The 144,179-nt window shown below is 42.2% G+C and overlaps 3 protein-coding genes across 3 annotated transcripts in view; 2 read left to right on the top strand and 1 right to left on the bottom strand.

Annotated features, from left to right (window-relative positions):
* Nucleotides 1–26,058: 26,058 nt before the first annotated feature.
* On the top strand, nucleotides 26,059–119,362 carry LOC142197767 (CD109 antigen-like). Its single transcript, XM_075268313.1, has 33 exons — nucleotides 26,059–26,132; nucleotides 27,347–27,507; nucleotides 28,988–29,016; nucleotides 30,413–30,643; nucleotides 32,267–32,392; nucleotides 33,957–33,996; nucleotides 35,056–35,143; nucleotides 37,292–37,388; nucleotides 41,282–41,384; nucleotides 42,377–42,486; nucleotides 53,267–53,491; nucleotides 53,823–53,918; nucleotides 54,534–54,596; nucleotides 56,885–57,070; nucleotides 57,157–57,309; nucleotides 58,743–58,772; nucleotides 58,880–58,925; nucleotides 66,046–66,139; nucleotides 66,832–66,949; nucleotides 69,737–69,850; nucleotides 71,307–71,525; nucleotides 71,626–71,770; nucleotides 74,005–74,181; nucleotides 94,509–94,590; nucleotides 99,235–99,466; nucleotides 101,822–101,993; nucleotides 103,612–103,802; nucleotides 106,071–106,235; nucleotides 107,063–107,128; nucleotides 109,922–110,058; nucleotides 114,176–114,326; nucleotides 117,334–117,436; nucleotides 119,178–119,362. The coding sequence occupies exons 1-33, from the start codon at nucleotides 26,059–26,061 to the stop codon at nucleotides 119,360–119,362; spliced, it is 4,209 nt and encodes a 1,402-aa protein (XP_075124414.1).
* On the bottom strand, nucleotides 43,703–45,700 carry LOC142196899 (endogenous retrovirus group 3 member 1 Env polyprotein-like). The gene has a single exon (XM_075266881.1). The coding sequence runs from the start codon at nucleotides 45,251–45,253 to the stop codon at nucleotides 43,703–43,705; it is 1,551 nt and encodes a 516-aa protein (XP_075122982.1). The 5' UTR covers nucleotides 45,254–45,700.
* A 9,537-nt stretch (nucleotides 119,363–128,899) lies between the features above and the next one.
* The window catches only part of LOC142196897 (CD109 antigen-like), a 36,878-nt gene continuing 21,598 nt past the window's right edge, over nucleotides 128,900–144,179 (top strand). The window contains exons 1-20 of the mRNA XM_075266880.1: nucleotides 128,900–128,973; nucleotides 129,425–129,585; nucleotides 129,704–129,732; nucleotides 130,696–130,929; nucleotides 131,706–131,831; nucleotides 133,170–133,209; nucleotides 133,472–133,559; nucleotides 133,805–133,901; nucleotides 134,804–134,906; nucleotides 136,108–136,217; nucleotides 136,440–136,631; nucleotides 136,729–136,824; nucleotides 137,327–137,389; nucleotides 138,193–138,375; nucleotides 139,056–139,199; nucleotides 139,663–139,692; nucleotides 140,573–140,618; nucleotides 142,375–142,456; nucleotides 143,129–143,246; nucleotides 143,405–143,518. Coding sequence (XP_075122981.1) covers nucleotides 128,900–128,973; nucleotides 129,425–129,585; nucleotides 129,704–129,732; nucleotides 130,696–130,929; nucleotides 131,706–131,831; nucleotides 133,170–133,209; nucleotides 133,472–133,559; nucleotides 133,805–133,901; nucleotides 134,804–134,906; nucleotides 136,108–136,217; nucleotides 136,440–136,631; nucleotides 136,729–136,824; nucleotides 137,327–137,389; nucleotides 138,193–138,375; nucleotides 139,056–139,199; nucleotides 139,663–139,692; nucleotides 140,573–140,618; nucleotides 142,375–142,456; nucleotides 143,129–143,246; nucleotides 143,405–143,518 — 2,130 coding nt within the window. The remainder of the gene's footprint in view (nucleotides 128,974–129,424; nucleotides 129,586–129,703; nucleotides 129,733–130,695; nucleotides 130,930–131,705; nucleotides 131,832–133,169; nucleotides 133,210–133,471; nucleotides 133,560–133,804; nucleotides 133,902–134,803; nucleotides 134,907–136,107; nucleotides 136,218–136,439; nucleotides 136,632–136,728; nucleotides 136,825–137,326; nucleotides 137,390–138,192; nucleotides 138,376–139,055; nucleotides 139,200–139,662; nucleotides 139,693–140,572; nucleotides 140,619–142,374; nucleotides 142,457–143,128; nucleotides 143,247–143,404; nucleotides 143,519–144,179) is intronic.

Raw genomic sequence — 144,179 nt, 5'->3', positions numbered from 1 at the left:
AACATGGGAAAATTGGCCTTTTTAAAATTAAGGGATTTTGCCCTCCCAACCTTTGTTTTTTTTTTTACAATTTGAGTGGAATCTGATTAGATTATGGTCACCATTACCAAGGTTTTCACCAACAGTGACATTTCCATCAAATTTCACATTATTAGAAACGATCAGCACATCTGAGCCAATGTTTAAATGTATCTTATATACCAGGAGGGCTCAAGTACATTTAGTAAAGGTCCGCCATCAGGTGAAAGTCTGAGCTGAACATGTTAAGGTAAGAATTTACAGCAGGCATGTCAAACATGCATCCTGAGGGCCGCATGCGGCCCTTTACAGGCATATCTGTGGCCCTCACAAAAGTCTCAAACTTTGTCTCTAAACTTTAGAGACAAAGTTTGAGACTTTTGTGCAGGCCGCAGATGTACAAAACTCACGATCAGCACTTCCAGCTCTTCATTCATTGGCCCATATCCCTGCATATGACCTGCTTACGTGATCAGCGGCTGCTGTTCACGTAAGCAGGTCATATGCAGGGATATGCAGCGCCGCACCTCTCATGAAGCGACCGCTTCAGGCGGCGCTATGCCGGGGCCCCGGGGGGGACGGCATTTTTTGACCTAAGCCAGTCCAGGACAAACTGTCCTGGACTGGCTTAGTGTCACTGTCTCGACAGGGAAAGTGAGCGGTGGATTGGGGCGATCCTGCTGGACTCAGCGCTGCTCCAGCGGCCGCCCCTCACCCTTCGCAGAGAGCAGGTCTCCCTGCCTGCTCTCTGCCTGCTCCACTCTGCCCCCTCCTCCCCACACGCCGGGTGACGTGGCCACGTAATCAGGCCCGCACCTACGCGGCCTCACAAGACCGCTGCGGGGGGGCCACACGGTGGCTCAGTGGTTAGCACTGCAACCTTGCAGCACTGGAGTCCTGGTGTTCAAATCCCGCCAAGGGCAAAAAACCATCTGCAAGGAGTTTGTATGTTCTCCCCATGTTTGCATGGATTTCCATCCCATATTCCAAAAAAGACATACTGATAAGGAAAAATGTACATTGTGAGCTCTATGTGGGGCTCACAATCTACATTAAAAAAAAAAAAAAAAAAAAGACCGCTGCGCAGGCTGAAGAGCAGAAGCAGGTAAGCTTCTGCAGAAGAAATTGTGATTTTTCAAGTATTTAACCCCTATCCTACGGATAGGGGATAAATACTAGATTTATGATGATGGGGGGTTGGAGTGCTGGGGAAGGGTTGGGGTGCTGGGGGAGGGGGGCTTTTTGATGTCTGTCTGGCCCTTCCTTGGGCTTGAGGACTGTTTTTTTTTCCCACCCACCTTGTAATTCTTTCACATTAAAGTCTGTAGTGCTCCTATTAACCCCCAAGTGCAAGAATTGCAAGTGGGTGGGAAAAAACAGTCCTCAGGCCCAAGGAAGGGCCAGACATCCAGAAGAACCCCCTTCCCCAGCACTCCCCCCCCCAGCACTCCAACCCTTCCCCAGCACTCCAACACAATACTGATGTCTGCCAGCTTTAACTGAGGTGCCATTTTACCGGCAATCGCAGGCACCCGGAGCAAGATTCAGGGCCTGCGTGCATTTTTATGGGAGCCGGGAGCCTTGTGAGGCTCCAGCCTGTCATTCTATACTTTCTATTGTAGGCTAGTCTATGTAGCCTGCAATAGAAATGCCAGATTTTTGCGATGCATGGTATTAGTGATCAGTCCTCTAGGCCCTAGCCATTAGCTTCTGTGTGCGGCCCTCGCAACAACCTATTGTTACTCATGTGGCCCTCGGGATACCCTGAGTTTGACATGCCTGATTTACAGTATTTTTTGACAATAAACCACAACTGACTATAAGACACATCCTAACTTTAGACAATTAAAATTAGGAAAAAAATCATATTAATTTAACCTGCCCTAGTAGTCAAATGGAGCATAGGGGTAAATGTCACTAGCTTGTATAATAGCAAAGAATATGCTGAAGCAGCACATCATACCAAACCCTATGGCTCACCATGCAGAAGAGGGTGCTATTCTGGACTCACATACAGGGCAGCAGTCCTGGCTCTTACCACCACCAAGCCTGGCTGAGCCACAGAGCCCTGAGAAAAACTGATACCCCCCAACCAAGCATCAGCCATCTGCCAAGCCAAAACCCCCAACATGCCCTGAACAAGGCTCAAATAAAAGGAGTAATTGAGAGAGACAAAGAGCGGTACATCGAGGAATGGAGAAGCGCAATAAATAACTCCAAGAAACTCACCGTGTACCAGTCATTGCAAAGAGACTACACCATGGCCACCTACCTGGAGAGAATACGCCACCCCAAACACGGATAGACCCTGAGCCGGTACAGACTGAGCGCCCACAACCTGGAGATGGAGACGGTGACACAGGCAGATGTACAAGCCACGGGAGAACAGACTGTGCCAGCACTGTGACCAGGGGGCCCTAGAAGACGAGACCCACTTCCTGCTACACTGCACCAAATACTCAGCTGTGAGGGCTGTCTACTTCCAAAGATTCTCTGCCCACATCCCAGACTTCATATCTGCAGATGAGAAGAGGAAACTCTACATCCTACTGGGAGAAGAAGAGGCCACTGTGGAGATCACTGCCCAATACGTGTCCAGCTGTCACCAAACAAGAGGAAGATGAGACCCCACGGACTGTTATACCCCAAACCACCCACCCTCTCCCCACCTCCCCATATAGCGGTCACCAACTAAGAGAAAGATGAGACTCCACGGACTGTTATACCCCAAATAAACCCCCCCATACCCACCACTCCCCCCCACACACACACACACTTTACTAGCTTTGGCAATGCCAAATATCTATTCCGACGTGCCAATAAAAGTGAAAATAGAGAACAAAAAACAGCACCGAGCTGCATATGGTGAGGTAACGTATGTGAAGGAGAGAAGTAAAGTAAGAGAGCTCCTCACCTTAGATGGTTGTATACAAAACCGTTTAGTATGGCTTTGAACCACTTAGAGGAGGGGGGGGTTCCGCCCCAGGTGTTGAGACAGCAGGATCCGTGCCACCTTTGGTGTCAAACGATATTAGGAAGGACCTTGGATCAGCTTGCTTGCGTCGAACTGGATGCGTCCAGTTCGACGCAAGCAAGCTGATACACTTGAAAAAGGGCGTTGTGCCCGAAATGCGTAGTGTGTTCCTTAAACTGAAATAAAGCATATCCATTTGACAATTGATTGAGCGCGGTGATCCTATTTGATCCAAGGTCCTTCCTAATGATGTGCCAATAAAGCCTGTTTGATTTGATTTGATACCAACTGGGTGCAGAGCCAAAATAGGGGGTGGCAAGCCCTCAATTGTACATTCAAAAAAGAAAAAATGGCAGCACTCCAGCAATTCATTGTGTGAACAGGATTGTAAAATTTAATATTCACTACAAATGCACATAAAGAAATGTTAAATGTATGCAGCATCCAAACTGCAACAAATGCTCATAACATGTAGTAGCAAACAAATTATTATTTGGAAAGTCTCAGGAACTACCACTAGTTGTCAGTAGAATGTAATTATAAACGCAGCTTCATTAGACAACAGAAGGGAGTTATCTAGGGAATAATAAAGCTTACCAGTGCATTCACTGCCCTGGATAAGCTTTGTTACTGATATATAAGTATGTCCCTCATAACTCAAAGTTTACCTTTTTTAGAGTGCAAAAAGTAACTCCGTAATCGAGGCGCTGTGTGTGGTTATCACAAGATGTTGCATCTTGTAAGTCAATACATTTGGGTATAGTTTATTCTTCATGCAAATATACTGTCCTCTGTAGAAATATATACCATCTGTATTATGTCATCACAAAGATAACAGTTGATGAACTCTTATTTTTATGTACTAATATTATTATTTACTTTTCTATTTTGATTAAAAAAATATTGAATATTGAATCTGAGACAGGCGTATCAGATATTCAGTCACCTTTTTTTCTTGGCTGATCTCTACTACTTATAAACATTTATAGACGTATTTCTACTTTTTGAGCAGATGTGTGTGTGTGTGTGGGGGGGGGGGGGGAGAGCTGCGTAACGTTTTACTCCAAAATAACATCTTATCTACTATGCAATTACTATTTGGAATGAATGTCTGTTTGTAAAAGTGGGTGTTGCTTAGTTCTTGCTATGGATTTAGACAAGTCTCAAATACAAAAAAAAATGTCACATCTTTACTCCACAAAGAAGATAAAGCACAATCATTTTAGCAAACAGATGTATGTGGGTCACATGTTTCCAGAAGAAACTAGACAACAAGGAATAGAGATTTGTTTCATTCCTGTCTCCATTAAAATCTGTAATAAATACTGTTAAATTTCTACAGGGATATTTATGTGATGCATAGGAGATACATCAACTGGCATTTGTCATTGTATCTTTCTGCAATGTGTGGATGTGATTCGCTAGGGAATCCCATCCACACGTTGCAGAAAAATACATGCAGCAGAAATGTTGTGAATTCCAAAACCGTTGTGTTTGTGGAAATCGCAGCATGTTAATTTATACTTATGAAAATGCCAGTGGTTTCCCTATAGGTATAGTTTCAACTGAAAGTCCTCCGCAGAGGAAAACTCTGCCACATTTTTTTCCCACAGCTCTGTTGCGCTGCAGTGTACTAGATTTATCATCAAGCATTAGTCACTGTGATAAACCTACAGGTTAGGACTGCCTAGTCTAAGGGCTAGTTCATATGGAGTTTTTTTGGCAACGAATTTTTAATCTGCCTCAAAATCCGCCTGCCAAAACAGCTCCCACTGACTTCAATGGGAGCCGCTTGCTTCTTTTTTCTGCTAGCTAGTAGAGGAAAAAAGAAGCGAGATTCCCTATCTTGCCGTGGATTCCGTGGCTGACTCGGCCACGGCATCTTGGTGCGAGAATCCCTCCCGATTAGGCCCATTCATTTGGGCCTAAACCGGAGCAGAATACCGCGATGGGATGCTAGTGCACTGCATCGGCATTAGGCCGCAACTAGCCGCGCGGTATGTTCACACAAGGAATCCATTTTCTGCTGTGTGAACATACCCTAAGTTTAACTGTAATGCAATATTAATAAATGTTAACCCATTGTATGACAGATATTGTGTTAGTGACATTTCAAACATTCATATTAGTAACATAACAAGAAGTCACCTGCTGTGTTTCTGCACCATAAAATATGCAGATGGTTTGCCATCAGAAGTTTATAAACTGTAAAATTTTGTTTAAGTACAAAAGAACCACTGTACTACTTTAATAAATGGACACAATCTGTTTTTCCTTGAGAACAAATGCTAGGGCTTGTTTAAATCCATCACGAACAAACCTTCTTTCCCTATATCTGCTGTCAGTATAGCAATATGCGTTTGTGAGACCCATAGAAATTGGTGGGCTCAGCTAATGTTTATTTAATATGTATGACTAATTTTAAAGGACACCGTGTTTTTTATTTTTTTGACTCATTACACCATATTGTCAAAAGACCATCCCCTCAGTGCCTTTCCTTATCCTGCTTTTCACCTTCTTCAATAAGTTACATGATCACAGTATGACCTATTTTTCTAGCATGGTTTGCTGTGTACACAGAACGTCTCTCCGATTCTTGCAAATACTATTAATGATTAAAGTGTGACCTCAGAATCATCAGCGTTTCTGCCTCGAAAATAATCTTCTCCATATAGCCCCCATTAAATCAAATTTAACTTGATAGGAAATACTTGCAACAAAACCTTTGCCTAAAGTATCAGCATAACCTATTATAATGTGAGCAACTGGATATTATTCATCAATAGTGTCCTTTGTGGTACAATATCATAATGTACGTTTTGTTCGCTTGCAAGGTGTTAAACAAAGGGAGGTCTAAAAATGTTCTGTTCTTCTATATAACATCAGTATTGACTTTCATGGTTTTTGTTTCTTTGTATTTGAAATAGGATCAACCTCTGGTGAATTGTTTTTCCTGTTGAGGCATTCACAAAAAAATTCTACACTATTCTTGTGTTCTGTCCTGACCAAAATGCCTTATTTTTCTTAATTTATAGCTTTGTAAAGACTAAGACATAACTGTAGGCTGGAAACAGACTTAGATATCTTTTTATATGGATCCCACTACCCGTAAAAATATTGAAGGCCTCATATATGATGGAAATAATCCTTCCAGTGAAGGTTGTGGTATTTAAGAAGAGGGTCAATCATGTAGGCCTAGGGAACATATATAGATGCCAGCTGTGTTCTGTTGATAGGTGAGGGTCCAAGGGGTAAGAATCTATTTGCTTTATCTATGGTACCAACCGTTGTTGAATTATAATGGTGTGGTCAGTCTCTGTTGTGGTGTCCATTATCTTGATGGGTAACCAGCGCCGCACCTCCCATGAGGCGACCTGAAGCGACCGCTTCAGGTGGCACTATGCCAGGGCCCCGGGGAGGGCAGCATTTTTGCTTACCTAAGCCAGTCCAGGACAAGCTGTCACCGAGCGGTGGATTGGGGAGGCCCTGTGGACGCAGCGCTGCTCCAGCGGCCTCCCCTCATGCTCAGGCAGAGAGCAGGTCCTCTCCATGCCTGCTCTCTGCCTGCTAACGCTGCTCCGCCATGCCCCCTTCGCTCCGCCCCACCCCACCCCTTCACTCCGCCCTGCCCCATCCGCTCCACCCACTCCTCTGGGGGGGGGGGCGGCTTTCTGTCTTCCGCCTCGGGTGGTGAAAAAGGCAGGTTCACCCCTGTGGGTAACACAGCACCGCATGCAGCATTTCTCCTGTTAAATCCGACAGAATCTGGGACAGAGGAGTTTCTAATGCAGTTGTGAAAATAGGCTTACTGTTGTCGTTTTGTTGTTATACCTGTTTCTGTAAGGGGTTGTTACATTATAATGTAATTATCTGTTTCACTGATCAGTTTTATAGATGCAATAAACTAATGCTAAAAACGAATGAAAATGGATGGAAACTGATGAATATACACTTACATAGAGTCAATGTCAAATAAGAATGGCTCAGTTTCTATAGGATAGACCACAACCACACCACACCAAGTAGGATGTACCACACTTTTGTGTCCCACAAAAAAACCCAAAAAACAGAAACTGATCCATTATGTAAAAGTTGTAATTGTAATATTTTAATTTTTGCAGCAACTGAAATAAATAATATGGGATGTGAACGGATATGACAGTAGATATAGCATTTACCGTAAATAGTTACCTTAAGTCTAAAATGCAACTCTGCTAGCATCTCCCAATCGATATGATAGAGCTACCCATCCTCCAACATCAGAAAACTACAGCCTACTATAAATTTAACAAATAAGTAGGTGCAAAATATGGACGTTCTCACATAATTCCTATACAATATCATAAAATTTGTTGATGTACGTAACATGGACAGAAAGGCAATTTCAGTTAAGAACATTTAAAATGTACACCTAGTACCTTTGTACCTCCAACTGCACCAGGGTAAACTATTTACCGCTCCCCTTCATGGGTGTAAGTTGAACCACTGTTATGCAGTTATATTTTACTAAATCTGGAGCAGAGGGGCATTTCCTCTGTTTCCAGCAGCAAATGTCCGCCTGGATGTCTTCCAGCCACCTAAATCTAGGGGTATTGCCCATGATAATGTGGCTGCACTTCAGTTGGGTAAAATAATACATTGTTCCTACATGGTGCATATGCAAAATTTGGTGGTGTGCTGGTTTTTCACACAGCTTGCTGTGTGGGGCCTTAGACCGGGGCCCCACGGACGTAAACGCCGCAATTTGCCCGCAGCGGAGACGCTGCGAAAAAATTGAGGCATTGTACAGTGCAGTCAAAGTGGATGGGATTCATTCAAATCCCATCCCTACTTTGCGGAAAAGATCGCAGCGCGGACACGCTGTGATTTGCAAAGCCGTTTTGGCTTTGCAAATCGCAGCATGTCAATTATATCTATGGAAACACCAGCGGCTTTCCCATAGATATAATGTTAAAAGAAAGTACGCAGAGGAAAACTCTGTGAATTCTCTCTTCAAAGTGCTGCAGAAAGAACCGCAATGCGATCACACAGCGGTTCTTCCCGCAGAGCTTTATCACTGCGTTTACGGCCCATGGGGCCTTAGCCTAATGGTGGTTTAACTCCTTCCTGACATCCGCCACACTATTGCAGTGGATGTCAGTTGTTTAAATATGGCAGCCACTCATGAGTTATGCACTCACTATAGACGCTGGGTCTCTGCACTGATCACAGGTATTAACCCTTTCAAATTGGCTCCCAAAGAAAAAAATAGGACCCACCTGTGTTGCCCCTGCCACCCATATCGATTCTTATTCCATTATGGCTCCTGTGAGGTGCAATCACAGGAGCCATCTGTTTTCATGGCAGTCTGGAGTTCTGTGAAGGCCCCATATTGTAGAATGCGTTTTTTATTATGTTTTTGCTCCAAATTTTTATTCAGACTAAAACAAATCAAAACCGAATCTGCCAAACCTGAAAAATCTTGAGAGGTTTCATGCATAACATACACATTGGATGGCAGCTGTGCTTGTTACTGAAGCTCAACTCTATTCACTTGAATGGATCTCAGCTGCAGAAAGACCACATGACCATATAATCCCATTGCCTATGCCTGTGATATGGAAGCAGTGCCTACCTGATTGCTGCTGCCCCTTTTTTTGGATGCCACTATTTTCCTTATGATTCCCAAAATCAAGGTCTACGTGGTTGCACAACTATTTTACAATGTCCAATCTTGTTCTGACTAGTTATTGCATTGATAGCGCTGTGTGTATATATTACTGATCATTATGTATTGTTTTTATGACTACTGAGCAAGGACTTATGACAGATCAGATGTTATTCTTATCCCATAGGTGTGTCTCTAACCATGTAATAAGTCAATTGTCTGGCTAGTTCTGTTGTGAAACATATTTACACATCAGTTTTGGGAGACATAATTATGCTTTAGATGGCTTTGAAAGGTATTGACATTTCCTGGAAAAGTGAAATAATAGATTGCGAAACAGACATATATGTACACCACACAGATCACATCATCTATGAGTTATGTGTCACAGCCATAAAGAAACAAGGAAATGAGAGAAATATATTTATTAATAAATACAATACATTTTGTATGTATTATCACTAGATCATGAAGAAGGATTCAAAGTCATCATATACAATGTTCCTGTGCTCCAAAACTTGTAGTCATGTACATGTAGATATGTCCAACATTAACTAATCTCTAATTTACTTAGCGGGAGTCTATCAGCAGTACATTTGTTATAAATCTAATCACTTCATGGAAATGTTTGTAAAGTTCTAAATATGCCTCAGGTTTTCAACTTTGGGACCATGTTTTCATTTATTCATAGCTTACCTAACTGCCAGTCTGACTAAGGGCTAGTTCACATGGAGATTTTTGCAGGTGGAATCTGCCTCAAAATCTGCCTGCAAAGAAGGCTTCCATTGACTTAAATGAGAACTGCTTGCTTTTTTTTTTTTATCCGCTAGCGGTTTTTTATTCGCTAGCGGCGTCCATGGCTCAAGACATGCTCCTGTTTAGGCCCATTCATTCGGGAGCGGAATGCCGCAATGGAATGCAGATGCTGCATCGGCGTCCCATCATGGCTAGCCACGAGGAATTTTCACAAGATGGAAAAGGTTTCCGCGACAGTTTCCTCTGTGTGAACATACCGTAAGGCCCCACATTATGGAAAAGCTGCTTTTGTTTGCAGATTTTACTGCGGGTTTTGAGCCAAAGCCAGGAGTAGATTGAAAAGAAGGGAGAAGTGTAAGGCTTGGTTTACATGGGAGTTTTTTTGGGTGGATTTTGACGCAGAGGCTGCCTCAGAATCCGGTCCAAAAAATGGCTAGCCATGACTGGATGGCGGTGCAGTGCATACAGTGCACCAGCATCCAGTTGCGGCATTCCACTCCGGATTAGGCCCAAATGAATGGGCCTTGTCGGGAGGGAGTGTCGCAAGGCTGAATCAGCTGTGGAATCTGCCTCAAAAAAGGGCATGCCACTTCTTTTTTCCGCGAGCGTTTTTTTCCCACTCTTGGAAAAAAGGAAATGTCTGTCTCCCATTGAATTGAATGGGAGGCCATTTTGAACCCGGCCTTAGAAATTCCTATATATTTCCCATTTCTTTTATAGGAATTGGATTTGGTTCAAAGAAACTGCAGCAAAAAGGAACTCACTGAAGTCAATGGGAGGCTTTTTTTTCAGTACTGAAATTCCACGCTAAATTCCTCAACATTTTCCTCCTTGTGAATGGACCCTAAGGCAAATACAGCCAATGTCACAATAAAAGTGACATGTATGTCTATGGTGAAACGGAAAGGTGATTGCCCATGGTATTTTAGAGACACATGGTGGCTATATTGCAAAATGGGTTTGTAGCAAAATTACTCCATTTTGATGATTTGTAAGTGCTACAGCCTTGAAATTTGGGAGACAAATTTGTACCTGTGAGCCTAGTTTAAAAACATTGAAGAATTGGTTTTCAAAAAAAAAAAACCCACTAAAAATTATCCCTTTATGAGAGCAGAATGCCACACCAACATAGGTATGAGAAAAAGCAATTGTTTTTTTGCTATATTTTCCTTTTATAATGCCACAGAGTGACAGAGGCAAGTGGTATTGTCAACTACAGAATTTGCTGAAAAACTTGATCAGAGTGCCTAACACTTGAAAAATGACGAATTTACTTAATAAAAAAGCCACCAAAAATTTTCCTTTATGGGAGCAGATGCAGCACCAATTCAAGATTTGAAAAAGCTATAATATCTTCTGAAAAGACTCTGACCTGGAAAACAACACTTGAGAGGCAGGAAAGAACCTGGATTATCCTCCAGTTATATCTGTATAGGATGCGAGCAATTTCCACATCAACATCATGCTGACATCCAGTGACAATTTACAAAATTAGTGTTCCTGGTTTGCCAGCTGAAAAAGCCTTAATCTGCTGTGAAATAGAAAGGATTCTGACCCTTAGAAAATAGATTAGATTAAAATGGCCGGCAGCCATTTTTGGGTAGCCACTCTTGCAGTTCAATACAGGAGCCAGCTGGCGGCCATTTTTGGGTAGCCGCTCTTGCAGTTCAATACAGGAGCTGGCCAGCGGCCATTTTGGGGTGGCCTCTCTATGCTCCTGTATAGAACTACAAGAGCAAGAGAAGCCAGAAGAGGCAGAGTTGCTGCAGAAGAAGGAGGCGGCGCAGGAAAGAGCTCTCGGTCAGCAATGGGGATGCGATCATCGGCCTTTCAGCGCTGGGGCCAGCCCTCATTGCTGCGGAGAGCTCATTTGCATACCGGTTAAAACCGGTATTTCTACGGAACGGTGCGGCGGAGACCACGTCTAAAGGTAGGAGACGAATAGCCTTTCTTAAGGCTATTCCGACGTGGTAATTAGAAAAAAAAAGTAGTTTAATGGTAGAATCCCTTTAACTCCTCAGGTCACAGCTGTTTTGGAGCCAGGTCTACACAAAGATACCAGACATTGTGGATAGTAACAACGTTTGTGCAGCAAGTTGTCCAAGACCTCCAATTAATCATCTATTCTTAGGATAGGTCATTAATGTAAGATCGAAGTCCAATGCCCAGCCTCTGTATTGATCAGCTGTTTGCTGAACACTGTATAAAGCCAGAAGCAGATAACTCCATACACTGTGCAATGGCTGTTCATGCAATAATATGGCCCTTCCACTGTACACTGTACGGATTCATCTGCTACTGGCTCAGTACACCACTTTAAAGGGGTATTCCCACGTCGCATACTCACCAGTCTTCACTGCTGTAAAATCTTCTTTCTTCCTGGTTTCTTGTGTCATTTGGTGGGCAGGGTTTCACATGCAACCTGCCGTTTAGCCCCACCACCAAATTAGCATGTAGCTCCACCCACCGCTTAGCGTGAGCCTATGGGGTGGCTGAAGGGCCTGTGATGTCATCAAAGGTCCTCAAATAACACTATATGCACAATATTGGACTATGAAGTACAGGCAGAAGCAACTCCATTCTGTGTTACATACAGAGACTGCCTGTCTCTGCCATAATGAACACAATTGAATTAGCTAGCCTGATAACTGGCAGAACAGAAGACGAGTTCAGAAATGAAAGCAGCTCCTCTCCCCTATCTGAGAGCAGGGAGGTAGGTCACGTGGTGTAGACACAGGAATAGCTAGATACACAGGCTCACTCCCGTGCACTTAGCCCCTACACCCTCCCCCCTGAGAGCAGGCAGATACATCACTTTGTTAGGAGTATTTTGTGTCGTGGGTATTGGTGCACACCTTCTGACTTGCTCGCACGCACTGTTGGTAGGCAGCTTGATTTCCTGGTTAATTAGTCTGTCCTCCCATTTGCACCTGGGAGGAGTGGTCTCTACTCTGTATGTAAACCCATGCCTCCCATGGTTCTGTGCTGAGTGTCGCTTTTACAGAGCTAGGCCTTAGCAGGAGGAGTAGGTGGTTATCTTGGATAGAGGAAGTTCCGTGGTTGGTTTTTGGGAGGTTTTGGGTGAACAAGTTGGTGTGTGTGTTTTCCCTTCTGTGTTCACCAATCCTCCCTCTGTGTATAATTGACTGTGTGAGTGAATTGCCTTATCCTTTGATTTCTACTCAGTTTCCCTGTGTTTGTTTCCTAGTGTATGGTTCCTTCCCATATTGGTTTGGGGAATTCTTTCCTTCATGTTTCCTGTGTGCTGCTTGTGTTGTTAGTCAGCGCACACCCTTGTCAGTCCCTGTCAGTAGCAGCTTCACTTGTTCGTTAGGGGTGACCCCCTTTAGTCTCCAGTCCCTAGAGATCTTATAGGGCATTCCTTCTCCCACTTCCCTCTAGGCCTACGGTGTCAGTGAGAGAGGAGCTGTCGGGGTCAGGCTTAGCCTGAGTACAGCCGACCCACACCCGTGAGGCAGGGACCGGGATAGCTAGTGGGAGTAGTGCAGGGCGAGATTCCCTACTGCTATCCCTTAGCCCCGTTGCAGCTACCTGGACTGACATAACAGTACACTCAGACGGTAAAAAAAAAAAAAAAAAAAAAAAAAAAAGGAAAGGTTCGTTTGCATTATGACGGACCTGAAACAGTTGTACCAGGCGGTGCAGCAGATTTCCACTGAAATGGAGGGGATCAAGCTACGAATGGATGCCATCCAAGCTTCTGGCGTATCTCAAGTACAGCAGTTGGCTCAACACACAGCCTCTCAGGTGGAGGGCATACAGAGGCAGGTGAGTAGCGCCCCTGTGGGTCGGCCTCTGGAGCCAAAAGTCAGCTTACCTGAACCCTTCCGAGGTAAGAGGTCAGATTTTTTCCGATTTCAAAAGGACTGTCTTTTGTATTTCCGGCTACGGCCGTTTTCCTCCGGTTCTGAGGTACAGAGAGTTGGGATTATTATTACTTTATTGAGAGATGATCCCCTCATCTGGGCACATTCGTTACCAGCCGACTCAGCTTGCTTACTAACTGTAGAGGCGTTTTTCTCCACAATGGGGTTACTGTATGACGACCCAGACAGGGTACGCACGGCTGAGTATAACCTACGACGTGTGGTGCAAGGGGATCACGCTATAGAGAAATATTGCACAGAGTTTCGTAGGTGGGCAGCAGAAGTACACTGGAATGACCCCGCTCTACTTAGTCAGTTTGAGACAGGGCTCTCGGACCAGGTTAAAGACCATCTAGTTTCTCACCCTGTTCCGGGAGATCTAGATGAGGCCATGCAGCTGGCAATTAGAGTTGGACGGCGCCTCCGGGAGCGTGGAGACAAGAGTCCTGGGGGGGTTAGCCCTTCTCAATTCTCTGTTTTTGGAGAGGACCTGGGGGACCAACCCATGCAGATTGGGGCCACTGTGCGAAGTGCTAGACCCAAGAGTGAAGGGTCCCGCACAGTACGCTGTTTTGTGTGTGGAGGGATGGGACATGTAGCAAGGGTATGCCCCTCCAGAGAATGGTTCGCCAAGGAGGGTAATAACCCCAGGTCTATTGAGAGTAAAGGGAGAAAACCTACTAAGGAGGGAGGTGTGCATATTTCCTGTACTCAGACTGCCGGGTTGACCCTTGATGGATGGGTAAATGGGCAGAAGTGCCGGATTTTGGTTGATTGTGGTTCGGCAGTCAACCTTATTGACTCAGAGTTTTGCGAGCAACTAAGGGTGAGTCCTTTGGTCTTGAAGTCTCAGATACCGGTGTGGGCTATTGATAAGACCCCTCTACAGCAATCTGTCATCTCCAAACAGGTGGAGGGTCTGGAGTTTATTGTGGGTGGCCACAGGGAAGAGATTGACTTGTTCTTGTTATCTAAGTTACCAGCACAAGTAGTGTTGGGGTGGCCCTGGCTGAAGCAACATAACCCTATTATCAACTGGGAGACCGAGACAGTAGTTTCTTGGGGGCATGGGTGTAATGGTCGATGTCTGCCCATATCCGTTATGTCTTTGTCTATAGACAATTTGCCTCAAGAAATATGTGAGTTCAGGGAGGTCTTTGAGGAAAGGGCAGCCAAGACATTACCACCACATCGCACCTATGATTGCTCGATTAAATTTATACCAAATGCAGTGTTACCCAAGACAAGGTTGTACAATCTCACTATTCCGGAGAGGGAGGCGCTCAAAGAGTATATTGAGGGGAGTCTAGAGGTGGGGCATATTCGCCCATCTAAGTCCCCAGTAGCAGTGGGGTTTTTCTTTGTAAAGAAGAAAGATGGAGGGTTGCGCCCTTGTTTGGATTTTAGGGAGATTAATAAAATCACGGTGCGGAATCCCTATCCCATCCCGTTGATCTCGGATCTTTTCAGCCAGATTACGGGAGCTCGCTGGTTTAGTAAAATAGATTTACGTGGGGCGTATAACTTGCTGAGAATCAAGAAGGGGGATGAGTGGAAAACAGCGTTTAACACACCCCTAGGACACTTTGAGAATCTGGTGATGCCTTTCGGTCTAACCAATGCGCCCGCGTTTTTTCAGAATTTTATTAATGATGTACTAAGTGCCGTCATAGGGAGGGGGGTTGTGGTCTATCTGGACGATATACTCATTTACACCCCGGATTTGGAGACTCATTGGGAGAGAGTGAGAGAGGTTTTAAATCTCCTGAGGGTTAACCAATTAAGTGCTAAGCTGGAGAAATGTGTGTTCGCGGTCAATAAATTATGTTTCCTTGGCTATATCCTATCGGACAAGGGGTTCGAGATGGATCCTGAGAAGGTCAGGGCAGTCTTGGAGTGGCCGCGACCTGAGAACCTAAAGGCGGTCCAACGGTTCTTGGGATTCTCCAACTATTATCGCCAGTTTATTAAGGGATTTTCTGAGGTTGTGAAACCCATCTCGGACTTGACTAAGAAGGGGGCTGACTGTGCTAAGTGGTCGCCAGAGGCGCTAGCCGCGTTTGAAGAATTGAAGAAGCGATTCTCCTCCGCTCCCATTTTGAGACAGCCGGATGAGAGGTTGGCCTTCCGAGTGGAGGTGGATGCCTCCTCGGTGGGGGTGGGTGCAGTACTTTCTCAGGAGTTCGAGGAGGGTACGCATCCCTGTGCCTTCTTTTCTAAGAAATTCTCTGCCTCTGAACGGAATTATGACATCGGAGATAGAGAACTACTGGCAATAAAACTAGCGTTCGAACATTGGCGTCATTTCCTGGAGGGGGCCAGAAGGCCAGTCCAGGTATTTACCGATCACAAGAATTTGGTTTATCTTGGGTCGGCGAAGAGATTAAATGCACGGCAGGCCAGATGGGCTCTATTTTTTGCGCGGTTCCATTTTACCGTGACCTATGTGCCGGGTTCAAAGAATGTTAAGGCTGATGCTTTATCCCGGTATATGTCGACCGATGAGGAACGAGAGGCGCCTGCCACTATTCTTGGGGATGGAGTGGTGGTAGCAGTATTGGGCACGAAATTGGAGAAAGCCTTGATCGAAGCGCAACACGCTGCACCTTCCAAGATACCTAGAAACAAGCTGTTTGTCCCAACTACTCTCCGACAAAGTCTCCTGAGGGAGTGTCACGAGTCGGTTCTTGCTGGTCACCCGGGGGTTTCAGAGACTATGAGATTGGTGTCTAGGAATTTTTGGTGGCCAGGGTGGAGTAAGGATGTCTTGCAGTTTGTTCAAAGTTGTTCGGTCTGTGCAAGAGCCAAGGCGTCGCATACCCGTCCCCACGGTCTTCTACATCCGTTAGAACCTCCTAAGGCACCTTGGACTCATCTGTCTATGGATTTCATCACGGGCCTTCCAGTGTCTAAGGGTTTCACGGTCATTTGGGTAGTCGTTGACCGCTTCACGAAAATGTGCCATTTGATCCCGTTTTCCAGGCTGCCATGTGCCAAGACACTATCAGGGGCATTTATTAAAGAAATTGTAAGGTTGCATGGTCTTCCCGAGGAGATCGTTTCGGACAGGGGTCCGCAATTTGTGGCTAAATTCTGGCGGGCTTTTTGCAGCAGGTTGGGAGTTACACTGTCGTTTTCCTCCGGGTTTCACCCGGAGTCTAACGGGCAAACAGAGAGGAAGAATCAGGATGTGGAACAGTTTTTGAGGTGTTTTGTTCGAGAGAATCAGAATAATTGGGCTGACTTTCTTCCCCTGGCAGAATTTTCCTTAAACAACCATGATTCCAACGCCACAGGTACCACACCTTTTTTTTGCTCCAGTGGTAGACATCCTGTTTTCGGAGTATTTTCTTCCATTTCGTCCCCAGTTCCGGAGGAGGAGCTATTTTCTAAAAAGCTGCAAGGGGTATGGTCCCGTATCCGAGAGAATCTGGTGCGGGCGTCGCACCAGGCTAAGGTCCAGGCGGATAGGAAGAGAGGAGAGTTGCAGTTCTTCCCTGGTGAGATGGTTTGGTTGTCCACCAAGAATATCAGGTTGAAGGTTCCTAGCAAGAAGCTGAGTCCCAGGTTTGTGGGTCCTTTTAAGATCATCAAGATGGTAAATGAAGTGGCGGCGCAGCTGCAACTACCTAAAAGGTGGAAGATAAACCGGGTGTTCCATGTCTCCTTGTTAAAGAAGGCCAAGAAGGGAACGTCTCCAGTTAAAGTTCCACCAGTTTCTGAGTCCGGGGAGTATGAGATATCCCGAGTTCTGGATAGCAAATATGTTCGGGGGAAGCTACGGTATCTGGTGGCATGGAAGGGATACGGTCCTGAAGATAATTCTTGGGTTCTGGAGTCGGATATGTCAGCCCCCAGACTCGTGGAGAAATTCCACAAGGAGTTCCCGAAGAAGGATGCTCCTAGAGAATCCGGAGTCTTCTCCTTGAGGGGAGGATCCTGTTAGGAGTATTTTGTGTCGTGGGTATTGGTGCACACCTTCTGACTTGCTCGCACGCACTGTTGGTAGGCAGCTTGATTTCCTGGTTAATTAGTCTGTCCTCCCATTTGCACCTGGGAGGAGTGGTCTCTACTCTGTATGTAAACCCATGCCTCCCATGGTTCTGTGCTGAGTGTCGCTTTTACAGAGCTAGGCCTTAGCAGGAGGAGTAGGTGGTTATCTTGGATAGAGGAAGTTCCGTGGTTGGTTTTTGGGAGGTTTTGGGTGAACAAGTTGGTGTGTGTGTTTTCCCTTCTGTGTTCACCAATCCTCCCTCTGTGTATAATTGACTGTGTGAGTGAATTGCCTTATCCTTTGATTTCTACTCAGTTTCCCTGTGTTTGTTTCCTAGTGTATGGTTCCTTCCCATATTGGTTTGGGGAATTCTTTCCTTCATGTTTCCTGTGTGCTGCTTGTGTTGTTAGTCAGCGCACACCCTTGTCAGTCCCTGTCAGTAGCAGCTTCACTTGTTCGTTAGGGGTGACCCCCTTTAGTCTCCAGTCCCTAGAGATCTTATAGGGCATTCCTTCTCCCACTTCCCTCTAGGCCTACGGTGTCAGTGAGAGAGGAGCTGTCGGGGTCAGGCTTAGCCTGAGTACAGCCGACCCACACCCGTGAGGCAGGGACCGGGATAGCTAGTGGGAGTAGTGCAGGGCGAGATTCCCTACTGCTATCCCTTAGCCCCGTTGCAGCTACCTGGACTGACATAACACACTTGACTTTTGAGCAGATAAGACAAGGGCTTTGTCAACAAGGAATTGAATAAAGTAAGGGAGCGTTCACACTACCGTTGGTGTCCGACAGGTAGTGTCCGCTCCTAGTGTCCGCTCAAAATCTGTCACGGACATTAGGAGCGGACACTAGCTGTGTCCGTGACACTTGTCATTCATTTCAATGGGCATCGGGTGCATTCTTTTTCACTCCGTGCCCGTCCTTCCCTGTCCGCAAGTGAAGATGTCCGACTTCTCAAGCGGACAGAAGAACCCTGCATGCAAACAAAGCAGTTTTGCTGAAGCAATGTATTTAGGAAAAGTCTTACATCCACATTAACAAGCAGTATAGATAGGATCCTTGTGATGGGACAACCCCTTTAAATAAACAGACAAAAATGCACATGTAAATCGCCATATTTTTTGTTGCAGATTTTGTTGCGTTTTTTTGAGCCAAAGTCAAGAGTGGACTTAACAGAAGGGAAATATCTAAGAGCTTCCTTTATATTTTCCATTCTTTTTCAAGCCACTCTTGACTTTGCTTCACAAAACCGCAGCAAAATCTGTAAAAATGTGATGTGAACTTAGCCTGCGATATACATTGCAAATAGTTTAATTATTAAAGCTCTTCTCTTCTAAAGCATTATTACAGACGGCTAGGACTTCACAGAGTTCTCTTTGTTTTTATCTGTTCACACTCCACCCAAAAATGCAATCTCATTTGTTCTAGATATGATTCATTCGTAATAATTCACTTGGGATTGATCTTAAGTATCCTCCGGCCTTCTTATTGTGTTCTGCGTCTGTGTGAAGCAGGATATTATTCTATACCCATAACTAAGATGTTTTATGTGGTTTGAAATAATTCTTCAGTGTAGAAGTACGCAGACTCAGAGTTGGATGTTTGAAACCCACAGCCAAAACATTTAAGGCAGATGTGGAAAACTAGCTTAGGGAAACCATGCTAGATACAAAACTTAAAAAAATTATAGAGTTTGCAAAATTAAAATAATAAACATTAAGGTGAACCACAGTTAAAAAACGCTGCAGATAAAAAAACAGCGAAAAGGCATCACTTTTCTCTGCGGTTTTTCATTCCTATTTTCTGCAATGTGTACATGGAATTAGCCAGAATCTCATTCACTTTGCTGGTACTGTAAAACACAGTGTATTTTTCTAATGCATTTCTGCAATGTGAGTCCTTAGTTTACAAAGGTTGAGTGATATGCTGATAGAGTGGTTATGTTCAAGAAAAAGTTAATCACATGGATGCATTACCTGTCTATAACCACAGACAGGACTGGATGACTTTCAGGAGTACAAGGAATTCTGCTGCTAATGAAACCAATGAGCAGAATTAGGTACTAAATCTACAACTTCATCAATCAGAAGGACAAACAAAAAGCTCCAGCAATGATGCAGACTTATTCTATACAGTTTAAAACATAACTTTTACTAACGTGTCCATAAAACATGTTCTATTTCATATATCTATAACCACACCTCCCTTGTTTGGGAATACCATTATACCAGTTTAGATATATTTCTGCAATGAATAGAAATTATACCTGTTCATATGTATTTCTACAAAAAGTATCAAATACAACAATATGACCTACACAGAAACCATATCATATACAGTTGCAAAAATAATTGAGCTTATAGAAAACCTATATATGAATAAAGTTGGTTCAATCTCAACCATCCTAAGTTTTCCATCCATACTCACCCATCCTCGGATAAGGCTCCATATACCTTTGCTTACCTTAAAACCTCTTATTTCTGAGTCCCTCAAATAAAAGGGCAGTACCACAAATACCACACAGGCTGTCCATTACAATGTCTGTCCCTACGTTTTGTGGCCGGTTCAATGATATTCAGGTCTGGGGACTGGGATGGCCATTCCAGAACATTGTAATTGTTCCTCTGCATGAATGCCTGAGGATTTGGAGCGGTGTTTTGGATCATTGTCTTGCTGAAATATCCATCCCCGGCGTAACTTCAACTTCGTCACTGATTCTTGAACATTATTCTCAAGAATCTGCTGATACTGAGTGGAATCCATGCGACCCTCAACTTTAACAAGATTCCCGATGCCGGCATTGGCCACACAGCCCCAAAGCATGATGGAACCTCCACCAAATTTTACAGTGGGTAGCATGTGTTTTTCTTGGAATGCTGTTTCTTTTTGGACGCCATGCATAACGCCTTTTTTTTTTATAACCAAACAACTCAATTTTTGTTTCCAAAATGAAGCTGCCTTGTCCAAATGTGCTTTTTCATACCTCAGGCAACTCTATTTGTGGCGTACTTGCAGAAATGGCTTCTTTCTCATCACTCTCCCATACAGCTTCTATTTGTGCAAAGTGCGCTGTATAGTTGACCGATGCACAGTGACACCATCTGCAGCAAGATGATGCTGCAGCTCTTTGGAGGTGGTCTGTGGATTGTCCTTGACTGTTCTCACCGTTCCTCTTCTCTGCCTTTCTGATATTTTTCTTGGCCTGCCACTTCTGGGCTTAACAAGAACTGTCCCTGTGGTCTTCCATTTCCTTACTATGTTCCTCACAGTGGAAACTGACAGGTTAAATCTCTGAGACTACGTTTTGTATCCTTCCCCTGAACAACTATGTTGAACAATCTTTGTTTTCAGATCATTTGAGAGCGGGCTGTCCATGTTCGGCGACCATCTAACTTAACTGAACTTGAATTGTTTTGTAGAAAGAAATGGTCCAAAATCCCTTCATCCAGGATCCAGGAACTGATTAAAAGCTACAGGAAGCGACTAGAGGCTGTTATCTTTGCAAAAGGAGGATGTACTAAATATTAATGTCACTTTTCTGTTGAGGTGCCCATACTTTTGCACCGGTCAAATTTTGGTTTAATGCATATTGCGCATTTTCTGTTAGTACAATAAACCTCATTTCAATCCTGAAATATTACTGTGTCCATCAGTTATTAGATATATCAAACTGAAATGGCTGTTGCAAACACCAAAATATTTAGAACTAAAAATTATTAAGATTAATAGGGGTGCCCAAACTTTTTCATAGGACTGTATGTACCAGCTACCAAAGACAAGATAGCCCAGGAGCAACAATAATAATACAACTCCTAATCTACTTAGCTGCTAAGGTCTAAAATCCCACTGTGGTGGTGCAGAATCCCTGCCTGATCACTGGCAGAAAATTGGTGAGAATCCGTAACCTGCTGGTTATACTTAAATAACCCACCCCTTCTGATTTAAAGCTCCACTCACCTGTAGATCACACATGCTAGATAAGGCGGCAGTTTGTTGAACTACTACATATTCACCCTTCGAGCGTGCATTCCACTGCTTCTGCGCATGCGGGTGACCTCATAAATGATGCCATCACACATGCCCATTTCCATCCTGTATTTCTTAAAGCAGTGCTATGAAATAGTAATAGAGTATGACCATTCAGGGGCTAAAGAACAAGCCACCACAGGCTAAACTAGCACTGTCAGCACTGTGTTCTACAGCGCTGCAGGATCTGCCAACTCTGGGCATGCGTGGGTGACGCAATTCATGTCATCAACACGTCATCGCGTATGCCCAGTGTACCACACTCTTGCTCTTCCATCCAGCACTGGGCATGTACAAATGACGCTATTCACATCATTAACGCATCATCAGGCATGCTCTGCCTCCCAGTAACACTCCCAAATATGGAACAACTCTATAGGGGCCAAAATTTAACAATGGACATGTGCGGATGACATAATCATCATGGCAAATGACACCTCCCAATTACTGCTAATGTATCAGTGAAATCAATGATAAGTATCCACTAATACAAGACTTCACACATACCACTACACAAAACTAATAGAAAAGCCAAACAGGAATAAAAGTTATACAACACTATAATTTTAAATAATAAAGATAGATCTTTGTTGAAACAATACCCAAACCAGGGGCAAGGAATGGATCACAAAATCCCAATGTATGTCACTAAGATCTAAAACATTTCTAATAATTCACCTAACACCCGGAAAAAAAGGACAAAAAAAACTAAATGAAAATACAGTAATACAAATCAGAAAAATAGATCTAAGGCAATTATTCTACGTTACATTTTCATTTTCCAGATGTTATACACCATCATATGAAACAGGTGAAATCAAATGTCTCATTAAGACCATTGGGGATCACCGAAAGATCCATTGCGATTCTTGTTGTAACGTCAAATATTCACAATCATCATCTCCCCTACTTGGTCTATTAACTATGTCAATTCCCATGAATTTTATGAAATTCACATTACTGTGATGCATCAGATTCACGTGTTTAGCCAGGGGTGTATTTCGATCATTTCTAATGTCCCCCAAATGTTCACCAATCCTTCTTCTGAGTTCGCAATTTGTTTTACCCACATATTCCTTCTGGCAAATACAGACAGCTCTATAGATCACTCCCTTTGTATGACATGCTGCTAATAATTATATTATTGAAGATAATGCTATTCTATCATATGTCTGTGAACCACACAATTAGAGATGCACATTGCAAGTCTCATGTCACTTACTGTTTTTAATATTTAATATTTGTCACAATTATTGGTTTCTGGTCTTCAAAGTGAATCTGTCAAATTAATAAAATTACAAGTTCTATTGAATCTATTCAAAAATATTTTAGAAATATTAGGTTTAGGGAGCAATTATCTTTTGCATATTCCAGGTTGGTTTGAATAGCTTTTTCCCTTAATAAAGAAAATCATCATTGAAAAACTACATTTTGTATTCACTCAGGTCTGATATTGAAATTTATTTGATAATCTGAAAAATATAAGTATTAGAGATGAGCGAACAGTGTTCTATCGAACACATGTTCGATCGGATATCAGGGTGTTCGCCATGTTCGAATCGAATCGAACACCACGTGGTAAAGTGCGCCAAAATTCGATTCCCCTCCCACCTTCCCTGGCGCCTTTTTTGCACCAATAACAGCGCAGGGGAGGTGGGACAGGAACTACGACACTGGGGGCATTGAAAAAAATTGGAAAAAGTCATTGGCTGCCGAAATCAGGTGACCTCCATTTTAGACGAATAGTGGATTTCAAATCCGGGTCATATGAGAATGTGAACTTTGTGACTATGAGACAGGGATAGCTGTACAGGCAGGGATAGCTAGGGATAACCTTTATTTAGGGGGGAATGTTATTAAAAATAACTTTTTGGGGCTCTATCGGGTGTGTAATTGTGATTTTTGTGAGATAAACTTTTTCCCATAGGGATGCATTGGCCAGCGCTGATTGGCCGAATTCCGTACTCTGGCCAATCAGCGCTGGCCAATGCACTCTATTAGCTTGATGAAGCAGAGTGTGCACAAGGGTTCAAGCGCACCCTCGGCTCTGATGTAGCAGAGCCGAGGCTGCACAAGGGTTCAAGCGCACCCTCGGCTCTGATGTAGGAGAGCCGAGGGTGCACTTGAACCCTTGTGCACCCTCAGCTCTGCTACATCAGAGCCGAGGGTGCGCTTGAACCCTTGTGCACACTCTGCTTCATCAAGCTAATAGAATGCATTGGCCAGCGCTGATTGGCCAATGTATTCTATTAGCCTGATGAAGTAGAGCTGAATGTGTGTGCTAAGCACACACATTCAGCTCTACTTCATCGGGCTAATAGAATGCATTGGCCAGCGCTGATTGGCCAGAGTACGGAACTCGACCAATCAGCGCTGGCTCTGCTGGAGGAGGCGGAGTCTAAGATCACTCCACACCAGTCTCCATTCAGGTCCGACCTTAGACTCCGCCTCCTCCGGCAGAGCCAGCGCTGATTGGCCGAAGGCTGGCCAATGCATTCCTATGCGAATGCAGAGACTTAGCAGTGCTGAGTCAGTTTTGCTCAACTACACATCTGATGCACACTCGGCACTGCTACATCAGATGTAGCAATCTGATGTAGCAGAGCCGAGGGTGCACTAGAACCCCTGTGCAAACTCAGTTCACGCTAATAGAATGCATTGGCCAGCGCTGATTGGCCAATGCATTCTATTAGCCCGATGAAGTAGAGCTGAATGTGTGTGCTAAGCACACACATTCAGCACTGCTTCATCACGCCAATACAATGCATTAGCCAGTGCTGATTGGCCAGAGTACGGAATTCGGCCAATCAGCGCTGGCTCTGCTGGAGGAGGCGGAGTCTAAGGTCGGACCTGAATGGAGACTGGTGTGGAGCGATCTTAGACTCCGCCTCCTCCAGCAGAGCCAGCGCTGATTGGTCGAGTTCCGTACTCTGGCCAATCAGCGCTGGCCAATGCATTCTATTAGCCCGATGAAGTAGAGCTGAATGTGTGTGCTTAGCACACACATTCAGCTCTACTTCATCAGGCTAATAGAATACATTGGCCAATCAGCGCTGGCCAATGCATTCTATTAGCTTGATGAAGCAGAGTGTGCACAAGGGTTCAAGCGCACCCTCGGCTCTGATGTAGCAGAGCTGAGGGTGCACAAGGGTTCAAGTGCACCCTCGGCTCTCCTACATCAGAGCCGAGGGTGCGCTTGAACCCTTGTGCAGCCTCGGCTCTGCTACATCAGAGCCGAGGGTGCGCTTGAACCCTTGTGCACACTCTGCTTCATCAAGCTAATAGAATGCATTGGCCAGCACTGATTGGCCAGAGTACGGAATTCGGCCAATCAGCGCTGGCCAATGCATTCTATTAGCCCGATGAAGTAGAGCTGAATGTGTGTGCTAAGCACACACATTCAGCACTGCTTCATCACGCCAATACAATGCATTAGCCAGTGCTGATTGGCCAGAGTACGGAATTCGGCCAATCAGCGCTGGCTCTGCTGGAGGAGGCGGAGTCTAAGATCGCTCCACACCAGTCTCCATTCAGGTCCGACCTTAGACTCCGCCTCCTCCAGCAGAGCCAGCGCTGATTGGCCGAATTCCGTACTCTGGCCAATCAGCACTGGCTAATGCATTGTATTGGCTTGATGAAGCAGTGCTGAATGTGTGTGCTTAGCACACACATTCAGCTCTACTTCATCGGGCTAATAGAATGCATTGGCCAATCAGCGCTGGCCAATGCATTCTATTAGCGTGAACTGAGTTTGCACAGGGGTTCTAGTGCACCCTCGGCTCTGCTACATCAGATTGCTACATCTGATGTAGCAGTGCCGAGTGTGCATCAGATGTGTAGTTGAGCAAAACTGACTCAGCACTGCTAAGTCTGCATTCGCATAGGAATGCATTGGCCAGCCTTCGGCCAATCAGCGCTGGCTCTGCCGGAGGAGGCGGAGTCTAAGGTCGGACCTGAATGGAGACTGGTGTGGAGCTATCTTAGACTCCGCCTCCTCCAGCAGAGCCAGCGCTGATTGGTCGAGTTCCGTACTCTGGCCAATCAGCACTGGCCAATGCATTTCTATGGGGAAAAGTTAGCTTGCGAAAATCGCAAACTGACAGGGATTTCCATGAAATAAAGTGACTTTTATGCCCCCAGACATGCTTCCCCTGCTGTCCCAGTGTCATTCCAGGGTGTTGGTATCATTTCCTGGGGTGTCATAGTGGACTTGGTGACCCTCCACACACGAATTTGGGTTTCCCCCTTAACGAGTTTATGTTCCCCATAGACTATAATGGGGTTCGAAACCCATTCGAACACTCGAACAGTGAGCGGCTGTTCGAATCGAATTTCGAACCTCGAACATTTTAGTGTTCGCTCATCTCTAATAAGTATGAGACAAAAGCAACAAAAAGAATTTTGTAGGTGGCGAATACATTTCTGTAGCACTATACCTTAAAAAAAATATATGATTTTTCTCTGAAAAGGTGACATTTTATTGGGAAGCAAAGGACCCAAAAGATCAGAATATGAGGAAGTAAAGACAGGATGTTCCAATTCTGCAGGTGGAACTTAGGCAATAGTGACCACACAAGGGTTTTTCCCTCTGCCTTTTTGCTGCTTTGTTTTCAAGGTGTGTAATACTGTAAGTGTCAAATTCTCTAGGGCTGGGTTTCATGCAAGGACAAGCCTAAAATGTGCTGTAATCCAGAAGTCAAGCTCATTCTTTGATAGTGTATGGAAGCTATTCATTTGTCTTCGTAGTGGAAAAGCGAGGATGTACTTATTGTGGAATCCTTCTTTAAAGCATGCTGTCTTTATTCTATTTTGTCTGGTCTCCTGTGATGGCAGGTAAGTGTATATAATACTGTACCTTGGTGGCTTGTCTCTAGAGTAGCACATCTCATTAAAATTGTATTGGCTTAAACAGAAAGCTGAAGTCTTATGTCACCATGGACTGGTACTGTGTATATCAGTAGTAGCTACAGACCTCTGGAATTCTACATAAATATAATAGTACTGTAATATGCTCTGGATGTGACGAGATTTTGACTATCTTCCTTATGTACTAATGTGTAGACCATTTGCAACTCAATAAATGTAGTATCTGTGGTAGTTCCTCATTTCTGTTTTAAAGCTTTACATTGAAGTTTCCTTGGAAATATTTGCTCATCACAGATGTTTTAAAAATTGAAAGTTTAATCTGATTTTATTTATAAAAGCATTATCCAAACTGAGGAAATCTGTCACTAACTTTCATAGATGCTTTCATTGTATAAGTAATAAGTGACTTGTATAAAACTATAGTGCCCTTTTTGGGTAAAAGTGATCATGTGACTGTATCCATGTCACTTTAGTGTAAAACAATTAGGTATATCTTGTTATAATGGCGGATTTCCTAAAACAAGATGGTGAAAAGTAGCCGGTTTATTGTTAAAATGAAAGGGGTTGTCTGCTTTTGGCAACTCATTTTGAAATTAAGTTAAGTGGGTATTCTGGGACCCCCTACTGATCATGTGACTCACATGGTCCACTGGGACCTCTACCAATCATGCATGGATGCTCCATTCACTTGTGTGGGACTGCCAGAGACTGTGAAGTGAATTCTGTAGTGAATGAATTGAGCAGCACTGCAATACTCATTCTTCTACTCCATTGAGACGGGAAACAGGACCTCTGCTCCAGTGATTAGTGAGTGATCCCAGGGGCCGGCTGGACCCTTACTGAATACCCTAGTTACCCACATCATGTGATTAGGGTGTATCTTTTTCTAACCAGATCAAGGGGTTGCCTAATTAAGCACATCTCTCTATTAAACAGATCAGAACCATTATAAAGTACTATTTTCACTCTAGAGACCCTGGCCCATCCAGGCATTACAAGGATAGTGAATTGACCTCAATTTAGACTATGGAGTACTTATTTTTGGCTGAAGTAAAATGAATATTGATTGCAGATTTCCCAGATGATTTATGGGTTCCCAGTCACACTTTATATTATGGTGGGTTGACCCTTCTAATGAATATATATGAACTAACCTTACAATGATGTACTTTCCTCTACAGCCCTACATATTATATTACAACCCCTGCTAATACAGTCTATGGTGCCAATACCTCTCTGGCTGTCCACTGGTTTGGTGACATGTACTCTGAAATTACTGTAACGGCATCCATTTACAATGAAAGCAACATTATAGTGAATGTAAGCAAAGTCTTCCAATATGGTGAGTGCACAATATAGTTTTATTTTCAATTTGTGATAAGTTTAGTAGGAAAAAAAAAGCATTCAATAGCACATCCAAAACATGGCTGCAAAAATATTATTAAATACCACTTGCTTCTGTCAAAAACCGTATCACCTCTGAGCTATTGTTTTTTTCAAAGTTGCACTTTGTGTGTGCTGTGCTTGGAAGAAAGTCACTGAAGGCTATTAATATGTAAAGGAAGTCTACCACCTCCCCAAGCATATTCAACCATGTTACAGAGCGCATTACAGTGATCAATAACATGCTTCAGTTATCTAGGTAATTTTTGTAGGTTTGGAAAAAAGCAACTTTGAATTCTTAAGCCTTCAGTCCTCGGAGCACTGTATTAGCTGCTCAAGGAAGAAGGATAATGGGAGAATCAACTCTCACTGTCTGGTGGCATTTATTAGACCTTAACCTCTTCCCACCATTTTTGTTTTTACTACCCGACTTCCAGACATGATAAGTTTTTTAATTTTCCATTTACAGAGCTTTATAATGGCTTAATTTTTTACAGGACAAATTCAACTTTGTAATGGTACTATTTAATATTCCATAGGGTGTAATGGAAATCTGGAAAAAAAAAAAATCAGAATGAGGTGGAATTAGAGACGACTTTCTTACAGCCTTTGTTTTCACTGTGTAGCCAAAATGAAATGCCACCTATATTTGGTTGGTTGCATTTATAGCAATGCCACATTTGTATAGCTTAGAGTTGCATATTTTGACATTCATAACTTTGTTATATTTATATGTATGGTGTGGTATAAGGCATATTTTTTGCAGGGCTAGGTGTACTCTTTATTTAAACCATTTGGGTATAATTCTGATCAATTTTTATCCAAACTTTTAAGGGAGGAGAAACATTGAAAAAATGGCAGTTCAACTCTTTAAATTTTTTTTTTCAATACAGCGTTCACTGTATGGGAATTTTTTTTATATAAATTTGTAGACTAGTGATTTTTGGACACAGGTATACCTAATGTGTATGTGTATTACTTATTTTCTACTTTTATATATGATCTAGGGAAAGGGGAGTTTTGTGCGGTTTTGAGGGCTGCTACATTTTTATCATTTGCGTTATTCCACTAATTTCTGCATGTTTTTTGGTGATATATAGGGCTTTATTTTTATGTTGTTTTTAATTTTGTATGTGTTAATTTTTTTATATCTGGAAAAATGTAAACAAAAGAGGAGGGAAAACAGCCCAGATACTCAGATTACATTTAGTAAATATACAGTTATTAGAGATGAGCCGATCCGAACAGCACGCTCCATAGAAATGAATGGATGCACCTGGTACTTCCGCTTTGACGGCAGCCGGCCGCTTAACCCCCCTGCGTGCTGGCTATGTCCATTCATTTCTATGAGAGCGTGCTGTTCAGATCGGCTGATCCGAACAGTACTCGCTCATCTCTAACAGTTACCTACCTTGCTGACCTTGTGTAATATTTTTCAGATTCAATTGGAATCCTGACTCTTCCAGCAGTAAGTATTTATATACCATTCGCCTTTATGTAATTATTTCCAATGCTGTAGTTTTGAGACTTAACCCCTTACTGACACATGACACACTATTATGTCCTGAGCGCTAGTACTTGGCACAAATGGACGTAATCGTATGACCTTTTATGGCCACTTGCTCACTGATTGAGTGGGCATCATTGGGGAGTAGGTGTTTGCTGTAACTGACAACTAACACTCGCTGCATTAACCCCTTGGATGCCACAGTCAAAATGCAGCTTTGAAAATGTTTTAATTTATTGGGGGTTCAATATATTAGCCTTTATAATTCCCTTCAGAATTAAAGTTGTTCCTAAAAAATTAGTTTGGGAAATTTTCTTGTAAATCTGGAAAATTGCTGTTAAACTTGTCAGGGTCCATTCACACAGAGGAAAATGGTGAGGAATTTGGTATGGAATTTCAGTGCTGAAAAAAAAGCCTCCCATTGACTTCTATTGGTTCCTTTTTCTTCTAGCAGAAAATGGCGCTTTATTTGGTGCTGAATTTTAGCAGAAAATTTTGCTAGTGGAAAAAAAAAGCTAGTGGAACCCACTGAAATCAATGAGAGGCTTTTTTTCAGCACTGAATTTCCTCCCCCATTTTCCTCTGTGTGAATGGACCCTAACATCCAAAATAATTAAAGGATGATTAAAAGATTATGCCAATAGAAAGAAGAGATATGGTAGATAATATTTAGTAATGTATTTGGGTGGTATGACTATCTGCCTGAAAAGCCGAGAATTTCACATTTTGAAAACTGCAATTTTTGAAATTTTTTTTTAGGCAGTGGCATTAGTTTCAGCAATCATGTGATAGCTGGCTCACATAACCAAGCTGTTGCATATAATATAGTCCTTATGGGAAAAATAAGTAATAAGAAATGTTTTTAAAAATCTAGAGTTTAAGACCATTGTCAAGGACTGTTATTTCCTGGGCTCTGGTAATTTGTATTTTATGGACCAAAAACCTCTTTGGGGCTGAAGTTCCCACGAGGTTCAAGCAAAAAGTCTGCTTGTGAAAAGCGCTGAGGGAAAAACCTCGATTCCTGGACCCTTAGCCTATGGTCCAACGTAATGGGCTACAATTAAAAAGTGCTGCAAGAAAAACTGCACCGGAAGCCCATCATGTTTTTCTTGCAGCACTTTTCTCAGAAAGTCTGCAGATGTTTCCTTTCTGCTTCCATTATACCTATTGAGAAACCGCCACTGTCTCTGTGGGTATAATTGACATGCCATGATTTCCAAAACCGCAATGTTTTCTGGGTTTTTCTGCAATGTGTGGATGGGATTTGCTAGAATCCCATCCACTTTGCAGGGACTGTAAAACGCTGCAGTTTTTGCCACGGTATTTATGATAAGATCACTTTATTTTTCCTTTACAGATACCACAAAATTTTTCAGTCAATTCCTATATGCTGGTTGTAAATGGATCATCACAGAACACACTGCTATTCTCTGAAAGTACACAGATCTCTGCACAAATGAAGAATGTCTCTGTGCTGATTCAAACTGACAAACCTTTATACAAGGCCAAAGATGATGTGAAAATCAGAATAATCTGTGTCAACCCCAATATGAAGCCAGATAACGCAGATGTGGACCTTGTGATTTTGGTAAGTTTGCATACGCTTGAATTTTGGGGGCAAATTACAGCTATGGGTGAAAAAAAATAAATAAATAAATAAAATATATATATATATATATATATATATATATATATATATATATATATATATATATTTCTTTATTTAAATTTTTAGCATTAAAATGGTTAGCAAGTTGTAGCCTGCTTCTTAGAAGTTTGAGCTGATAGACGCCATGTGTGTAAGGCCCGGTTCACATCAGTGTTCAGGAAACTTATATGCATTAAAAGGCAGTTACCTGGGAAACCCAAGGACCCCAAAGATGGGGTCCGTGTGATTTCCGCTCAGTCTCCACACGAAAAATGTGGATAGAAAAGTCCTGCAAGTAGCACTTGCAGCAGTGGAAACCACACGGACCCCATTATAGTCTATGGGGTCCACAGTTTTCCTAAAGGTAACCACTTTTTAATACGTATAGGTTTCCATTTGTGGAGTCCCCAAGTGGACTTCCCGAATGGAAACCCGAACACTTATGTGAATGAAATATTCATTCTCTTTGATTAGCCATCAGGATTGTCCCAAGGTCTGATTCCCACTTACATATTAAAGAGGCTGGTGGTCTGTCTGATGGATCTATAAGTTGCTGAAGGATGGGTATTTTGCCTACCCTTCCACAGGAACTGTAATTGGATTTTGTTTGACAGATATGATGATGGTAGGGGTATTGTTTGCAGGAAGTGCTGGAGTTAAAGCGTCTGTCAGGAAATTAAATGGGACTGATTTTCAGCTAGGGGTGGATTCAGTTCATCCTTCCATTTGGAACCTGACCATAAGTCAGATACTCAGAAAACCCCCGTCTGCAGCCATTGGAGGAAGGTAATATCCAGCAACCTGTTAGTGAAGTTGGGCTTGCCAAGTATTCAGTAGAGTGAGGAGTTGGTTAGTTGTGCCACCTTCGACCAAAGCATTTCCAATGCTTGCTGCTGGGCCTGCTCAAGCTGTGTTGCCAAGTCTTGTTTGTTGGGCAGCACTTGAATAAATACCATGAGCAGCTTTAACTCAGTGGCCGGCGGGTCACAAGATGGCAGCTGTCTGCAATGTAATAGAGTGGCAGAGAGTTGTAGTGGCATTTCAACTGAAGAATAAGACTGAAAAGGGGTCGCCAGAACTGGTGTGGCTGATTCCTTACCAAGTACTTCTGTAGTGGCCATCCTGTTGGTTTGGGATCAGCAGGGGTTGGTGGTGCCATGTTTTCTCTGTCATGAGCCACAGCGCTGAACTGACAGAGGAATCCTATGATGGATCTGTGACTATTTGGGGTGTTTGGAGGACTTGGGGTACCACTAATTTTGGGAATGTTTGGGTATAGCCAGACTGTAGATTCCAGCAATGTGGCACTTCAGCGCCATTATAAGCCACATCCCATGTATGGGTAATATTCTGACACAGTTTTTCAGAATTAGGAGACTTGATATCATAACTATAATGTACAGTACCAGCAAAGAAATGACATGCAGGCAACATATCACACATGTTTTTAAAAGTAACAATAAAATCTGTTTAAAATATGTTTATGTATTTTTCATTACATGTTTTGTTATTTATAGGGTCCTAGATATGTTTATGTATTCATTATATGTTTTTTATTTATAGGATCCTAGGTATAACATTGTCATGCAGAAACTGGGCATGAAGTCAGATTTAGGGATTGTTTCAACTGAGTTTTCACTGTCTGCTAACCCCATGTTAGGTATTTGGAACATACAAGCAACATGTGATGTAAGTAATTTATCACACAAGTTACATATATAATCATGTATTTTCTCTTATGTTTTTTATTATGTTATGCTAGGTTCACTCTAGCATTCGGGTTTCCGTCCTTCTGCCTTGATTGGGTGCCCGAAAAACGTAAAGCCTATCTGCTTAAAAAGCAGTTACACGCAGAAACCCTCAAATAAAAAAAAACCAAAACCACGCAGCAAAATCTGAAACAAAAAAAGGCTGCTTTTCCACAACATGGGGCCTTAGCCTAAGGGTCAGTGTAGACTGAGTTTTTAGCGCTGATTTTGACACTGAATCCACCTCAAAGTCAGCCTCCAATAAAAGCCTCCCAATAGAACCCTATTAGGCTAAGGTCCCACGTTGCAGAAACGCTGCTTTTTTTGTTGCAGATTTTGTTGCGGTTTTTTGAGCCAAAGCCAAGAATGGCTACAAATGGAATCGGAAATATATAGTAAGTTCTTATACTTCTAACTTTTGCTCAATCTAGTCCTGGTTTTTGCTAAAAAAAACTGCAACAAAAGAAGCTGTGTTTCTGCAATGTGGGGCCTTAGCCTAAGGCTCCGTTCCCATGGAGTAACGCGTAAACACGTGTCAGAGTGAGGCGCTTCAAAACAGATCCCATTGACTTCAATGGGTGCCGGCTTACACGCGCTACACATTGAAATCAATGGGAGGCTCTCATTGAGGTCAATGGGATCTGTTTTGAAGCGCCTCACTCTGACATGTGTTTACAGGTTAGAATGAGTGGTGCGTTACTCCGTGGGAACGGAGATTTTTTTTGGAGGCTGATTTTGAGGCAGATTCGGCGTCAAAATCAGCGCCAAAAAATTCTGTGTGAACTGACCCAGGGATTTTCTCATTTCAGCCTTTTCTCCTGCCCACCTGTCTCCATGCCCCTCAGCTTCCTGGTCTTCAGTTTAGTACAGCAGTGTGCTCTGTGCTGCTTTATAAATTGCAGTTATCTCTGGATCTATGTCCAAAGATAACAGAGCCATTTATCAAGAAACTTCTCTTGGCCTTATCATGGCTAGACAACTGAAATCAATATGGAAAAAGAGAAGGAGGTTCAGAACAGGGAATGACTCATCAGCCTGGCCAGAGAGGAGGTCTGTAATTTAGGCAGCAAGGTGTAGGCACGGAGGAAGACTAATGAGCAGTATCTGACATATTGAGCAAGATAAATAAACCAATGGAAAATACTTCAGTTAACTTAAATCTGAATGTGTTCCTGCAGATGGAAATACCTCTTTAAGGCAGAAATATGGCAGAGCATTATGGAACCGTGAGGGGAAAATGAAGTATTTCTTGCTAGCTGTTTATAACTTATATGGCTCCTTTTTCAGTATATATGGTTCCTTTTACAGTATATATATATATAGTTATACATTTTCAAAGACTAATGTACTACTGTAACATCTTTTGTACGTTGTTTTACATTATATAAATATAGTGCACTGCACAAAATGCTGCTAAATGGTAATTTTGAAAATGTAGAAAGACTTTTAGTTCTGTCACATCATATTACATTTTATTGATATCCCTTTGTTTCTTATTCCTTTAGGGTTCTGTGAGAAATGTATATTTTTCTGTTGCTGACCATGGTAGGTGATTTTACTGTCACTAAAGTTACGTCTTTACAACCTAGTACTGTTTGTAAAAACAATAGAACATGTAATATCTGGCTAAAGTGATTGTAAGGGGTTAGGTTTTTCTGGATACATGCCAGGAAGCTTTTTGTATTTATGCGAATATAGGCTCACTATGAGTGTCCTTTAACCATATACAGATATACATATATACAGTTTTTTAGGGGAAGAAATTTGAAAGAATGCTCTATAATGGATAAAACCTAAACATCATATAAAAAATTTTTTGTCAGTCTCCATAAAAAGGTTGTTCAGTTTCAGACAAATATTGAAAAGCAAATGTTATTATTTGTATAATGAAATGTATATGATTTTCCAATACATTTTCTTTATACTTTCTTTATAGTTTTCTGGATCTCTGCTTGCTATGATCCATTCTGCTTACTTTCAGTGGATACAAGTCAGTCCATGGTCATGCTATATTGGGCAGCACATTGGCTCAGTCTTTAGCACGGTTGCTTTGTATTGATAGAGTCCTGGTATGAATCCAACCAAGGACAACGTCTGCAAGGAGGTTGTATGTTCCCCCTTTTTGCGTTGGTTTTCTTCCACATTCTAAAGGCATACTGATAGAGAATGCAGATTGAGACCCCTATATGGGACAGTGATTGACAATGTCTATAAAGCTCTGCAGAATATGTTGAAGTTATACAAGTAAGCTACATAAATAATAGTCACAGCTGATATCTGCCTGGTAACAATCTGGGTATCTGTGTGTCCCTCATATGACCATGGACTAAATTTTATTCACCGGAAGTAAACAAAGAATGATAGCAAACAGAACTCTAAAAAACAGTGAGAAATTGTTAGAGCAAGTATATTGAGCAGTTGTCTATCTTTTCATTATACAAACAATATTTGTCTGAAAGTGGTCAACCCCTTTAACTCTTATTCATTTCATTGCAGAGACTGTGCATGGATTGTGAGCAAAAGTTACATTCCTATGGAGTAAATATCACTATTTTTTTTTGTATTCTACATGCTATAATTTTGTCTTGTTTCATGACTTTATAGTTGAACCCAAATTTGCTGTCACACTGGATGTTCCATCTTTCTACTTTCCGGCAAAGAAACTCAATCTTAGTGGTACAGTAACAGCAAAGTAAGTCATAGAGTCAGACAACACCTGCCAATCTACTAACTATTAACTTTACAGGACCTATCAGCAAGTATAGAATTTGATTGTCACTGTCCCCTGAACAATTATTAGTACTTGGTAACCAGTCTTCTTTCAAGTTTTTATTTGGTGCAAAACTTATAAGTCTAAGCAAATATGCATGGTAACGGTAAACATGGTATACCTCATAGTCTTGTTTCTCAGAAGATGTTCTAAGGCAAATGGGCACTAGAAAATGCAATCTTATACCAATCTTACCATTTCCTATGACAGCATAAAAGTTATCTAAAAAGTAATATGTTTAGTCCTACTAAACACCTAAACAGTAGAATCTATAAAGGGGTGTTCCTTTCACATTCCTGATTGTTATTCTGGGGTACACAATTACAAGACAAAGCTCCTGCATTCTGCAAATGCTCTCAGGGCCAGATTAAAGTTCTTTGGGGCCCCTATTTCACCTTGGACAGCCATTAAAGCAAACACATATAGGTGAAGATGATGAGCAGATGGCTCTATTAGACTACAAAAGAAAGATCCACATACAGAGGTCTTCGCCTCTCCTCAACCGGATAGGATTGCTAAATAGCCATCAGGAGATTCCTGTATTTCTGTGAGATGGCAGTATCGGAGGTAAGCAATATATACTATAAACATTTAGATAGTGTGCTAGGGATGTAACTAGAAAATGGCCTATGCAGGAAAGTAGGGTAGTAGAGGTCCTTTCTGCTCTAGTGGAGCTTTGGAAAGAAGCAAAAGAAAATAAATGTACCATTCCTAGTCGCTCGACAATCTACTCTACCACAAAATGTGTTTGTAATAAGGGAGGAGTTAAATAGAAATAATATATTTGTTTTGCTAACCTGACAGCAATTTGATTTATAACTTTGAGAAAATAATAATACTAATTACAATAACAATAATCTTTATTTTTATAGCACCGAGACATATAATACAATTGTTTTAGTAAGGCTGAATTCACACCAAGTGTTTTCTTTCAGTTAAATGTATCAGTTTTTACATAGTCCCATAGAAATAAATAGTGAAGTGTCATATTAATTCATGTGGGGCACTTGTCAAACCCTGTTATCATGATTTTCTATCGGTCCCAGCAGTTGGACACCCTACACTTGTGGATTTTAAACCCTGTACCATGTCACTTTATTTCTATTTTTCTGATGTGGACATGAGATTTTCTTATCAAAATTTGTCAGAATCTTGACGCATGACCTAACAGCAGGGCAGATAAACTCATGAAAAGCAGCATCATTCTGCCTTAGTTTGTACCATAAAATTGGTGTACAGTACCTTCTGCCTTGCAGACACGTAGATGTGGCTTAGCTGGAAAGGTGGGAGGGCTGTTAAAGGAGAAAAGGCTTATATATTATATAGTACACTGTGCACTAAAATTTCTGGATTTTTTTTTTTTTTTTATTGGAAACTGAGACTGGCCAGTCCAAAAGTATGCCCAATTTCTTAAAGACCATTTGAAAATCTGTTAAGCTTTAAGATTGTCTAGTTTACATTTGTACTGTCTAAAGCTTGGAGAGTATTTGTTTACCCGGCCATATGTTTCTAAAGTGTTTTAGGCACTTTACATTTGACAAGAAGTATGGCTTAAAAGGAAAGGGGGCAAAGTTTAATATGCCCCACTTTATGTCAGAATTGTGGTGCAAACAACAAATAATGTCTAAATGAGGCTAAACATGAAATAGTATATATTTAGACAACAGCGTCTTAAAGATGCACCAAATTGATCATTCAGCATTTGCCACTGTGATAAACCAAGCACAAGTAGTCTAGTTTTTAGCTGTCTAATTTAAAACACTTAATAAATCTGCCGTATAGCGTTAGCAGTGTGTATGCTGGTACACAGGAGAAAATTCTAAGAAAGGAAGCAACCTTGTAGTCATGAATAACCTCTGAGTGTACCACCGATGGCGCAACCTAAAGAAATATGCCTCATAGGGCAAGCTGTGGTAGTTTCCCTGACACCCATAGCTGCATTGATGGATCAGTCATTTTGGATACAACCTAATCTTCTAGGGCAGTCCTCAACTAAGAATTGTGTTCCATACAAAGCTATGCCATTTTTGTTTGATGTAGTCTCTTACAAGTAACTTTTCTCTATTTTAGGTACTTTTATGGCAAACCCTTTAACGGCACTGTAACAGTATCCATGAAACCATCCTATAATTCTGAAATTGTAACTGAAATTAGTAAAACTTATCAGGTAAGTGTTAATATGATCAGATTATTTAGCTGTATGTCCATATGTTTAGCTGATGTCCATATGGAACCATAAAGCCTCTCAACAAAAAGAAAAACGTGTTCACATATGCTGACTTACCAAAGTACTCCTGGAAAGATTAATTTTCTATAATCATACTGACTATATGAGCTTTTATGGTTTAGACTAGATTTTGTAGGCATTATATGCATTAGTAAATGTATGGTTAGATTTCTTTAATGTGCATACAGTGGGGCTACAAGCTAAATAATTTATACTGGGAAACAACTAATAGTAGCTATACACATTAAACTAAACTAGACTCAATTCTGACAAACCCACCAATTTGTCAGGATTGTCCTACTATCTCACACGTATGGGGCCCGCCTGACTCTCCCCAGATGGTAGAGAAAACAAATGATCAAGCAAATAGTGTCTAACAGCTTATACTCTTGCTATTGGAATAGACATACATTGAATGAATGAATGAATAAATAAATGAAACACACAAAAATAGACTGAGCCTTGTGCGCATATGTTTACTGTGGAGATGACTGAATGAGAGTACTGACAGCTCAATTCAATATGTATGGCTACCCATAGGTAATAGTCTCAGTCTGCAACAAATAAATAATTTGAAATAGTCTTTTGTGACAGATAATGAAAATAAAAGAGAACACAAACACTAATTGGGACTCCATATATCAGGGTAAATCCTACTAATATACCTAGTAGAACTATAATTTGTCAAGTGTACGATTTAGATGCAGATCTTGGCTCGTGGGTTCCCATTGTTTTATCTAGCAATTGTAAAACTGTAACATCATTAGCGGTCATATGAAATACAGTCCTGTGGTATTTTGGCAGTATCATCTATGGCAGATGTGTACACTTATAGCTGAATGCAGACAGATATTCATACCTGAAACAACATGATCAGCATTGGGTATACACATAGGTGCACAGCTCGATACAGTACAGATGTCTGATTACTGGGCTGTGTAAACTGTGCACCTGAGTGTTCCTCACATGACCATGGACTGACTTTAATCCACTGAATGTAAGCAGAATGAATGACAGCAAGTAGAGATCTAGAAAACTGTAAGGAATTGATACTATATTGAACTATGTAATTTGCTGTCTTTGCATCATCCATGATATGTCTAGCCTATGCCACAGTCGGTGTGTAGCTAAGGAGACATTATATTTCCTTGTAACTGATCTGCCAGGCTGCCTTCACAGTATGATCTAATTCCTGGTGTTGACCTCATTATGTGTCTTCATTTGAAGGGCTTTTTTTTTTTAAAGTCTTTATTTACTGCGTTTATCATATAAGCATAATAGACATCATAGTATAACATCAAGAATAGTGACAACAGGTATATAATCAAAATATTCAGGTACATAGTCAAATATGCATCTTTGAAAAGGTATTTTGCCCTATTTTGGCCTTTGTCTGATGGCGTCTTCTCTCCATAGGTAGTTTCAAGTTCAAAACAAATGACTTTATAACCCAGAATAAATCTAGTGCCATGACCCTGGGCACAGTTTCCCTTTGTCAGCTCGCCATTCGAGATAACTACAATGCCCCTAAATTTCCATGAAACGCCATTTCCAGATACCATGATGTGTATTGAAAGGGTCAGACTATGCCCTCTATCTCAGTATATGTGTAACTCTTAATTAGAAATGCCTTACGTTTCCTAAAAAATTGTTTGGCTGGCTTGTTGTTTTTTATTTCAAGGTTCCAACCTTTCTAATACCAGGAATACTTAAAGCTGTGCCGTCAGTTTCTTCACACGAAGGATTATAGGTTTAAACCAATGCTGTGGGAGAATACTATTCGCCATAATAGTGTGGCTGTGACAGTGGAAGTGTCCACATTAGGGGTTCAATATAGAACAAAATTGAGGACAGCTCATTGGGTAGATGACAATGCCATATTTCTTTTATGCTTACCATTCCCTAAAGACCCTGGATTTGGTGGACTGCAAATTAATCTGCATAAGACCTCTATATAGGTTTGATTTGGAACCTCACCCATCCGGCCGCTGCAGAAAGCTATGAAATGCATTATATGGAATTTTAGCTGTGATGTTTTTTAACTTGCTAAGACAAAAAGGCTCTGAGTTGAGCGCTAGGCAAAAAAGGGACCTTTCCCAATCTGAACCTATCTTTCTGTGACTGTAAGCCAACTTCTATCTTCTCATAAATCCCCAAATCTTCGTCACCCCTCTCTCCCTCCATGTAGAAAATAGTCTATTTAGTCATCTCTGAGGAAAACCTGGGTGACCCCAGAAAGACATACGGTATTTGGAGACTTGAAAGGACAGACCATAATGACAGCAGATCTCCTTCTATGTACCTAGATTATCACATAATACCAAGGAGCTTCTAACCTTTCCAGACAACTCTACAAACGAAGTGTGAAGTAGTGCGCATAAACTCTGATAAACCAGTGCAATGTCTGAGAAGTAACTAGTGCTATGCAGTCAATCATAAATACAGTATATCTTCAGCAATATACTGTAAGTTCTCCATAAACCAATATGATTTTTAAGTATCAATGAGTTGACCTCTCTGCCTTTTTCCTCTTCCACTATGTGAGCCCATAAGGGTCAGTGAACAAGAGTGATGACTCCAGTCTTATGCCTCACTACTGGTTAGCCATATACTGCTCCCACCCACTCCTTGCACATTCTAAAGTAATCCAGATGTCTAAGGCTGCGTTCAAACAGAGTAACGTGCGTATCACATTGAAAGCAATAGATAAAAAAGGCTCCCATTGAGTTCAATGGGTAGAGCGCGTAAGACCGAACCTGCTGAAGTCAATAGGATTCTGTTTTACTGTGCTCACTGTGACACATGTTTACGCGTCAGAATGAGCAGCGCGTAACTCCATATGAACGTAGTCTTAAATGAGTCTCCTCTAGCATGACTGCTTCTGCTTACAACCACTTTAGATGTCGCATGATGTCATATGTTTCATTTTTGCGGGGAGCATAACCCCCTAACGTTCCTTGAGATAACTTTCATGGGATTGCATACCCAAAGCAGAATAGGACCGAGCTGCTGTTGTATTATGTGACTAATGAACAAAACATGATTGACACAAGGAAGGGGGTCACAGCACTTCTTAGCAGCGCAGCTTCTTCAAACAGCTGATTGGTGGAATCCCAGATGTCAAACTCCGACTGATCACTTATTTATTACATATACTAAAGATTGGTTATCAATATATAAGTTCCATTCTGAGTTTAGGCAGTGTTGAGAGGCCCTGCAATTTACCTATTGGTGGTGATAGTTCGCCTTGAGTGCTTCCATTTGGTGTTTGTTTTCAGCCTCACTGAACCAGGTGACCATAATCAGAAGGGTCCTTGATGGTAGATGTAGGAATAACTCAGCAGACAACAGTTCAAGTTGAACAAATGAGAGAACTTTACTGATGAAACAGTAACTGTAACAGATGCAGCTTTCATATAGATATAGCAGTGCAATGTGGGTTACAGTGTAGATTTTGATAACAAACCATGTAAAGGTTCCAACAAGATATATTGTGAGTCACTGTGCAAGAACAGAGCAGGAGATAACTGAGATGTGAGAGCAGGAACACTCCTTAGAACCCGCCCCCTTCCCTCCAGAGAGCAGAGAGTGATGTCACCCAGCCTGTTGCTTGGTAGAAAGCAGAGCAGGCCTGGGACCTAGGCAATGAGTTGTACACAATGGGGATGAATAATATGATATAGCAGGTAAACAAAGAAACATTTGTAATTAGGAAAACACTTGTTTTGACATAATCTAGCAATCTAAATAGGATCCTTAAAACTGAATTAAATATATAGATAGGATCCTTCTAATCGGAATACCACTTTAAAAGCCTGTTTTATTACATTCAGATCTCAGGGTCCATAAAATTCAGTTTCACAGATGAAGAAATACAAAAAATATTGTACTGGGAATATTTGAATATAACAGCCTCAGTATCTGAAGAATTCACAGGTAAACATTTTATATACATTTTTTCATCATTGTATACAGACTTAACCAGAAAATGGTAGAGATTCATTTAAATGGTACAAAAATGAAATATATTTAAATATGTTGGATTACATTTTCTCATTTCTTGGTTACCAGTAATAGTTAGAGATTTTGGCTTTAAGCTTTTGGCAACCCGCAACACACATTTATAATCCTGGTGCTATGTAGTTGGCATCAAGTGTTGTAATGTAAGAAATGGAGTTGTTTTGGGCAAAGGACCCATGTCTTTATTGTTTATGAATGTCAGATATATGTTACAGCTCACCCACTGCTGCAATTGCCAAAATCAGAGATAATGTTGATTCTCACCATTTAACCTTCAGACACTGTGGTCAATTAGAACTGTCATCTAAGTGGTTTGACAGGGGCAAGGTGCGGATGGGTTTCAATTGCAGCCAGGGACCTAACGAAGGTCCCCAATTCTACCATCTATAGTCAAACCTTACATGTTGGCAACCCTAAAATTTTTTAACGAAATGAAATATTTCTCCCAGAAAATGATAGAAATTACATGTTTTGTTACATACATTTTTATTTCTTTTGTGTGTATTTGAACAACACAAAAAAGCAGAGAGAAAAAAAGGCAAATTGGACATAATTTCACACAAAACTCCAAAAATGGGCTGGACAAAATAGTGGGTACCTTTTCAAAATTGTGGGTAAATAACTTTGTTTCCAGCATGTGATGCTCATTCAAACTCACTTGTGGCAAGTAACAGGTGTGGGCAATATAAGTATGATTGGGTGCTGAGCAAAATGTGTATCCCAGAATAACACTACAAATGAATTAACTGATATTGTTATTGCAATTTTATGATACTCTCTAATGAAGCATATAATAGATAAGTAACAATGAATTAAAATGAATTATTATTAAAATTAACTTCACATAATAACTTTACAATTTAATTATATATTAATTATTAATAATTTTCACTTATGCTTATCAACAGGTATTGTTGTCAATGAAACATCTAGTGTGCAAAAATTAGATTCTGAATACAGCATCAAACTTTTTGGCCAGCCACAAGCTTTTATACCTGGTGAAAACTTCACTTTTAAGGTACTGTATAATATGATTATCTAGTTAATGGATATAATTTTAGCATCAAGAACAGTGAGATACTGTATGTACCAGAGATGTAGAACATGCTCCTGCTTATTGGACCTTGGGTAAAAGAGATGGGCAAGAATTGAATTGCTCATCTTCACACTGTCGAAGGATTAAAGAGAAACCTCTGCGTCAACTGTGGGGTCATAACAAAGCACCAATCCTGCAATCTATTATAGCTAATATATCTTTGTAGTGTTTTAGCCAGTATGAGACCTTTTAATGACTAACTGAAAAAATGATGACAAATGGTAAGCTTTTGAGACTGCTTAGGCCTCTTCTTCAGGCACCAGCCAGTATTGGCATATACAAAGATATGAACTGCATTTGAGTGCATGCAGTGTATGAGTTAGTGATGGGTAAAGAATGAAGTATGGAGAAATAGTTGAGATGCGGGCTAAATGGAGAAGAGTTAGAGTAAAAAATGTAATAGTCTAATAACCGAGTTTTTGCCGCAAACAACCCCAATTCCCCCCCAAATTGGGATACTGTGAAAAATTTAAAAAAAGTACAAGAATGCAATGATTTGGAAATGTAATTTAACAATATTTTATTCACTGTTACACGTAGAACACAAGTCAAAAGTTAGACATTTCTCCATTTCATTTGAATAAATTAACTAATTTAAAAACTGGTGGTAGCAATATGTCTCAAAAATGTTGGGACAACAGTTTAACATCTGGTAAGTGAGGATCCCAAATGCTGTAACTTTGACTTATGTAGTGTCAGGGCTAAACACCCCTTGAGTATGCTGTCGTAGGCCAAATTCAAGCAAGAGGGTTATTCTTGAGCTCAAGGGAAACACAACACAGACGCAGCTGTCAGTGATTCAAAGTGTTTCGTTTATTTGTACAATACAGTGGGTTTTTATAGTTTTTGAGCAAACAGTACAGCCCCTTCTCTTATCTGGTCATACTAAGAGTTTCACCTCTCACCTGTATTTTCTTTAAGTTGAAACAGCTTGCACCAATATTTGTGTACCTTAACGTGTAGCTTAATGTGTAGCTTAACGTCCTTCACACATAGTTTCCACAGCATATGGTTCTATTTCATTTAACCCTTCACAATTCCCCCATTTTGGACATTATTCTCCTATCAGATGAGTACGTTCACCTACAATGTAGATGCCAGTCCTCGCTGGATTCCCCATCTGATAGTCCTATAATGTCTACCATTTATACCTATTTTTAGCATAACATCGATTGTAACACATCAAAGTTAACTTGAAAAAGCAGAAAATAAACAATAGAATCATGGCAATTTGTACAATGGTTTGTAATATCCCAGTTATCCATCCACCTACTCCCTTGAACCAATTAGCAGGATTCAAAAAGGAAAAAGTGTTGGACCACCAGCTATCTTCATTTTGCACAACCTCCTTCTCGTACTCTTCCCTTAATTTGTATATATCCTCTAATTTTTGCTTTCCTTTGATATTACCTTCTGGATCGATATAATGGCAACAGGTAGGTCCCACCACCTGACACATCCCACCCTGGGCCGCAGTAACATAATCTAGTACCAGGGTGTGTTGGTTGGTAACTATGATCAACTGGTTCTGTACTGCTAGGGTGGTATTGAGTACACCTAAGATACCCCATATTTGATCATCCAAATAGTCAGTGGCTTCTACTAGTTTATCCCAGGTTTGCATTATCATTGGATAAATAAGAACTGTACTGACTATTTTGTTCCCTGTACTCATTTGGACCAGATGGGGTCTACCACTTTTCCTAGGGGTGTTATCAGCTGCTCTCTTGTACAGAGTATGCTTAGGTATGGCTTTTGCATTTAGTTTATCAACTATAAAGGTGGCAGGAGTGAGTCTTACTATTGTACATGTACCTTTCACCCCCACCGGTAACCACTTGTATGCATTGTTGCCACATGCCCAGTACATCTGAGGAGGTAGTTCAAAGAAGGCTGAGTGTTGGGTAATAAGTTTGTGCACAAGATCCACAAAGCTAGATACATTTTTCAGCATACACCAAGAAGGTTGTTTACCCAGGGTTCCACAATACCCGAAGTCTCGATTTCCACAAACAAAGTTAAGGTTCTTTTTCCTATAAAGCCTTTCTTCACTTGTCTCATTTACACATTCTATATTCCCGGGTATCTCCTTACATGTGTGATTATTCCCTTCTATGAATAGATGAGCATGTTCCCAGGAGGTGTTGTGTAATGTTCTTTCTACGACCCAAGGTGCCCAAAAATCCCCTCTCTCTTTTCCATCATCACGAAAACTTATCTGTAGTCGGGTTTGGGGAATTTCTCCTAATATAGTAGCAGTGGGTTTGTTTTGTGGAACCCATCTCTCTCCATCATATGTCATATATTGGATATTCTCATTATCCCCAGTAAGATTACCTTGCCACCATGGGTAATCTGTCCACCCCACTATTGGTATCCCCACAGTAACATTTGCCCACAATTTCCACACTGATTCTTCTGTATTGCGGGCATGATCCATACAACTAGACCAGTCGATCAGTTCTTCCATGGGGACAGGCACAGCTAAAAATGGTAAACTAGAGGAGGAAATGGGTGAGTGAGTGCATATCCAACAATCTTTGAGGGTCTTATCGAAACCTTCCACCATTACAAGATGATGCCTGACAAATTTATTGTCAACTTCTCTAGGTCCCTGAAGAGATTTCCAAGTTCCACTGATTGTGAGTCCTTTAAGAAAGCATAAAACAAATAATGCCCATCCTTTCATTCTTTCTGTGGTTCAGGAACCTTTTTACAATGGGAAGCGTGTATCCAGGTAGATTTTCCTTCCAATTTGACTGAAGTGGCAGTTGTCAGCAGTACTTGGAAAGGACCATCATATCTGGGTTCAAGAGGCTTCCTGGTATGCCTTTTCACGACCACCCAATCACCAGGCTGCAAGCTATGTGTTCCTGAAAAATCAGAAGGGTCTGGAATAGAAGAAAACACCTGTTTATGTGTTGCTTTCAGTCTTTGACACAAGTTCTGGACATAGCTGGCAGTGCTGTCATAATTGAGTTGTAAAGTCTGAGGAAAATACAACCCTAGTCTAGGCACACTTCCAAAAAGCACCTCGAATGGTGACAGACCTGTCTTTCTATTAGGAGTGGTCCTCACTGAGTATAATGCTAGAGACAGGCACTCTGGCCAGGGCCTTCCTGTCTCTGCCATGGCTTTCTGGATTTTTAACTTGAGTGTGCCATTCAATCTTTCCACTTTGCCTGAACTTTGGGGATGATAGGGTGTGTGGAAAGCTTGCTCAATCCCTAATGCAGACATTATTTCCTTCATTATTTCACTTGTGAAATGTGTACCTCTGTCAGATTCGATCACCTCAGGTATCCCGAATCTACACACAAGTTCAGACATCAATTTCTTGGCAGTTACCTGTGCGGTTGCTCGGCTGACCGGATAGGCCTCTACCCAACCTGAGAACAAATCCACACAGACCAACACATATTCGTACGTTCCAGATTTAGGCAATTGTATGTAGTCTATTTGTAACCTTTGGAATGGATACAGGGGTTTTGGTGTGCATTTGGTAGGTGTCTTAACTACCTGTCCTGGATTGTGTAGAGCACATATGTGACATGCTTTTACGTGATTCCCTGCAGCCCTTCCAAAACCTGGGGCAAACCATAATTTACCCACTAGTGACTCCATGGCATTTCGAGAGGCATGCACCTTACCGTGGGCCAAACCAGCCATTTGGGGGTATGCTGCTGCGGGCAGACACAATCTATCCCCCATTTTCCACATTCCTTCACATTCTCTGGCACCAGCCTTTGTCCATTTTTCGATTTCCTCGTCAGTCACCTTAGAGTATAGCCCCTTAGGGTCTGCTAGGTCAATGTCTATTTTGCTCACCTGGTTGAGATCCTTCCATGGCAGTAGTGCCGCTGCTTTTGCTGCTCGATCAGCCTTCTCATTTCCAATACTCTCAGGGTCTCTTCCCCTTGTGTGAGCTCTAACTTTCACAATTGCCAACTGCTTGGGAAGCAATATGGCCTCCATCAACTGACTTACTAAGTTTCCATTCTTAATTGGCTTGCCCTGTGCCGTCAGGAAGTTCCTAGACCTCCATATTGGACCATAATCATGTGCAATGCCAAAAGCATACCTGGAGTCAGTGTAAATGTTTGCTGTGCTATCCTTAGCTACTTTGCAGGCTTCTATAAGGGCTTTCAGTTCAGCCTCTTGTGCTGACATGTGTGGTGGAAGGGCTTCTTGTACTATGATGTCATGCATAGTGACTACAGCATACCCTGTAACAAATTTGCCTTTTTCTGTTAGGTACCTGGAACCGTCCACAAACATCTCATAATCAGGATTTTCCAATGGGGCATCAGTAACATGACTGAAGCCGACTGTCTCTTGAGCCATCAGGTCAACACAGTCATGCTGATGCAAATCATCTTCTGAGAGGGAGTTTAAAAATATCTCATCTTCATCTACTCCCCCTTTTGAATCATGAACTCCTATTGGTAAAAGAGTTGCAGGATTCAAAGTCAAACAACGCTGAAATGAGATGTTGGAGGAAGATTGTAGAGCAAATTCCATTTTGCTCTGTCTTGCCAAAGAAAGATGACGTCTGTCTACCTGTGTGAGGATTGCATGGATGTCATGTGGTGTGTATACCACTAGGGGGTGGTCTAGGACAATATCTGAGCTTTTTTCAAGCAGGGCCTGTACTGAGAGTACAACCCTTACACAAGAGGGCGTACCCCTTTCGACAGCATCCAAACGTGCACTATAATATGCCACGGGACGTTTTCTATCTCCATGTTGTTGTGTGAGAACTGCAGTAGCATGTCCCATCATCTCAGTGACGTAGATTTGAAAAGGCTTCTGATAGTCAGGCAGGCCTAGGGCAGGAGCACTGACTATCTGGAGCTTAAGTTGGTAAAATGCGTCCAAAGCCTCTGGTGTCAGACTGAACGGTTTAGAGGAAAGACAGTCGTACAAGGGCTGCATGGTCAGAGATGCAGATCTGATCCATGGCCTACAGTATGACACCAGACCCAAAAAGGTACGTAACTGAGCATGGGAGGTTGGCACCTGCATTTCTCTTACCACTTTGGTCCGTTCATCTGAAAGATGTTTGGTACCTTGGCTCAGACAATGTCCTAAGAACACCACCTTTTGCTTACAAAATTGCAGCTTGTCTTTACTGGCCTTACAACCATTCTGGCAGAGGAAACACAGCAGGCTTATGGTTGCGGCTTCACATGTCTGTTTATCTGGGGCACAAAGAAGAAGATCGTCAACATATTGTAATAAGACAACATCATCAGAGGGAGGGTCCCAGGCATTCATGATCAGTGTGAGACACCTTGTGAACTGATTTGGACTATTTTGCGCTCCCTGTGGCAGGACTGTCCAGGTGTATTGCTTACCTCTGAAGGTGAAGGCAAACAAGTATTGGCAATCGGGGTGTAGGGGCACACTGAAATAAGCATTGCAGAGATCCACAACGGTATAATACGTGGTCCCCGTGGGAACTGCAGACAGTAAAGTATGAGGATTGGGCACTACCGGGGTCTCTAGCAAGGTCACTTTATTCAACTCTCTTAGATCATGTACCATGCGGTATGTATCTGGTTCACCCTTTTTGCCCTTCTTTTTAACAGGGAACAGTGGTGTGTTGGCCACTGATGTACATTCTTTTAAAGCCTTAGCTTTTAGCAATTCTATTATAGTTGTGGCTATAGCATCTTCTTGGGCGTGTGTCAGTGGATACTGTTTGATTCTAGGTGGCTGGGCTCCTGGTTTTAAGTTCACCATAACAGGAGGAACATCTAATTTACCCAAATCCGTTTTACTTGTTGCCCACAAACTTTCCGGGACCTGAGACAATAATGCACTTTCTTCCTCAGTGAGGGTGAATACTGAATGTGGAGTATTCACTGCTGCAGATATTAAACAAAGTATCTCGTGATCGGTATGTGTGGTTTGTACATAAGCTTCACCAGAGGGGTGCAGCATGATGTTACAACCCAGCACTCCCATCACATCAGTACCTAAAATATTGTCTGAGGTTTCGGAAACAAGGAATCTAGTCAAAATCCTGCTCCCCTGAAAGGACGTTTCTATGGGCTTTGTCTGGTAAAACGGGGCAGGGGGACCTGATACTCCCTGAACCATCTGGCTCTCACCAGACAAGGGTAAATCTAAATGAGTGACAACGTCTTTGCTGACACAAGATTTGGTTGCCCCAGTGTCTATGAGGAACGGCACCTCCTTTCCATTAATCAATACAGGTTGGAAAATTTGTATACCTCTCTCTGCTGAAGATAAGAGGGACACTGGGGCTGGAGGGCCTGACCTTCATTGTGAGTTGTCCTGACTCTGACTAGGGGCAGGTTTTCTACAATTGTCTCTTTGTTTTGGGCGTGAACATTTCCTGGCCAGATGTCCCTGTTCTCCACAATTAAAACACTTTCGAGTTTCCCTCTGTCCTTGTTGTCTAGGGCGGGTGCCCTGTCGGCCTTGATTACTTGGGTTACCCAGGTTTAAGGTGCCCTGATTGGTGTAATTTTTCACTGGGGCGACTGCCTTTTTCTCTCTCTCATCTACAGCAAACCCAACAGCCTTGGCATACAAGTCATCTGGGTTTGTGCGTCTCCAATCTGGGGTGCAACCTCTGATCTTTTCGGCCATATTTGGTCCGATTCCTTGCATGAATGCTTCAGCAATCATGGTGTTTTTCAAAGCATCAGGGGCCTGATCCCACCCAGAGTCTATTACCTTGGTGAGTAGTCTGCCATAATAAGCTTCAACAGACTCTCCTTTCTCCCTTTTACAAGTAGTCAAAGCGGTGCGTCTGGTTTCTGCTTGTTTGTCACACCACAATTGTAATCTATCTAAGAACTCGTCCCCACTCCTAGTGGTTTCTGTACTGTGAGGCTGATGTCTACCAAACTGGGCAGTAAGATTAATGGTTGTCATCAATCCCTCAGTACATTTGACCTGTAAAAGGGCCATAAGATCCTTCCAACCAGCTTTATAATTCATCTGGATCATTTGCATCTTCCTAAAGAAGGCACTGGGCTCTAACTGAGGGTCTGGTAATTGTTGGCAAAGGGCCAATTGTTCACTGGGGGTCCAGGGTCGCCATTCAACTGTGGTGGTGGTGACATTTTGACTGCTTGCCTCCCCCCCTCCTGCTTCTCTTTGTGGAGTTCGGGGTGTCCCTTCTTTTGAATCATCATCAGCGTCTCTCCTAATCGCTGCCTGGGAGTCCTGGATGCCCATGGTTCTCTTTGTCTGGGACCTAGTCAGGACCGGGTATAAATGTTGGGTTGGCTCTGGTGGAGGTGGTGGTGAGAAGGTCTCATTATCAGGTGGTTGCAACATTTTCACCTGCTGGGCATTGGGGCGGGGGGCTCCACATGCCAAACAGATCTCCCGAAAATAGGGATTTTGTTGACCACAAATTCTACAAGTCCAACCCTCAGGATCTCCATATGGTGGAGGTGCGGAGGGTGGCTTCTGCCGTCCTTTCTGATTCAAGATCACATCGGAGGGCAAGGTGTATAATACACCTTTCTTTGGATCTGATTTTTGAGGCCATCCCCCTTTCTCCACTCTATTACTACCTTCAATCAGAGCATATATCCCTCTTTGTAACTTATGCTCCTGTATCTGTCCTGCATGATCTAGTCTCCATTGGTCCCAAAATTTACTATCAAATAATCCTGTCTTGGAAACCCCTGCTCTTTTAAGGATTGTCTTTACTTGGGCAGCAATTTCTTTCCCTTCTCCCATCTCTATTAGTTCATATGGGGTATACCCTACCTTGGAGGGTCCCTTCCCCATACTAGCTGATGGCCAGTCAGCCGTGAGCGTCCCACTCCTCTAGGGCAATTAAGACAATAGAGGGTCACTTTTGACTCACCTAGTGGGACCTCCCAAACAGTCACTCTGTTTTCATTGAACTAATCTCTGATGTGCAAATTCTGGTGTAGTGCTCAGGGCAAAACCTTATTCGGTCTCCACAGACTCAACTTTCATGTCTGTGTCCCTTTGCCTAAACACACCTGAATCTTTGCACGTACTCGCGCGGATTCTACTCAGTCCTTAGTGCTACTACTCGGGTCCCATTCGACCCTGACCGTCCAGACACGGCTGGAGGCTAGTGTTCCAAAACAAGGACTTTTCAATCACTCAGTACTTCTACTCTTGCAATTCTAGGGATTAAGGATGGAGAATGACTCTCCCTTCTGTGCCGCCTTACACACTTTATAACAGATATAAACAGTGAACAGGATCAAACTTAGCAAACCAAAGGACATGTACAAGGTCTCCCATTCAACTACAGACAGCATACTATAGGTCCTTCCAGACTATATAAATTGGCATCGATTGTTATATGCAGTACTAACCTCACTCGCCGACACACAGGATTCAGGACACGTAGGAACTCAGATTAGTTATATGGTAAGAAAAGGACTTACCGTTACAGCGCTGATTTGTTCATCTGAGGTCCTCCGGGCCCGTCTCCAAATCGGTTGGTGAGTGGATCAGTATACTATCAGCTGCACATTGAACGATTATCGATGTCCCACGTTGAGCGACAATTTGTCAGGGCTAAACACCCCTTGAGTATGCTGTCGTAGGCCAAATTCAAGCAAGAGGGTTATTCTTGAGCTCAAGGGAAACACAACACAGACGCAGCTGTCAGTGATTCAAAGTGTTTCGTTTATTTGTACAATACAGTGGGTTTTTATAGTTTTTGAGCAAACAGTACAGCCCCTTCTCTTATCTGGTCATACTAAGAGTTTCACCTCTCACCTGTATTTTCTTTAAGTTGAAACAGCTTGCACCAATATTTGTGTACCTTAACGTGTAGCTTAATGTGTAGCTTAACGTCCTTCACACATAGTTTCCACAGCATATGGTTCTATTTCATTTAACCCTTCACAGTAGGATTCTAGCTACCGAATAGCCCTGGGTCGTTTTTGCTGGATTTTTCATTTCATAAAGCACCAAATGTTTTCTTTTAGTGAAAGGTGTGGAATGTAGGCAGGTCAATAAAAAAAAGTTTAACAAAAATCTTTATTGACATTTTGAGAAGGTAACATACAGAGTGCTGGAGTCCTGGTATTAACTCTCCCAGGTTTCTCACATATGTGTGGTTCTCTGTGGGTCTTGAGTAGGCCTCAGCATCAGGAGTGAGTCCTTAGCTCATTACTGGGCCATAAAAGGCTGCAGATCCAGCACTCCTGTGCAGATCCTGGGAGTGAGAGGAGACGGTTGAGTCTGTCCTGAATACTGAGAATCTGATGAGATTGTAATATGTTGTTTTGTTTATTTGTGTGGTTGGTAGTAAACCATACGCATAGTTAATTTTATACTGTTTGGATAGTGTTCAGACAAGCAGGGTTTAGATTGATGTTTTTGCCTGAAGTTAAGGCTGTATTTTATTTTGCTTATTCAGTACCTGAAATGAAGGTTTATTTTGCTCTTTTTAAAAATAAAACTGAGTGGTTGGGTCTGCACCATTGCTGAGCTTCCTTCCCCACAACACATAACATGAGAGTTAAAACAAAATAAAAAAGCAGCTCTCTTAGAACCTTGCGATATAATTCATATCTTCAATTCCAACTTCTCCTGAGTTTGCAGTATATGGCTTCCATAAAGAATTATAATTTTGATTCACTTGACCACAGAACAGTTTTCCATATGTCTCAGTCCATTCTAAAAGAGCTTTCCTGCAGAAAAGAGGACTGGACTGCATTTCTAGATTGTATTGAAATAGGGCTTTGCATGATACAGCTTTAACTTGCATTCATGGATTACACAACAAGCTGTGTTCAGAAACAATGATTTCCAAAAGTATTCCTGAGCCCATGCAGTGATTTGCATTATCAATTCATGACTGTTTTTTAATGTAGGGATATCTCAGGGTCCACCGAACAAGAGTATCCCATATTGACTGTTCGCCTTTTCCCTTGTACATATGGGTTTATCCAGATTTTCTGAACTACTTGATGATATTATGTACTGCAGGTGGTGGGATATTTAAAGTCTTTGCAATTTTATGCTGAGGAACATTTTTCTGAACAGTTTTCTGTTTCACAACTTTTAACTGCAGTTTTTCACATATTGTTGAACCTCAGAAAATTGACACTGGAAATGTTTTTCATTAGTTCCACTGACGTTACCAGCCTTTTGTTAACCGTGTTAATCCATTTTTGAGATGCGCTGCTGCCATCAATATCTAAATGAGTACATTTTTTAAAAAAATGAAATGGAAAAATGTCTAGTTTTTAACTTCTTATATTTGTTCTATTATGAATAAAATACGGTTATATAAGGTTTCCCAATCATTGCATTCTTATTTTCTTTACACCTTAGGTTAGTTAACATCACGTTTAGACATATTTTGACACAAAAAAAACCCACACACATTAGAAGGTGTCGCTCAACATCCCCATAGACTTTTGGTAAAATAGATCTAAAAAGGGTATACCGCCAATATCATAATCCATTGCATTTAAAGGACAGAAAAGTGTGGCATACCACTGTTTTTCATCCTTCTGAATGAACAATGAAATGTATTCCTTGGGGTCTCCATTCTCCAACTCTGAAGGGCAGAATCTGAAGATATTTTGAGGCTTGAGAATGTGATTGAAAATACAACAAACAAACATAGTTCCAAGACCGCAAACCTGCAGCCATGAGCGGAACAACAACTTAATATAATAACATAATAACATCTCTCTGCCTTTTTTTTTAGATTCAGATACAGAGGTTCGACAATAAGAACTTAACTAACAAGGAAAGGAGCCAATTGGTTTCTGCTAAAATAATTCAGTCTGCAGGCGAATACTGGATAAGCTCTAGCAACAGTAATGATCTGTTGGCTGACAATGCCACATTACTAAATTATACCATTCCAGAATCGGCCATTATTAATCTGGAATTTCCTGTTCTTAAGTCAGTCCAATTCATTCACGTTCAGGTGAGAAAAATATTTCTTTTAGAAACTTAAATGAGAAAAACACGTTTCAGCTTCCTGCAAGAAGCAGAGCCACTTTTGTCCATACGGCATGCCTGATATTGCAGCTCATTTACTTGAATTCAGTGGTGCTGTGATACCAGACAAAGCTTATAGAAAATGGTGGCACTATTTCTGAATAAAGGTAGTTATGATTTTTTAAATTTCTGCACATGTGAAAACATCTAAAAGTACTATTCAGAATATCTCCTTTGTATATCTTGCTATATTTTTCCTTTTCTCTCACTAAAATATGCAAATATTAGTAATTATTAAAGTTGTACTTCCGCTATAGGTGAATTACCAGAACACTATTGAATATTTCCGCTTTGACAGCTCATATGGGACAAGTCCTTCTATCCAGCTGCAAATATCCGAGACCGTTTTAAAGGTAATTTAAGTCATGAACTCTTGATGCTCTTAAATTACCTGTTTTTCCTTTGCCCGTGTGCTTGAAATAGTTCTAGGAGGATTTGCATAGAAATTCAGTATTAAATGGTTCCCTTCAAAGCAAACCTCCAGTTATAAACAACTTTTCATGAATGAATAAAAGGTGAAAATAATTGGTAATATTTCCAATTAAGGAGATCTATTTCCTTTTCAACGTATGAAGCTTTTCACCTGCTCTATGGAGAAAGGAGGGGTGAAGTGTGATTCTCCTGCTGGCTAGTAAATAGATTTTTTTTGCCTCATTCTGTTTACTAGTAGCTTCTTATCTACAAACATAGCATTGTTAAAAGTGTACAAACTAGCAGAGAGTAGAAGCAGAAATTATATACAGTGTCTTTCCTATTCCACCTCTGTTCTTCATAGACTAATATATAGAAAGCAACTCTGCGTGAGTGGAGATGAAACTATAGTTCTTTAACATTATATTTTACAATTTTCTTACTTTTCCCATTTTTCAGTAAAATGTATATGTCATATTTGAAAATGTAGTTAGAATGACACATAATAATATAAACTCATATGGCTTTGATATAATATTTCTATTTTTATCGTGCAGATTGGGGTACCATTCAATGTACAAGTTAAAACGTTCCCAAAAGTACAAGATATTTATTATGTGGTAAGTTAAGGTTCTTGAATATCAGATATTGAACCCTAGATCCCCAGTGGCATATCATCTTGCTTTTAGCACACATTACAGAATGTAAAAATATTGGGAGGGATTTATGAAGACTGGTATTTTCAACAATTTTTAAAACTGAGAGAAGAATCAATTTTAGATTGATAATAGTCGCACTGCAGGGAACACCACAGATCAGTTGTTTCCATGTGTCAGTGCCAGCTGGTGTGTTCAGTTGTGGCACTTTTAATTAATACTGTGGTGAGTAGTGCTGTGGTTGTCCCATTCATATGTATGAAGAACTGCAAAGCTTGTGCTGACAAGCAAATATAGTTGATATTCGGGGGTCCTAGCTGTCATACTCCCACCAATCTAAAATTTATGTTCTTTCTTATATAGATGGCCCATTTAAGGATGAGGCCCCATGTGGCGTGGAAAAAGTCAGAGGTTTAAAGTCACTGCTGGGTGGATGTGATTCACTAGACACACCTTATGGAACAATACGCGCAGTGGGAACATTGTGCATTCCAAAACCGTTGCATTTTTGGAAATCGCAGCATATCAATTATACCTATGGATGTTCTGTGTAAAGAGCTGTGGGTAAAACCTTGATGTGTTGCCATAGTTTTTCCCACAACAATTTTTTGGGGCCTTAGCCTCAGGGCTCGTACACATGGAGTTAACGCAAGCGTATTTTAGCATAATACACGTGTATAGAATACAAGTGTAAAAATAACACTCCCATTGACTTCTATGAAATCTTTTACATGTGTATTGAAGCCAATGGGAGTGTTATTTTTACATGTGTATTCTATACATGTGTATTATGCTAAAATATGCTCGCATTAACTCAGTGTGCACAAGCCCTTACTTGGCTAGTCTCATAAATGGCTTAGAGCGTGCCCTTGCTGCATAAGACCTATGCACATACTATGCTAGTCTTTAAGTTGAAAGGACAGGTATAAAATATTCTAACCATGTTGTAATGATCTGTTAGGGCTCTTTCTCGTTTAACATTTTACTGGTAGCCTACCTGTTTTCCTTCTCTGCTCTTTGGAAGATCCACTGTTTTTATCGAGCATACAAATTCAAGAAAAAAACCACCAAGACACCTTGAAGCCAAGTCTCACTCCTGCTTGCCAACCAAGCATGAAAAAAGTGTCAATTTATGCCTGACATAAATTGCAGCTAAAAAACTTAGCGAAAACACATTGCGATTTTCCCTCATTTTTCATAGAGTTTTTGCTGAGTTTACCTCTTGTGATTCCCCAGATAAAATTGACATGCTATTTTTTTCAAAACAGCTTTTACACAATTCTTTTTTTCTGCAAAGAGTCTCATTCCCATTTCTGGGACTGTAAAATGCAGGACTTTCTCTGGTGCCTTTCTGCAACAGGCTAACAGCATTTATGCAATGTGGGGCTATAGCTTGAAACACATAATAAATGTGTGCACAACTTGAAGGACAGTCTTTTAGAGGAAATTAATTGGAATTCTGTCCCAGTGTAAGGGAATTGCAATAGGAACAGCAATTCCCCAGTAGCTGCTGGAAACCCTGGGAAGGGACACAAGAGAAAGTGAGTCCTAAGCTGAAGCCCCCCACTGTCCCTACCTTCTTGCCTAGTCCTATTCTATGTAATAGGCGGCAACTTGGAGACGATCCCTTCCTATGTATGTGAAACACAAAACGCAGACAAGACAAAGAACAACAAAGGGAGGTCAGCTAGCCAAGGGTTTGGTAACAGTCAAGTAATGCACTGTCAAAATCGATATCCAAAAGAGTAGTCAATAGGGAAAGCCAGAGGTCAAGAATGAGAATACACAAATAAAGAGCAAGAGAAAAAGCCAGCACACACAAGGCAATAGCAAGCAACAATGTGAATGTGAGCCAAGAATAAATAGGGAGGAAGAACCCGCCCTGTACCTGATAGAAAGGCAGGCTGTCAATCACAGGGCAAAACAAAATTTAACTCTTAGAGGAGCAGAGGGAAATGAAGGTGAAGGAGACGGGTGTGGTGGAAAAATAAATTAACAAGGTGAAGGAATAGGACAGTGTTCAGACAATGCAACCAAAAACTCTAAGCAAGTTAGCAAACTGCACACGCCTCCTGCGCCGCAGCATGTGAGCAGACGGTGGTGCAGAGACCAAAACAGGCAAAGATGTTACACCCAGTGTATTAAAAGTCCGAAACACTGATTGTGCAGTGTCCTCTGAGCTTTATGTGCCTACAAGCATGTACTAACACACTAAAATGCCTTTTGCAACATATTTTCTTTTTGTACTTTAGGTTATGGCCAAAGGGATGATTGTGTCTACCGGAAAGAACAAAACCACATTTAGTCTGACTCCTGACTACTCCTGGACTCCTACTGCTCAACTACTAGTGTATTACCTGAACATTAATGGTAGCTTTGGTGATATTGTGTGCAATACCTCTCAAGTTTTTTCTGTCAAGACTACAGTAAGAAACCAGGTACAATATTTTTTTTCTTTGAAATTTTTTTTTATTATTGTTCATGTGTCCTTTGGTTTGTATGATGTATTTATTTTTTTATCTAGGTGACTTTATCCTGGAGTAAAAACAAGGCAGAACCATCAGAAAATGTGTCCTTATCAATCAGCGTAAAAGAATCTCACTCTTTGGTGGGTTTGCAGGTGGTTGATAAAAGTGCCATGGCTCTGGGAGGCAGAAATGACATAACAGCAAACACAGTGAGTATTTATAGCATACACTAATATCACACGTCCATATAAATAGGACCATTTTGCCATCCAGGGATGTTCTGGAGAGGTATAAAAACTTTGCTGTATGATTAACAATCTGGAGCAGTGCTAGGCAAAATCTCCAAATGCTGTTCTGTACAGGGGCCCTGTTGTATAACTAATGTATGCTCTATTGTATACTTTGCAAATTTTCTTCCCTCATTTCCACAGAGGAAAATCTTTAATAATCAGTCAGCTGTAGACTTATCCTTAGAGGACATGTAGTTAATATATGTATGAGGATTTCTTTCAGCATTTCATGTGAGCAGATGTCTCAGAATTTGGTTAGCAGATACTCACAATATTAAAGACAGGAGAATAACTGTTGGGGCATCAGCAGCAGGAATAAATCATAAAGTTTCAATAATAGTGAACACACTGGGTTTTGCCACAAGAGGGCTAAAAGTGCTTCCCTTGTTGGCCTATCAAAAAAACTACTTTTAGGCAGTGTAAATCTTGGTGAGCGTTTGTTGACTGCTATACATGACTCTTAAATTCACTTGAAGATATTCTGCCAAGTTGACATATTGAGAGGGGACACATAATTGGACTGAGAGAAGCAGGATGGTCAATCTAGTCTGCTCTGACCTAGCTTTTCAGAGGTTTTGAGAGCAGGTGTTATATGAGGGCACCATACATGGTGAACATGCTTTAGAAGGCCCAGCAGACCATCACAAGAGGGGAGCATGTGATGTGCCAGCAACCAGAAACAGCTCCCACAATTTCCTTTTCCACCATCCAGACACAGGTGACACCTTCATTGCACATCCCAACTCTGTGTGGACAATTTCCAGGTGCTTAGTAGAAGAAGATTTGGTGCTAGTGTCTAGAACTTCCCAGCCATTGTTGCCTTTGTTGACAGTGGTGCTGTAAACAAGAAACCTAGACTTTTACAGTCTGAAACTGTATAATCCAAAGAGGCATGGGTCTGAGTATGGAGGTGGTGCAACTTCTAGTGTGATGATCTGGGGGAGCCGCTCGCTTCTTTTTTCCGCTAGCTTGTAGCAGAAAAAAGAAGAGACATGTCCTATTTTGCCGCAGATTAGGCGTCCGCATTGCAAGACTCCCTCCCTATTAGGACCATTCATTCGGGCCTAATCCGGAGCAGAATGTCGCGATGGAATGCTGTTGCACCCTAATATTGTAATTGCTTATATGTAGCATCATTACATTCACACGTATAAAGTTTCATTTGAGTCAAACAACTCCTTCTTGGTGTTTTTTTTTTTTTGTGAATGTGTGTAGATATCCCATAATATGTTTTCAGCACATTTCTATTATCTATTTATTTACCATTATAGTACTACTAAATTAAAAAATAAATAAATAAATAAAAAATTAAGTTGGCTATCTACTGATGAAATGTTACGTTTTCTTTCTAGATAGAAGGTGAATTATATGCATACTACCAGGTATGTTCATTTATATAAGCGCAATTTATTGTTTAATTTGCTTCTGATTCATACATAACATACATTCTTAATACTTACTTACATTTTATATCTTTTTGTTTTCCCAGAGTTCTCTAACAAGTCTGACTGATGCTATAGTATATCAGTGGTTTGGTAAGATTATTATTATTATTATTATTATTATTATTATTAGTAATAATAATTTTTAGTCTATTCAAATTGTTTGCAAAATTCCTAGGCCGTGATTGAATTCATCAATCTGATAGTGGTTTCCTAAGATTTTAAATCTTTTTATGTAGCTCACCAAAAAGTCTAATTTCAGAACCATTTTCTGTACATGTTAATCTGTAGACATGCATGTGTTGTCCTAAATTTGACATAACATTTCAGCACATGCACTATTTTATAGGAGCTAGCCTGTGTATATGTGCATTTGCACATGATCTGTGGAGATAGAGGCATTCTAGTATATTGTTAAGTGGAGGACAACAAATGCATTTCCATGTAGAAACTAGCCCCTATAGAAACTGGCAATTACTAATCTTGAATACCAATATAACGAATAACACTGTTATACAGTGACTACTTAAGGTCAAATAACAGGTGAAGTTCTACAAAGGCAGTACGCAAAGTACACAAGTGAATGCTGTATTGCACAGTAGAGATGAGCGAACACTAAAATGTTCGAGGTTCGAAATTCGATTCGAACAGCCGCTCACTGTTCGAGTGTTCGAATGGGTTTCGAACCCCATTATAGTCTATGGGGAACATAAACTCGTTAAGGGGGAAACCCAAATTCGTGTCTGGAGGGTCACCAAGTCCACTATGACACCCCAGGAAATGATACCAACACCCTGGAATGACACTGGGACAGCAGGGGAAGCATGTCTGGGGGCATAAAAGTCACTTTATTTCATGGAAATCCCTGTCAGTTTGCGATTTTCGCAAGCTAACTTTTCCCCATAGAAATGCATTGGCCAGTGCTGATTGGCCAGAGTACGGAACTCGACCAATCAGCGCTGGCTCTGCTGGAGGAGGCGGAGTCTAAGATAGCTCCACACCAGTCTCCATTCAGGTCCGACCTTAGACTCCGCCTCCTCCGGCAGAGCCAGCGCTGATTGGCCGAAGGCTGGCCAATGCATTCCTATGCGAATGCAGACTTAGCAGTGCTGAGTCAGTTTTGCTCAACTACACATCTGATGCACACTCGGCACTGCTACATCAGATGTAGCAATCTGATGTAGCAGAGCCGAGGGTGCACTAGAACCCCTGTGCAAACTCAGTTCACGCTAATAGAATGCATTGGCCAGCGCTGATTGGCCAATGCATTCTATTAGCCCGATGAAGTAGAGCTGAATGTGTGTGCTAAGCACACACATTCAGCACTGCTTCATCAAGCCAATACAATGCATTAGCCAGTGCTGATTGGCCAGAGTACGGAATTCGGCCAATCAGCGCTGGCCAATGCATTCTATTAGCCCGATGAAGTAGAGCTGAATGTGTGTGCTAAGCACACACATTCAGCACTGCTTCATCAAGCCAATACAATGCATTAGCCAGTGCTGATTGGCCAGAGTACGGAATTCGGCCAATCAGCGCTGGCTCTGCTGGAGGAGGCGGAGTCTAAGGTCGCTCCACACCAGTCTCCATTCAGGTCCGACCTTAGACTCCGCCTCCTCCGGCAGAGCCAGCGCTGATTGGCCGAAGGCTGGCCAATGCATTCCTATGCGAATGCAGACTTAGCAGTGCTGAGTCAGTTTTGCTCAACTACACATCTGATGCACACTCGGCACTGCTACATCAGATGTAGCAATCTGATGTAGCAGAGCCGAGGGTGCACTAGAACCCCTGTGCAAACTCAGTTCACGCTAATAGAATGCATTGGCCAGCGCTGATTGGCCAATGCATTCTATTAGCCCGATGAAGTAGAGCTGAATGTGTGTGCTAAGCACACACATTCAGCACTGCTTCATCAAGCCAATACAATGCATTAGCCAGTGCTGATTGGCCAGAGTACGGAATTCGGCCAATCAGCGCTGGCCAATGCATTCTATTAGCCCGATGAAGTAGAGCTGAATGTGTGTGCTAAGCACACACATTCAGCTCTACTTCATCGGGCTAATAGAATGCATTGGCCAGCGCTGATTGGCCAGAGTACGGAACTCGACCAATCAGCGCTGGCTCTGCTGGAGGAGGCGGAGTCTAAGGTCGGACCTGAATGGAGACTGGTGTGGAGCGATCTTAGACTCCGCCTCCTCCAGCAGAGCCAGCGCTGATTGGCCGAATTCCGTACTCTGGCCAATCAGCACTGGCTAATGCATTGTATTGGCGTGATGAAGCAGTGCTGAATGTGTGTGCTTAGCACACACATTCAGCTCTACTTCATCGGGCTAATAGAATGCATTGGCCAGCGCTGATTGGCCGAATTCCGTACTCTGGCCAATCAGTGCTGGCCAATGCATTCTATTAGCTTGATGAAGCAGAGTGTGCACAAGGGTTCAAGCGCACCCTCGGCTCTGATGTAGGAGAGCCGAGGGTGCACTTGAACCCTTGTGCACCCTCAGCTCTGCTACATCAGAGCCGAGGGTGCGCTTGAACCCTTGTGCACACTCTGCTTCATCAAGCTAATAGAATGCATTGGCCAGCGCTGATTGGCCAATGTATTCTATTAGCCTGATGAAGTAGAGCTGAATGTGTGTGCTAAGCACACACATTCAGCTCTACTTCATCGGGCTAATAGAATGCATTGGCCAGCGCTGATTGGCCAGAGTACGGAACTCGACCAATCAGCGCTGGCTCTGCTGGAGGAGGCGGAGTCTAAGATCGCTCCACACCAGTCTCCATTCAGGTCCGACCTTAGACTCCGCCTCCTCCAGCAGAGCCAGCGCTGATTGGCCGAATTCCGTACTCTGGCCAATCAGCACTGGCTAATGCATTGTATTGGCTTGATGAAGCAGTGCTGAATGTGTGTGCTTAGCACACACATTCAGCTCTACTTCATCGGGCTAATAGAATGCATTGGCCAATCAGCGCTGGCCAATGCATTCTATTAGCGTGAACTGAGTTTGCACAGGGGTTCTAGTGCACCCTCGGCTCTGCTACATCAGATTGCTACATCTGATGTAGCAGTGCCGAGTGTGCATCAGATGTGTAGTTGAGCAAAACTGACTCAGCACTGCTAAGTATGCATTCGCATAGGAATGCATTGGCCAGCCTTCGGCCAATCAGCGCTGGCTCTGCCGGAGGAGGCGGAGTCTAAGGTCGGACCTGAATGGAGACTGGTGTGGAGCGACCTTAGACTCCGCCTCCTCCAGCAGAGCCAGCGCTGATTGGCCGAATTCCGTACTCTGGCCAATCAGCACTGGCTAATGCATTGTATTGGCTTGATGAAGCAGTGCTGAATGTGTGTGCTTAGCACACACATTCAGCTCTACTTCATCGGGCTAATAGAATGCATTGGCCAATCAGCGCTGGCCAATGCATTCTATTAGCGTGAACTGAGTTTGCACAGGGGTTCTAGTGCACCCTCGGCTCTGCTACATCAGATTGCTACATCTGATGTAGCAGTGCCGAGTGTGCATCAGATGTGTAGTTGAGCAAAACTGACTCAGCACTGCTAAGTCTCTGCATTCGCATAGGAATGCATTGGCCAGCCTTCGGCCAATCAGCGCTGGCTCTGCCGGAGGAGGCGGAGTCTAAGGTCGGACCTGAATGGAGACTGGTGTGGAGCGATCTTAGACTCCGCCTCCTCCAGCAGAGCCAGCGCTGATTGGTCGAGTTCCGTACTCTGGCCAATCAGCGCTGGCCAATGCATTCTATTAGCCCGATGAAGTAGAGCTGAATGTGTGTGCTTAGCACACACATTCAGCTCTACTTCATCAGGCTAATAGAATACATTGGCCAATCAGCGCTGGCCAATGCATTCTATTAGCTTGATGAAGCAGAGTGTGCACAAGGGTTCAAGCGCACCCTCGGCTCTGATGTAGCAGAGCTGAGGGTGCACAAGGGTTCAAGTGCACCCTCGGCTCTCCTACATCAGAGCCGAGGGTGCGCTTGAACCCTTGTGCAGCCTCGGCTCTGCTACATCAGAGCCGAGGGTGCGCTTGAACCCTTGTGCACACTCTGCTTCATCAAGCTAATAGAATGCATTGGCCAGCACTGATTGGCCAGAGTACGGAATTCGGCCAATCAGCGCTGGCCAATGCATCCCTATGGGAAAAAGTTTATCTCACAAAAATCACAATTACACACCCGATAGAGCCCCAAAAAGTTATTTTTAATAACATTCCCCCCTAAATAAAGGTTATCCCTAGCTATCCCTGCCTGTACAGCTATCCCTGTCTCATAGTCACAAAGTTCACATTCTCATATGACCCGGATTTGAAATCCACTATTCGTCTAAAATGGAGGTCACCTGATTTCGGCAGCCAATGACTTTTTCCAATTTTTTTCAATGCCCCCAGTGTCGTAGTTCCTGTCCCACCTCCCCTGCGCTGTTATTGGTGCAAAAAAGGCGCCAGGGAAGGTGGGAGGGGAATCGAATTTTGGCGCACTTTACCACGTGGTGTTCGATTCGATTCGAACATGGCGAACACCCTGATATCCGATCGAACATGTGTTCGATAGAACACTGTTCGCTCATCTCTATTGCACAGGCATATATCTGTTACATACAATGATGCACAGAAGATGCCATCTCTGACTGTAAGTGTTCACTTTCTTTTTCTTCTCCACGCAGTCCAGACCACCATTATCACTTGTGCAGAGCTTGTTGCTGCTAGTGAGGGGAGAAGGAAAAAGCTAGAAAAATCCCATAGCAGTGTTTAGGGGGACAATGCCACTGCCAGTGGGTTAGGAAAGCAAATAATGCTGCTGCCAGTAGTGTAGGTCGAGAAAATCTGTTACCTGTACGAAAGGTGAGAAGGGAGATACTGCAGTTGGTGGCTGGAAGAGTGGGGAGGGATGCATTGATGTTGTCAGTGGGTGAGTAGTGGGTAGATTGCTGCAGACAGTGAGCGAGAGAGGTGAGAGGAGTGAGGTAAGGGGAATACTACCATGTTTCTCTATAAAAAAAGACTCTTGTTTCCATGAAAAAAAAAATCCATTCACCAGACCCCCTTACACCCAAAGACAATTAGAGTTGGCAAGTGCCAATGGTCACTCCTATCAAAGTTGTGTCACTGTCAGGTCTCTTGCCGCTGCAGTCAAGTGTAGCAGTTGACTCCCTCTGGTGAGCAGAAGTAGCCATAACACTTAGGCGCAGGAGTGAGGACTACTTGATGAATGTGTGAGAGCCTGGCACAACTAGTAGTTAAAAGGGTTGTCCCACGTCACATACTCACCAGTCTTCGTTGTTGCAAAATCTTCTGTCTTCCGGCTTTGTTGCATCATTGGTGGGCGGGGTCACATATGCAAAGCCAAGTGGCGAGATGCCGCTGGCCCTGCGTGCCCGCTCATAAACCAGTCTAGCCTTCACAAAGCATACAGACCCGACATCCGCCTCTCTCTATTACAGCGGGTGCCGGTCTGTATTCGCATTGTGAAGGCTAGATTAGTATATGAGGGCGCACGCAGGGCCAGCGGCATCTTGCCGCTTGTCTTATGCATATGTGAATATGTGACCCGGCATCCGCTGTAATAGAGAGGCGGATGCCGGGGAGTGTAGACGCCGGCACAGATGCACACACGCCGGAACAGACGCCAGCAACATCACTATGCTTCTGCCCTGCATGAAGCCAGCAGCGGCAGAAGCGATGCTGTTATTCCGCTCCTGCCACTGCTGGCTTCATGCAGGGCAGAAGCATAGCGATGTTGCTGGCATCTGTGCTGGCGTCTAACCGTCCCTGGCATCCGCCTCTCTATTACAGCGGATGTCGGGTCTGTATTGGTGGCCCCTTCCCCCAAAGGGTAAACTACCCCCCCTCCAGGCTCGCTCCTGTGCAGTTAGCCCCTCCTCCCTCCCCCCTGAGAGCAGACTGATACATCACTTGACTTATGACCAGATAAGTCAAGGGATGTGTCCCAAAAAAATGAATAAAGTAAGATAGTGGACAAACAAAGCAGTTTTGCTGAAGCAGTGTATTTAGGAAAAGTCTTACATTCACATTAACAAGCAGTATAGAAAGGATCCTTGTGATGGGACAACCCCTTTAACCTTTATTGTTGTGGAGAACTAGTTTACAACTGCCATCTTGTGCACATAGCTCCCTTAAAGTCAATGTCCAATTCTTTTGGGACTGTTTGCTTTCCTTTGGGGGTGTGACTCTGTAGAGGGTCCCTGCTTTCCTTTGGGGGTGTGCCTCTTTTGGGGATGTCAGCTTTCCTTGATGACAGGTCTGCTGTATTCATCCTGTTGTATTTTTTTTTACTTGTTTAGCTGCCTGGACACTATTTTTAATGAACTGCAGCTAGGGCTTATTTATGTAGTAGGGCTTATATTTCAAGCATACTCCAAAAATCCTGAAAAATCATGCTAGGGCTTATTTTCAGGGCAAGTCTTATTTTTGGGGAAACAGGGTATTACAAGTGATAAAGAGCTTAACATGAGGGCAGTGGGAAAAATGTGTTGGAAATTCTGCTGGAAGGGAGTAAGAGTTTATCTTTTCTCTTAACTGTTATGTGGTGCCTTTCCAGTTTTAAAGAGTGCCAAAATTCTGCGCTATGGTTGTGTGACCATAATGTTGCAGTAGGTCATTCACTCCTCTAGCCGTAGACAAATAATGTAGGACAGGTTGCTCACTCTCACTTTTCTTAGTCTGCTGAGACTACATTGACAGCAAGACTGGGCTAGATTTGGAGGAGTCTACCACTTCCTTGTTAGCAGTGAATACCCTGCTGTACATGTCCTCCCTACATTCTGGCCCTACTATTGATATTTGGCCTGTATTTATCCCTTTACTGTATAAAAAGTACTTTGGAACTAACTAGTCAGTGCTAGGAAAGCTCAGTGATAAATTTAGTAATAAATAAATTATTCCCGCAAGGATCAAGTATGGTTGTAAACCAAAACTGCAGCAATCACACCTTTTTCATTTGGTCCACCTAAAATGATTTTTAGCAATCCCAAGCTATCTTGGCAGAATTAACTATATGGAAGGACACTTATGGACCTGTAAACATGCTCTAAAAGTGTTTGCCTACACGTTTGCTAAACATAAAATGTAGACTTCAAAGGCTGCTCTTGACATAATTTGGCAGGTTGAAACTCTCAGCATCATGCCTATTTTATGTACATACCTGTCTCCAAAGGAACTGACTTATATAATTTCTTTAGGGTTTCATGAAAACATAGTTGAAGAAGTTGTTCCCCCACAAAAGCAGAATGTTATTTTTCCAGAAACTTGGATTTGGCTGGACTTCAATATAAGGTATGTTAAAGGAGCTCTATCATTGGGAAAAGTCATTTTTAGCTAAGGACATCCTTGTATAGCCTTTAGGCTATGCAAGGATGTGATTAGTTAAAAATGACTTTTCCCAATGATGGATGGACATTTACATCCTATGGTTAATCTAATATTGGGCATATTCATCATATTTTGGCAAATTCATTATTATTTCAACGCCAGAAAACTGGTGCAGAGTGATGATATTGAGACCAACATTTGATGCAAGGACCCTTCTTGCTCTGAAACATGCTATACCCACCATATTCTACTAAAGTGTGTGTGTATGGGGGGGGGGTGGAAGCTCAAGGAGGGCCACGTCAGTCTGACAGATCTACTATTGCTCAAATCAGTTCTCTGGTGTGACTTACAATGGACAGTGGTGCAGATTTCCATTCTGGCACTGGAGGGCAGACAGATTAATTAAAAATTTTCAGCCTCTTCATAAATGTCTTGGTTTGTGTGCTAGTCGGGCAGTTTATTAAGATTTTCGTACAATACACCAATCTTAATAAATTTGCCCCATTGTGCTGATTCTTAGCTATTTACTTAGTGGTGAACAAATTAACCCAAGGTAAAACAAAGTTGAAAATTATTAATTCTATAATGCATAAATTATTGGAGCACTTTAATTGGTGGTTTTATGGGATCTTAAATGAAATACCTCTGTTTCACAGTTCATCTTTAATAACAAAGCTTCAAGTATCTGTTCCAAACAAAAACACTACTTGGGTGGCCACTGCATTTGTTATTTCTGAAGGACTTGGATTTGGAGTAACTGATATACCTGTCGAGGTAAGTGTATTTTTTAAGTTATTTCTAAAAAAATAAAGCATTGTTCTTTCAGTGTTTAAGTATACTTTATCCAACTGAAATTCCTTTAAGTGATAATGCTACATATATATATATATATATATATATATATATATATATATAAATATATATATATATATATATATATATATATATATATATATATACTGTGTGTATATATACAACCCCTGGCAAAAATTATGGAATCACTAGCCCCTAAGGATGTTCTCTGAGTTGTTTACTCTTGTAGGATAAAAAATAGATCACAGCTATGGAAAAAAACTAATGGCATTTCATTTGGCAACTTTCTGGCTTTAAGAAACAATAAAAGAAATCAAGAAAAACAATTGTGGTAGTCAGTAACAGTTAGATTTTTAGAACAAGCACAGGAAATAAATCATGGAATCACTCAATTCTGAGGAAAAAATTATGGAAACATGAAAAACAAACAAACAAAATATCACTCTAAGGGAGCGTTCACACTACTATCGGTGTCCGACAGGTAGTTTCCGCTCAAAATCTGGCACGGACATTAGGAGCGGACACTAGCTGTGTCTGTGACACCTGTCATTTATTTAAATGGGCATCGGGTGCGTTCTTTTGCACTCCGTGCCCTTCCTTCCCTGTCCGCAAGTGAAGATGTCCGACTTCTTAAGCGGACAGAAAAACCCGACATGTAGGGTGTCATGCCGTTCTCCCCCCCCTTCATTTGCCCCAGTGTCATGCTGTTCTCTCCCCCTTCATCTGCCCCAGTGTCATGCCGTTCTCCCCCTTCATCTGCCCCAGTGTCATGCCGTTCTCCCCCTTCATCTGCCCCAGTGTCATACTGTTCTCCCCCCTCCATCTGCCCCAGCGTCCTACGGATGCCGATGAGTTGAGATCGGGACATGCCGACCGGGACCATTTTGTTAGGTCCGGGCCGCGCCACGGGGCCCTGCTAAGTGCGGGGCCCCGGGCGGTTGCCCGGCTCGCCCGGCCCTGGATCCGCCCCTGCAAATTCCTCACCATTTTCCTCCATGTGAAAGCACCCTAGTTATGTTTACACCGAGTTTCTAGCAGGTGGATTTTGACACAGAATCCACCCCCAAAACGCCTCCCATTAATTTCAGTGGGAGCCAATCACAGTTTTTTTCCGCTAGCGATTTTTTTCAGCTAGTGGAAAATATATGCAACATGCCCTATCTTAACGCAGATTCTGCGGCTGAGTCAGCAGCAGCGCCCACAGCTGGACACACCCTCCTGCTTAGGCACATTCATTTGGGCCTAATCAGCAGCGGTATGCTACGATGGGATGTCAATGCACTGCATTGGCATCCTGTCGCGGTTAGCCGCTTAAAAAAGACATACAGCGGAAAAGATTTCCACCCTTGTGAACTTGCCCATAAACAACCTTCCTAGTTCCTTCAAGAACTGTACAAGTACACCTAGAAGTAGTGGTACAGTTTTGAAGGCAAAGGATGGTCACACCAAATATTGATTTGATTTTGATTTCTTTTTTATTCATACACTTAATTTGGTTAATTAATTATCAAAAATAAACCAGAGGGGAGGGGGGGCGGAGGAGCGGAATAACAGGAGCTCCTGCCACTGCTGGCTTCATGCAGGGCAGGAGCATATTATATATGTATATTATATATCTATATATATTATATATGTTGCAGGCATCTGTGCCGGCGTCTACACTCCCCGGCATCCGTCTCTCTATTACAGCGGATGCCGGGTCTGTATTCGCATTGTGAAGTCTAGACTGGTCTCACTATCTATGAGCGTGCACGCAGGGCCAGCGGCATCTCGCCGCTGGCTTTGCATATGTGACCCCGCCCACCAATGACGCAACAAAGAAGGAAGACAGAAGATTTTACAGTAACGAAGACTGGTGAGTATGCGACGTGGGAATACCCCTTTAAGGCTTATTCATAAAACAATGTCACATGGATATTTTGAGAACACATTAATTTCAATGTGTCTATTTCTAATAGTCCCACATAGTCCACTTGAAAAGTATTTTGGGCAGACCCCATTATAGTCTATGGGGTCTGCACGTTTCCATGTGTACCCGCTTTTTAAGCAGATTAGGTTTCTGTTTTTTGGGTCGTCAAGCAGACCCAAAAAACGGAAACCCAAGCGTAAGCGTGAACCTAGAGTATGTCTGTTTTCACAGACACATGGGCTCAATAGAAATCAATGTGTCCTTTTGTTTTAATGGATGTAAAAATAAAACAAAGTAAAAGATAAAGTTGGGTTAACAAAGAACGAGCAATAGAATTCATTGGGTTTTTTTTTTCACTGACTGCTGCAAAAACTGAAGCTAAATGGATAACAATCGATTAAAAACAGAAAAATAAAACGGACATTAATGGCCATTATGAATGGCCGGTCAAAAATGTCTCTGTAGTGTGCATAAGGCCTTTAAAAAGAACTGTTGTTTTTAGGCTCTAACCTTGGACCTGAGGTTTGTGCCAGCAGGACGTCTACAGGGATATGTCACAGTACATCTGCTTCCTGTCCTTTACATCTACAATAAATGCAATACTATAAATATATCCTGAATTTAAAGGAAAATAAATTGTTATAAAGAACTGTTGTTTTTAGGATCTAACCTTGAAACCTGTGGTTTGTGCCAGCAGAACATCTAGAAGGAAATATGACAGTACATCTGCTTCCTGTCCTACACATCTACATTAAATGCAATACTACAAATGTGTCCTGAATTTTTCATTTAAAAAAAAATTTGTTGTATAATTTTTTGATGGAATAATTTATTTCTAGTTATACGTAGTCAAGCCGTTGATGACTATCCTCCACGTGCCATTTTCAATCATAAGAGGTGAACAGTGTATTCTAGAAGTTATTTTACTCAACTCTTTAAAAGAAAACTTGCAGGTATGTTTTTCCTTATTTAGTATCTGTGCAATTGCCCTGCCTGTTCATTTCACTTCAAAACCCAAAGCTGTATATTACCGTATATACTTGAGTATAAGCCGACCCGAATATAAGCCGAGGCCCCTAATTTTACCACAAAAAAACGGGAAAACTTATTGACTCAAGTATAAGCCTGGGGGTGGGGGGGGGGGTGGGATGCAACAGCTACTGGAAAATTTCAAAAATTAAAATGGTCGGGGTTTTTGGGTGCAGTAGTTGCTGGGTGCTGGGAAAGGGGAGGGGGTGTTTTGGTTGTCTGTCTGCCCCTTCCCTGAGCTTGAGGACAGTTTTTTTCCCCCCACTTGGAATTCAGATTAGCTGAATATAGGGTATCTGCAGTGCTCCTATTAACCTCTTTCTGACAGAAGAGGAGCACTGCAGATACCCTATATTCAGTAGACCGGGCACTTTCAGACACAGGGATACCTAATGTGTATGTGTTTCACAGTAATTTTCTACTTTTGTATGTATTCTAGGGAAAGGAGTGATTTAGAACTTTTATTTTTTTTATTTTTAAAGCTTCTTCCCCCCCCCACTATTTTATGGGAGATTCTATACATTGATATTTCAGCTGGTCATAGACCCCCTCCCCCTCCAAAAAAAACCCAAACATTTTTTTTCTGACTCGAGTATAAACCGAGGGGGGCTTTTTCAGTACAAAAACTGTGCTGAAAAATTTGCCTTATACTCGAGTATATAAGGTAATACAGTCCATGAACTGTATTGCAACACCATCCCATTTAAGTGAATGAAGTAAGTGGCCACTTGTCTATTGGCCAGGAGTGGCTCTATTTGTGTAAGAAAGCAGCCATATTTTATTAAGTTCTTACAACCCCTTAAAGTTATGTTCCAGTGAAAATACTTGTCAGAAACAGTCAAGAAATTGAACAAAAATTTTTTTTAACATGGCAGACTGAGCTTCATTTATCTGCCATTGGAATGGATGAGCTAAACGTCTGTGCCACAGCTATTTAATGTGTTACGTGTTAGGTTAATCTGTACTATAGCCACATGCTGCCAATACTCTTTTTCTATTCTAAAGGACAAAGTGTAAGTTAAGTGTGGGGTGTCATTTGTCCTTGGCTGTTAGACTAGATTCACACTACTGAAGTGCCAAACATCTTGTACCTAATGGACACTGATTTTCACGGTTTCCCCATACATTTGAGTGCATGGAGGGATATGTGAAAAGCCAAAAATTGGACATGACCGACATTTTTACAGTCCATGACAACATGTCCTCAAAATAACGGTATATGAATATCCCCATTCACTAACATTGAATTTAATGCTGCCTAGTGACGTCTATTAAAAAACTGTCACACGACCATTACTCATAGTCATGTGAATATAGCTTCAGTTTATGATTTATTGGCCTGAAACATTATTTTGACATATATTATTGGAATATTTACAGGTTAATGTCACATTGGAATCCAGCAGTTCATTTGATATAATTGTACCTAATAATAATGCAAGCACTGTACCAGGCCAGTACAATGTGACAGTTCAGAGCGAAGGTGAAGCAACTGTTCTATTTCCAATAAACCCCAAAAAACTGGGCAACGCAACAGTCAAAGTGACAGTGACTTCAAAGGTTTTTTCTGAAGTTTTAACCAAATCACTTCTAGTGAAGGTAAAATAAGTTTTATGCAGTACTTTGATGTGTGGGTTTTTATAGTTTTATACAAATTAGTAGTGCAAATATGGCAACCAATTCTGTATTTACTCCATAGGCTGAAGGCGTGAAATATTTCTATTCACAATCTGCCCTTTTTGATCTTACTGGAAATACAACTCAAAGTGTATCAAAGAACTTCTCATTCACATTTCCTAGTGATGTTATACCAGACACCATTGAAGGGTTTGTCACAGTTGTTGGTAAGACCAGTTTGGTTTGCATTAAATGTTATTCTCAAGTTCACAGTGTGTTACAGCTATTTTAGGGGTACACCTCCGATGAACCAGAATAACACGAAACGATGCTAGTGTGAAACTGTGTGAAACTAGCATAGGTGTGTCAGCACTTCATGCATATCTGTAGATGGCTTCTTTTGTATTTTGCACGCTTGCATAATAATCTGTCATACATGGACTATGAACAGCAGGTCTCTGTGGCAGTTTGCTGTTTACATCACATGACACGTTAGCCATAGCCATAGGTTCACAAACAAAAGTGGGTGGTGGGTTTATGAACAAAAATTTGCAAAAGAGAAGAAATATATAATTGTTTGTTTCATGATGTTTAAAATACTTCTTAATTTCATAGGTGTCCTATTAGTTTTCTGCTCTTAACATCACAATTATGGCTGCAGCACATTTTACATTTTTCTCTAAGGCTATGTGTGTACAATAAGAAGCAATCTGCCCTCTTCCCTATCTATTATAACTACTACTCTATTATTTACATGTACATCTGTCAGGAGCAACTACACAGTGGCAAACAATTAGTTGACCAAAGCCCAAGTGAGCATAATATAGGAGATCCAGGAATACTGAACTGCAAATACTTGCTGGTTGTTAGGGAATGGCCCATTAAGCAGTTCCTCAATAGCTGCTACTGGAACCTGGGAGGAGGGGAAATATGGGGACAGTGAGTCCTGATGCTAGACCAACCCCAAAGTCCCTACCTACATGCCTTCACTATCTTACAGAGGACCTTTCACCATCTGGGGCACATGCGGTTTAGTACACCGCTAGAAAGCCGACAGTGTGCTGAATTCGGCTTTCACGATCTGTACCCCTGGTGAAGAGCTATCAGTGCTGGTACCGTAGCTCTTCACCATCAGAAGGGCGTTTCTGACAGTCAGCCAGGAACGCCCTTCCTCACAGCAGCGTCTATTGCACTGTACTGTGAGAGCAGTGAGGAATGCCCCCTCCCTCTCCTCAAAGTACTCATCCATAGAAGAGTACTGGGGGGCATTCCTCACTACTCAGCGTCATCGCTGGGCGGTAAGGTATGCCCCTTTTCACAGTACAGCGCTATAGACACTGCTGTGAGGAGGGGTGTTCCTGACTGATTGTCAGAAACGCCCTTCTGACAGTGAAGGGTTACGGTACCAACACCGATAGCTCATCAGCGGGGGCGCAGAATGTGAAAGCCGGAGATCATAAGTAGACACCCATTCTTCGCTGCACCATGTGCCCGGAGGATGGCTCAGAAGTCTGAACATACAAGGATGTTACACTAGTATAATGCATCTTAAAAGATCCCTGATACAGGAAAAACACAATGTATGAGGATAGTCAGGAAAGATTCTTGCTGTCTGGGAATAATATCCTATCTGTAAACACACAAGCGGCCAGAAGTAGAAACAAGTACCTAGAGGACTTTTCTTACATTGTAGGCTGTGAGATGTGGAATATGTTCAGTCCAATGCACAGAGAAAGCAGTTTACAAATGTGCTGTGAAGAAAACAGAACTCCCATCTGCATTCACTATGTGAAGAGACTAGTCTATCCTCTATGCTCACTGTGAAGCCATCTTGTTTTTTAATATTATCTAAGGACCTGACTTCCCTAGTATTAGGGAGTGAATGGCAAATTAGCTGGAAGGGAAATGTCTAGTGGCAGAAACCTTTGAGAGGTTTTTCACTTTTAACCCTAGAACGCATACCTGGGGCCTTTTAGGCCTGCATGCTTAACTTTTTGCTCCATTATAATAAAAATTTTGCCCACTATTCAGATTTTAATTTACAATTTTGAAATAAACTTGTGAAAGTAATTTAAGTGTGTTTTTCTATATTATTTGCATGGGGGCTAAAAGGCCCCCAATACGTTAAAATTTATGTATTTTTAATGTCATGCGTTCTAGGGTTAATTAACGTGTATTACATTTAGGTCCAGAATCAAATGCTGTATCAGATGGACAGAGTTTAACACCAATAGAATCCTGTAACTGCTACTTTTATTCTGTTCACCTTCATCTTCAATTATTAATGTTCTACTAGTATTGGACATTTTCAGTCTGAAATTCACTTTACAAGTGTTGTATGAGATTACCTAGTATATACTAGACCCTAATATTTATTACTTTCAAAGCCAATAAACCAGCTTATGAATTACAGGTACTGAGAGGCATAGTTACTAAATCCATTTCATGTTATCTTTAACAGGAGATCTTCTTGCACCTTCAATAAATGGTCTTGACTCTCTTATCCAAATGCCATATGGCTGTGGAGAACAGAACATGATCAACTTTGCACCAAACATCTACATTCTTGTGTATTTGATAGTAACTAAGCAGATTAAATCAGATATTAAAGAACGAGCCATAAACTACATGGAGCAAGGTAATTTTATGCAGTACTATGCTTATTGTGGAAATCCGTTTGTTTAGCATCTGTGGAAAATTGCACCATGTCCATTATACCTATGAAAACGCTGGCCAAATATTGGAGCCAAAATGTTGTTGGAAACTAGGCCAACTAATAAGTGGTGTAAAATCTAGACTGAAAGTGTGCCAAACAGCAATAGAAACTTTGGAAAACCTGATGCAGTTTGAGACAGTTAGAAATATTTGGGTTATCTACTGCGATGTGTGCATGAACACTTATTTTCTGATAAACCAAAGATATTTTCCCACTGGACAATCCCATTAACGTGATCTTTAAAACATTATCGTAGTTAGGATAATTACTAGAGATGAGCGAACAGTGTTCTATCGAACTCATGTTCGATCGGATATTAGGCTGTTCGGCATGTTCGAATCGAATCGAACACCGCGTGGTAAAGTGCGCCATTACTCGATTCCCCTCCCACCTTCCCTGGCACCTTTTTTGCTCCAATAACAGCGCAGGGTAGGTGGGACAGGAACTACGACACCGGTGACGTTGAGAAAAGTAGGCAAAACCCATTGGCTGCCGAAAACATGTGACCTCTAATTTAAAAGAACAGCGCCGCCCAGGTTTGCGTCATTCTGAGCTTGCAATTCACCGAGGACGGAGGTTTCCGTCCAGCTAGCTAGGGCTTAGATTCTGGGTAGGCAGGGACAGGCTAGGATAGGAAGGAGAAGACAACCACAACAGCTCTTGTAAGAGCTAAATTCCAGGGAGAAGCTTGTCAGTGTAACGTGGCACTGACGGGCTCAATCGCCGCAACCCAGCTTTCCCAGGATCCTGAATGGAATACACTGTCAGTGTATTCCCGTATACCCGATATATACCCCCGATACCCGTTCCAACGGTGTGCCCCCCCACCTTCACCCCAGAAATACCCTGCAAGTCCCCTAGCAATAGAATTGGGGCTATATACACCCACTATTTTTGCTACTGCCATATAGTGCCATTGTCTCACTGGGAATTCAAAGAATATATTGGGCTTACATATAACTTCAATTCCAGGGAGAAGCTTGTCAGTGTAACGTGGCACTGACGGGCTCAATCGCCGCAACCCAGCTTTCCCAGGATCCTGAATGGAACACACTGACAGTGTATTCCCGTATACCCCATATATACACCCCAAATCACCGTTCCAACGGTGTGCCCCCCCACCTTCACCTCAGAAATACCCTGCAAGTCCCCTAGCAATAGAATTGGGGCTATATACACCCACTATTTTTGCTACTGGTATATAGTGCCATTGTCTGACTGGGAATTCAAAGAATATATTGGGGTTACGTGCACCCACAATTTTTACTACTGGTATACAGTGCCAGTTTCTGACTGGGAATTCAAAGAATATATTGGGGTTACAAATACCCTCATTTCTTGCTACTGCCATATAGTGCCAGTTTCTGACTGGTAATTCAAAGAATATATTGGGGTTACGTGCACCCACAATTTTTACTACTGGTATACAGTGCCAGTTTCTGACTGGGAATTCAAAGAATATATTGGGGTTACAAATACCCTCATTTCTTGCTACTGCCATATAGTGCCAGTTTCTGACTGGTAATTCAAAGAATATATTGGGGTTACGTGCACCCACAATTTTTACTACTGGTATACAGTGCCAGTTTCTGACTGGGAATTCAAAGAATATATTGGGGTTACAAATACCCTCATTTCTTGCTACTGCCATATAGTGCCAGTTTCTGACTGGTAATTCAAAGAATATATTGGGGTTACGTGCACCCACAATTTTTACTACTGGTATACAGTGCCATTGTCTGACTGGGAATTCAAAGAATATATTGGGGTTATAAATACCCTCATTTCTTGCTACTGCCATATAGTGCCAGTTTCTGACTGGGAATTCAAAGAATATATTGGGGTTACGTGCACCCACAATTTTTACTACTGGTATACAGTGCCATTGTCTGACTGGGAATTCAAAGAATATATTGGGGTTATAAATACCCTCATTTCTTGCTACTGGTATATAGTGCCATTGTCTGACTGGGAATTCAAAGAATATATTGGGGTTACGTGCACCCACAATTTTTACTACTGGTATACAGTGCCAGTTTCTGACTGGGAATTCAAAGAATATATTGGGGTTACAAATACCCTCATTTCTTGCTACTGCCATATAGTGCCAGTTTCTGACTGGTAATTCAAAGAATATATTGGGGTTACGTGCACCCACAATTTTTACTACTGGTATACAGTGCCATTGTCTGACTGGGAATTCAAAGAATATATTGGGGTTATAAATACCCTCATTTCTTGCTACTGCCATATAGTGCCAGTTTCTGACTGGTAATTCAAAGAATATATTGGGGTTACGTGCACCCACAATTTTTACTACTGGTATACAGTGCCATTGTCTGACTGGGAATTCAAAGAATATATTGGGGTTATAAATACCCTCATTTCTTGCTACTGCCATATAGTGCCAGTTTCTGACTGGGAATTCAAAGAATATATTGGGGTTACGTGCACCCACAATTTTTACTACTGGTATACAGTGCCATTGTCTGACTGGGAATTCAAAGAATATATTGGGGTTATAAATACCCTCATTTCTTGCTACTGGTATATAGTGCCATTGTCTGACTGGGAATTCAAAGAATATATTGGGGTTACGTGCACCCACAATTTTTACTACTGGTATACAGTGCCAGTTTCTGACTGGGAATTCAAAGAATATATTGGGGTTACAAATACCCTCATTTCTTGCTACTGCCATATAGTGCCAGTTTCTGACTGGTAATTCAAAGAATATATTGGGGTTACATGCACCCACAATTTTTACTACTGGTATACAGTGCCAGTTTCTGACTGGGAATTCAAAGAATATATTGGGGTTACAAATACCCTCATTTCTTGCTACTGCCATATAGTGCCAGTTTCTGACTGGTAATTCAAAGAATATATTGGGGTTACGTGCACCCACAATTTTTACTACTGGTATACAGTGCCATTGTCTGACTGGGAATTCAAAGAATATATTGGGGTTATAAATACCCTCATTTCTTGCTACTGGTATATAGTGCCATTGTCTGACTGGGAATTCAAAGAATATATTGGGGTTACGTGCACCCACAATTTTTACTACTGGTATACAGTGCCATTGTCTGACTGGGAATTCAAAGAATATATTGGGGTTACGTGCACCCACAATTTTTACTACTGGTATATAGTGCCATTGTCTGACTGGGAATTCAAAGAATATATTGGGGTTACGTGCACCCACAATTTTTACTACTGGTATATAGTGCCATTGTCTGACTGGGAATTCAAAGAATATATTGGGGTTACGTGCACCCACAATTTTTACTACTGGTATACAGTGCCAGTTTCTGACTGGGAATTCAAAGAATATATTGGGGTTACAAATACCCTCATTTCTTGCTACTGCCATATAGTGCCAGTTTCTGACTGGTAATTCAAAGAATATATTGGGGTTACGTGCACCCACAATTTTTACTACTGGTATACAGTGCCATTGTCTGACTGGGAATTCAAAGAATATATTGGGGTTATAAATACCCTCATTTCTTGCTACTGCCATATAGTGCCAGTTTCTGACTGGTAATTCAAAGAATATATTGGGGTTACGTGCACCCACAATTTTTACTACTGGTATACAGTGCCATTGTCTGACTGGGAATTCAAAGAATATATTGGGGTTATAAATACCCTCATTTCTTGCTACTGGTATATAGTGCCATTGTCTGACTGGGAATTCAAAGAATATATTGGGGTTACGTGCACCCACAATTTTTACTACTGGTATACAGTGCCATTGTCTGACTGGGAATTCAAAGAATATATTGGGGTTACGTGCACCCACAATTTTTACTACTGGTATACAGTGCCATTGTCTGACTGGGAATTCAAAGAATATATTGGGGTTACGTGCACCCACAATTTTTACTACTGGTATATAGTGCCATTGTCTGACTGGGAATTCAAAGAATATATTGGGGTTACGTGCACCCACAATTTTTACTACTGGTATACAGTGCCAGTTTCTGACTGGGAATTCAAAGAATATATTGGGGTTACAAATACCCTCATTTCTTGCTACTGCCATATAGTGCCAGTTTCTGACTGGTAATTCAAAGAATATATTGGGGTTACGTGCACCCACAATTTTTACTACTGGTATACAGTGCCATTGTCTGACTGGGAATTCAAAGAATATATTGGGGTTATAAATACCCTCATTTCTTGCTACTGCCATATAGTGCCAGTTTCTGACTGGTAATTCAAAGAATATATTGGGGTTACGTGCACCCACAATTTTTACTACTGGTATACAGTGCCATTGTCTGACTGGGAATTCAAAGAATATATTGGGGTTATAAATACCCTCATTTCTTGCTACTGGTATATAGTGCCATTGTCTGACTGGGAATTCAAAGAATATATTGGGGTTACGTGCACCCACAATTTTTACTACTGGTATACAGTGCCATTGTCTGACTGGGAATTCAAAGAATATATTGGGGTTACGTGCACCCACAATTTTTACTACTGGTATATAGTGCCATTGTCTGACTGGGAATTCAAAGAATATATTGGGGTTATAAATACCCTCATTTCTTGCTACTGCCATATAGTGCCAGTTTCTGACTGGTAATTCAAAGAATATATTGGGGTTACGTGCACCCACAATTTTTTACTACTGGTATACAGTGCCATTGTCTGACTGGGAATTCAAAGAATATATTGGGGTTATAAATACCCTCATTTCTTGCTACTGGTATATAGTGCCATTGTCTGACTGGGAATTCAAAGAATATATTGGGGTTACGTGCACCCACAATTTTTACTACTGGTATACAGTGCCATTGTCTGACTGGGAATTCAAAGAATATATTGGGGTTACGTGCACCCACAATTTTTACTACTGGTATATAGTGCCATTGTCTGACTGGGAATTCAAAGAATATATTGGGGTTACGTGCACCCACAATTTTTACTACTGGTATACAGTGCCAGTTTCTGACTGGGAATTCAAAGAATATATTGGGGTTACAAATACCCTCATTTCTTGCTACTGCCATATAGTGCCAGTTTCTGACTGGTAATTCAAAGAATATATTGGGGTTACGTGCACCCACAATTTTTACTACTGGTATACAGTGCCATTGTCTGACTGGGAATTCAAAGAATATATTGGGGTTACGTGCACCCACAATTTTTACTACTGGTATATAGTGCCATTGTCTGATTGGGAATTCAAAGAATATATTGGGGTTACGTGCACCCACAATTTTTACTACTGGTATACAGTGCCAGTTTCTGACTGGGAATTCAAAGAATATATTGGGGTTACAAATACCCTCATTTCTTGCTACTGCCATATAGTGCCAGTTTCTGACTGGTAATTCAAAGAATATATTGGGGTTATGTGCACCCACAATTTTTACTACTGGTATACAGTGCCAGTTTCTGACTGGGAATTCAAAGAATATATTGGGGTTACAAATACCCTCATTTCTTGCTACTGCCATATAGTGCCAATTTCTGACTGGTAATTCAAAGAATATATTGGGGTTACGTGCACCCACAATTTTTACTACTGGTATACAGTGCCATTGTCTGACTGGGAATTCAAAGAATATATTGGGGTTATAAATACCCTCATTTCTTGCTACTGGTATATAGTGCCATTGTCTGACTGGGAATTCAAAGAATATATTGGGGTTACGTGCACCCACAATTTTTACTACTGGTATACAGTGCCAGTTTCTGACTGGGAATTCAAAGAATATATTGGGGTTACAAATACCCTCATTTCTTGCTACTGCCATATAGTGCCAGTTTCTGACTGGTAATTCAAAGAATATATTGGGGTTACGTGCACCCACAATTTTTACTACTGGTATACAGTGCCAGTTTCTGACTGGGAATTCAAAGAATATATTGGGGTTACAAATACCCTCATTTCTTGCTACTGCCATATAGTGCCAGTTTCTGACTGGTAATTCAAAGAATATATTGGGGTTACGTGCACCCACAACTTTTACTACTGGTATACAGTGCCATTGTCTGACTGGGAATTCAAAGAATATATTGGGGTTATAAATACCCTCATTTCTTGCTACTGGTATATAGTGCCATTGTCTGACTGGGAATTCAAAGAATATATTGGGGTTACGTGCACCCACAATTTTTACTACTGGTATACAGTGCCATTGTCTGACTGGGAATTCAAAGAATATATTGGGGTTACGTGCACCCACAATTTTTACTACTGGTATATAGTGCCATTGTCTGACTGGGAATTCAAAGAATATATTGGGGTTACGTGCACCCACAATTTTTGCTACTGGTATATAGTGCCAATTTCTAACTGGGAATTCAAAATGCGCAAGGCTCCCGGAAAGGGACGTGGACGAGGCCGTGGGCGAGGTCGGGGGAATGGTTCTGGGGAGCAAGGTAGCAGTGAAGCCACAGGGCGTCCCGTGCCTACTCCTGTGGGGCAGCAAGCATTGCGCCACTCCACAGTGCCAGGGTTGCTTGCCACATTAACTAAACTGCAGGGTACAAACCTTAGTAGGCCCGAGAACCAGGAACAGGTCTTGCAATGGCTGTCAGAGAACGCTTACAGCACATTGTCCAGCAGCCAGTCAGACTCTGCCTCCTCTCCTCCTATTACCCAACAGTCTTGTCCTCCTTCCTCCCAAAATTCCCAAGCTTCACAGAACAATAACCCCAACTGTCCCTGCTCCCCAGAGCTGTTCTCCGCTCCTTTCATTGTCCCTCAACCTGCCTCTCCACGTCACGATTCCACGAACCTAACAGAGGAGCATCTGTGTCCAGATGCTCAAACACTAGAGTCTCCTCCATCTCCGTTCGATTTGGTGGTGGATGACCAGCAACCCACCCTCATCGACGATGATGTGACGCAGTTGCCGTCAGGGCATCCAGTTGACCGGCGCATTGTGCGGGAGGAGGAGATGAGACAGGAGTTGGAAGAGGAAGTGGTGGATGATGAGGACACTGACCCGACCTGGACAGGGGGGATGTCAAGCGGGGAAAGTAGTGTGGATGTTGAGGCAAGTGCAGCACCAAAAAGGGTAGCTAGAGGCAGAGGCAGAGGTCAGCAGCTTAGGCGAAGCCAGGCTACACCCGGAATCTCCCAAGATGTTCCAGTTCGTACCCAGCCCCGAAAAACTCCCACCTCGAGGGCACGTTTCTCGAAGGTGTGGAGTTTTTTCAAGGAATGCGCCGAGGACAGATATAGTGTTGTCTGCACAATTTGCCTCTCGAAATTGATTAGGGGCTCTGATAAGAGCAACCTGTCCACCACTTCAATGCGCCGTCATTTGGAATCCAAGCACTGGAATCAGTGGCAGGCAGCAACGGCAGGACAAAGGCCGCCTGCCGTTCACGCCACTGCCACTGCCTCTGCCACTGCCTCTGCCTCTGCCACTGCCACTGCTGACTGTGCTGGCGATGCACTCCAGAGGACGAGCCAGGACACCACTTCATCTGCCTCCGCCACTTTGTTGACTTCTCCCTCATCCTCCCCTGTTCCTGTCTTATCTCCTTCTCCTGCACCATCAAAGGCACCATCAGGCGCTTCTTTACAACAACCCACCATCTCTCAGACATTGGAGCGGCGGCAGAAATACACTGCTAACCACCCACACGCGCAAGCCTTGAACGCCAACATCGCTAAACTGCTGGCCCAGGAGATGTTGGCGTTCCGGCTTGTTGAAACTCCCGCCTTCCTGGACCTGATGGCAACTGCGGCACCTCGCTATGCCGTCCCTAGCCGTCACTACTTCTCCCGGTGTGCCGTCCCCGCCTTGCACCAGCACGTGTCACTCAACATCAGGCGGGCCCTTAGTTCCGCGCTTTGCACAAAGGTCCACTTGACCACCGACGCGTGGACAAGTGCATGCGGACAGGGACGCTACATTTCACTGATGGCACACTGGGTGAATGTAGTTGAGGCTGGGACTGCTTCCCAAACTGGCCCGTTGTACCTCGTCTCCCCGCCTAACATTCCTGGCAGGGACACGAGAAGAACACCCCCCTCCTCCTCCTCCTCTACCGCCTCCTCCTCCGCCACCGCCTCCTCCTCCGCCACCGCCTCCTCCTCCGCTGTTAGATTGACCCCAGCTACGAGTTGGAAACGTTGCAGCACTGGCGTTGGTAGACGTCAGCAGGCTGTGCTGAAGCTGATCAGCTTGGGGGACAGACAGCACACTGCCTCCGAGGTGAGGGATGCCCTCCTCGATGAGACGGCAATATGGTTTGAGCCGCTGCACCTGGGCCCAGGCATGGTCGTTTGTGATAACGGCCGGAACCTGGTAGCAGCTCTGGAGCTTGCCGGACTCCAACATGTTCCATGCCTGGCCCACGTCTTCAAACTTGTGGTGCAACGTTTCCTAAAGAGCTACCCCAATGTTCCAGAGCTACTGGTGAAAGTGCGGCGCATGTGCGCCCACTTTCGCAAGTCGACAGTAGCCGCTGCTAGCTTAAAATCTCTCCAGCAACGCCTGCATGTGCCACAACACCGGCTTTTGTGCGACGTCCCCACACGCTGGAACTCAACGTTTCAGATGTTGAATAGAGTGGTTGAGCAGCAGAGACCTTTGATGGAATACCAGCTACAAAACCCTAGGGTGCCACTAAGTCAGCTGCCTCAGTTTCACATCCATGAGTGGCCATGGATGAGAGACCTTTGTGACATCCTACGGGTCTTTGAGGAGTCCACAAGGAGGGTGAGCTCTGAGGATGCGATGGTGAGCCTTACAATCCCGCTCTTGTGTGTTCTGAGAGAATCCCTGATTGACATCAGGGATAACTCAGATCACACAGAGGAGTTAGGGATAGCATCCGATCCGTCACAGCTGGAGAGTAGGTCCACACATCTGTCCGCTTCACTGCGTTTAATGGAGGAGGAGGAGGAGGAGGAGGAGGAGGAAGAAGAGTTGTCCGATGATGTGATGGTGATACAGGAGGCTTCCGGGCAACTTCGAATCGTCCCATTGTTGCAGCGCGGATGGGTAGACATGGAGGATGAGGAGGAAATGGAGATTGAACTTTCCGGTGGGGCCAGAGGAGTCATGCCAACTAACACTGTGGCAGACATGGCTGAGTTCATGTTGGGGTGCTTTACAACCGACAAGCGTATTGTCAAAATCATGGAGGACAACCAGTACTGGATCTTTGCTATCCTTGACCCCCGGTATAAAAACAACATCTCGTCCTTTATTCCGGTAGAGGGGAGGGCCAATCGCATCAATGCTTGCCACAGGCAATTGGTGCAGAATATGATGGAGATGTTTCCAGCATGTGACGTTGGCGGCAGGGAGGGCAGTTCCTCCAGTAGGCAACCAAGTTCTCACCGGTCCACACAAACGAGGGGCACACTGTCTAAGGTCTGGGACACCTTGATGGCACCCCCTCGCCAAAGTGCCGCCACGGAGGGTCCTAGTGTCACCAGGCGTGAGAAGTATAGGCGCATGTTGCGGGAATACCTTTCCGACCACAGCCCTGTCCTCTCCGACCCCTCTGCGCCCTACACGTATTGGGTGTCGAAGTTGGACCTGTGGCTTGAACTTGCCCTATATGCCTTGGAGGTGCTGTCCTGTCCTGCCGCCAGCGTCCTATCTGAGAGGGTGTTCAGTGCAGCCGGTGGCATCATCACTGACAAGCGCACCCGTCTGTCAGCTGAGAGTGCCGACCGGCTCACTTTGATAAAAATGAACCACCACTGGATAGAGCCTTCATTTTTGTGCCCACCTGTGTAAAGCACCCCAACATGAAACTCCATGTCTGTACTCAACCTCTCCAATTCCTCCGCATCCTCATACTCATCCACCATAAGCGTTGCACAATTCTGCTAATACTAGGCTCCCTCCAACATGATTTCCCCCAACTCTGCTGGTTAGAGGCTCCCTCCACCCTGATTTCCACCAACTCTGCTGGTTAGAGGCTCCCTCCACCCTGCTTTCCCACAACTCTGCTGGTTAGAGGCTCCCTCCACCATGAATTTGCCCAAACTGGGCTGTTTAGAGGCTCCCTCCACCATGAATTGGTCCAAACTGGGTTTTTTAGAGGCTCCCTCCACCATGAATTGGTCCAAACTGGGCTGTTTAGAGGCTCCCTCCACCATGAATTTGCCCAAACTGGGCTGTTTAGCGGCTCCCTCCACCATTAATTGGTCCAAACTGGGCTGGTTAGAGGCTCCCTCCACCATGAATTTGCCCAAACTGGGCTGTTTAGAGGCTCCCTCCACCATGAATTTGCCCAAACTGGGCTGGTTAGAGGCTCCCTCCACCATGAATTGGTCCAAACTGGGTTTTTTAGAGGCTCCCTCCACCATGAATTTGCCCAAACTGGGTTTTTAGAGGCTCTCTCCACCATGAATTGGTCCAAACTGGGCTGTTTAGAGGCTCCCTCCATCATGAATTGGTCCAAACTGGGGTTTTTAGAGGCTCCCTCCACCATGAATTGGTCCAAACTGGGGTTTTTAGAGGCTCCCTCCACCATGAATTGGTCCAAACTGGGGTTTTTAGAGGCTCCCTCCACCATGAATTTGCCCAAACTGGGCTGTTTAGAGGCTCCCTCCACCAGTGTATTCCCGTATACCCCATATATACACCCCAAATCACCGTTCCAACGGTGTGCCCCCCCACCTTCACCTCAGAAATACCCTGCAAGTCCCCTAGCAATAGAATTGGGGCTATATACACCCACTATTTTTGCTACTGGTATATAGTGCCATTGTCTGACTGGGAATTCAAAGAATATATTGGGGTTACGTGCACCCACAATTTTTACTACTGGTATACAGTGCCAGTTTCTGACTGGGAATTCAAAGAATATATTGGGGTTACAAATACCCTCATTTCTTGCTACTGCCATATAGTGCCAGTTTCTGACTGGTAATTCAAAGAATATATTGGGGTTACGTGCACCCACAATTTTTACTACTGGTATACAGTGCCAGTTTCTGACTGGGAATTCAAAGAATATATTGGGGTTACAAATACCCTCATTTCTTGCTACTGCCATATAGTGCCAGTTTCTGACTGCTAATTCAAAGAATATATTGGGGTTACGTGCACCCACAATTTTTACTACTGGTATACAGTGCCAGTTTCTGACTGGGAATTCAAAGAATATATTGGGGTTACAAATACCCTCATTTCTTGCTACTGCCATATAGTGCCAGTTTCTGACTGGTAATTCAAAGAATATATTGGGGTTACGTGCACCCACAATTTTTACTACTGGTATACAGTGCCATTGTCTGACTGGGAATTCAAAGAATATATTGGGGTTATAAATACCCTCATTTCTTGCTACTGCCATATAGTGCCAGTTTCTGACTGGGAATTCAAAGAATATATTGGGGTTACGTGCACCCACAATTTTTACTACTGGTATACAGTGCCATTGTCTGACTGGGAATTCAAAGAATATATTGGGGTTATAAATACCCTCATTTCTTGCTACTGGTATATAGTGCCATTGTCTGACTGGGAATTCAAAGAATATATTGGGGTTACGTGCACCCACAATTTTTACTACTGGTATACAGTGCCAGTTTCTGACTGGGAATTCAAAGAATATATTGGGGTTACAAATACCCTCATTTCTTGCTACTGCCATATAGTGCCAGTTTCTGACTGGTAATTCAAAGAATATATTGGGGTTACGTGCACCCACAATTTTTACTACTGGTATACAGTGCCATTGTCTGACTGGGAATTCAAAGAATATATTGGGGTTATAAATACCCTCATTTCTTGCTACTGCCATATAGTGCCAGTTTCTGACTGGTAATTCAAAGAATATATTGGGGTTACGTGCACCCACAATTTTTACTACTGGTATACAGTGCCATTGTCTGACTGGGAATTCAAAGAATATATTGGGGTTATAAATACCCTCATTTCTTGCTACTGCCATATAGTGCCAGTTTCTGACTGGGAATTCAAAGAATATATTGGGGTTACGTGCACCCACAATTTTTACTACTGGTATACAGTGCCATTGTCTGACTGGGAATTCAAAGAATATATTGGGGTTATAAATACCCTCATTTCTTGCTACTGGTATATAGTGCCATTGTCTGACTGGGAATTCAAAGAATATATTGGGGTTACGTGCACCCACAATTTTTACTACTGGTATACAGTGCCAGTTTCTGACTGGGAATTCAAAGAATATATTGGGGTTACAAATACCCTCATTTCTTGCTACTGCCATATAGTGCCAGTTTCTGACTGGTAATTCAAAGAATATATTGGGGTTACATGCACCCACAATTTTTACTACTGGTATACAGTGCCAGTTTCTGACTGGGAATTCAAAGAATATATTGGGGTTACAAATACCCTCATTTCTTGCTACTGCCATATAGTGCCAGTTTCTGACTGGTAATTCAAAGAATATATTGGGGTTACGTGCACCCACAATTTTTACTACTGGTATACAGTGCCATTGTCTGACTGGGAATTCAAAGAATATATTGGGGTTATAAATACCCTCATTTCTTGCTACTGGTATATAGTGCCATTGTCTGACTGGGAATTCAAAGAATATATTGGGGTTACGTGCACCCACAATTTTTACTACTGGTATACAGTGCCATTGTCTGACTGGGAATTCAAAGAATATATTGGGGTTACGTGCACCCACAATTTTTACTACTGGTATATAGTGCCATTGTCTGACTGGGAATTCAAAGAATATATTGGGGTTACGTGCACCCACAATTTTTACTACTGGTATATAGTGCCATTGTCTGACTGGGAATTCAAAGAATATATTGGGGTTACGTGCACCCACAATTTTTACTACTGGTATACAGTGCCATTGTCTGACTGGGAATTCAAAGAATATATTGGGGTTATAAATACCCTCATTTCTTGCTACTGGTATATAGTGCCATTGTCTGACTGGGAATTCAAAGAATATATTGGGGTTACGTGCACCCACAATTTTTACTACTGGTATACAGTGCCAGTTTCTGACTGGGAATTCAAAGAATATATTGGGGTTACAAATACCCTCATTTCTTGCTACTGCCATATAGTGCCAGTTTCTGACTGGTAATTCAAAGAATATATTGGGGTTACGTGCACCCACAATTTTTACTACTGGTATACAGTGCCAGTTTCTGACTGGGAATTCAAAGAATATATTGGGGTTACAAATACCCTCATTTCTTGCTACTGCCATATAGTGCCAGTTTCTGACTGGTAATTCAAAGAATATATTGGGGTTACGTGCACCCACAATTTTTACTACTGGTATACAGTGCCATTGTCTGACTGGGAATTCAAAGAATATATTGGGGTTATAAATACCCTCATTTCTTGCTACTGGTATATAGTGCCATTGTCTGACTGGGAATTCAAAGAATATATTGGGGTTACGTGCACCCACAATTTTTACTACTGGTATACAGTGCCATTGTCTGACTGGGAATTCAAAGAATATATTGGGGTTACGTGCACCCACAATTTTTACTACTGGTATATAGTGCCATTGTCTGACTGGGAATTCAAAGAATATATTGGGGTTACGTGCACCCACAATTTTTGCTACTGGTATATAGTGCCAATTTCTAACTGGGAATTCAAAATGCGCAAGGCTCCCGGAAAGGGACGTGGACGAGGCCGTGGGCGAGGTCGGGGGAATGGTTCTGGGGAGCAAGGTAGCAGTGAAGCCACAGGGCGTCCCGTGCCTACTCCTGTGGGGCAGCAAGCATTGCGCCACTCCACAGTGCCAGGGTTGCTTGCCACATTAACTAAACTGCAGGGTACAAACCTTAGTAGGCCCGAGAACCAGGAACAGGTCTTGCAATGGCTGTCAGAGAACGCTTACAGCACATTGTCCAGCAGCCAGTCAGACTCTGCCTCCTCTCCTCCTATTACCCAACAGTCTTGTCCTCCTTCCTCCCAAAATTCCCAAGCTTCACAGAACAATAACCCCAACTGTCCCTGCTCCCCAGAGCTGTTCTCCGCTCCTTTCATTGTCCCTCAACCTGCCTCTCCACGTCACGATTCCACGAACCTAACAGAGGAGCATCTGTGTCCAGATGCTCAAACACTAGAGTCTCCTCCATCTCCGTTCGATTTGGTGGTGGATGACCAGCAACCCACCCTCATCGACGATGATGTGACGCAGTTGCCGTCAGGGCATCCAGTTGACCGGCGCATTGTGCGGGAGGAGGAGATGAGACAGGAGTTGGAAGAGGAAGTGGTGGATGATGAGGACACTGACCCGACCTGGACAGGGGGGATGTCAAGCGGGGAAAGTAGTGTGGATGTTGAGGCAAGTGCAGCACCAAAAAGGGTAGCTAGAGGCAGAGGCAGAGGTCAGCAGCTTAGGCGAAGCCAGGCTACACCCGGAATCTCCCAAGATGTTCCAGTTCGTACCCAGCCCCGAAAAACTCCCACCTCGAGGGCACGTTTCTCGAAGGTGTGGAGTTTTTTCAAGGAATGCGCCGAGGACAGATATAGTGTTGTCTGCACAATTTGCCTCTCGAAATTGATTAGGGGCTCTGATAAGAGCAACCTGTCCACCACTTCAATGCGCCGTCATTTGGAATCCAAGCACTGGAATCAGTGGCAGGCAGCAACGGCAGGACAAAGGCCGCCTGCCGTTCACGCCACTGCCACTGCCTCTGCCACTGCCTCTGCCTCTGCCACTGCCACTGCTGACTGTGCTGGCGATGCACTCCAGAGGACGAGCCAGGACACCACTTCATCTGCCTCCGCCACTTTGTTGACTTCTCCCTCATCCTCCCCTGTTCCTGTCTTATCTCCTTCTCCTGCACCATCAAAGGCACCATCAGGCGCTTCTTTACAACAACCCACCATCTCTCAGACATTGGAGCGGCGGCAGAAATACACTGCTAACCACCCACACGCGCAAGCCTTGAACGCCAACATCGCTAAACTGCTGGCCCAGGAGATGTTGGCGTTCCGGCTTGTTGAAACTCCCGCCTTCCTGGACCTGATGGCAACTGCGGCACCTCGCTATGCCGTCCCTAGCCGTCACTACTTCTCCCGGTGTGCCGTCCCCGCCTTGCACCAGCACGTGTCACTCAACATCAGGCGGGCCCTTAGTTCCGCGCTTTGCACAAAGGTCCACTTGACCACCGACGCGTGGACAAGTGCATGCGGACAGGGACGCTACATTTCACTGACGGCACACTGGGTGAATGTAGTTGAGGCTGGGACTGCTTCCCAAACTGGCCCGGTGTACCTCGTCTCCCCGCCTAACATTCCTGGCAGGGACACGAGAAGAACACCCCCCTCCTCCTCCTCCTCTACCGCCTCCTCCTCCGCCACCGCCTCCTCCTCCGCCACCGCCTCCTCCTCCGCTGTTAGATTGACCCCAGCTACGAGTTGGAAACGTTGCAGCACTGGCGTTGGTAGACGTCAGCAGGCTGTGCTGAAGCTGATCAGCTTGGGGGACAGACAGCACACTGCCTCCGAGGTGAGGGATGCCCTCCTCGATGAGACGGCAATATGGTTTGAGCCGCTGCACCTGGGCCCAGGCATGGTCGTTTGTGATAACGGCCGGAACCTGGTAGCAGCTCTGGAGCTTGCCGGACTCCAACATGTTCCATGCCTGGCCCACGTCTTCAACCTAGTGGTGCAACGTTTCCTAAAGAGCTACCCCAATGTTCCAGAGCTACTGGTGAAAGTGCGGCGCATGTGCGCCCACTTTCGCAAGTCGACAGTAGCCGCTGCTAGCTTAAAATCTCTCCAGCAACGCCTGCATGTGCCACAACACCGGCTTTTGTGCGACGTCCCCACACGCTGGAACTCAACGTTTCAGATGTTGAATAGAGTGGTTGAGCAGCAGAGACCTTTGATGGAATACCAGCTACAAAACCCTAGGGTGCCACTAAGTCAGCTGCCTCAGTTTCACATCCATGAGTGGCCATGGATGAGAGACCTTTGTGACATCCTACGGGTCTTTGAGGAGTCCACAAGGAGGGTGAGCTCTGAGGATGCGATGGTGAGCCTTACAATCCCGCTCTTGTGTGTTCTGAGAGAATCCCTGATTGACATCAGGGATAACTCAGATCACACAGAGGAGTTAGGGATAGCATCCGATCCGTCACAGCTGGAGAGTAGGTCCACACATCTGTCCGCTTCACTGCGTTTAATGGAGGAGGAGGAGGAGGAGGAGGAGGAGGAAGAAGAGTTGTCCGATGATGTGATGGTGATACAGGAGGCTTCCGGGCAACTTCGAATCGTCCCATTGTTGCAGCGCGGATGGGTAGACATGGAGGATGAGGAGGAAATGGAGATTGAACTTTCCGGTGGGGCCAGAGGAGTCATGCCAACTAACACTGTGGCAGACATGGCTGAGTTCATGTTGGGGTGCTTTACAACCGACAAGCGTATTGTCAAAATCATGGAGGACAACCAGTACTGGATCTTTGCTATCCTTGACCCCCGGTATAAAAACAACATCTCGTCTTTTATTCCGGTAGAGGGGAGGGCCAATCGCATCAATGCTTGCCACAGGCAATTGGTGCAGAATATGATGGAGATGTTTCCAGCATGTGACGTTGGCGGCAGGGAGGGCAGTTCCTCCAGTAGGCAACCAAGTTCTCACCGGTCCACACAAACGAGGGGCACACTGTCTAAGGTCTGGGACACCTTGATGGCACCCCCTCGCCAAAGTGCCGCCACGGAGGGTCCTAGTGTCACCAGGCGTGAGAAGTATAGGCGCATGTTGCGGGAATACCTTTCCGACCACAGCCCTGTCCTCTCCGACCCCTCTGCGCCCTACACGTATTGGGTGTCGAAGTTGGACCTGTGGCTTGAACTTGCCCTATATGCCTTGGAGGTGCTGTCCTGTCCTGCCGCCAGCGTCCTATCTGAGAGGGTGTTCAGTGCAGCCGGTGGCATCATCACTGACAAGCGCACCCGTCTGTCAGCTGAGAGTGCCGACCGGCTCACTTTGATAAAAATGAACCACCACTGGATAGAGCCTTCATTTTTGTGCCCACCTGTGTAAAGCACCCCAACATGAAACTCCATGTCTGTACTCAACCTCTCCAATTCCTCCGCATCCTCATACTCATCCACCATAAGCGTTGCACAATTCTGCTAATACTAGGCTCCCTCCAACATGATTTCCCCCAACTCTGCTGGTTAGAGGCTCCCTCCACCCTGATTTCCACCAACTCTGCTGGTTAGAGGCTCCCTCCACCCTGCTTTCCCACAACTCTGCTGGTTAGAGGCTCCCTCCACCATGAATTTGCCCAAACTGGGCTGTTTAGAGGCTCCCTCCACCATGAATTGGTCCAAACTGGGTTTTTTAGAGGCTCCCTCCACCATGAATTGGTCCAAACTGGGCTGTTTAGAGGCTCCCTCCACCATGAATTTGCCCAAACTGGGCTGTTTAGCGGCTCCCTCCACCATTAATTGGTCCAAACTGGGCTGGTTAGAGGCTCCCTCCACCATGAATTTGCCCAAACTGGGCTGTTTAGAGGCTCCCTCCACCATGAATTTGCCCAAACTGGGCTGGTTAGAGGCTCCCTCCACCATGAATTGGTCCAAACTGGGTTTTTTAGAGGCTCCCTCCACCATGAATTTGCCCAAACTGGGCTGTTTAGAGGCTCCCTCCACCATGAATTGGTCCAAACTGGGGTTTTTAGAGGCTCCCTCCACCATGAATTGGTCCAAACTGGGGGGTTTTAGAGGCTCCCTCCACCATGAATTTGCCCAAACTGGGCTGTTTAGAGGCTCCCTCCACCATGAATTGGTCCAAACTGGGTTTTTTAGAGGCTCCTTCCACCATGAATTGGTCTAAACTGGGCTGGTTAGAGGCTCCCTCCACCATGAATTTGCCCAAACTGGCCTGTTTAGAGGCTCCCTCCACCATGAATTTGCCCAAACTGGCCTGTTTAGAGGCTCCCTCCACCATGAATTGGTCCAAACTGGGTTTTTAGAGGCTCTCTCCACCATGAATTGGTCCAAACTGGGCTGTTTAGAGGCTCCCTCCATCATGAATTGGTCCAAACTGGGGTTTTTAGAGGCTCCCTCCACCATGAATTGGTCCAAACTGGGGTTTTTAGAGGCTCCCTCCACCATGAATTGGTCCAAACTGGGGTTTTTAGAGGCTCCCTCCACCATGAATTTGCCCAAACTGGGCTGTTTAGAGGCTCCCTCCACCATGAATTTGCCCAAACTGGGCTGTTTAGAGGCTCCCTCCACCATGAATTGGTCCAAACTGGGGTTTTTAGAGGCTCCCTCCACCATGAATTGGTCCAAACTGGGGGTTTTTAGAGGCTCCCTCCACCATGAATTTGCCCAAACTGGGCTGTTTAGAGGCTCCCTCCACCATGAATTTGCCCAAACTGGGCTGTTTAGAGGCTCCCTCCACCATGAATTGGTCCAAACTGGGGTTTTTAGAGGCTCCCTCCACCATGAATTGGTCCAAACTGGGGTTTTTTAGAGGCTCCCTCCACCATGAATTTGCCCAAACTGGGCTGTTTAGAGGCTCCCTCCACCATGAATTGGTCCAAACTGGGGTTTTTAGAGGCTCCCTCCACCATGAATTGGTCCAAACTGGGGGTTTTTAGAGGCTCCCTCCACCATGAATTTGCCCAAACTGGGCTGTTTAGAGGCTCCCTCCACCATGAATTGGTCCAAACTGGGGTTTTTAGAGGCTCCCTCCACCATGAATTGGTCCAAACTGGGGTTTTTAGAGGCTCCCTCCACCATGAATTGGTCCAAACTGGGGTTTTTAGAGGCTCCCTCCACCATGAATTGGTCCAAACTGGGCTGTTTAGAGGCTCCCTCCACCATGAATTGGTCCAAACTGGGGTTTTTAGAGGCTCCCTCCACCATGAATTGGTCCAAACTGGGCTGGTTAGAGGCTCCCTCCACCATGAATTTGCCCAAACTGGCCTGTTTAGAGGCTCCCTCCACCATGAATTTGCCCAAACTGGCCTGTTTAGAGGCTCCCTCCACCATGAATTGGTCCAAACTGGAGTTTTTAGAGGCTCTCTCCACCATGAATTGGTCCAAACTGGGCTGTTTAGAGGCTCCCTCCATCATGAATTGGTCCAAACTGGGGTTTTTAGAGGCTCCCTCCACCATGAATTGGTCCAAATTGGGGTTTTTAGAGGCTCCCTCCACCATGAATTGGTCCAAACTGGGGTTTTTAGAGGCTCCCTCCACCATGAATTTGCCCAAACTGGGCTGTTTAGAGGCTCCCTCCACCATGAATTTGCCCAAACTGGGCTGTTTAGAGGCTCCCTCCACCATGAATTGGTCCAAACTGGGGTTTTTAGAGGCTCCCTCCACCATGAATTGGTCCAAACTGGGGGTTTTTAGAGGCTCCCTCCACCATGAATTTGCCCAAACTGGGCTGTTTAGAGGCTCCCTCCACCATGAATTGGTCCAAACTGGGGTTTTTAGAGGCTCCCTCCACCATGAATTGGTCCAAACTGGGCTGGTTAGAGGCTCCCTCCACCATGAATTGGTCCAAACTGGGGTTTTTAGAGGCTCCCTCCACCATGAATTTGTCCAAACTGGGGTTTTTAGAGGCTCCCTCCACCATGAATTTGCCCAAACTGAGCTGTTTAGAGGCTCCCTCCACCATGAATTGGTCCAAACTGGGGTTTTTAGAGGCTCCCTCCACCATGAATTGGTCCAAACTGGGGTTTTTAGAGGCTCCCTCCACCATGAATTTGCCCAAACTCTGCTGGTTAGAGGCTCAATCCACCCTGATTTTCAAAACAAATGTTGGTGCCAACCTCAACTTACTACAAGGGCCAAATTCACTGCTGGTGACAAGCTCTCCTCACTGCAAGTGCCAAATACACATGTTTCAAGGTGTTTTCCTACTGTCAGAGAGGTGGTATTGAGTGTGTAAAGTGTGTAGTTGTTAGGCTGTGATGTTGGGGTAATAGAGGGTCTTTGGTGTGTTAGATGCCCCCAGACATGCTTCCCCTGCTGTCCCAGTGTCATTCCAGAGGTGTTGGCATCATTTCCTGGGTTGTCATAGTGGACTTGGTGACCCTCCAGACACGGATTTGGGTTTCCCCCTTAACGAGTATCTGTTCCCCATAGACTATAATGGGGTTCGAAACCCGTTCGAACACACGAACATTGAGCGGCTGTTCGAATCGAATTTCGAACCTCGAACATTTTAGTGTTCGCTCATCTCTAATAATTACATTTGTAATGTAGTACTGATGTATATAATATTTCATATTTTAATGTTGTATAGAATATTATCTTTCTGAAACACTATGTATATGTCACACCCAGGCTATCAAAGGGAGCTGATATATAGGCGATTTGATGGTTCTTTTAGCGCATTTGGAGATTCTGATAGTTCTGGAAGTACCTGGTGAGCATAATATTTCAATTCATTGCATTCAACTGATGTGGACAGTGTTCTTTTTGTATTCCAAAATCATAATTATAGTAAAAATTTATCGGCCATGTCAATAGGGTGATGATACCTATATCCAACCATATCTTAGTGAATAACATCCCAACTCATACGTGAGACCTTCAAAGATGTGTTTTTGTGTATACATTCTGAGCCTTTTAATTTGTTAGTTGTTAGGGGGCGTTCACACTACCGTCGGTGTCCGACAGGTAGTGTCCGCTACTAGTGTCCGCTCAAAATCTGTCACGGACATTAGGAGCGGACACTAGCTGTGTCCGTGACACCTGTCATTCATTTCAATGGGCATCGGGTGCGTTCTTTTGCACTCCGTGCCCGTCCTTCCCTGTCCGCAAGTGAAGATGTCCGACTTCTCAAGCGGACAGAAAAACCCTGCATGCAGGGTTCCTCTGTCTGCTTGAGAAGTCGGACATCTTCACTTGCGGACAGGGAAGGACGGGCACGGAGTGCAAAAGAACGCACCCGATGCCCATTGAAATGAATGACAGGTGTCACAGACACAGCTAGTGTCCGCTCCTAATGTCCGTGACAGATTTTGAGCGGACACTAGGAGCGGACACTACCTTTCGGACACCGACGGTAGTGTGAACGCTCCCTTATTTTCAACTTTCTTTAGGTTTATCTTTGTCTATCAGCCAGAGTCATGTCACATAACTTTGGTCATAATGGGATTTCCAAGATTTAAAGCATCCATCCAGTTATAAAAAAACTTTGCCTAAATGAATGGTGCAGGTGAATATAAGAAACTGTGTATTGTATCTTATTAAAGAAATGTTTATTATATATATATATATATATATATATATATATATATATATATATATATATACAGTCCTATGAAAAAGTTTGGGCACCCTATTAATCTTAATCATTTTTAGTTCTAAATATTTTGGTGTTTGCAGCAGCCATTTCAGTTTGATATATCTAATAACTGATGGACACAGTAATATTTCAGGATTGAAATGAGGTTTATTGTACTAACAGAAAATGTGCAATATGCATTAAACCAAAATTTGACCGGTGCAAAAGTATGGGCACCTCAACAGAAAAGTGACATTAATATTTAGTAGATCCTCCTTTTGCAAAGATAACAGCCTCTAGTCGCTTCCTGTAGCTTTTAATCAGTTCCTGGATCCTGGATAAAGGTATTTTGGACAAACAATTCAAGTTCAGTTAAGTTAGATGGTCGCCGAGCATGGACAGCCCGCTTCAAATCATCCCACAGATGTTCAATGATATTCAGGTCTGGGGACTGGGATGGCCATTCCAGAACATTGTAATTGTTCCTCTGCATGAATGCCTGAGGATTTGGAGCGGTGTTTTGGATCATTGTCTTGCTGAACTATCCATCCCCGGCGTAACTTCAACTTCGTCACTGATTATTGAACATTATTCTCAAGAATCTGCTGATACTGAGTGGAATCCATGCGACTCTCAACTTCAACAAGATTCCCGATGCCGGCATTGGCCACACAGCCCCAAAGCATGATGGAACCTCCACCAAATTTTACAGTGGGTAGCATGTGTTTTTCTTGGAATGCTGTTTCTTTTTGGACGCCATGCATAACGCCTTTTTTTATAACCAAACAACTCAATTTTTGTTTCCAAAATGAAGCTGCCTTGTCCAAATGTGCTTTTTCATACCTCAGGCAACTCTATTTGTGGCGTACGTGCAGAAACGGCTTCTTTCTCATCACTCTCCCATACAGCTTCTATTTGTGCAAAGTGCGCTGTATAGTTGACCGATACACAGTGACACCATCGGCAGCAAGATGATGCTGCAGCTCTTTGGAGGTGGTCTGTGGATTGTCCATGACTGTTCTCACCATTCTTCTTCTCTGTCTTTCTGATATTTTTCTTGGCCTGCCACTTCTGGGCTTAACAAGAACTGTCCCTGTGGTCTTCCATTTCCTTACTATGTTCCTCACAGTGGAAACTGACAGGTTAAATCTCTGAGACAACTTTTTGTATCCTTCCCCTGAACAACTATGTTGAACAATCTTTGTTTTCAGATCATTTGAGAGTTGTTTTGAGTAGCCCATGATGCCACTCTTCAGAGGAGATTCAAATAGGAGATCAACTTGCAATTGGCCACCTTAAATACCTTTTCTTATGATTGGATACATCTGGCTATGAAGTTCAAAGCTCACTGAGGTTACAAAACCAATTTTGTGCTTCAGTAAGTCAGTAAAAAGTAGTTAGGGGAATTCAAATCAATAAAATGATAAGGGTGCCCATACTTTTGCACCGGTCAAATTTTGGTTTAATGCATATTGCACATTTTCTGTTAGTACAATAAACCTCATTTCAATCCTGAAATATTACTGTGTCCATCAGTTATTAGATATATCAAACTGAAATGGCTGTTGCAAACACCAAAATATTTAGAACAAAAAATGATTAAGATTAATAGGGGTGCCCAAACTTTTTCATAGGACTGTAGGTTTATTATTCCACAGAATGGAGCAATAAACCAATGAACCTGCAGGCAGCAGTCTCCTCTTCCTCCCATGGAGTTCTGTGTGTGAGGCTTGATACGGAGATGAATCTCTATGTAAATAACAGTCTGATTGAAGAAGAGAAGGAAGAAACCGCTTAATAAGTAGAGAAGGACAAATATTTCCTTAATAACATATATTAGAAGGTTTCTTATATTCACATGTACTAGTAGTTTATGAAATCCTATTAATATTATAAAGGTGAAAGTGGATGTTTGGATGTTTGTTACTCAATCACGCAAAACCCGCTCGACCGATTTGGCTGAAATTTTCCACAAACATAGTTACTACACTCGATTGCGCAATAGGCTACTTTTCATCACCATAGCGCACATACGTTTTTCCCAGGACCCCCACAAAACCCAAACTCACATCACTATCTCTGCAATCTCACACACTTTGGACCATAGCAAGGCACAAAATTCATATTACCCTCTACAACAGAGGTCAGCAACCCCTGGCACACGTGCCAAGAGTGGCACTCCTGCCATATTTCACTGGCACACCAGCAGCACAGGACCTGCAAGAGTTAAATGAAGTCCGAGTCTCTTCAGTGGGCTGCTAGAGCTGAGGCATAAGGACACTCCCCTTTGAGAGGGGTGCAGGAAACCCAGGGGGTGGAGCTTAATCGCTCAGGTCTGTGCCTGCTATAGTGGTCTGCATCCTGCTAAGATTCCCCGAGGAGAAGAGGAAGCTGCTAGCAAAGTGAAACTGAAAAACACGCAGGTAGATAGGATTACTGTTCTCATTAATGTCAGGCATTTGGGGTTATTAGTTTAGTCTTAGTAACTCCATGTGCCTCACATTAATAGGAATAAACCCCATCATGTCCCTCATATTAACCCCTGTGTGCCTCATATTAATAGGAATAAACCCCATCATGTCCCTCATATTAACCCCTGTGTGCCTCATATTAATAGGAATAAACCCCATCATGTCCCTCATATTAACCCCTGTGTGCCTCACATTAATAGGAATAAACCCCATCATGTCCCTCATATTAACCCCTGTGTGCCTCACATTATTAGGTATAAACCCCATCATGTCCCTCATATTAACCCCTGTGTGCCTCATATTAATAGGAATAAACCCCATCATATCCCTCATATTAACCCCTGTGTGCCTCATATAAAGGTTACTACTATGTGAGACATGGAGGTAATAATAAAAGACCTCAATAATGAAGATACTTAATTATTACCTCCAAGTACTCACATATCAGTAACTCTTACACAAGGGTTAATGTGAGGGACATGATGGGGTTAATTGCTACTAAGAGGCACATGGAGTTACTAAACTGTCATGCACAGGGACAGACTTTATGTTGCTTGCTCAAGAGTATCCTGTACCCAAAATGTATATGTACTGGCGGAAAATAACAAATCATACAATGTCGTATATCCAAGTATATTCACTTGAAATACCTCTGTCCCAAAGACACTATGTACAGTTTCTCAGAACACCGTATAGCAGCTGAAATACAAATTACATTCAACACAAAAGTCTCACGTATTCTCAGAATTACAGAAAAAACAAGATACAAAGTTACATTTCATGTCCCATACCTTATACACAGTACGAAAACCTTACCTGCACCTGTTTACCCACTTCTACAATCACCGCAGATGAAGTCGCGGGTACCAGCTAGTGTTGTTTATAACTAGAGGGTATCAGTCTTGTATTTGGGCTATGCCTGGTATCACAGCTCAGCTCCAGTGACTGGTATCAGGCTAATTGACAAGATTGGTGCTGGCTTCAGACCCCACATTACAGAAACACAGCTTTTTTTTGTTTTTGCAGATTTTGCTGCATTTTTTAGACAAACTCAGGAGTGAATACTTCAGAAAGTAGACCTATAACTACTTACTATATATTTCTAATTCCTTTTCTAACCATTCTGGGCTAGAAAAAGTAACAAAATCTGCAACATAAAAAGCTGCATTTCCTTATGTTTATTTGTAGACAAGCCCTTTCAAATGAATGCCTTCAATGTTATGTATGGTCAGTGTCTTACAATGTCATGCTGCTACATTTTTTTTGCTTTCATTTTTATGATAAAAATAAAATCCATCATCTTTTGCAGGCTTTCAGCATTTGTATTTAGATGCTTTCTACAAGCTCGGCCCTTCATATACATTGACACAGATGTTCTAAACCAAACAGTAGAATGGTTGGTACAGTATCAAGATATAAGCACCGGCATATTTTCTGAACCTGGACGTGTCATTCATACAGATTTACAAGGTGGACTGAATGGCCCCATCACCCTCACAGCTTATATAGTGACTTCACTGCTAGAAGACAAATACTACAGAGTAAGCACAACTTGGGACATTATGGGAGGAACTTACCACCCCGTTTATGCCAGAAAAGTGATGTAGTTAGGAGCAAATGAAAATCTACAGAAGTCCCTGATCAGTTTAGAATTCATTTGTGGCACACGGGCATTTCCTAGTAAAAGGCCAGACCTAACTTTGAGTCAGAGTGGCTTCATTCCCAATGGTCGGACCTCTACTCATCAGATATGGATTACATTTGACATATCATCAGTGCATATTGGGGGAACAGCCTTTTTAAGGGATTGTTGTAAAATTAGATTTTTATGATATATATGACAGTTCAGATTCCAAGAACAAGATAGTCTCAGACCTCAACAGTGATCAACATTCAGCAACTAAACTGCCTGATTAATTGCTGATTATCCCATCCACTGGTATTTTTGGGTGACAGATAACTATTCAGAATGGTTGATCTCTTTTTGACTGACTAAAGGCTTTGTGTATGGTTGACCTCATAGTTTATTTGAGACAACTAGTTTATATAGCTACAGCTTTTATTTAGCATGTGCCTAAAAATGTTTTGCACAGTTTAGTCGCAGAAGAAAGCTTGTGAGAGTAATTATATGGGTTAACCTGTAGTTTACTTCCCAGAACATGAGGTCAGGTACATCAGCATGTCGATACAGCAACACAAGAAACACACACTGGAAAGAAACTAAACCATAGATATACAGCATGGTGAGAACAGACAAGTACACTGTGTTCAGCATATAACAATAATAACATCGCCATCTATTTTTCGGAAGCTATAAGTTCCTCCAACACAGTATAACACAATAAGTGTATACCCGTTGCATATATGTATATACCAACAAAATGCAGGTAGATTTATAAAAATATATGCAAGGGACACACATTGGAGACTTTATTAGGCCAGGGCCTTGCTATATGAAACTAGATTATGATCATGGTCTGAAATTAATATGAATAGGCACATCTCTAACAGAGCCCATGTGCCTTAATTGATGCTTTCTCCCAACATATTTGAATGACATGACAAACAGTAGCTAACGTGCACATGCACAGTCAGGGTATGCATAGATGTTCAGGATTCTAGATGCAGTTTTTGAAGACAAAACCATGTGTGCATACTAAAGGGTAAGATTGTAACGGGTACGTGGTACTCAGGCCTGTTTTAACAAATTGGTGGGCCAGTACAAAGGTTTCATAAGTGGGTTCTCCCATCACCACTACTTAGAAATAACTGACCTGCACAAATTAAAATGCTACCTCAATGACCCATATAACACTCCTTAGTGGATCTCACACAGTATAATGCCTCCCCAGTAGCCCCATGCAATATAATGTTCCTCATAATGTCCCCTTACAGGTTGTCCTTACATTTTCTTGTCCCCTTCCAGGTTGTCCCCACAGATTCATGTCCTCCCATCCCCCTAGTTATCCCCACAGTGTCATGTGTTCCCTCCACAAGTTGCCCCCACACTGTCATGGCCTCCTTAGGATGCCCTCACAGCATCATGTCCCCCGCCAGGTTGCTCCCACAGTATCATGTCCCCATCAGGTTGCACCCATAGTTTCATGTCCCCAAAGTATATATCTTCAGAAAAAAACAAACATTAATACTCACCCTTTCTCGTTCCCACATTTACTCCTTGGAGTCTACAAGAAGGCGCGATGCAAGCGAACAGCTCCCTACTTCATCACTGTCTTCAATTCATCAGCATTCAGAGGACACTGATGATTTGGGGCAACAGGGACCCACTGCCCTGGACAGCGGGACTGAAAATGAAGGACTATCCCGCTATCTAAAGGGGGTTTCCGCTACCATAGGGCCTGGTAAAAGTGCTCCTTGAAAGCTTTTTTGCTGCGGCTCACTATGCGGGACTACGTAATGGATGCTGACAATCAGACAGTTGTCCATTATTAAGGTGATAAAGTATTTAAAAAACACAAACACACAAGAATTTTTTATTGAAATAAAAACTCCCCCGCATATCCCTCTATTTTAAACAAATACAAAGTAGTCCAAACAATCCTGCAAACATACCAAACTCAACCAAAAGAAACAAAAGGTTAGCTATAAACCCCCCAAAAAAACAGCCTTTTGCTAGATTCACTCCTGCGTTTGGGTTTCCGTTCGTGGGGTCTGCTTGGGGGAAAAAGCAGTTACCTGCGGAAACTCACCAACCCTATAGACTATAATGGAGTCTGCTGGGTTTCTGCCTGAAAAAGCCTGGTCCCGGTGACATCCGCTTGAATTCTGACAGGGAGGAATTGGGTTTGTGGGGTCAGAACTCATCATGTTATATGTGAATACACCCTTATGTATATTTATATGAGGAATTCTGAGTAATATTCTTTTTTTTGCAGCATCAGTATGAGTCCAGAATTCAGAAAGCTGTGCAGTACCTGGAAAGGAAATATGATGAAGGGATAAGAAATAACTACACTCTGTCAGTAGTGGTCTACGCTCTGTCAATGGCCAACAGTAGCAAAGCAACAGCTGCCCTCAATGAGCTTGATTCAAGAGCAAGCATTACAGGTACAGATAAGAAAATACTAAAGCACTATGTATCTGTTAATATCTGGGCAAAATGGGAAATGGCTTTTCAGAAGCCCACTTACTAGAAAAATTCATTTGGAATTAGTAGTAAATGCAATTACACTAATAATATAATAGATTGTACACTGTAATATATCTTGATAAAAAAAAATGTGCCACTCTCCAATTTATGGTTGTACGATTCATCAAATTTTTGATGGCCATAGATTTCAATATTTGTATACCAATTTGCACTTAAGCAGCAGGTCCACTCTCCTCCTGGTCACTACAAGCTCTGTAATGTAATGAGTGGGATGGTGTGACATGCTGCTGCTAATTGGAGTTTACTGTTGAAGTGCATTGCTCCATTTGCTCCTCCAAACTAGAAAGAACACAGAATGCAAAGGGCATAAGCACCCAGCCAACCCGGACATGTGCCAGGGCTCAGAATTCCTGGGGGCTGATTGATTGCTGGCAATGAGCATATCCATTAGAACAGATGGAAGAACTCATTACCTTGCTAACAGCCCGGAGAGTAAACGGTGCTACAAACTTCATCACTGTATGTACTGCTTTCAGCTCCCTGGATTCTTCTAGGGAACCAATACAAATAACCGTGTGAGCAATAGAGGAAAAAAAGGGGGTAGGGAGTCTGGGGACTTGTGGTCGGTAAGTAAAAATTAAGTCTGTAACACTGCTCACTCCCTGTCAATAGAGATGGCAGCCATATGGGGCACATATGTGAAGACAAAAGGGGTCAATAACCTGTGGGGGGGGGGGGGGGAGGGGATTCTTAAACTGTCTGGGGGCCAGAAGGAGATGTTATAATGATGGGGGGCAAAAGGGGCCATTGTACTGTGTGTGGAGTCAGGAGGAACCATTATATTGTGTCTAGTGGCAAAAAGAAGGCAATTGTACTGTGTTTAGGGACAAAAGTAGGTCATTGTACTGTGCGAGAAGTATAAGTGAACCATTATACTGTGTGTGTGGCAGAAGGGGGTCATTATACTGTGTAGAGGGCATAAGGGGGCGATTATATTGTGTGTGGCATATAATGGGCATATTATACTATGAGGGGGTAGAAGGAGGCCACTGTATTGTGTGGGGGTGCATAAAGAGGCTGTTATATTGGTATGCTGCAGACACTGTCAGCTGATCCACTGCCATCATTTGTTCCCTGAGCACTGGTTGTGTTATCAGCCTTGCCTGCTCTCGCCTTCCCCTTCTTTACACATATCATACAAGCAGTGCTCAGAGAACATCACCGAGACTTCTGGTGCTCCGTGCTGGATAATTAGCATATTAATAAAAGCGGGATAATTCAAAAACGGCTGGGAGGATTAATGAATAAAAGATATGCCTGGAATAGCCTTTCTAAAGGCTATGTAAATATATGCTTAGTTAAAAAAAAAATCACTAGAGCCAATGATAGATTCCCGTTAATTGAAATAATCTTTACTTATTTACTTCTGTAGGATATCTCTGCACCCCCAGTTATATAGTGTTCTCTTTAGGTAAACAACATTGTTTAGTGTATTCTATATGTTTTATGAGATAATTAGGATATAATTAATACACAAACATTACTAGTATTTTGTCTGACCCATCACGTATTTAGGAACTGCAAAGTTCTGGTCAACATCATCTCAACAAGGAAACTATTACTGGCAGCCAAGAACTAGTGATATTGAGACAGCAGCATATGCCCTGCTCGCCTACTACAAGCAGGGTAGAATCACTGATGGTATTCTTGTGATGAAATGGCTGAGTCAACAAAGGAATCACCTTGGAGGATTTTCATCCACTCAGGTAATGAATGGAAAACAGTTTAAGGCAAAGTGTCCCACAACAAAAAAGTGCTGCGGGAAAAACCATGGCAGCAACTCATCGTGATTTTTCCTGCAGGTTTCCTCAGCGGACTTTCTGCTTCAGTTATACCTATGAGGAAACCGACGGTGTTTCCGTAGGTATAATTGACATGCTGTGATTTCCTTAAAACCCCATCCACTTTGCTGTGATTATAAAACGTTGTATTTTTTTCCACAGAGTTTATGCCATGTGGGGCAATACAAATATATATAAGAAACATTAATGGATGTCTGACGTCATCTTTGTATTTTAAATGTGTTTAAGTCAACTGACAAATTTAAAACACTGACATTGTGAAAAATTGAAAAGTGACAGTGCACCTTGATCTTGTTCCACTACCCATCCTTGATATGACCTGTTTATACTTCCTTGTATTAAGGAGGGACAGCACTCTAGGTAATTGAGCTTGCTTGTAAGTTTTATTTGCAAAACACATATTCCATGTTAGAGCAAGCGATATCCGCCACAATATTTCATATTATACAGGATTGTGAAAACGTGGTGTAGACATTTTAAGAGCTGAGAGCAACCTTTCGGACTTCAAGAGCCGTCCAGAGCTTGCTAGGAAAAGACATACATCTCCCCCATCTTTGGGTTCCTTACCAGGATAATTTCTCCTGGGTAGATACACAGCAGCCGTCATGCCTTCATATTCTAATTGCCTGAGCCAAATGTTGCTCTTGGCTCTTAAAATATCTACACTACGTTTTCACAACCCCATATGATATGATATATCGTAGTGGATACCACTTGCTCTAACATGGAATATGTGTTCTGTAAATAAAACTTACAAGCAAGCTCAATTACCTGGAGTGCTGTCCATCCTTTATATAAGTCTATATTTAAATTGTTGGGCTCTGATCAGTCGCCGGTGGATAAACGCACCCATCTACAAGCTAAAGACAGTGCTGTTTAGGGCTCGTTCACATCTGCGTCGTCGGTCCTTATTGCAGGTTTCCGTTTCCTGCATAAAACAGATGCAGGAGACGGAAGCCTGCAGGAGACTTTCTCACCCATTCATTTGAATGGGTGAGAAAGCTGTCCGGCCGTGCGCGGCAGTGAGCGTTTTGCGCTCTCCGCCGCGAAACCGGGTTTTATAATCCGGACACAGAGTCGGACATGCAGTACTCTGTGTCCGGATAAAAAAATCCGGTTTCGCGGCGGAGAGCGCAAAACGCTCACCGCCGCGCACGGCCGGACCCGGTCTGTGGTTTCCGTCTTCTGGCATGCAGAAGACGGAAACCACAGAACGGAGACCCCAGACGCAGGTGTGAACCCAGCGTCACAGGCATTTAACCTACCCCCATCTGACTACTTAGAAAATGATAGCCAAGAGACCATATGTGGCAACAAGTGCCATTTGCTAGAACCTTCTTTTGTGGTATAACCAGATTCCTGCCTGCACTACATTTTCAAAGGCAGCTTTAAAGGCCCTCTATCAGCAAAATTATGCTGTATTAGCCCTACAGATGCGTGAATAGCCTTTAAAAAGGCTATTCAGGCACCGCTAATGTTATTTTACCCCCCCCTTCCCCGTTTTAAAATAAAACAATAAAAGCATATATGCAAATTATAATTATCATGCATGGTGGGTGGTCATGCACAGTCCGACGTCATCTTCTAGCACGCCTTCCTCTTTTTTCTTCTTCTTTCGGTGACGCCCTCTGGTCGTGGCTCTTCCCCAGCTTCATCATCCTCTTCTTCCGGCAGGATTGGTTCAAATCCAGCGCATGCGCAGTATCGCTTGCCTCAAGGACGCTGGCTGACATTGCCATTGAGAAAAATGGTGCAGTAGCCATACCTCCCAACCATCCCTATTTCCACGGGACATTCACGAATTTGGTGTTAAAACGGGGTGTGTGTGTTAAAATAACAGTAGCCTATGTGGCGCATATGTGGAGCTCATACAGCATAATTTTGCTGATAGAGCCCCTTTAAGCATCTTTAAGCTTTATAATCCTTTACACATATCATCCTGCAGGTGCTGTCATAGGCCTATGAATGACTTAAACACACACATTATATAGCCGTCCTATTGTGTTTCCACTAAGGGTTCAGTTTGCACTACAGCAGTTAGTTTTCTTAAACTATAGATATGCGGTAAATATTGATTATGGAACAACTCGTATAAAGTGATGAATGAATTATGCATTTTGTGCTACACTAAATTTTCATATTTGCTGATCAGGTTTTGTCTGTCTTACCCAGGATACAGTGATGGCTCTACAAGCACTTTCCAACTTTGTTTCAGTGGCAAACTTTGGTGAAGGTGCAACATCTCTTGCATTGACAGTAACCGGATCAGGATCATTTGTACCAAAAACATTTCTGATCAATAGCAATAACAATCTATTAGTCTTACAACGGCAGCAGGTAAACGCGAAGGATAAGTATACTGAATAATATTTAAATAAAAATATGTTCACTATGTATGTTTAATGTATCTATTTTTCTGGACACATAAGGGTATGTTCACACAGCATTTTTTGGAGTAGATTTTGACATGGAATCCCCCTCAGAATCCGCCTCCAAAAATGGCTCCCATTGACTTCAATGGGAGCCGCTCGCTTCTTTTTTCCGCTAGCTAGTAGCGGAAAAAAGAAGCGAGCTGCTCTATCTTACCACGGGCTCCGTAGCTGACTAAGCCACAACATATACGGCACGAGGCTCCCACCCGATTAGGCCCATTCTTCGGGCCTAATCCAGAGCGGAATGCCGTGCAGAAGTGTCCGCACGCGGAATGCAAATTCCGCCATGTTAACATACGCTAAGCTGGTTGAGATGCTGTGTGATGCCTATCTATATGTAATACATAGACATGTAGTTCTTAGACAGAGAGAGGGGTGCTGGGATCCACCCTGTCTCAAAGGCTCCTTTCTGCTATTGTACCTCTGTATAATACATAATAATGAATATCTTTGTATTATGCTGTAGTACCAAGGCAACATATGGCAGCACACTGGAAGTCCTTAGTTCTGCATGTTTTGTGCCTTATTCTTATATTGCTCAGTTATTTTTTTTAAATCATGATGGACCTCATTAACTTATATATATAACTTAAAACTTGTAGTGCAAAATACCAATGGTTCACATTATCATTAGTATGATCAAAGCTTTAAAAAAGCTCAAATCGTCCATAATATAATGTTGAAAGTCAAAACTATTTATTATTAATACCTTTATAATTTCTTTAAAAATAGATTGAAGTTCCCCAACCCCTTTTACTCTATGCTACTGCACAAGGAAGAGGATTAGCTATTTTCCAGGTATGAAACCAATTAGAATTACATTTCTATGGACTTATTATTGCTTCTCCCTAAACAGTTATGAAATATTGAAGTTAGAGCATGCTATATATTTCATATTCTATTAACTTTGCCTGAAATATTTTAAACAAATGACAGTACCTTATAGGACAACATCTACACTTCCTTAATACGCCTTTCTTATTTTGGTATGTGGATAAAGACGTGCAACGCACAACAATGAAGTGAGCAGTTTGGAAAGTACAGTAAATGCGTAAATGTGCGACCAGTGTTCCAACAATGGGACTGAAAGAAAAAAAATCTATGCAGGAAAATGTATTGATTGGCAAAGTGGGATGTACTGTATATTCCAACAAATTTACACTTACCAATCTCCATGGGTCACAAATACCCAGCTGGTCTAAGCTGATGGGAGCTATGGTGGGAAGACTCCATACAATCAAGACATGAGCTTTATACTACATTACACATTAAAATGCCCTCCTAGTTAAATTGGTCAGATACCGAAGACAGACAGGAGACATAGTAGATTTGAGAAAAATATCTATTGATTAGAATTTGGACTGTATGCGTTATCCCAGAGGTAGATATTCCTTTACCCTTACATACATGTATCTAAGAGCTGGTATCGACTGTAAGAAGTGGAAAAAATGGCAGCACTCCAACAATTAGAAAAAGTGTGGTATAGACTATAGGGATCCTCTGCTGTTTCCAATTGTGTAATTTAGACCTTTTTTTAAATAGAATTGCTTCTCCATAGGAAGATGAGAAGTGTAAGTATAAGCGGAGCCAAGTCAGGGTGCTCTGAATGTGTGCATGACATTGGTTCTCCAGTGGACCTCTTCTAAGAATATAACATCTGGGTTCATGTGTTTTCAATGTTGGAGAACTTTTTTCTTTTAATGGGGTATTTAAACCTGCTAAGTTCCAGGAAGTGAAGAGTATTGATGAAGGTTTGTAGTCATGAGAGCATTGGGTACTCTTCTGTTTGCTGTAGACGGATGAATGGATGAGTGGATTCCACATGGTCCCAGTGAGTCAGAGAGACCAGCAGCAGTGTTGGAGGTGGTGGACACATGTATCTCAGGGCTCGTTCACATCTGCGCCCGGTCTCCGTTCTGCAAGTTTCCGTTTCCTGCCAGAAACTGGACAGGAGACTGAAACCTGCAGTCATTTTTCAAACCCATTCAAATGAATGAGTTTGAAAAGTGTCCGGCCGTGAGCGCCGGTGAGCGTTTTATGCTCTCCGCGGTGAAACAGTTTTGTTTTTTTAACTGGACACAGAGTCGAACATGCAGGACTTTGTGTCTGGTTTAAAAAATTGGTTTTGCTGCGGAGAGCGTAAAACGCTCACCGGCGCTCACGGCCGGACCCGGTCTGACAGGTTTCCGTCTTCTGCATGCAGAAGACGGAAACCTCAGAACGGAGATCGAATGCTGGTGTAAACCCAGCATAAGATATGTTAGTAATCTAAAAAGAGAAACTTGAAAGTGCTGTTGATACATTTCTACCAAAAATACTAACAAAACCAAGGTGTGTGTAGACTGCATAAGTCAAACAGATAAAACAAACAAAAATTAGTTGGAAAATGAAGATTGTTCTTGTTCAAGATGGGCTGGACATCCTACATATCAAAAATAGGACATTGATGGGGATGATGAGTCCATTTAATATATAGAAATGTCAAATTTCTGCAAAACTTTGGCATGCAGGTCTCAGGCAGATTTGTGTGGTCTTGTTTTATACTCTGTCCTGCCACTAGCTTTTACCCGCGACTTCGTCTGTGGTGATTGTAGACCGGGTAAATGCAGACATGGCAGTGGCGTAACTACCGCCATAGCAGCAGAGGCAGCTGCCACAGGGCCCGGGACATTAGGGGCCCGGCCAGGGGTGAACCTGCCCCTTTCACCGCCCGAGGCGAACAACAGGACAGCTTGTCCTGGACTGGTTTAGGTAAGGAAAAATGCCGCCCTCCCTGGGGCCCTGACATAGCGCCGCCTGAAGCGGTCGCTTCAGGTCGCCTCATGGGAGGTGTGGCGCTGGGCCCGGCGACAGCTACCCTTGCTCTTATCACAGACAAACTGTTGTAACTGCGATAAGATCGGGGGAAAGCTTGTAGGACCTGTTGCTGAAGGACCTTGTGTGACGTCAGCCGTCACATGACTAGGTGGGCATGTCTTTATAGCCCGTGCAGTCACTCCTGGAAGAGATGAAGAGAAGGAGAGATGTGGTGCTAGGTAATGAAGGGGAGGGGGGCTGTGAGATACATCTGTTGCTATGGCAGTAGTTACGCCACTGTATTCAGTCGAATACCTATTCGATCGAACGGCGTTCGCTCATCTCTAGTTATAAAGTGTGTGGGATTGCAAAGCTGGTGGTCTGAGTTGAGGGTTTGTGGGTATCCTGTCCAAAAGGTATGTCCGTGATTGCGACAAAAAGTAGCCTATCATTCAATCCTGCCTAGGAACTATGTTTGTGGAAAATTTGAGGCAAATCGGTTGAGCGGCTTTTGCGTGATTGAGGAACAAACATCCAAACACACAAACCCACAAACATCCAAACACACATACTTTCACCTTATAAAATATTAATTATTAAAATATTATTAAAATATTAATAGGATGTAATCACTGACATATATTATCATTACACTCACACACAGAAAGTTGCATTCAATTCTAATATCTCTTTCATGGTGCGTTTTTTTTTTTTTGTCATAGAGTGTATTTCACCCCTTGTCCCATGCATACTGACTGCACATAAATAAAGGACAAGTTTCTACTTATTTTGCAGCTTAATTTAGCTTATAATCGGAATCCGTCTCCAAGAGCCAAGAGGAATTCTCCTGTACCAGAAGCCTTCAAGTTAGATGTGACAGTGATGGATGATGCTAATAACATTCAGAAACTGTCTGTGAACTTATGTGCGAGGTAAGACCTGTCTGTGAGGAACTTTTCTATTTACCATAGAATCTATTGCATGTTATACACTATAATGTTAGAATATTAGCAGTAACTGTGCTCTGAACATATTTATACAGTACTGTATAAAATACAATGCAGATGCTGGAGAACCTATTGGTGCCTCGGTCAGCTCTGACCAAGGTGCCAGGGGCATTAATGCCCGCGATCAGCGCATCTCTACTGTGTAATACAGCAATAATAATGCTGGCTGCCATATTTAAATATCCAATATCCAATGTACTATTACAGCAGATGTCGGGAAGGGGTTAATACCGGCAAATCTCAAAACATCTGGACTACCTGCATGTGCCTCTCTAACATGTTGTATTGACCAAGGGGAACCATGCCCTGTGGCTATAGATTTCACATATTCCCTAAATCAAGCATACAGACTCTTAATATTTTTTTCCAGTATAATATTGATGTGGGCAAAATGTTACATAAGTCAAATATTTATTTCTAAAATTGAGAAATTGATTAACTACTGTGACAGGACAAGGGGAAAAGTGGTAGAAGGAGTATACATTTTTCTCAGGTTCCTGTCATATACAGTACCTTCTGACACTGGCCCCTGTCCCCCGACTGATCCCCCCGATGACCCTGACTGACCCCCCTTCGGCGCAAACTATTATGTCCCATAGTGGCCCCTGTGCAAAGTATTTTGCTACATAGTGGCTCCTGCACACAGTACTATGCCCCATAGTAGCCCTTGAAAAAGACACCCAAGTATAATGATATGGTAGCATTTTTTGTGGGGTTCAGGGCCTGTGGCCTCACTTACTGATCACAGCTGCCTCCACAGAAGGGGGAGCGCATGCGACAGTGAACAGGAGCCAGGATCGGTAAGTAAAGGTAAATAGGGCCCGTTACTTGCTGGGGTTACTCCAGCAGGTAACAGACTATTATATAAAAAAAAAAATCTGCAGTGTTAGCGGTGGCTGCTGGGCCCCCTAATGTCCACATACACATATTGTCTATGTACCTGAAAAGTTGGACTGTATACTTAATAAATGGATTAGTTGTTTTCAATATATAGTTCATCTCAAAGCACACCAGAAAAATGTTACCTAACAGGCAAGCCATTGTCATCCCCAATGCTGTTCCAATGCTTTCAATGTACAATTGGCTACCAGATTTAAATACATTATGTTTCAAGATGAACTGTAATGCTTCACACACAAAGGTTACATAGTGGAAGTGCAAGGGCTATCTCTTCCGGTATAGGAGTTTGTATGTTTGATTCAGGAACACCTATAGCCACGGAGTATGATACCCCTGATTTAATACAACATGTTAAAGTAGCACATGATGGTAATCCAGATGTTTTCAGATTTGCTGTCATTGAAGTAGTGGAAATTGCGAACAGAGGTCTTGGGTCTATTAAGCCCTAATGATAGGAATGACTGTAGTCATTCCTATCCTGGGAGTTTTCTTATAAATAGTCAAATTATGCACCAATAACTCTATTGTTCTATATAAATGGTCCAGCTATATATCAGTAACCTCATTTGTATTTTGATTTGTTTGTGTACAGATGTGCTGATATATCTGTTGTTTATGTTTACCTGGGCGACAACTTTGGGGGATGCTTTTTAGTGACGCACCCTCGCGTTGCTGAGTCATCAGACTGTAGAAGTGCTTGAAGCGCAAAATGGCCCATTTGATTTGTTGGGACGGGTTATGCTTGCTTTCACCTGCAATTCTTGAATAAAGATTGGGATATGGAGCAAGTGTGCTGCACCCTTTCTTCTCTCTTATGGATTTACTGTACATGTGTGAGTAAGCCCCCGTTCCGAATTGGATTGATCCACCAAGGTACCATTATTTTATGCCATTATTAGAGATGAGCGAACAGTGTTCTATCGAATACATGTTCGATCGGATATCAGGGTGTTCGCCATGTTCGAATCGAACACCGCGTGGTAAAGTGCGCCAAAATTCGATTCCCCTCCCACCTTCCCTGGCGCCTTTTTTGCACCAATAACAGCGCAGGGGAGGTGGGACAGGAACTACGACACTGGGGGCATTGAAAAAAATTGGAAAAAGTCATTGGCTGCCGAAATCAGGTGACCTCCATTTTAGACGAATAGTGGATTTCAAATCCGGGTCATATGAGAATGTGAACTTTGTGACTATGAGACAGGGATAGCTGTACAGGCAGGGATAGCTAGGGATAACCTTTATTTAGGGGGGAATGTTATTAAAAATAACTTTTTGGGGCTCTATCGGGTGTGTAATTGTGATTTTTGTGAGATAAACTTTTTCCCATAGGGATGCATTGGCCAGCGCTGATTGGCCGAATTCCGTACTCTGGCCAATCAGTGCTGGCCAATGCATTCTATTAGCTTGATGAAGCAGAGTGTGCACAAGGGTTCAAGCGCACCCTCGGCTCTGATGTAGCAGAGCTGAGGCTGCACAAGGGTTCAAGCGCACCCTCGGCTCTGATGTAGGAGAGCCGAGGGTGCACTTGAACCCTTGTGCACCCTCGGCTCTGCTACATCAGAGCCGAGGGTGCGCTTGAACCCTTGTGCACACTCTGCTTCATCAAGCTAATAGAATGCATTGGCCAGCGCTGATTGGCCAATGCATTCTATTAGCCCGATGAAGTAGAGCTGAATGTGTGTGCTTAGCACACACATTCAGCTCTACTTCATCGGGCTAATAGAATGCATTGGCCAGCGCTGATTGGCCAGAGTACGGAATTCGGCCAATCAGCGCTGGCTCTGCTGGAGGAGGCGGAGTCTAAGATCGCTCCACACCAGTCTCCATTCAGGTCCGACCTTAGACTCCGCCTCCTCCAGCAGAGCCAGCGCTGATTGGCCGAATTCCGTACTCTGGCCAATCAGCACTGGCTAATGCATTGTATTGGCGTGGTGAAGCAGTGCTGAATGTGTGTGCTTAGCACACACATTCAGCTCTACTTCATCGGGCTAATAGAATGCATTGGCCAGCGCTGATTGGCCAGAGTACGGAATTCGGCCAATCAGCGCTGGCTCTGCTGGAGGAGGCGGAGTCTAAGATCGCTCCACACCAGTCTCCATTCAGGTCCGACCTTAGACTCCGCCTCCTCCAGCAGAGCCAGCGCTGATTGGCCGAATTCCGTACTCTGGCCAATCAGCACTGGCTAATGCATTGTATTGGCGTGATGAAGCAGTGCTGAATGTGTGTGCTTAACACACACATTCAGCTCTACTTCATCGGGCTAATAGAATGCATTGGCCAATCAGCGCTGGCCAATGCATTCTATTAGCGTGAACTGAGTTTGCACAGGGGTTCTAGTGCACCCTCGGCTCTGCTACATCAGATTGCTACATCTGATGTAGCAGTGCCGAGTGTGCATCAGATGTGTAGTTGAGCAAAACTGACTCAGCACTGCTAAGTCTCTGCATTCGCATAGGAATGCATTGGCCAGCCTTCGGCCAATCAGCGCTGGCTCTGCCGGAGGAGGCGGAGTCTAAGGTCGGACCTGAATGGAGACTGGTGTGGAGCGATCTTAGACTCCGCCTCCTCCAGCAGAGCCAGCGCTGATTGGTCGAGTTCCGTACTCTGGCCAATCAGCACTGGCCAATGCATTTCTATGGGGAAAAGTTAGCTTGCGAAAATCGCAAACTGACAGGGATTTCCATGAAATAAAGTGACTTTTATGCCCCCAGACATGCTTCCCCTGCTGTCCCAGTGTCATTCCAGGGTGTTGGTATCATTTCCTGGGGTGTCATAGTGGACTTGGTGACCCTCCAGACACGAATTTGGGTTTCCCCCTTAACGAGTTTATGTTCCCCATAGACTATAATGGGGTTCGAAACCCATTCGAACACTCGAACAGTGAGCGGCTGTTCGAATCGAATTTCGAACCTCGAACATTTTAGTGTTCGCTCATCTCTAGCTATTATGCATAGGTGAACCCTGGTTAATGGAGCAATGCCAGCTATAGTTATTCATTTAAATGCATTATAGCATACAGAATCTAAACTTCTTTTCTCTGTATTCAGAGAACTGGCTCTTTATTGATAACACATAATAATGTCATATATTTGGTATTTTTAATTGTAAACCTTGTAAAACTAATGTGCTTTTCTGTTTTCAGTTACCAAGGGGCAAACGGTATTAGTGGTATGGTTATTGTAGATGTGGGGTTCCTCAGTGGTTTCCAGCTAAGCCCTGAAGGTATTCCTACGACCGACATTCTTAAATTAGTGGAGCCAAAAGATGACAAATTATACCTGTACTTGGATTATGTAAGTTATCAAATATAAATTATGGCATGTTAGTATTGTTGATCTATATTGTACAGTGCTGACCTTGGAGCAAAGAGAAAATAGCAACTCTGGGAACTTCCGGGGTGCTCGCTGGAGGCTAATTAGTATAAGAATGAAAAAAAAAAAAAGAGCTAATTCAAAATCTACTGAGGGGATTAACATATAAAAGGTATGTGTGGAATAGCCTTTCTAAAAGCTATGTAAGTATATGTTTAGTTAAAAATGACTTTTCCCAATCATAGAGCCCCTTTAAGTGGCTCCTTATAGTTTCAGATAGCACTTGATTGAAGTCAAGGAGTAGCATTAAAAATCTAGCCTAATGGTTGTGTGCTTCTGTAAGGTAGGTGTGGGCCAAGGCTACAAGTAACAACTGGAAGAAAGATCATAACTATCATATACAAACTCCAGTAGTCCTAGGAAGTGATACAGAAGTATTTCTTAATGTTATCACCCTTTACAAATCAGGGAAAATATACGCTTTCTAATTGTTACATTTAGGAGAAATATTTTTGGATCTATACTAAAGGAGAAAGACTGGATGAGAGGTTTCAAATTTAAAAAGTATCTACCACCACCAAAATCGCTTCCACTAGCGGTGTTTTAGCACATTGCTGGACCCAGGGTGAAGGTTTCATTAGGGGATCCCTCAACCTAAACCACCACCCAATGTTTAGGCATACCTCCCACTTTCAGAGGACACACAGAGAGACAACATACATAACACATGCAGCATACTGAGGCATACTCTTAACCATGCCTATAACTGTCCATTTCCCTTTTAACTGCCCTGTCCCTTTGTGCCCCCACAGAGTGACCGTGTCTTTCCTGGTGCCATCTTAATTCCCCTCATACAGTTTGCTGCCCCTAAATGCTCCCGCAGAGAATAATGTTTATTAGTACCGCTCACAGTAAAATGTCCAATTAGTGCCTCACATGGTAAAATGCCCTTTCAGTGCTCTTACACAGAATAATGCTATCTGCTATCCCCCAACATTGTTCCCCACTCAGTATAATGATATCCAGACAGTATAATGCCTGCTAAGGTGTTACCCACATAGTATAATGCCCCTAAAGTGTTCCCTACACTGTATAACATCCATTCATTTTTTCTGAAAACAGAAATTGTGCCAAAAAATAAAATAAAAGAAATACTAACCTGGCCTCATTCTAAGGGATCAGGTCTTCTCCCAATTATATCATGTCATCATACCTAACTGTACCAAGCCACAATGTGGGTTGAATAGTGGGGCAGGGAGCTGTTGGCTATTACATGCTTTATCACATTCTGATTTCAGATCTTGAGGAGAAGTATTTTCTCAACAGCAGGATTGAACTTGCAAACCAAATTTTCAGTATGCCACTAATGGCCCCTACAGCAACTTTTAGGCTAAGGCCCCACATTGTGGGAATGCAGTGCTTCTGACTGTTTGGAAACACAGTGGACAAAAATGCTGCATTTTACAGTACTAACAAAGTGACTTAGATTTCAATTAACCTCATCCACACATTGTGGGGAAAAAAGTGTCTGAAAATAACAGAATGTTAGTTTTAGCGTTTTTCCTATAGACTTAATAGGGGAACACCAAAAACAGGAAACAGAGAATTTTTTTTAGCTGTATTTTGCTATGTGGGGGCCTTAGCTTTAAAGAGGACCTTTCATGTCCTCGGGGCATATGTGGTTTTCTATACTGACAGTGCACTGTCGGCTTTCCCATTATGTGCCCCGAGTGAAGAGCTATCAGTACATTTATCAAGAGCTCTTCACTGTTAGAAGGGCATTCGTGACAATGTAAATGGGAACGCTCCTCCTGACAGTCTGTCCGCAGCGCTGTACTGTGAGGGGGGCCTTACTGCCCAACCATGACACTCATAGGTTGTTCACAGCTTTAATGTTATTTTGCGGTTCTAGTAAAGTTCAGGCTTTATGAATGCTCTTTAATGTACTGCATTCAACTTTGGCAGAGAACATTCAAAAAGAGAAATTGTCATTAGTAGGACCCTGCGGGGAAGAGTCATAGCTAGGGTTTCTGCATGGTAAATGGGGGCACAGACACGACCAAATGGGCTCCAAGCTCATGCACACCATAATATCACTATTTAGTGACCATATAGTGGTATATACCAGCTCTACTCAGGGCTCTGCTCCTATATAAATCCATGCGACAAGACTGTAGTTACATGACATGGTCACTATAAAACAGACAGGGTGCAATGTAAACAGGTGCCATGACCCTTTCAATAAGAGATCAGTGGACCTCCCTACTGATCAGCTGTTTGAAGATCTATGCTATGGATAGACAATCAGTAAAATGTACACTGGGTTCACACCAGCGCCTGGACTCCGTTATCAGGTTTCCGTCTTCTGCATGCCGAGTCCGGCCATGAGCGCCAGTGAGCGTTTTGAGCTTTCCGCAGCAAAACCGTTTTTAAAAAAAAAAAAAAAAATGGACACAGAGTACTGCATGTCCGACTCTGTGTCCAGTTTAAAAAAAACGGTTTTGCCACGGAGAGCATAAAATGCTCACCGGCGCTCACGGCTGGACACTTTTCAAACCCATTCATTTGAATGCGTTTGGAAAAATTCCTGCAGGTTTCAGCCTCCTGCCTTGTTTTGTGCAGGAAACTTAAACCTGCAGAATGGAGTGCCGGGCGCATATGTGAACGAGCCCCAAATTGAAAATAAACGGTGAGCCTCACAGAATCACTGGGCATGGGGCCACCTCTACCCTGCACCCTTCCCCCCACCTCGCTAGCTTTGCCTCTAGTAAGGGCCCTTTCACATGGTGGTATTCTTGCACGTTAGCCTTAAAGCTCTCAGCAGCTTAGGTTGGGATGGGAAATACAGCCAATACATGGATTGTATTTTTCAGCACGAAAACAGATTGTAAGAGGACCCCTACTCCAACTATCTTTTCAACTTATTTACTTAGTTCGTCATATGAAGTCTCTAAACAGCAGTTCCTTTCCATTATGCTTTTTCTCCTAGGTTTCCACTGAACAAATTTGTGTATCAGTACCATTAGTTCGTTTTTCAAGTGTTGCCGGCTCTCAAGATGCTGTTGTTGGTATATATGAGTATTATAACCCAAGTAAGTATACATGTTTAATGTATGGTTATATTTGATCTATTATACAGTGGGGAATTTATGTTGGCGCATTCTCATGTGCTACATTACCTTGGTTGCATGCCGTGCAGCCAGTGCTTAAAACTTCAGTGTGGTTGCAGAGAGAAATACAGTTGCAAAGAAAAAAAAATGTGGAAAAAACCCAAATTCTAAGAGCATAATAATTGTTCCCAATAGAGATACATTTAACTGAACTGTTTGTGCTTAGGTAGAAATCATTGTGGTGAAAAACTGGAGCAGAGGAGCTGAAGGCATATGCCCTGTATCTTCCAGTAATATATAGTGAAAGAGTAGGCTAGTACTAGTATTTATTTTTATTCCACATAATATGACAAACTAAGTGTGTGAATAAATTGACAGCTGGGTGTTATCAGATGAGTGTCCCAATCCATACATATCCTGATGATGTCCTGTCTGTGCTGCCAGTTTCTGATTTTGTAGAGAGAATCCTTTGAAAATGGGAAAGGTAACACCCACTTGTCAATTTACTCTTATATTTCTAGGAGGAACTTTAGCGGAATAATTCAAAGCGGGGTTTTGAGGAAAGTTGCTCCAGCACCAGAATCTGTGTCTGTAGTGCAACCTTCTTCACTTAGCCCTAGCCCCAGCACTACAGTCATAGAATAGAATAGTCAATTAATCCTTTGCTCACTGCTAACGCTAGGTTCACACCTGCGTTCAGGGTCTCCGTTCTATGGTTTCCGTATTCTGCATGCCAGAAGACGGAAACCATAGACCGGGTCCGGCCGTGAGCGTCGGTGAGCGTTTTATGCTCTCCGCCGCGAAACCGTTTTTTTAAATCCGGACACAGAGTACTGCATGTCCGACTCTGTGTCCGGATTAAAAAACCCGATTTCGCGGCGGAGAGCCTAAAACGCTCACTGCCGCTCACGGCCAGACAGCTTTCTCACCCATTCAAAGCCTCCTGCAGGTTTCCGTCTCCTGCCTCTGTTTTAGGCAGGAAACGGAAACCTGAAGTACGGAGTGCCAGCACAGATGTGAACGAGCCCTAAGGAGGCGTTCACACTACTGCCGCTGTCCACCCAGGGGTTTCTGTCCTAAACCCTGGGGAAGCTGAATGGCATGCCGGCGGTCAGCTTTAAAACCCATTCATTTGAATGGGTTTTAAAGCTAACCACGGGTGTCCGTATGTGGCCTTTCTGTGTCTCTGCAAAAAACTGGTTTCCAGGCAGTCCTGCATGTATGACTTTGTGTCCGTTCAAAAATAACAGTTTCCAGGCGGAGAGGCTACAAACACCCATTCAAATGAATGCGTTTTATAGCTGACCATTGGCAAGCCATCCCCTGTCCAGTTTCCCCAGGGTTTAGGACAGAAACCCCTGGGCGGACAGCGGCAGTAGTGTGAATGCCCCTTTACCATTAACAAGTCTACAAGCAATATTGACAAGTGAGTTACAGACCTCAGTAAATGTCAGGTTAATGTACAGTATAGTGTGAAAATGGGATAAAGTTAAGATTTTTAGAGGAATAATTAAATATAAATAATAAAGCAAAACATAAAATAATATACTTGTGTAGAAGTCATTTTCTGGTGGTGTACTGTATTCACTAAAAATGTGTGCATTTCATTGGTTGCTGTTGCATGAAAAATAAGTAAAACATTATAACATCCCTTCTTATTTGTCTTGTCACAATTTAATGCAATATTAATTCTAGTGCAATAATTTGCTCTCTGTCATATCAGGTAACACAGCAACGCGGTCATATAATTCTGTGACAATGAAAAAGATCTCGTATTGTGACTTCTGTGGATTCAACTGTACCGACTGTAAATCAAATGTGCCTGTAAATCCTCAGACCAACAGTTCTACCAAACCCACATTGTATCTGCTGTGTCTCTGCATCAGTCTAATTTCCTACCTTTTGTAATATGTTATGTTGTCGATTTAAAGCTATCAAGTTTTGAGATTTTCATGAATATTTGCTTATGGGTTTTTTTTCTACAAAGTGCCTAATTTTAGAGATTATAAAAAAAAAAATCAAATATGCACAAAGTGACATCAGAAAACATGCTGTATTATTTGCTATATGTACTTGTCTTTTTATGCATGTATAAGAAAAATATACAGATGCCCAATAAAACGGTATACTACTTGCGCATGTTGTGATTTTTTTTTTTTACATCTATTATATTATAAGCATTACAGATCGGGGAACCAATTCATACCAAGCTGGGATTGAGCCAAATTTCCCAAATTGTTTTCTTTACTAAACTGAATAAATGGAGATTCATGTCAGGCAAACCAAAATGTCAGCTGCCAGCCGTATTATGCTCTGGGATTTCATCAGATTGGAGAGTATAATAGATGGGGAGATGACAAAAAAAAACAAAAAACATTCATACTCGCCCTCTGTCCACCTTTTTTGGACCTCCTCGTGGTGTTTGGCACTTTGTTGGTGACATCATGTGCCCAGGCTCACTGCTGAGGCCTGTGATTGGACCACAAGTGGCCACATTGGCAGTGTTGTGATGTCTTGACTCGACGTACGCCCATGTCATCGCTGAGACCCTATCACAGGCCTCAGTGCTGACCCTAGGTGCATGACATCACTAAGGAGGCCCAATGGCCCAAAAGAGGTAATGGAAAGTGAGTATGATTTTTTTTTTTAAATATAAAACACTTTATCTGGGCCTTCACCTATTAGGGTCTATTCACACAGTGTATTTTTGGCAAGGATTTTGGTGCTGAATCAGTGTCAGAATTCACGTGGAAAAAACACCTCCCCATAGAGTTCTATGGGTTCTGCTAGCTTTTTTTTTTTTCCACTAGTGGAAAAACAGATTCCTTCAGGCAGATTCTACCTGCAAAAATCAACGCAGTCAATGGGAGGTGGAAAATCCACATGGAGTTGGCAAAAACCAGATGGAAAAGCCACTAGCGGGTTTTTTTCAAGGTCCATACAGTGTGCTGGAGGAAAAAAACATTTTCTAATTCCTGAAGCGGATTACTTCCTCGTCAAAAAAGCCCTTATAATGTGGAGTTTGAAGACATCCTAGGATATAATAATCACACTTTCACTTTGACATACCTTCAGCTGTGTTTGACTTAGAACTGTATATATCTAATATATTGCTCTCTAGTAACCCTGAAAATGTTAACATCAAATCTCATACCCAAATCAAATCTTGGACCCCAGGCACCTGAACCTAAAACTAAGTGAGTCCTGAGAGATTCATCCATCTCTAATAAGCATATGTATGATATTTCATGGCGATATTTTGATCTGTCTGCTCTCCCAGTTGTATTTTTTATGAACAAGGGGATCAGATACAAAGTATTTACCATAATTGGGGCATAGTTCTAGTGGGTTCCATGGTTGCAGCCTCTACCAAGCCCAGCTGGCCCCAAAAGTCTCTCTGCCACATAGGGCTCAATTTAAAGATTTCAAATTTTTAATTAGGGCTCAGAAGCTTGAAGTTACACCTCATTACACCCATAATGTTCATTGTTTCCTTATTAAAAAATTAGGAAAAATCTATATATTCAAATGAAGCTTAGGCCCCACATTGCAGAAACGCCACATTTTTTGTTGCAGATTTTTCTTCATTTTTTTTTGAGCAAAACTTAGGAGTAGCTTGAAAACGAATGGGTAAGATAAAGCAAGCTCTTAAGGTAAGTTCAGACAGAGTTTTTTGGACCGGAACCTGAAGTGGAGACCGCCTCAGGTCCAAAAGACGGGTCGCTGTGACTGAAAGCCGCACACTCCACTCCGGATTAGGCCCAATGAATGGGCCTAGTCCGGAGGAGGGAGTATCTTCAGGCCGAATCGCGAAGCGACTTGTCCTGAAGAATGAGCATCTTGCTTCTTTTTTCCGGGAGCCGGAAGAAACGACTCCCGGAAAAAGCTTCTAAGTGGCTCCCATTGATTTCAATGGGAGCTGTATTTTGGTCAGGATTTTGAGGTGCATATGGCCTCAAAATCCTGACCCGGAAACTCCATGTGAACTTACTTTTAGACGTTTCCCTTCTGTGGAATACACTCTTGACTTTGGCTCAAAAAAACAAAGCAAAATCTGCAACAAAAAAAAGCTGTGTTTCCGCAACGTGGGTCCTTAGTGTAAAGGAGTCCATACAGTGAAACACATAGATGCATACATATGTACGTACGTACGTACGTACATACATACATACATCAGTACACATATACCTAGGCATATATATTTTTTCATTCACAATCATAGTATTTATGAGTAGAGATGAGCGAACACTATTCGAAACAGCCGTTTCGAATAGCACGCTCCCATAGAAATGAATGGACGTAGCCGGCATGGGGGGGTTAAGCGGACGGCCATCGGCAAAGTCTGCGTGCCGGCTGCTTCCATTCATTTCTATGGAAGCGTGCTAATCGAAACGGCTGTTTCGAATAGTGTTCACTCATCTCTATTTATGAGTATTATAATCCAAGTAAGTATACATGTTTAATTTTTGGGTATATTTGACCTATTATACACTGGGAAATTTATGTTTGCGTATTGTCATCTGCTAAATTATTTGGTTGCATGCCGTGTTCCAGTGTGTTTGCAGAGAAAAGTATAGTCGCAAAGAGAAAAAAACAGGAGAAAAAGTACCAATAAGAAGATAATTGTCTCGAAAAGAGAAATATAGAATGTGGACATTGATGGGACATATATATGCAGTGTTTATATACATTTACACATACATACTCAGATATATATATATATGTATCTGAGTAACTGCAGAGAAGGGGTTGTGGTACCTCAGAAGGCTCAGGGTAAATTCCCATGTAGTTTCTTGGTTAGGGGTTTGAGGCCTCAGGTTCCGATCCAAAAAACTGTGTGTGAACTTACCCTCACAATGATCACAATCTGATGGCTTTTCTTAGTGATAGGCCATTAATTTCTATATTTTGTTAAATCTTGCATTGCCTTATTTCCTCTGTGACTTTTTCAGTTGATTACTTGAAATTCTATAGATATTTTTTTTTAAAATTTTGCTTAAGTAAAACTGATCTATGTCGCTGATAGAAAGCCTTACAGGATTTGCAGGGGGCACCTTATGGCCGTCTTAGTACACCCTTAGTGTTCATCTCGTCACTATGTTTGTGAATGGTACATTGAACCTGTCACAACCTTTTATTGTTATGCGTAGGAAGTGTGACACTTGCTAAAACAGGTGAAACTGCTCCCAGCATAAGATCTGCTGAAAGTATTCCACTTCCCTTTCCCACAATTGTTATGTATATTTTACCTGACTCAATAGTGTCATCAAAGGAATCCTCCAAGACAGAGACATTCCAGTAATACAACCTTCTATAATGTCATTTCATCTAATGTTGTATTTGGTACTAAAAATTAAGGGAGAATATTAAGATAGTACAGAATATAAACTAAAGAGCATTTCTCCATACAAACATAAATCACCAGTAAAGTCACATGACTTCTTCCCTTCTTTCTAATTCTATTCAAGTGGTCTTGTTTTAGTTACACCTGTTTCTGAGGACTCAGTAAAAACTAATATGGCCTATATTACAGATCCCAATGCAGTTATTCTGCATTTCCAAACCTTTCTCCCAAATTTCCTCTTTATAAGAGCTGTCCAGGGCATTAAGGCTGTGTTCACATGCAGAAATTTGGCGCCGATTTGGAGCTGGATGTCACCCCCGAATCCAGAGCAGATTCCTCCCGGAATCCACCTTCCATTGTTTTCAATGGGAGGCAGATATTGCAGCAGGGCGCAGAAAATACCCCATCCTGCTTAATCTTGCCGCAGATTCCATGGCTTGAGACTTCCTCATGATTAAGCCCATTCATCCGCGCATAATCAGAAGCAGGATGCCACGACGGAATGCTGTTGCACGTTATTGGCATCCTGTCGTTGCTAGACAGTGGCAAAAATACCGTCGATGGAAAATGAAGAGGAATTCCTATGCTATGTGAACATACCCTAAGGCCGGGTTCACATGGAGGTTTTTGGTCAAGATTTTGAGGCCGTATTTCAATGGGAGCCGTTTGTTTCGGCTCCCGATAAAAAAAAATGGACATGCTCATTCTTCAGGCGGATTGTGCCTCGCGAATCCACCTGAAGACACTCCCGGCTAGGCCCATTCATTTGGGCCTAATCCGGATCTAAGTGCCGTGACTGGATGCCAGTACACTGCAGCAGCATCCAATCGCGGCTGCCCCATATTTTGGACCGGAACCTGAGGTGGCCTTCACGTCAAATTCCGATCCAAAATACTCCGTCTGAACTTAGCCTAAGGGTGCTGAGTGGTGACATAAATTAACCTTATTAAAGCCAAATTTGTCACATATAAAATCAAAAGAATACTCAGACACATTTGGTCAACAGCTATTCTTCTCATCCCACCTCTTAGTCACACCCGTAAATAATCAGTGTTTCTATTCCCTGCTTCTGCAGTTTTCATATCTCCTTAAGGGAGCCTTCACATGGAGTATACGCTCCGCTCATTCTGAATGTAAAATTTGTTCAGAATGAGCGCGTAAAAAACAGCTCTCATTGATTTCTATGGGTACCGGCATACGAACGTTACCCATTGAAATCAAATGGGAGGCTTTTTTCCCTATTGCTTTCAATGCGATACGCAATAGGGAAAAAAAGCCTCCCATTGATTTAAATGGGTAGCGCACGAATGCCGGCACCCACAGAAATCAATGAGAGCTGGTTTTTACGCGCTCATTCTGAACAAATTTTACGTTCAGAATGAGCGGAGCGTATACTCCATGTGAAGGCTCCCTAGGACGTATGTAGCGAGCTGCAGAAAAGAATACGTTGAAATTGCATTGTGTTTTTTTGTACAGTGTTTTTCACAGAAAGTCTGCAGAGTTTTCCTCTGACTTTCTGCACCTATTAGACCTATATGGAAAACTCCAGCGTTTCTGTAGGTATAATTTACATGCTGCGATTTATTTTTGAAATCGCAGCATTTCCGCTGCAGATTTTTTTTCCAATGTGTGGGTAGGATTAGCTAGAATTCCATCCACTTTGCAGGTAATATACACTCACCGGCCACTTTATTAGGTACACCTGTCCAACTGCTCGTTAACACTTAATTTCTAATCAGCCAATCACATGGCGGCAACTCAGTGCATTTAGGCATGTAGACATGGTCAAGACAATCTCCTGCAGTTCAAACCGAGCATCAGTATGGGGAAGAAAGGTGATTTGAGTGCCTTTGAACGTGGCATGGTTGTTGGTGCCAGAAGGGCTGGTCTGAGTATTTCAGAAACTGCTGATCTACTGGGATTTTCACGCACAACCATCTCTAGGGTTTACAGAGAATGGTCCGAAAAAGAAAAAACATCCAGTGAGCGGCAGTTCTGTGGGCGGAAATGCGTTGTTGATGCCAGAGGTCAGATGAGAATGGCCAGACTGGTTCGAGCTGATAGAAAGGCAACAGTGACTCAAATAGCCACCCGTTACAACCAAGGTAGCCAGAAGAGCATCTCTGAACGCACAGTACATCGAACTTTGAGGCAGATGGGCTACAGCAGCAGAAGACCACACCGGGTGCCACTCCTTTCAGCTAAGAACAGGAAACTGAGGCTACAATTTGCACAAGCTCATCGAAATTGGACAATTGAAGATTGGAAAAACGTTGCCTGGTCTGATGAGTCTCGATTTCTGCTGCGACATTCGGATGGTAGGGTCAGAATTTGGCGTCAACAACATGAAAGCATGGATCCATCCTGCCTTGTATCAACGGTTCAGGCTGGTGGTGGTGGTGTCATGGTGTGGGGAATATTTTCTTGGCACTCTTTGGGCCCCTTGGTACCAATTGAGCATCGTTGCAACGCCAAAGCCTACCTGAGTATTGTTGCTGACCATGTCCATCCCTTTATGACCACAATGTACCCAACATCTGATGGCTACTTTCAGCAGGATAATGGGCCATGTCATAAAGCTGGAATCATCTCAGACTGGTTTCTTGAACATGACAATGAGTTCACTGTACTCCAATGGCCTCCACAGTCACCAGATCTCAATCCAATAGAGCATCTTTGGGATGTGGTGGAACGGGAGATTCGCATCATGGATGTGCAGCCGACAAATCTGCGGCAACTGTGTGATGCCATCATGTCAATATGGACCAAAATCTCTGAGGAATGCTTCCAGCACCTTGTTGAATCTATGCCACGAAGAATTGAGGCAGTTCTGAAGGCAAAAGGGGTCCAACCCGTTACTAGCATGGTGTACCTAATAAAGTGGCCGGTGAGTGTATAATGCAGTGTTTTCTGAGAGGCGTTTTCACCACAGCCAAAACATAGCGGCAACACATCGCTTTTTCCCCACATCGCTTTTCTTGCTAGAATCTCATCCAGTACACAGTGACTATAAAATAGCTGTAATATTTTTCTGCACATTCACTGCTAGATTATGCTGAAAAATAAAGACAATGCAAAAATATGTGAATTATATGTGAAGTGGTTTAGATTAGAACAATAAGACTGGGGACTTCACTTCCCTTCCACTCTGCATAGCAATGACATCAAGGCATTTGCTGGTAAAAATAGGATGTGTTATAACAAGAGAGTCAATAGTGTGAGAGTGAAAAAACAAAACATAAAATATGCACCAACATAAATACCTCCATAAACAGATGTACTCACACATAGCATTAGGCCGTATTCACACATCAGTATTTCAGACAATGATTTGCATCATTGATTGAGAGGTAATACACAGGGAAAAAGTATAATGGAAAGATTTTTCCCTGGTTTTCTCCTGGCCCTGGCTTACATTCTCTGATGTGTAAATAAGGCCTTACATGTATACAAATGCATAAATAAAAATAAAAATTCAAATTATATGAATAAGGCCTGTTTCACATCTGTATTCGGGTTTCCATTTGGGAAGTCCGCTTGGAGACCCCCCCAAACGGAAACCCATACGCATAAGAAAGTAGTCACCTAATGTAAACCCGCGGACCCATACACTTCAATGGGGTCTGTGTGGTTTCCACTTAGTTTCCGCATGAAAAAAGCGAAGAGAAAAGTGCTGCTTGCATGTTTCATGCGGAAACCACATGGACCCCATTAAAGTCTATGGTTTACCTTAGGTAACTACTTTTTTATGCGTAAAGGTTTCTGTTTATGTGGTCCCAATGGCATACCTAGGAATGATGGGGCTCCGTGGCGAAGTTTTGACATGGGCCCTCCGCCGACTGACTAACGCCTGAGACCCTGACCAACCAACCCCCCCCCCCATTCCTGCACGCACTATTATGCCCCAAAAGACCATTGAGTATAATAACAGTTTGTGGGCCTGCAGCCTTTCTTACAGATCCTGGCTCCTGCTTACAGTGGCCTCCGCAGAAGGAGGAGCGCATGTCGCCGTGGGCGGGATTCAGGTTCGGTATGTAAATAGGGCCCATTACCAGCTGGAGTTACTCCAGTCAATAACTGTCTATTTTTTTTTTAAAAAAACACAGCGGTAGCAGTTGTTGCCGGGCCCCCTACTTTCCCGGGCCCTGTGGCAGCCGTTACGGCTGCTACCCTTGTAGTTACACCCCTGTGGGGTCCCCAAGTGAACTTCCTGAATGGATGCCCAAACGCAGACGCGAATAGGGCCTAAGCATATCCTGTATCAACTTGCACACAAAACAGAGTAAAGCCTTATGTATATTTCCCACCTGTACTTTTATGGAACAGGTGTATGTTGAATATTAAGTGGACAAGTGTCCATGGCCTCTAGTGGGGTAAGGCTTGGGTTGATGGGGTCTTCAAACCCCAGCTCAATAGTATGCATCTTTCATCTGTAATTTTTTTTCTGAGCCACTCTCCTCTACTTCCAAAAGTGTGGAGTAGGCCCAGGGGGTTTCCAAATTCCTTGACCAAACCTTGATGATATGATCACTTAGGCTGGGGCCAAACACTGCAGAAAAACTCCATTATTTGTTGCAGAATTTGTCCTGTTTAATTTTTTTTTTTTTTTTATATAGCCAAATCCAAGAGTGGCTTCAAAAGGAATGGGAAATATAAAGGCAGCTCTTATACATCTCCCTTCTATTAATACATTCCTGCCTTCTGCTTAAAAATTGAAACAGCAAAAAAGCAGCCGTTCCCCAACATGTAGTCTCAGCCAAAGGCTGTGGGCCCCATGTTGCAAAAACGATGCACTCTAGGCTACCTGCAAAGTGGATGGCTTATCCCATCCACACACTTCAGAAAAAAATCTACAGCATAAATGGTGCCATTTCAAAAATGCATTTTTCACATTGCAGCATGTCAATTATACCTACAGAAACACTGGTGTTTTCTATATAGATAAAATGCGATATGTTTCCATCACGGTGTCTTCCGTAGCAGTGTCTTAAGTTGCCACTTGCTATGTTGTTAATGACTTATCCTTTGAATAGGCCACTCTTAACTAATTAGTGGGGTCCGATACTCAGGATCCTCCTAGATTAGCTGCGTATCAATAGCCATGTTTATCAGTCACATGGCTTGTTTGCAGCTCAATCCCTTTCAAGTGAATAAGGCTGAGCTTCAATGCCATGCACAGCCTCTGAATTAATATACAGCATTGATCTTGCAAGTCAGTGAAGAGGCCACAGAATCTTATTGAATTCCACATATTTTTCAAACAGCTGATCATAGTGTCTTGAGTCCTGGGCTCCCACTGATCTGAAATTTATGACTAGAGATGAGCGAGTACTGTTCGGATCAGCCAATCCGAACAGCACGCTCCATAGAAATGAATGGATGCACCTGGTACTTCCGCTTTGACGGCGACCGGCCGCTTAACCCCCCGCGTGTCGGCTACGACCATTCATTTCTATGCGAGCATGCTGTTCGGATCGGCTGATCCGAACAGTACTCGCTCATCTCTATTTATGACCTATTCTAACACCTGGTTCACACCTGAGTTCGAGTTTCCTTCGGGGGTTCACTTGGGGACCCCCTGAATGGAAACCTAATCCGCTTAAAAAAACGGTAACTCACGGATCCCCGCAGACCCTGTACACTATAATGGGGTCAGCCGGGTTTCTGCCTGAAAAGGGTGAAAAATGCAGAGAGAAAAGTGCTGCATGCAATGGGTGCAATGGGTTTGGGGACGGAAACCCCAAATAGAGTTTAAACGCTGGTGTGAACCCAGCCTAAAGATAGGTCATCAATATTACAATCCTGGAAAAGTCATGGTTATAAATCCATTGATCTTCAGTAACATTAGCATCAAGTAGCACACAGGATGCTAGGATGCTAGAATAAGCAGTTTCACAGGAGCATCTAAACAATAGTGACAGGACATATACAAAGAAGGTGTCGAGCTGAGTGTTCAGCATTGTGTACAAGGTGTGTGGTCACAGTTTCAGCTTCCATAGGACTTCACACCACAGCAGATTTAAAAGGCAGCAAATCCGAAGATGTCTCATCTTATATTTTGGGATAGCAGCAATACAGTGTCAGTTTAGACAGAAAGCACAATGTTTCTGTTCTGGCGTCCACTGTTGAGCTTTCTTGTCCTCCTGTTCACAGTTCTGGCTACCTGTGATGGAAGGTAAGTCCATATGATATTTACTCACCATTTTCAATATTTATATGCTAACAAATTATTTGAAAAATTACAGTTCAATTGTTTTTTTTTTTTTGTTAGAACCCACTTGCTTAGTTTCCATAGTCTCTGTTAATGAGAGTCGCATGTTCACACTAGCGTTGGGGGTCTCTGTTCTTCGGAAAACCAAAACCGTATCTGCTAAAACAGATTACCCACAGAACCCATAGACTATAATGGGGTCCCCCAGGTTTCCACCAAAATTGGCGGAAAGAAAAGTCCTGCTTGCTCAGTAACACTGTCTTACATTCTGCTTCTGACCTCTGCCTATTAAATCCTAGAAAGTAAAAATCCTTTGCATAATAGATACTTGTCAGAAGAAATCTCCTTTCGAATATGAAAACTGAGTTCATCTAGTAAGTACAGAATTGCTTTAAATACTTTTCTTGTCTTACAGACCATCATATTACATTACAGCACCGAGTTTTATTATCCCTGGAAAAAACACCACATTAGCAGTCCACTGGTTTGGGGATAAGTATTCTGAAATTATAGTGTCGGCAGGGATTATGACTTCCACTGAAATTTTGGTGAATGTGAGCAAAGTATTCCACAACGGTGAGTGGAAACAGATTGTGATTTCCATGCAATGTATTTTATTTCCAGTTATGATGAGAATACCAAAAACATATTTCCGTGCTATGTGGCTGACCTAGACTTTTTGCTGTTTCTTTAGATCTTATTGGAACAATCACTATACCTGCAGTGAGTATATTATTTATATATGATATATTATTATATATATTATTTATATATTTCATAAAGAATTCAGTTCTTTTAAGTATGGACCATTATAATTCTAAAAAAAAAGGAGAAAAATTTTGATTGCTATTGTTTGAGATTTCGTCTATCAAAGACAGACCAAAATAGAGGCATATAAAGTTATTGGAGGTATATATAGAGTCATTGTTGAATTTTTGTGGATAAGGAAGATTTACTAATTTGTTTAATTAGACAATACAAATTTACACTAGCCAATATTAAAATGAGCCAGATTTATAACAGTGTCTAATGCTGGTTAATATATCTAGAACAGTTTTAGATTGTTTATACCACAAACTGGCTACTTTGCATTGTCCCTGTATTTTGGTACAATTTTTGTGCACATTGCAGCCTCTTTGCAGATCCCTGCTGCTGCTATGGCTTAGGGGACAATGGTCGGGAGATAAGTTTTTCTTCCAACTGTTATTATTGCCCAATCTTTCCGAGGACACTTTAAGACCATTATACTGTGTGTGGTTATGTAATGAAGAATTATACAGGGTACAAGGGGGAACTAAGGAGTATTATACTGTCAGGGGGCAACAGTAGTACATTATAACATTTGGAGGCCTCTTGTGAGGTATTATATTGTGTGAGGGCACCAATGTCCAATTTCTGCCCAGTATAATGGTTCTTAATGCTTCTTCTACAGTATAAATCTTTGCAGTTTCCCACCCACAGTCTTATGTCATAAAAGTGCCACCCATAGTATAATGTCACTTCAATGCCCCCACAAGCTATATTGCTATATATGTTAGTGCCCCCTTCACAGTATAATGCCATGTTACTGTTTCTCCACACAGTATAATGCCATGTTTGTATTTTTTTGTTGTATTTTTTATAAGTGAAAATATTTCCACATCCGGACTATACCTGAAAAAACAAAATAATATATGTTTTTGTCAGATACCAGCAGACCCTTCGACCCCATCTTATACACTGGCTGTGATTGGTTGTGGAGATACTAATACATTAGTGTTTTCGGAGCGAATACGAGTGAAGGCGCAGACAAACAATACATTGATATTTATACAAACTGACAAAACTACATACAAACCTGGAGAAAGTGTCAGAATCCGTGTCATCTCTGTAAACCATGACCTGAGACCATACAAAGGAGTTGTGGACCTTATCATCAAGGTATGTCTTTCAGTTTCCAAGCAGAAACTTTTCCAGATAATTCAGATGAATATGGATGTTACTATTGTCTTCAGAGAAAAGAGGTTTGTCTCTGATGATCAGATCCTTGTCATGTAGCCTATTAGGGTATATGGGCGCCACATAAGTTGGTTTGTCTCTGCTGAACAGGTCCTCGTCATGTAGCATATTAGGGCACAGGGGTGTCATAGAAGTTGGTTTCCAGCTGGGAGTCAAATTAAAACGTGTTCTTGTGCTGAAGGAGCCATTCTGACTAATCTACCGCAGGACAAATGAGCAGCCAACAGAGGTTTCAGAAGTTGCATGGGAAGTAGTGGCAGCTCTCATATTATTGGAGTTGTATGTGATGACAACCCCTTTAAGTTGTTGAATAAAGTATACTTAAGAATAAACGTTTTTCATTTTAGTTTTAGGCAAGGGATAAGTGGGAACTTTGCCTGTAACTCCCATTGCACGACCAAAGATCGCCATGTCACCCTGTGACTCCTTCACCTTAGAAGTTGCAGTCATGGCACCATACAGTTGTAATGCAACTTTATTTCACTTATATTAGTGAAGCAACAGCAGGACAACATGGCAATCTGTGGTTATGTGAGAGGGGTCGCAGATAAAGTTGTCGTGTAGCCCTAGTCTTTTTTTTAAATTTGGATAACAATGAAACGCTTTGTCATACAAACTTTTGTGAATAAATCTAGTATATACATTATTTTATATTTATATTAGATTTTAATATGTATTTATCACATTTTTATTAAAAGGATCCTAAGAATTATATTGTCCAGCAGTGGCTAAAGATTAAGCCAGTTATGGGAATTGTCTCAAAAGAGTTCTTATTGTCAGACAGACTTTTGTTAGGTGATTGGAAGATACAAGCTGCATCAGACGTAAGTACTTTATAGATGATTTTCTGTACTCATGCTATAGACATAGACTCATGCTATAGTAATAGAAACCATGCATGTGAACAATTACACCCCCTGCCCATGGGCAGATATGATTTGCATTTCCCAGACTGAAACTGGTCCAGATACCTGGTCGCCTTGCATCAGAGTGGCCTGTGATGTCCTTGCCACCTGTATATTGTATTGTATATATACAATATGGGACAGTAAAGCCATGGGGAGGATGGGGCTCCTAGCATCTTAAATAACTACAATGGAGGGAGTTTGAGTCTCCAGACTGGGTTTGGCCTGGAAAGTCGATCTCATGTATGGACCGGATTTTCCAACCCCTACCCTCCTGGGTGCAGGGATTTTATTATTATTTGCCTTTCTTTAATAATATATTCTGTGCAACGTTTCTTATTTCCATGGGTATGCTTATGGAATCCTCACATGCAGTAAATTTGTTGAAGACACCTATTTGCCTATCTCATAAATCCATGCAGATTTTACAGAAAAAAATAATTAAATTTATAAAACAGATTATTATTTGCAGAAATTTCAGCAACAAACTTGCTGCATGTGAAAATGCAATTCTAATGTTTGGAGGCAGAATTTCTTCCATCTGCTGTCTCACCATATTGTCATACCAAAAAATATCAAATGTAAAATGTAACTGAAAGTTGAGAGATCCTATATTTAGATAACGCTTTTTCTGGGTGTCAATGCAATGCGTTTCTTTATAGCTTTAAAGGAATATAGAAAAAAATAATTGTCCTGCAATATTAAGTAAGATTCTGTATTTCAAATCAAATTTAGACTTTTAAGAAAGTATCAGTCAGGTCTCGTTCACATCTGTGTTGGTATTCCGTCCAGGGAGTCCGAATGAGGTCCCCCCGAATGGAATACCGAACACAGCTGCAAGCGGTGTGCCAGTGAAAGAACACAGACCCCATAGACTATAATGGAGTCCATGTGCTTTTACTGCACAGTGCTTGCAATTGCGTTCGGGGTCCTGTTCGGGGGTCCCCATGTGGACTTCCCGAACGGAATACCGAACGCAGATGTAAACGAAGGGTCAGCTCGTGGGGCATTGAGTGGTTGCACGCTAAGAAAAAAAAATCTTTTTTTATAGCTTATTTTTTTTACGTTGCATCTTTGGAATGTTATAGGGTAAAAGCTATAAGAAATGCAAGGAGCATATAAAAATATGATAAATTCTTTGGTTGTGCTGGGAATATAAGAATCACGTTGGTGATTTACATAGGATAAGGGGCATATTGATGCACTACATAACACAAGTCTATATTAATTGGTTATTTACTTTTTTGTGCTTCGCAGGGTTATGAACAGTCTGCGCACTTTTCTATATCTGACTATGGTATGTTTTACTGCCCTCTATTTATATTCTTGGTATACATTATCAATCATCATGTAAAGAAATGCCATGTTCTTCAACAAATCTTATATTTTCACTAGAATCAGCTGACTGAGAGCTGAGTGATGTTACCTTGATGATTGAGATAGAGACGATGATTATTGTTACTATCAATTATATTGACATGTTTATCATACTTACATAATTAATCATTTTCAATTGTGAATAAATAATCTATATTACTATGCATCTCATGTATTTGTAGCTTCACCAAAGTTTGATGTAATCCTACATATTCCACCTTACTACATTGACTCAAAAATGTTCAACCTTACTGGTACAGTCACAGCACAGTAAGTATCTATCTATGATCTATCTATCTATCTATCTATCTATCTATCTATCTATCTATCTATCTATCTATCTATCTATCTATCTATCCATCCATCCATCCATCCATCCATCCATCCATCCATCCATCCATCTATCTATCTATCTATCTATCTATCTATCTATCTATCTATCTATCATCTAATAACCTATTTAAAGTAGCTATCTATTGATTTTATTAGCATTCAGAATATTATTTTAATTCTAGGTACGCATCAAAAACACCGATAAAAGGAAATGTAACAGTAACCGTGAAACCACTGTATGGCTTGGAAGGTTTAAAAGAAGTAAATAAGATATATGAGGTATGTTTTTCTGTCTTTGTCAAGTATAATTCTTGTTTAGCTCATGAATCATGATCAGCAAAAAAAATGCTCACTGCAGTAATAAGATCTTTGTCACAAGCATCTTACATCTTTTTTCTTTAAGGGGATTCTATCATTAAAATCACTATTTACTCATGGGTCTGAAAAGACCCCTGAGTATAATAATAGCGGTAGTGGGATCGCAGCCTGGCCCGGGCCTGCTCACTACCGCCTTCCATGGCCTATAGTACAAGGGGAAGCGGGGGCGGCAGTGAGCAGGCCCAGGGAGGTTGGTAAATAGGCTAAGAATACTCCAGCAAGTAGCGGCCTATTATAAAACAAACAAACATAAAGTTCTCATACTTACCGACCTCGATGCTGATGCTGCTTCTGCTCCCGCTGCTGCCGACGCATCCTCTTCTCCTGGCAGACGTCTCCTTATCAGCGTGGGCAGCATGATGACACCGCCTATGCTGATACGTAGATGTCTGAACCAGTGCAAGGAGAGCGGCAGCTCTCCTGCGCTGGTTCAAAGAAAAAAATATAAAAAAATCGCATGGGCTGCTGCGCCCCTCCGGCCTGCCGCCCAAGGCGAGTGCCTCACCTCGCCTCATTAGAGGTGTGGCGCTGCTTCAGAGAGCATATCCTGGCCAGGTTACTGAGTATGCTCCTACCCACCTCATTCAGAGCCTCTTCCCACAGTCCAAAGTGCTACTTTGGTTCATATGACATTGGCCCTAGAATTTATATTTACGAGACAGATAACCTACTTTGTGAGGCCTGTGGCTTCAGGGGCTGTGTAAGTGCATTTTCTTTGCCCTGCTGTAAAGCACAATACAAGTAAATGTCCTAATAACAATTGTGAATATATTTTACTGATCTTCTGACTACTTATTTTATAGATTTTGGGATCTATGAACTTCAGTTTCACTCGAGTAGAACTACTACCTGTGCTAAACCAACAAGGAATGAATGTAACAGTTTCTGTAATTGAAGGCCTAACAGGTAAATTTTATAATACATGATATATATTTCAATTATATATTACAATTCACATGGTGTCAAGGAAAAATAGCCTGGGAAGGCAACTGGTTCCAAATTTATTGCCTATGACCAAAAGTCAGAATATCATCTGTCATGATGTACTGTATTTGCTATTAAAAATGTAACCATGGTCATGCAGCAGCTACTGTACTCTGAACGGGGTAACAATGCAGCACCTAGTGTATGGTGACTGAGAAGACATGTAACTTCAAATCTCCTATCATGAATTTTTTTGCCAATGAAAAGTCTGGACTTTATGATTTTACTTTGTATATCTATTACTGGGAATTATGCTACATGCAGTGGGTTAGAAAAGGTATTTATATGTGTAAAATGAATGAAGCAGAACACATGTTGTGTTCAATATATCAACAAATAGTTGTTAACTATAATTATGTTCAGTTCATTAGTATTAAAGGTGGACAAACCAAATTGTAAGATTTTTAACAAAAAAAAAACAATTTGTGAAGGCCCAGGAATGGTAAAAAAAATAAAATACATTTATACTCGCCTTCCCTTTCTCTGCTCGTCATGACACTTGGCATGCCCATGTGACAATTGAGGTGACACTTGGCATATAATATAAGAAGACCGAAAAAAATCACTAGACGCCAGGAGTAGGTGCAAAATAGGTGATTGAAAGGGGAGCTTAAATGTTTTTTTTTAATTTTTTTACACCTCTCCTGGGCCCCAACCTACTATTCTTTGGAGTCTGAAGAGACCTCAGAATATGATAATTTCACTTTTGGTTCTATCTGAACTTGTTCGACCTGAAACAAATCAGGAGTCAGGACATCAACATTGGGACCATGTAGAAGAGACCTGGGATCAGATTTCGATTGAGACATTCTTGAATCTGATCAAGAGCATGTCCTAGAGGAATCAGACAATGCAGTTACATGACTAGAATCTGCATAACTAATCATATGGGAAATAGTTGCAAGCCAAATTTATGTATGAGATATCCAAGATGTTTGCATATAAAATGATGGTTGGCTCATGTTTGGAGCTGTAGTGAATGGGGAGATATGGAGCTTGAAAGTCACAAGTTCAAATTGTTACCCTTTTGCTTGACAGTGTATGTAAAGCCATTTTTGATGAATTTCGCTTAATGTGTAACTGTTCAACAGAATGGTGAAAAAAAATTAATATTGTCTTATAGGTATTATAGTAAATGCAGAATCCTACATATTACGTGAAAATTCAGAGTACAAACTAAGTATCATCAACCCTCAACCAGCTTTTGGTCCTGGTCTCAATTTCACCGCTAAGGTAAGATACTGTTATGTCACAGATTCTGTATCAGTGGTAGATTATATTGGCAATTTACTATAAATCTAGTAAAGCAAATATAAATATCAGAAAATTAATACATTGGAACTGTTAAAGCTGCATATGTTGTGACCTAGTTGTGACTAAGAGCAGTCTAGTACATGAATGCATTCAGACAATACACCATATACGTTTAAGTACAGTACATGTGTCCATCTGCAGATTCAGGTGCAACGGATTGATAAAAAATCCTTACGCAAAGAAGAAAGAGATAAGAAAGTTACTGTTAACGTTACCCAGTGGAGGAACTCATCAGACAACTGCACCACTCTGCTACGATACACTATTCCAGAGTCTGGTGTCATTGATCTGGAATTTCCTGTTTCACAATTCATTCAATGGATAACCATTATTGTGAGTAGAAAAGTCATCAGTGAATTTCAGCTTACAGCATATACATTGCTTCTTATATGTTGTCTTTCCAAACAATATTTTTTCTTTTGCTGTATAGGTTGAATACCAAAACATCAGTGAAATTTTCAGCTCAGATTTAGTATATACAAAGAATCCTTTTATTGACATCCAGATCTCAAAATCACCCCTGAAGGTAATTGAAATATATGACACAACTATTCTGTTTTATTAATGATATTGTATTAAAGAGAATGTCAGAAAGGTGAGCATTTCATTCTGCACGTTACCTGAGACTTCTCCTGAGCTTACAGGGCGTATACATTACATTAAATAGTCTACAGGTCTCAGACTGTCTCATGAATGTTATTGAAATGGACAAATCATCTTTTAAACTAAGGCCCCACATTGCAGAAAAGTTGCTTTTTTGTGTCAGATTTTGCTGTATTTTATGAGCCAAAGCCATGAGTAGATTTAACGTAATGGAGAAGTATACAAACTTCCTTTATATTTCCCATTTCTTTTCAAGCCACACTTGACTTTGGCTCAAAAAACTGCAGCAAAATCTACAACAAAGAAACAGTTTTTCTGCAATGTGGGGCTTTCGCTTTAAAGCACTGAAAGCATTGACTGAAAATATAGGATACTAAATATGCTGCTGTTACATTATAAATGTATATGTGAATATTTAAATGCAGGTAGGAGAAGAATTTAAAATACAAGTTACAACCCACCTGAAGATACCAGAAATTTACTATGTGGTAAGTAGTGAATATAAATTTATTCTAAACAAACTTGTATTATGCACCAAATTCTTGCACCAATGAAAAAGGCGTTAGATCCTGATAATGTACATGTGTCTTTCTAAATGGGTAAGCGTTTGTTGTATAGGAATAGTGGTTTCTATCTTACATAAAGTATAAGGCTGTGAGAATAATAGGAATAAACTAGAATACTAGGAATAAATTAAATACTGTACCTTCTACTGTAAAAAAAGGGAGCCTGTCATGTCCCTTTATAGTAGTGTCACTGCAGGGGGCTTCAGTTGGGATAGAAACATAAACCAATGAATCAATGCAGAGATCTTTTTATGGATATTCACACCAGCTTGCTAGTGCATCAAGGAAGTGCCAATTTGCCTTCAGACACCAGCAAGTGCTTTGGTTTTCTTCTAGAATAGCCAACCAAGGTTACTCCTTTGACATTTTCAGCCTCTGTTTGCATCAAATCTGTCTGCAGGCAATTCTGGCAAATTGGACCCAGGCCTGGGGCCTTTGCACAGCTATAGTATTGTTATGGGAGGGCAGTATTACCAGTCTCTGAGAACAGTGTATTATGTAGGACACAGAACTTCAAAGTAACCCCAAATATGCAATATTAAGGAATAGTAAATTGTCATTTTTTTCATGATTTATATGCCATGGTCTATAGTAATATGTGATTTTAAATTTACTTTGCAGTTATTGCAACCTCAACCATGTTTTCAAATACCTAAAAAGTTATATGACACCATATAATTTAATAAGAATACATTATGATGAACTATATTTTGTTTTTTTTGTAGGTGATATCCAAAGGCTTGGTTGTGTTTACTGGCAAGAATTGCACAAAGTTCAGCCTTACTCCCGAAGCTTCATGGGTGCCCTCAGTAAAACTAATAGTTTATTGGCTTAATAGCAGTAACAATTTTAATGAAATCATGCAAATTTCTAAAATATTATCTATCAAAGGGACATTAAACAACAAGGTAACTTTTATATGCGCATTAATTGGACAAACAGTTTATATAATTTATTGACCTGGATATAAAATCTGTAGGCACTCTGATATTCTTAAGACCAGGAAGATGACATAAAACAAATTTATGGTAATAAGAAATTGATTTGTAACTAAGGTTACAAAATGTCCATTTTAACCATACTGTATGATTAATTTATATTGTATGTTCATGCACCAGTACAACTAAATCAGACCCATAACATACCAGTAGGTCTATGTCCTGTACAAAGCATTATTGTGGGTCGTGTAGCAGTAGGAACATTTACATTTTATGCCACAACTTAGCAGTTCATTGTTATTTCCGTATTATGATTACCTTATAGTTTGATATTGAAGATAAAAACACATCAATGGTGTCATGTCTTATCCGAATCTTTATGATACAAAATCCAGTCCAAAAATCGATACATAATCACTATGATTCCTATTGTGTTCAAGATATTACTTGTGTATAGTACTAAGGCACATGACTAAATAGCAAACAATAAAACAAATACAAGGAAATGCTGGTAAGCTGGTTAGGCTACTAAACAGTATGAAACTATATTCTTTATCATATTCATTAAAACTGACAGTCAGAAGATACTTGACACAACATAATCAAAGCTATAAACATCCCGAGTGACATGTCACATCTGAATCTTCAAGGTTTCCCTATCATGGAGTAAAAACATGGCACATCCATCAGAACATGTGTCCTTATTGGTCAATGTGGAGGAACCCCATTCTTTGGTTGGTCTGCGAGTTATTGATAAAAGTTCTGTGCTTCATGGAGATCTGACTACAAGTAAAGTGAGTATAGATATTGGAGATTGCTAATCATGAGTGATATGAGTAAAGATACCCAAAAATGCATTAGAAAGTAGTCTTCATAGAAGACTATGAAGACTATGGCTCTTCTCATAGGTTATAGGGTGGTATGCATAGAAAATGTGGGTACTGAAATCTGTCACATTAAATCTGGTTTTGATAAGATGTGTTCAATGTAATTAAATTATCAGTCTTTACTGTCTAGTTTTTCTTAATATCAGGCCAATGATTCTAGATGAGCCTATGGAGGCACCTTACTGTGCCACATGGTGTCCCTGTTACCACATCCATGAACCCTTGTTTAGATACTGCTGCTTTTTGTTCTTTATAGGAATGGTAGTGGGATACCATGCAATGTGCCATCCATAGGACACTTCTAAATGCTGACATATATTGTGTTAATACTTCCAGCACTCATTAATGTAATATTGTATTATATTTCTAGGTCTATGATGAGCTGATGTCTCACTATCAGGTATGAGAAATACTGACTATTATTGGATATTTAAAAAAATAACATACAAACACATATTAAGGAGGGCAGTATTAAGAAAAACGTACACAAATTGCATTCAACAATATATTAGATAAAAAAAAATTGTTTTTGTGTTCTTTATTATCCAAGTCTGAGTGCAAGGATCCCATCAACACCGAGAAACAAGTTTCCACATAGCTAGGACACCTGTACTGATTTTTTCAGCACAGTGACACTTCTGGCAGTGCAGTGTTTCCCTGGGCTCCAGGAGTGCTGCTGTGTAGAATTCCCATATAACATAAAGTGACCTTGCATTTTAGGGATTAGTAAGAGATTAAAAAAAAAGTCACGGTATTCTTCTATCATAAAGGTATGTCATGAATGCCACTATGACGTGCAACATTTACACATGCTGAAGTGTCCTGTCCAGTATCACAGTAGCACTGAACACCTTAAAGAAATGTGACAGTTTTACCCAGTGTTTCCCAACCTTTTGAAACGCAGGACAATAAAACAATCCTCAAGGCTTCCCTACTAAATAATTTTTTCCAAAGTCAAAAAATGTCCTAAGGATGCATGAAGTCATGTGGTCATCTCCCCAAATGTTGTGGCCTCCTGACTTCCCTGTTGGGAATTGATAGTCTAAACCATAAACTGATCTTGAATAATGTGACTATGTGGCAGTGATCGAAAAATCTGAATTTTGCAAATGCAGCTTAAATCCCTTTCCCTTGCATATTGTATTCATAAGTGCACACTATAAATACTGTATGTTCTTTTATTCTGTAAACATATGTGTAAGCACATTGTTTTGTCTACATCAATGAATTTCTATTTATTAAAAACAGTAAGCAAATGCGTTTTTCATTTTTCTAATCAGGTTCTCCCGGCGAGCATGACTGATGCTGTGATCCAAAACAAATATGGTACGTTTGAACGCATGTTCTACAGACATCTGGGATGTCAGCAATTTTACTTTGATTGTCCAGCGGACTGCTTGCACATGTTAACAAACAATATCAATTTCAGAATGACTATATTGCAATAGCATTTGTATAAATCAGCTTAAATAGAGCTTGAGATGTTTTTATTTGATCAATTATTTTGAATTATTTTAACAAATTAAATTACATATATTTTACTTTAGTGGGCTTCACTTGTTTCCTATCATACAAACTAAGCTATATAGAGGCACATAATGCCATAGGTATAGAGCCAATAGCTCTATAATACTTAAGAATACTTCTTCTTAAAGCATAAGATAAAATTGAAGGCATGTAGTGATATAATAGGGCTCTGTAAAACTTTGAGGTTGTTTCTTTCTGTAATTCACTCACATCAATGATATCAAACACAAAAGTATTGTAATGCTTATTGTCTGAAACTACTCAGTGCAAATGTGCTTAAAGAAGATCTTTCATGTCCTCGGGAACATAAGGTTTTATATAACGCTAGAAAGCCGAGAGTGCGCTGAATTCAGTGTCCTGTTGGCTTTCCCGTTATGTGCTCTGGGGGAAGAGATATTGGTACCATTACTGATAGCTCTTCACTGTCAGAACAGCATTCCTGACAGTCTAGCTGTGAATGCCCCTCCTGACAGTACTGTGTGTGGGGCGTTCCTTACTACCCAGCCATGATGCTGAGCGGTGACGAACACCCCTCACCCCGACAGTACTCACCCTTAGACATGTACTGGGGGGTGTTCTTCACTGCTCAGAGTCATGGTTGGACTTCCGAAACATAACATCACCATTACTCATCCCCCTTCTCTATCCCCATCAATACTTACCAAGCCTTCCTGTGGCTCCTCCCTGTCTTTCTGTCTTCTAGTAGTGGGTGGAATAACTAAGCTAGGGATACAGGGGAGGATGGGAGGGGCTAGTAATGGGCGGGATCGCTAGTCCATGAGAGTGGGAGGGGCTCGGCTTAGTGAGATGGAAGCATTTTGTAACAGAGTTACGCTGGGTTCACACCAGCGTTCGATCTCCGTTTTCAGGTTTCTATCTTCTGCATGCAGAAGATGGAAACCTGTCATGCCGAGTTCGGCGTGAGCGCCGGTGAGCGTTTTATGCGCTCTGCGGCGAAACCGTTTTTTTTTAAACTGGACACAGAGTACTGCATGTCCGACTCGGTGTCCGGTTTATAAAAACCGGTTTCGCCGCGGAGCGCATAAAATGCTCACCAGCGCACACGGCCGGAGACTTTTCAAGCCCATTCAAAGGAATGGGCTTGAAACATTCCGGAAGGTTTCCGTCTCCTGCCTCTGTTTTGTGCAGGAAACGGAAACCTGCAGAACGGAGTACAGGCGCAGATGTGAACGAGCCCTTAGAGAAGAGGGGGAACTGAGTGAGAGGGAACTAGTGCGGCAGCTACACAGGAAGCTGTACAGCAGGAAGCCACACCGTGAAAACAAAGGGAGAGAATGCCAGCAGCTGCCAGAGATACCCAGAAATCATTCAAAACACTGCTACTTATTAACCCATTACTAGCACTAGCAGACCTTTCTAAAAAAAAGATTTTCTGCCCAGAAAACTCCTTTAATATTGCATACTTGTACATGAATTTTGTATGTTATAATAATAACATATTAACAGAAGTTACATAGGTCAGTTCACTGTATGACCAAATTACACAATGTGACTACTTGCAGTTTTAGCATTTTTATTTTCAATTTCATTTTAGAGTCCATTCCTCGAACTACAGAGCAAACCATGTTGCCTCCACGACAAACAGACATTTGGATCTGGCAAGATATTAATATAAGGTATATAAAGAACATAAATAAAAGAAATAAGTACTTATTCAATTATAGATTAGATTTATTGTCATATAATAAAGGTTTATAGAAAATTGTATAGCAATTGTATACACACTGGTAAAATGGGACTAGAATCTGTGTTATAGTTCAGTGCTATCCAATGGCTTCCAATGATAGGTTTTTGGCTTATATAATTGGTTATACAGTATTATATAGCACTTGAATGAAAAAGACAAATGTGAATGTGGTTGTATTACATACATTCTACTTGTGAAATCAATTATGAATTGTTAAAAAAGGCAATTGTTATGTTACATTTTCTGCAAGACGTATACAACAGTAGACAGGGATTATTTTAGTCATTCCAGTTATTCTAGTGGCCATTTGTGTATGGCGCATTTTATCATTTACCTATTACCAAATGTAAGAAATGTAACACAACAATATACAAACTCATTACATGAATTTTATTACATGTTTGAAGTATTTGCTAAGAAAAAGTTGTAGGAGAATAAGCAAACGCATACATATCTATAGGACCATAGTGAGGAGAGGCCTGAGCTCAGGTTTAGCCATCTTTACTCAAGGAAACTGAATTTTATTTTTGTATGTCCATACTGCACAAAATGGAAATCTATACCCTATTTTTGTCAACTATCTTATTATATGAATTCACAGCTCAAGTTCAACAAAAAGCCTTGACATAGCAGTACCTGATAGAAATACATCTTGGGTGGCTACAGCATTTGTTATTTCTGAAAGACTTGGACTTGGAGTAGCTGAAGAATCTGTTGAGGTAATACTTGTTTTGCATCATTTTATTTCTATCAATATTTCTTCTAAATTTGTTATAATACAATTAGCACCCCAAAAATTAATCTAGAATTATCTCTATCATTGTTCTTCAATAATTCAGAATGTTATTTATAGTCTCCAAATGTTCTTTATTTCTAGATTTCCATATTTAAACCGTTTTTAATTACATTAAACATGCCATATTCAGTTACAAGAGGTGAAGAGTTTATTTTGGAAGTTATCCTACTCAGTTCCTTATCTGAGAACCTACAGGTACGTTTTACATATTAACCTGTCATAACAGTAGAACTAGTAAACAGTCAATTTAAAAAATGAAATATTGACAATTTCTATGGCCATTTGTCTTAATTTACTGCTGTTTGGCATGCCTACATCCCTATCAATAGGAATAAAATAACTCCTAAAGCTACTGTTAGTAAGGACACTCATGAAACCATTCAATACAACATCATAACTAGAGATGAGCGAACAGTGTTCTATCGAACTCATTTTCGATCGGATATCAGGCTGTTCGATGTCTTCGATTCGAATCGAACATCACGTGGCAAACTCCAAAAAAATTTGATTCCCCTCCCACCTTCCCTGGCGCTTTTTTTGCACCAATAACAGCGCAGGGGAGGTGGGACAGGAACTACGACACCGGAGGCATCGAAAAAAATCGGAAAAAGTCATTGGCTGCTGAAATCAGGTGACCTCCATTTTAGACGAATAGTGGATTTCAAATCCGGGTCATATGAGAATGTGAACTTTGTGACTAAGAGACAGGGATAGCTGTACAGGCAGGGATAGCTAGGGATAACCTTTATTTAGGGGGGAATGTTATTAAAAATAACTTTTTGGGGCTCTATCGGGTGTGTAATTGTGATTTTTGTGACATAAACTTTTTCCAATAGGAATGCATTGGACAGCGCTG

This window comes from Leptodactylus fuscus, chromosome 3 (assembly GCF_031893055.1).
Source record: "Leptodactylus fuscus isolate aLepFus1 chromosome 3, aLepFus1.hap2, whole genome shotgun sequence".
Lineage (NCBI taxonomy): Eukaryota > Metazoa > Chordata > Amphibia > Anura > Leptodactylidae > Leptodactylus > Leptodactylus fuscus.
The sequence above is the reverse complement of the archived record's forward strand: the minus strand, read 5'-3'. Positions and strand labels throughout refer to the sequence as shown.

Coding starts and splice junctions, on each gene's coding strand:
- LOC142196899 (XM_075266881.1), bottom strand. CDS start 45,253: ATGAAAGGATGGGCATTATTTGTTTTATGCTTTCTTAAAGGACTCACA.
- LOC142197767 (XM_075268313.1), top strand. CDS start 26,059: ATGTACTTATTGTGGAATCCTTCTTTAAAGCATGCTGTCTTTATTCTA. Junction 42,487..53,266: donor GTGAAAACTTCACTTTTAAG/GTACTGTATAAT, acceptor CTTTTTTTTTAG/ATTCAGATACAGAGGTTCGA. Junction 69,851..71,306: donor CTTTAAAAGAAAACTTGCAG/GTATGTTTTTCC, acceptor GAATATTTACAG/GTTAATGTCACATTGGAATC.